The 121,896-nt window shown below is 40.5% G+C and overlaps 2 protein-coding genes and 1 pseudogene across 3 annotated transcripts; all 3 read right to left on the reverse strand.

The window, feature by feature from the left end:
* Window positions 1-29,209: 29,209 nt before the first annotated feature.
* LOC118535833 (L-threonine 3-dehydrogenase, mitochondrial) lies at window positions 29,210-53,560 on the reverse strand. 2 transcript variants are annotated; one of them, XM_036092450.2, is made up of 9 exons: window positions 53,414-53,560; window positions 43,744-43,942; window positions 41,902-41,944; window positions 41,606-41,676; window positions 39,733-39,882; window positions 39,462-39,634; window positions 38,317-38,407; window positions 36,446-36,715; window positions 29,210-35,631 (listed from the first exon to the last, which is right to left on the reverse strand). In XM_036092450.2, exons 2-9 carry the CDS (start codon window positions 43,925-43,927, stop codon window positions 35,492-35,494), a joined length of 1,122 nt encoding a protein of 373 aa, XP_035948343.1. In that variant the 5' UTR covers window positions 43,928-43,942; window positions 53,414-53,560; the 3' UTR covers window positions 29,210-35,491. The 2 variants fall into 2 exon arrangements, with proteins under 2 accessions (XP_035948343.1, XP_077925577.1); XM_078069451.1 differs by lacking the exon at window positions 53,414-53,560 and adding an exon at window positions 52,926-53,236.
* Window positions 53,561-56,121: 2,561 nt separating this feature from the next.
* LOC118535822 (THAP domain-containing protein 2 pseudogene) lies at window positions 56,122-66,225 on the reverse strand (annotated as a pseudogene).
* Window positions 66,226-66,956: 731 nt separating this feature from the next.
* Window positions 66,957-121,546, reverse strand: MTMR9 (myotubularin related protein 9). The gene is made up of 10 exons (XM_036092449.2): window positions 120,954-121,546; window positions 108,340-108,448; window positions 106,020-106,145; window positions 95,679-95,852; window positions 93,362-93,579; window positions 92,336-92,497; window positions 89,391-89,532; window positions 87,379-87,599; window positions 77,671-77,822; window positions 66,957-71,644 (listed from the first exon to the last, which is right to left on the reverse strand). Exons 1-10 carry the CDS (start codon window positions 121,133-121,135, stop codon window positions 71,481-71,483), a joined length of 1,650 nt encoding a protein of 549 aa, XP_035948342.1. The 5' UTR covers window positions 121,136-121,546; the 3' UTR covers window positions 66,957-71,480.
* Window positions 121,547-121,896: the final 350 nt, after the last annotated feature.

The raw sequence follows: 121,896 nt of genomic DNA on the forward strand, positions 1-121,896 counted from the left end.
ATACGAAGCAGTATCACCTGCCCTTCATCAGAATTACCCAGGTGCTTCTAAAGACACCCATTCCTTAGCCCCACTAGTGAAGAAACTGCGAAGAAGGAAATTCCAGAAAATTCTTATCCACCAGGCACCCACTATGTACCAGGTGCCTCCATCCATCAGCCTATTTAATTCTTACCCCAGTCCCATGAAGTTAGTGCCATGATTGTCCTCATTCTGCAGGTGAGAAACTGAGGCTCAGAGTGGGTCACATGGGCGCGAACAGTGGAGTCAGAATTTGAAACCATGACTGTGTGGCTTCCTGGGCCATGCTTTTCTCCCCAGAGACCATGCTTTTCCATATCACTAATTTAATATCTGGTAGAGCAGGATTTCTCAAAAACATTCACATGTACTCAAATCACCTGGGAACGTGCTACTTCTGACTTGGCAGGTGTGGGTTAAGGCACGAGAGTCTGCATTTCTAACAAGCTCTCAGGCGATCACGTTCAGTGTACCTTGCTGTGAGCAGCACACAGGAAAAGTGCACATTACTGGGACCCAGGCGATCACCGGAATTTCCGTTTTAAGGGTGGGTAAGCTCAAGGTGCTATGGACTGAATGTGTCCCCCCAAAATTCATCTGTTGAAATCCTAACCCACAATGTGACAGTATGAGGAGATGGGGCCTCTGGGAGGCAATTAGGTCAGGAGGGTGGATCCACATGAATGGGATTAAAGCCCTTATAAAGAGACCCCAGAGAGCTCCCTCTCCCCATCTGCCGTGTCAGAGCACAGCAAGATGACCATCCGTGAACCAGGAAGCAGGCTCTCACAAGACACGGAATTTGCGGGCACCTTGATCTTGGATGTCCAGCCTCTAGAACTGTGAGAAATGTCTGCCATTTAAGCCAGCCATTCTATGGTATTCTGTCATAGCAACCCAATAAGACTAAGACGTAAGGGAAACTAGATGACCCCCCTCAGCCTGGGGGTGCCCTCACCACGCTGCCTCTGTTCTGCCGGCCTCGGTCCCACACAAAGCCCAGCCCTCTGCCCGCTCTCCACAAGGACTTGAGACCATGGAAACGTCACTACAGATGTGAGAGGTGAGAGGGAGCAAGCTCATTTCAGACCACAAGCCAACTTCTCCCTCAGTCTGCTATCATCCCAAAAGGCCACGCTTGAGACACAAGGTCCCCTGGGAGGCGTGGTCAAGTCCTTGTTCCAGAAGTTTCTCTCTCAGGGAGCACCTGCCCCAACTAGGTCTCAGGTGTCCCAGGGAATAAATGCTCTTCATCACATTACCTCTTCCTCAAAGAAAAATACTGACCACCCTTTGTAAATGCTTGTTCTTATTGCTGTTTTTAATGTAAATTCTCTCTCTACTTGCCGGAGAAAGAGACCAAACACAATATGTACTTGTCACTCCCACGCTTTCTCCAACTAATTGTCCTACTCCTAAGGATTCGGGTGGGGCTCTTCTTTGAAGCACCTTTTGGGGTGTGGCTTCCCAGTTCAGCCTAGGATCAGTGTCTCCCCACTCTTTCCACCTTGTGGCACATCAGGAAGACGAGAATACACACGCCACATGCTGGAGCCCAAGCTGCTGAGACAGTGTGCTGGCCCCGACTGTCCCCGAGGGTCCCCAAGGGTCCCTGAGTGTCCCCCAGGGTCCCCAGGGTGCAAGGGTATCCGTATCTCTGCACATTTGTGTCACATTCACAGTATACCAGTTGAGAAGCTCTGGATGGAGATTCTCACCCCCCCACCCCTTTGAGGACACTGGTTTCCCACACATTCTGCTGATGCCATCTGTCCTTGTAAGTGGCTATGGCTCACATTGTGAGCTCCGTCCTCAGAACACAAGCCCGCCCCGTGTCACTGAGAGGGTACTCTACCCACTTTTGTACCCCCTCCAGGGTCGTGGCCTCTGACAGGGAATGGTGAGCAAGCACTCTCTCGCTTTCCTCTCTCTCTCTCTCTTTCTCTCTTTCCACACCCTCTCCAACCAGAATTGTTCATCACTCTGTCCTCTCCCGTGGCCCCTGACCTGACGCCCTGGAGAATGTTCTCTGCACCTGCTCTGACATGCCACACAGCAATGGGCGGGTTGCCTGCCTCTGAACGCGGCAGCCCCTGTTTCTAACCCCGCCCCACACGGTCCAGGGCCTGCCCGAGGCCACAGGGTGAATCTGCTGCTCACAAGCACATTTGCGGGCACAGTCGTCTGCAAAGGCAGCAGACTGGCTCAGGGTCCGGGTTGCCTTCAGACCAGTCCCCTGCTCCCTCCACCTGACCCCGCAAGCTGAGTGCCATCCCCTGCACCTTCCCCAGCCAGTCTGAGCCGGTGCCCCCCATTGCAAACTGGTGGTTTGGCCTCATTTCCCAACCACAACCAGCGTGGCCTCCCTATCTCCCTCTTACGAACTTAGTTTCACAAAGAAGGAGAAGACGGGGCCCTCTCAGCTCTCTAAGCTCCGGAGCTATGATTTTGCCCTAAGTCACTCCCGCGATAACTCGCCCATCCAGCCCGATATGCTTTCCAGGATGCGTGGTCTACATTGCTTCCAGATGCCTTTCTAGCCACAACTTGCTTCTTTCTTCTGGCCGCGCGAGGCAGGAGCCCTGGTGGGGAATCCTTGCGACTCTCCTAGCGCCACCCCCGGGAACCTGCACCCAGCTGAAAGCCTCTGCCATGCCGGCCCCACAGCGCACCCCCGAGCCTGCAATTGCTCAGCTAGTTGCCATCTCTTCTGCACCCGCGGCCTGCCCCCGTCAGAATCCAGGGACGTCCGTCAACCGCAGGTTCAAAGCGCCTGCCTGGGGGCCCAGGCTGCATCCCAGCACGGGGCTCAGATGTTGGGAGCGCAGGGCCCGCCAGGGTTCCCATAGGGGAGGAGGAACATCCCTGGGGCCAAGAGTCAAAGAACAGGGGATCTTACTTGACAACAGATCCGGGAGAGCCCTAAGCAGGAAAGAGATGCCACCCTTGGATCCATTGTAGGGCCTGGGCAGAGAAAAAATGAGGGAGAGAAGCCAAAGGACCTGTCAAGATGAAGGCCAAGCACACCTGCAGCCTTAGCCACACGGCGGCCTTCAACCCCCTCCCTAGAAGCTGCCAGCAGCTTCCCAGCCCCCAAGGTGTTGACCCTGCGATAGGGGAGGGCGCTATCAGCGCACAAGGTCTGAGGCTCAAGGCAAGGGCAGAGTGGCCGATAAGCTAAGTGGGGTTTGGGAACTGCTCCAGGCAGACACACGTCCCACCACCTTGCTTTTCCCCGGCCGGCAGCTGGGGCTATGGAGGATTGCCCAGCTCAGGCCTGAGACCCTGGGCAGAGGGTGGGAGAAGGCAGCCAGCCATGCCCCCAAACATGAGCTGTCTGAATTTTCTTCCAAATGTCCTAACTCATGGTTCTTCACCTTCTCGGGTAGAAGGGGACCTTTGAGGAGCTGATCAAATCCAACACCTTCTGCCGGAAAAATGTTGCATCCAATGCGCTGCTGAGTTTGGTTTCTGGCCCCTCTGAGACCTGGTTGATGCACAGACAGGATCAGAGGATGGGAAGGCTACTTGGAGGGTGGGGCGAGAAGCCGGCGAAGGTCTCTGAGAGCCTGGAGAGGGGGGAGCAGAACTGGGAGAAGTGTTAACTAAGGTTAAACCCCAAGGTGAGAGGAAAGATGGTGTTAAAGATCGGAGTGAATTTAAAGAGCTGGTTGGCTTTATTCAACCATTCCTCAAGCGGGCAGCATCCCACCTCACAAACAGAAGGGTGCTCTGAGGAGTTCAAAATGGAAGCCTTGTATGGGCAGAAAGGAGGAAGATAAACAAGTGAAGGAGCAAAAGGAAAGAAAAGATTGTTTCAGGCAGGTCTCCTTCCTTTAGGGGGAAGGGCAGAAGGTCTTATCAAGCAGATGACCTCACTGTGCTGATCAGGAAATTCTGGACCCTTCGGTCTAAAATTCCACTCCTGGGAGAGGCTAAAATTGCAGTTAGGTAAGCTATGAAGTCTTTCTTTTTAGCAATGGGAAGCACTCTCTCTCTCCAGGATGGCTGTTGAAATAAAGAAAGGATGCCATATCCTCACCTGGTGGGGTTAGGTGTTAGCGAAGCATTTTCAGATGGTTCTGACCTGATCACCCGGCCAGGGAAGAACCCAGCAGGAGACCAAGAAGAACATAATTCATGGAAGGCTTGGGAGTAACATGGAAGTATCTCCTTCCTTCCTTTTCTCTTTGGGTCTTAGTAAATAATTTAACACAATCATGTTGAATTCTGTGTGTGGCTTTCAGGTTGCCAGACAACTTTCAAACTTGGCCATTATAATAGACAAACTCTAAGGTGGCCCCCACAATCCGTGCCTCCTGGGGGGAACCCTCTCCCCTTGGACAATGTAAACAAGACCTTGCATAACCAACAGAAAGCAAGCAAAGTGGGGCAAAGGTGATGGAATGTCACTTCCTTAATTAGGTTACATTTTGTACTACTCCAGCTTGCTAGGTGACCTAGAGACTGTCCTTGCTGGCTGGATTATGTTGGGAAAGCCTATAATGGCAAGAAACTTCCAGAAGCCTCTAGGAGCTGGGAGTAGTTTCTGGGAGCTGAGGGTGACCTCTGGCAATACTGCGCAAAAAGCCAGGGAGGGCGCTTGGTGAGGTAATCTCAAAGAAATCTGCCAGAGACCTGAGTGAGTTTAAAAGCAGATTCGTTCCCAGTCAGGGTTCCAGATGAGAACCCAGCCCTGGACAACACTTTGCTTGCAGCCTTGTGTGACCCAAAGCAAAGAACTGCGTAGTATCTCTTGGGATTTCTACCTGGACTCCTGATCCACAGAAACTATGGGATAATAACTATGCATTGTTTCAAGCCACTAGGTTTGTTACACAGCAATAGATAACTAGTATGGCCATGGACCGAAAAAGTAGCTAAATGGCTACCTGTCCCTGGGTGGTGGTGACTAGAAGGGTCCATATTGGTGGACAAAAGCAGAGGTTCCAGGACATAGATAAATGGTCTCTCATTGTGTCTCATGAGTCCCTGTGTTTGCTTTGAGTTTAGCATTTATCAAGTCTTGGACATTATGCTGGAAGAGAATTCCTTTTATTCTATGAATCCATTGTATACCTAAACTTTATCCCTGAATACTGTCACTGTGAACCACCATCTAGACTTCGAAGACCTGGATTTGCAGGGGCACCTGGGTGGCTCAGTTGGTTAAGCATCTGTCTTCGGCTCAGGTCATGATCCCAGGGTCCTGGGATCAAGCCCCGCATCGGGCTCCCTGCTCGGCGGAGAGCCTGCTTTTCCCTCTGCCTCTGTCTGCTGCTCCCTCTGCTTGTGCTCTCTTGCTCTCTCTCTCTCTGACAAATAAATAAAATCTTAAAAAAAAAAAAGGACCTGGATTTGCTTCATCTGTGAAAGAACCCAAGATAGAGACAAGAGATGTGCAGTTATTACTGATGGTTGCAAAAGCATAGCTGGCAAAACCCGTCCAGACTTCAGTGAAGTCTGAGTTGTCTAGATTGAGTGACCCTACTCATTTGGAGAGCTTTTATATAGCTTTTGGATGACTTGTGTCAACCTCAATTCTGGTTACCAAATCTTTCTCTGATTTGGCCGGTTTCCACTTAACTTTTGATTCATGTGGTTAATTGTTACACAGTGCTAACATTTGTGTAATACTCAATGAAAAATTTTATTCTCTTCTACTCAAATAGCATGTATCAGGTGCCAACCGTGATACCAAGGACCACGAGGGTTGACAGATGATGAAAAGTGGCCCAGGCTGCTTACGGGACTTGCTTGCTCATATAGGTCACAAGTGATGGGGCTGAGGCTAGAATCCAGGCTTCTGGCTGCAGAATGTTTGGGTCATAAGGTGATATTGCAGGAATGTCCCCAAGCCCTTTCTTTCAAGGCTGCCTTTAATCTTTCAAAGAATATCCCTCCTTGCTCCTATTCAATTCAATCCAGTAGACAATCATTGAACACCTACCATCACAGTCTCAGAGACAAATCCTGGGCTGAAAGGACCGCCTAAGGAACCTCTTAAATCTGAAGATCAAGGCTTTCTTTCTTTTTTTTTTAAGATTTTATTTATTTATTTCAGAGAGAGAAAGCGCACGGCGGGGGGGGGGGGGCAGAGGGGGAGAGGGTCAGAGGGAGAAGCAGGCTTCCCGCTGAGCAGGGAGCCCAATGAGGGACTCGATCCCAGGACTCTGGGATCATGACCTGAGCCAAAGGCAGATGCTCAACCGACTGAGCCACCCAGGCGCCCAGATCAAGGCTTTCAAGAGGCTCTGAAGATGGCAAATGGGGCTTGTGTCCCTACACATACCCTGTCTGGCTTTCAGGGCTACATGTAGGGATGGAAGACCCCATCCTTGGATGCCCTCAAGCTCTGTTGATTGAGATCAAATCTTCCATGACAAGTTCCTGAAAGCAAAGACCCTGTGGTTGACTTGGTTTATACAAGAGCCAGCCAACGAGAACTAGGACTCTGTGCTGGGCATTGGGGGAGGGCAGTATAATATGGTGATATGACAAATCTATATTTCGGCCTTCATCCCCATCCCCTGGCCAGAGTTCCTAAAACCCTTATAATTTCCTAAGTAATGAGAGGGATAGAAGCATCTTTTTGGTTATAATATTTGATATTTTTTTATTTTTTTTATTTTTGCAAGACTTTATTTATTTATTTGACAGAGAGAGACACAGTGAGAGAGGGAATACAAGCAGGGGGAGTGGGAGAGGAAGAAGCAGGCTTCCCGCTGAGCCCGATGCGGGGCTTGATCCCAGGACCCTGGGATCATGACCTGAGCCGAAGGCAGACGCTTAACGACTGAGCCACCCAGGCGCCCCTAATATTTGATTTTCGTCCCTAGCTCCTGAGACAGCTCTAGACTGATAAAGATGAAAGGCACAACTTTTGTTATTCATAACACACCCCTTTCAACACCACCTGAATTTATGTGAATTAGGTGACTTTTGGAAAGGCCCTCAAGATGGGACTGGTGGCCAAGGGAACCAGCCTGTGTTCAGAGGGTTGGAACCTTCAGCCCCACCCCAAATTCCGGGAAGGGGACGGGGTCTGGAGCTTGAATTAATCATCCAGTAGTCAATGATTTAATCAACCATGCCTGCATAATGAAGCTTCCATAAAAAACAAAACAAAACAAAAAAACCGTACCTGGAGGAGTTCGGAGAGCTTCCTGGTTAGTGAGCACATGGAGGTCCCGGGAGGGTGGTGCGGCTGGAGAGGACACGGAAGCTCTGTGCCCCTTTCCCATACTTTGCCCCATGCATCTCTTCCGTTTAGCTGTTCCTGAGTCGTATCCTTTATAATAAACCAGTAATAATCAGTAAAGCACTTTACTGAGTTTTGTGAGCTATTCTAGCAAATTATCAAACCCAAAGATGAGGTTGGGGGAAATCCTTGAGGTCTGGACGTGCACTTCAGAAGTGAGGGCAGGACTGTGGGAGTGGGCCCTTAACCTGTGGGGTCTTCCCTAACTCTGGGTAGTGTCAGAACTGATTTAAATCATAGGATGCCCGGTTGGTGTCCACAGAGAACTGCAAAAGCGTTTGGTGTCAGAAGTGTTGAGAGTAGAGGAAACAAGGTTTTCCCTTGTTGGAGGTTTTTTCTTGGAGGCAGACATTCCTCCACCATCGCTACCCCAGCCAGGCCCAGCTTGCTCTCCTAGAGCTCAGTCCCTGGGGAAATCCGTCCACGACAGTGGCGGGGGACCCTGGGAGGTTGTTTGAGGTTGAGCCCCCAGGGCTCCTTCTCCCTTCCCTGCTCCCTGAGCTCCCACAAATCCTCCCCAGTCTCCTTTCCTCTCTCTGCTCAGGCTGCTCCCCCTGCCTGGCGCCCAGCTCCCCTGTATCCATCCCCTGCACCTCCTGATCCTGATTCCCACTCCGGAGCACTGTCTCTTCTCTTTCCTCCCTGAGCACTGTGCTGGCAAGGACAACATCCTTTTTGGAGCTGCTCTCCTTAAGCCGTTCAACAGGCTATTGCCTGAGCCCCGCTCCCTTCTGGATGTCTCCTTTGCACAGGTCCCAGGTTCTGGGGACAGATCTGTAGGACTTCACCTGGGGACTCTCTCCTTTTCCTGACAATCCTCCTGCCTGTGTAACCTGATCCCAGCCCTTCATCACCTGCCCCCCCGCCTGCCCCAGGGCTGTCTCCTGTGCAGACACTCTAGGCTAGACTGAGGGAGCCATCTCAGCCGCATCTGCAGCCCAGGCTCTGCACCAGGCTGGCTGCTATGGGAGGTGGGAGTGGTTTCTCCACCTCTCTTAAGGGATCCTGGTCTCTTGACTCCGGCAGCAGTTAAGTACAAGCCAGCCGTTGCCAAGTAGTGGAGAGAGATAGAGTATCAGCACATGGCAGGATGAAAGCCCTTGGGGAGGTAGTAACCAGATGGGCTTGTTCCCAGGGGGCAGAGGGTTGCCCAGATGAGAGGCTGGCAACCTGTCTCCGAGGCGTGGGGGAAGATGTATATCCAGACTCTGCCACATCTGGCCCTCCTGGATTCTGAACACATCCTTTTCACCCTGGCTGTAGCAGCTTCCTTGAGAGGCAAGCGTTTTAGAAATGCCACTTTTGGATCTTGCCCTGAGAATTTTACTGGCTTCACTCGGAAGCTGGTGAATGTCCAGGCTTCAAAAGAACTAACACGTACTTACATGCATCAGCTCTGTTGTGGGCACTGCGCTTTTGCAACGCTATTTCATTGCTTTCTCAGAGCAACTCGGCTATCAGAGAGCTCACGGTTCAAGAGGAGCAGACGTGTGACCAATGACAGCACAGTGTTCTTGGGAAGAAGGGCCCTTGGTAGTTGGGGTCCTCTGAGCATCTGACGTCGAGAGGCGATTAGAGGTGTAAGAGATGTCTTTGGGGGGAATGCCTGTGTGGAAAACAGGGGCTCCTGCTTGGTGGTCTGAAGGAATGCCCAAGAGCTTTGTGAATCACTTCTTCGGGGCGGGGGAGGGGCGGGGGGGCAGGGCACGCTCTTTCCTTGAAAAAACAAAAGCCAAGCACAGTTGTATTTCTCCGTCACTATTTCTCCAGTATAGCCCCAACTGTCGTATTCATTTTTATAACTTTAACTGAAGTGCCTTCTATTTCACAAAGAAAACTGGCCGGGGAGGGGGGGTTGGGGAAGATGTGTGAGGGAGAACTGTTCGTTTTATACAAGCATTTGAGCAGAATGGTAAAGCTCACAACCACACATAATGCAACATTCTAGATCCCCACGTGTCTCTTTTACATCTCAAAGTAGCAAAAATGAACTCAGTCATTAATATGCCGCTGAGATACCGCCTCCCTATAGCATAAAAATACAAAGCAACATCATAGAGAGCTAAGATTATGTCAGTAATCAATGTTTTGGTATTTTATAGTGTTTAGACATTATCTAGATATCCAATGATTATCACTAAACTAACTCAATAGTATCAGTCCAAGGTTTTAGAGTGCCTTAAAACCTTGGAAGTCATCTATCAGCTACACAAACTTAATTACAGGTGGAAGAAAAAGGTTTTCAGAATAATGACTGAATTCAGTCTAACACCAATTTACATAATTAATAATCCTAAGTGTTAAGTAACATTAAATGTTAGCTTATTCAATAAGTAAGCCTCTCGGGACACCTGGGTGGCTCAGTCAGTTAAGCATCTGCCTTCGGCTCAGGTCATGATCTCGGGGTCCTGGGATAGAGCCCCACATTGGGCTCCCTGCTCAGCGGGGAGCCTGCTGCTCCCCCTGCTTGTGCTCTCTCTCTCTGACAAATAAATAAATAAAATAAAATTTAAAGAATAAATAAATAAGTAAGCCTGTCTACATTTGAGAAGAAAAAGTTTTTCAGAATAATGACTGAATTTAGTTGAACACCAATTTACATAGTTAATAATCCTAAGTGTTAAGTAACATTAAGTGTTTGCTTATTTAATAAGCCTGTCTACATTTGGGAAAGATAAAGCAAGTAAAATAAAATGTATGCTTGTGTGACATACTGATAAATAAGAGAAGTAACATACTATTTTTTTAAATTAAAAATGATTGAACTAGTCTCATTTGCCAAACATGAATTTTAACATGGATTTTTAACATGGACAAACATGGATTCTGAAATGTTTCTGAATTGGTATTATTCAATTCCCTTATTTGCAACAACAGAGAGAGAAAGAGAGCTTATGGTTTTTTTGTTTTCTCCCAATTTCAGCTACATGTCAAGAGCAAATTGCAGGGGCACCTGGGTGGCTCGGTCAGTTAAGCCTCTGCCTTAGGCTCAGGTCATGATCTCAGGGTCCTGGGATCGAGTCCTGCTTCGGGCCCCTCTCCCTCTGCCACTCCCCCTGCTTGTGTGCTCTCTCTCTCAGATAGATAGATAGATAGATAGATAGATAGATAGATAGATAGATAATAAATAAATAAATAAATAAAATCTTTAAAAAAAAAACAACAAATTGCACAAGCCCAGGAGTCTGAGTTACCCTTGCACAAAGTGTTAAAGAGCTGTTCGTCCCAATGGCCACAGACATCTTCATCGATTTGAGCTAAAAAGAGACAAACAGAAAAACTAAAAGAGACAAACAAACCAGATTCTCTGTTGTCTTTTACTCACTAGAGAACGGATTAAAAAAACTCACAAAATCAAACTTCCTCACTGCTGCTACCTGGGGCCATTGCTTAGAGGCCAAGTGGGAACGAGAAATAAAAACAAAACACAAAATCAATAGGGAAGAATAAAACTAAAGAAACAAAGAATCAGCAAGTTAAAGAGCTATTGTTGATGGGGTTTGGAATATAAGTGAAGTTCAGTGGGGTGGAGTCCGGAGCCAACGACCAATTCTTGACACATCTTTGGTGCAAAATGGTGGTTTATTAAAGCACGGGGACAGGACCCGTGAGCAGAAAGAGCTGCTGCACCGGGGGTCTTCAGGAGTGGCTGACTATATACTCAGGAGTTGGGGGAAGTAAGGAAAAGGGAGGTTTCAAAAGGATTTTCATATGTTAAAGAAGACTCTCAGGATACTGCTAAAGAGGAACTACAAGATAATGCTAAAGAAGACGGGCAAGATGTCAGAGGCCTTGCCATTGCCAAGTTAAGACTGTTTTCCCCTCTGGTAAGGTATTAAGATAGTTGGGAGACTCCTGGAAGAATGTCACACATGTCCCACCCAGGAGTGGGGGGTGGGGGGAGGTTGCAGGGTGTCTGCTTATGCTTTGTCTTCAGCTAGCCTTCTGCCCCCTCATCAATTGCTACTTGGATTTCCTCTGGAAATCTGGCAAGGAGGTGCCCAGGCTTCTGTCAGAGGAGAGGTACTCTTCCCTGGCGACACAGTTTACCTTGCTCCGTCACGGGGATCTATAGGATGTCTAGGTGGATGACCTCCAATACTACTAAACATTTTGGGGGGAAAAGATTAAATTATGACTCTCATACAAATATAAAATAAACAAAGATTGTGTTTAATTCATTAATGAATGAGGGAATCAGTAAGGTGTTACAGTTGACTCAAAGAAGAATTATACACACACACACACACACCCCTGTGCACACACAATGAAGAAGGCCAAAATGAGTTTAATAGATGCACAACTGGCTTCTCGATGAAGGGAATCAACCGTAACTCCACCAAATAAAATCCATTTGCCTGGGGCGCCTGGGTGGCTCAGTTAAGTGGCTGACTTCGCCTCTGGTCATGATCCCTGGGTCCTGGGGTCGGGCTCCCTGCTCTGCGGGGGCCTGCTTCTCCCTCTCCCTCTGCTGCTCCCCCTGCTTGTGCTCTCTCTCTGTCAAATAAATAAAAATATTAAAAAATCCATTTGCCTTTCTTTTTTTTTAAAGATTTTATTTATTTATTTGTGAAAGAGAGAGAGCGCACAAAGCACCGGGTGGCGGCAGGCAGAGGGAGAAGCAGGCTTCCTGCTGAGTAAGGAGCCTGATGCGGGGGCTCAATCCCAGGACCCTGGGACCATGACCTGAGCCAAAGGCAGATGCTTAACCGACCCAGCCACCCAGGTGTCCCTCCATTTGCCTTTCTATGGACAAGAATCACCTGCACGACTTTGAGTTAATACACAGGGTGCGCAATAACTCAACAATCATGAAAGGCACAGATAACCCAAAAGAGTGTGCTAATACTCTTTTTGCCCATTTCAAATTCTTTCACAAATTGTCCTGACAGTAACAAGAGATCTATTGTGGACAAGCCAAGTTTGAGACGCCATTTGGATGTCCGATTGGAGATGTTAAAAGTTCACTGGATGGACAAGTCCGTCCACAGTACAGAGGCTAAGTATTTCCTCTTGAGGGGAAATGTTTCTGACCAACATCCCCCTGGCCCCCACCTCACCACAAGACAATGTGCTCCTTCCTATAAATCAAATGTTAACTTTTAACAAAGTTATTATTTAGCATCTCCCACAATAGACTATAACTGCCTTTCGACTTGTTCTTGGTTCTCCCCAGTAGACTCTCAGCCACTTAGAAGACAGCCTATTTCTTTTTTAGTATAGGACCCCCAGCACCCAGCAGAAACTTTTGCCAAGGAAATGAGATAGATAGGGTTGCAACCACACTGTTCTACCATTCTGAGATCTACCGAAGTGTTCGATAAAGAACTTGATAATCCCGTACTGATGTCATGGTCCTGTTGTGTGATACGGTGGGAGTCAGAGAAACAGGTTGGAATTGAGGGAGCAGAAGGCTAGCTGAAGACAAAGCACAAGCTGACACACTGAAAACCCTCCCACCCCTCCCGGGTGGGACGTGTATGATATTCATCCAAGAAGCCCCCAACTCTCTCTCTCTTTTTTAAGATCTTTTTTATTTATTTGACAGAGAGAGACACAGCGAGAGAGGGAACACAAGCGGGGGGAGTGGGAGAGGGAGAAGCAGGCTTCCCGCTGAGCAGGGAGCCCAATGCTGGCTCGATCCCAGGACCCTGGGATCATGATCTGAGCCGAAGGCAGACGCCCAACGAGTGAGCCACCCAGTAGCCCTGCTCCCAACTTTCTTAATGTTAACGCCTTGTTAGAGGGAAAAACAACCTTAACTTGAAAATGGCAAGGCCTCCAGCATCCTGTGAGTCTTTAACATATGAAAATCCTACTGAAACTCCCTTTTCCTTACCTCCCGAACTCCCAAGTATATAATCACCCACCCCTCACAACCTCAGGGCAGCAGCTCTTTCTGCCCACGGATCCTGTCCCGTGCTTTAGTAAAACCATCTTCTTGGGGCACCTGGGTGGCTCAGTCGGTTAAGCATCTGCCTTCAGCTCAGGTCATGATTCTGGGGTCCTGGGATCGAGTCCAACATCAGGCTCCCTGCTCAACAGGGAGTCTGCTTCTCCCTTTCCCTCTGCTTCTCTCTTTCTTTCTATCAAATAAATAAATAAAATCTTCTTTTATTTATTTTTTTTTTTTAAAGATTTTATTTATTTGACAGAGAGAGACACAGCAAGAGAGGGAACACAAGCAGGGGGAGTGGGAGAGGAAGAAGCAGACTCCCCGCCGAGCAGGGAGCCCGATGCGGGGCTCGATCCCAGGACCCTGAGATCATGACCTGAGCCGAAGGCAGACGCTTAACGACTGAGCCACCCAGGCGCCCCTAAAATCTTCTTTTAAAAAAAATAAAACCACCTTCTTGCACCAAAAACGTCTCAATTTCTTCTTGGCTGTCGGCTCTAACCGACACCCCACCAAACCTCACCTATATTCCAAAACCACATCAGAGTGATCCAAGAATGTAATGAACTGGATCCACTCCAGTCATGAATGGATTAGTTAACTAATTAGCTAGTTACTTGGAAACTCAGTGAAGCATGGACCCAGAAGACTAAGCTCACAGAAGTAGGAATGGGTAATGCAGGAAAAGATGCCTCAGGAAAAAGAGAAAGTGAGTGGAGAGGTTCTGAAGCAAAAGCACAGGAAATGTTTGGGGAACCACAAACTGGTCAGCATTACTTGAGCTGAAGGCCAGGGAGCAGGTGGGAAGAAATCAGGCTGGCTAGTAGACAGGAGCGGAAGGCTGGAGGGGCCCCTAAACCCTCCTTTAGACGTTACATTTTACACTGCAGGCAGTAAGCACTTAACTGAAGAATTCTGGTCAAGGGTGTGGCACACAGACTTCTTATGCTTATCAGTGCCGAGCTTTGATTAGAGGAAGGTGAAACTCAGAGAGGAGTGACCACGGCAGCTTGAACGTCCAGTATAGTGTGGAATAGTACTGGTGAGAGCAGTCCTCCTTGTCTTAGTCCTGCTTTTAGGGGAAAAGCATCCAGTTTTCCACCATTAAGTATAATATTAGCTGTAGGCTTCTTTTAAAGATTTTATCTATTTATTTGAAAGAGAGAGAGAGAGAGAGAGCAGGAGCAGAGGAAGAGGGAGAAGCAGACTCCCTGCTGAGCAGGGAGCCCGATGCGGGTCTTGATCTTAGGACCCCAACATCATGACCCGAGCGGAAGGCAGATGCTTAACCAAGTGAGGCACCCAGGCGCCCCAGCTGTAGAATTTTCATAAATATTCTTTGTAACATTGAGGAAGTTCCCCTCTGATGTGGGAAACAAAGGCAGAAGGAAACGTAGATAAAATTAAATGTACTTATAACCTGCAGCCCATATTGACAAATACTTGAGATAGGCAGAGTAGAACATTCCTCCACGAAGCTCCCAACCTTCTTAATGTTAATGCCCTGCTAGAGGGAAAAACAACCTTAGCTTGACAAATAGCTAAGCCTCCAGGATCCTGTGAGTCTTCTTTAGCATATGAAAGTCCTTTTGGAACTTCCCTTTTCTTCCCCTAGCCCCAAAGTGTATAATCAGTTCCTCCTCGAAATCCCCAGGTGGCCCCTCTTTCTGCCCACGGGTCTTGTCCCTGGGTTTTTTGTTTTTTTTTTTTAAAGATTTTATTTATTTATTTGAGAGAGAGAGAGAGAGAGACAGCGAGAGAGGGAACACAAGCAGGAGGGAGAGGGAGAAGCAGGCTTCCCGCAGAGCAGGGAGCCCGATGCGGGGCTCGATTCCAGGACCCTGAGATCATGACCTGAGCCGAAGGCAGACGCTTAACGACTGAGCCACCCAGGCGCCCCTTGTCCCTGGGTTTTAATAGAACCACCTTTTTGCACCAAAGACTTCTTTCTTGGCTGTCAGCTCTGGAGCCCAACAATACAACTCCCCAAACTACATCACTCTCCATTCCTTTTTTCTCTTTTGGAGAGATTTTATCATGAATGGGTGTTGAATTTTGTTAAAGCGTTTTTTGTTTTCCTTTTTGCATGGATTGATATGATCGTGTAGTTTTTATTTTTAGGCTGTTAATAGTATGGATTACATTGACTTGAATATTGAAACAACCTTGTCCCCTTGGGGTAAACACTTGTAATGGTGTATGATTCTTTTTATATACTACTTAATTCTATTTGCTAATATTTTGTTAGGGATCTTTACATCTATAGTCAAGAGAAATACTGTTCTGCAGTTTTCTTTCTCGGCACTGGCTTTGTCTGGTTTTGGTATCCGTATAATACCAACTTCATCGAATTAATTGCAAAGTATTCCCTCCTCTTCTATTCTCCGGAAGAGATTGTGTAGAATTAGTGTTCATTCTTCTTTGGACATTTGGTACAATTCTCCAGTGAATCCATCTGGGCCAGAAGATTTCCTTTATGGGAGTTTTTATTCTGCTTTTTATTCTCTGAGCTCCCTGTGGTTGGGTGTGTGACATTAATTTGGGGAAATTTTCAGTCATTGTTTAAAATATTTCTTTTGTTCCTTTCTCACTTTTCCTTCTGGAATTCCCATTATGTGTGTACTCCAGACCTTTCATGGTTGTTCCACGATTCTTGGATATTCTGGTCTGAGGGTTTTTTTCAGTCTCTTTGATTTTCAGATTTGGAGGTTTCCATTCAAATAGCCTCAAGTTTAGATTGTTGATTTTCCTCAACCATGTCCTGTCCACTAATACGCCCATTAAAGGCCCTCTTCATTTCTGTTCCAATGTTTTTGATTTGTAGCATTTCTTTTTCATGCTTTCTTAGAATTTCTCCCTCTCTGCTTACATTGCCCATCCGTTCTTGTGTGCTGTCTCTTTTACCCATTTGAGCCCTTAGCATATTAATCATAGTTCTTTTAAATTCCCAGTCTGATAATTCCAACATCCTCGTCGTAACTGAATCTGGATCTGATGCTCTCTCCACCTCTTTAAACTGTGTTTTATACCTTTTAGTATGTCTCTTAATTTTTTGATAATTGAACATGAAGTACTGGGCAAAAGGAACTGCTGTAAATAGGCCTTTAGGAATGTGCTAGAAAGGTGTGGGGGAGGGGGAGTGTTCTGCAGCCCCGTGAGGAGGTCTCAGGTTTATCACGAGTCCACACCGACGCCTGTGAACTTCGCAGAAGCTTCGTAGTCCTCCTGATGTTGTTTTGGAATATAGGTGAGGTTTGGTGGGGTGAGGTCCAGAGCTGATGGCCAAGAAAGAATTCTTGAGACGTCTTTGGTGCAAAAAGGTGGTTTTATTAAAGCACAAGGAGAGGACCCATGGGTAGAAAGAGCTGCTGCACCAGGGTTGTAAGGGGTGACTGATTATATACTTGGAGTTGGGGGAGGTAAGGGAAAAGGGAGGTGTTCAAAAGAACTTTCAAATGCTAAAGAGGACCTACAAGACAGTAGAGGTCTTGCCATTGTGGAGCTAAGGTTGTTTTTCCCTCTAGCAGGGCATTAACATTAAGACAGTTGGGAGCTTCCTGGAGGAACATTATACTCTGCCCGATTCAAGTATCCGTCAATGGGCTGCAGATTATAAGGACATTTAATTTTATCTACACTGCCTTCTGGAAGTTTGGTTATTGCTAAGAACGCTTTTTCCTAGTAAATCACTAAGACATTTGTAAACTGAGGGAGACTCCCGTCTTGCAGGACTATAATCTCTATAAGTTAACCGTTTGCTTTTCCTTCCCTTTGCTTTAGGGCAGCCAGGAGTGCCTGCAGAATGTCGCACAGACCCCACCTGGGAGCGTGGGGGGGCGGGGAGGCATGGCGGGGTGTAGGCTTGTGCTTTGTCCTCAGCCGGACTTCTGCTCCCTCATCACCATGCCACCGGCCCCTTGGGTGGGCCAGGACGGCTCGAGTGGGCTGGAGCTGGGTGTTTCCTTTCTCTGTGGAAGGCTAGAGCCAGGGCACTTAGTTGACAGAACCCCAGCAGGTTAGGCTCTAACCGGTTTCTCCTTGTTAAGAAGAATAGGGGGCGCCTGGGTGGCTCAATAGGTTAAGCGACTGCCTGCGGCTCAGGTCATGATCCTGGAGTCCGGGGATCAAATCCCGCATGGGGCTCCCTGCTCAGCGGGGAGTCTGCTTCTCCCTCTAACCCTCCCCCCTTTCATGTGCTCTCTCTCTCAAATAAATAAAATCTTAAAAAAAAAAAGAAGACTAGAACCCTCTGGCGTATGTCAAATTGGTCCTTTCTCCCCTCTTCCTGCCAGACCACAAGGGGATTTTTTTCTAATGTTCATGTGAGAACCCCAGTCAAGCTCCTGAGTAAAATTCACTGAAGTGTGGGGCCCCCTTGATGACGAAGTCTCCCTGGGGTTTCCCATCTCCAGCTCGTCCATGCTGATCAGTCCAGCATGGACTCATCAGTCCCCGTGCAGGGTTTCTCCAGTTTTGGAGGCGGCAGTTTGCCCTGTGACCTCACTTCTCTGACAGACCCTGAGAGTTGTTGATTTTTCAGTTTGCCCAGCATTTTTTTTTTTTTTTAAGTAGGCTCTCAGGACTCTGAGATGGAGACCTGAGCTGAGATCAAGAGTCGGACACTTAACTGACTGAGCCACCCAGGTGCCCCAGTTTGCTCAGCTTTTTAGTTTTTGTTAGGACAGAGTGATGATTTCCAGCTCTCTCAAAAAAAAAAAAAAGAAAGAAAGAAAGAAAGAAAAATCAGTTAAATGTATTTTTTAAATTTCTTTAAATTTGTTTTTAGAAACACTTATCTTTTTTTTTAATTTAAAATTTTTTAAAGTTTTTATTTCAATTCCAGTGAGTTAATGTAATATTAGTTTCAGGTGTGCCATATAGGGATTCAACACTTCCATACAACACCGGGTGCTCGTGACAACAAGTGCACTCATTTATCTCCATTGGCTATTTCTTTAATACCTCCCTCTGATCCATGGATTATTTATAAGTATGCTGTTTAGTTTCAAAGTGTTCAGATATTTTCCTGTTATCATTCTGTTACGGATTTCTACTTTGCCTCCACTGTGGTCGAAGAACACGTTCTATATGATTTCAGTCCATTTGAATACGTTGAGGTTTGCTTTATGGCCCAGGGTCCCAAGGATGCTGTGAAGGCGCACACACGAGGTGTGTCTTTCCACAATGTCAGCTTTATTCACTCATAAAGCAAAGTTAAATCACAATTATAAAGCAGGCTCAGGATTCCAAACTCAGTGATAATTCACCAGTCTAAGAAATACAAGGCCAAAAGCAAACCCAGGGAACTCACCAGTACGTCATTGCTCAGATCTCAAGTTCCCAAGTCAGTCTTCCTTCTTCTCTACAACTTTCAGAGCCATCTTATGTTTATTTTAGATACAATGTTCAGGGATCTCTGTTGCACTAGCAAAAAGAATAGGGAAAAGTGCATCTATTCCGTCTCCTGGAAAACAAAAGTCTTTATATGTTTTAATGCTGTTGTGAGAAACATAGGCAGAAGAAAAATTATTGAATTTCCTTCTACTTAGAGCCCACTGACAAATCCTTGAAACAAGCAGAGTGACATTCCTCTAGGGACTCAACTGCCTGGATGTTGATACTATGCTAAGGGCAAAAGACAATCTTAGCCTTACCCCTAGGATCCTGTAAGTCTACTTTAACATATGGAAATTCCTTTGGAAACTTCCTTTATCTCTACCCCCGAAGATACCTGTTGGCAATCATCCCCCGAGCATCTGTCCTACATCATCAAATATTTATTTTGTGCCTCTTATGGAAAGAAAATGATAAAGTATGTGTTGGCAGAAAAGTAGTCCCTGATTTCATGGGATTGGCCATCCAGTGGAGACATCTTCAACAGGTAGTGTTTCTAGTAGTAGATGTGAATTGTCATAAAGAAAATGTACCTATTATAATATTACACAGTTGATCTTTTAGATCTATATTAATGGAGGTGACTGAAAGCCTTCAATGTAACAGTTAAGAGAATTCTTTCATGAAAACTGGTTGGCAAACAAAACAGAAAGTCATATGACAGTACTTTATATATGGCATTGGAATGTTTCAGTAGTCATTTTTACCCATTGTGTTAAACTAGTATTGATGTAGGAAAGACGTTCGGGTTCGAAGCTGATCGCCAAGAAAGACTTCTTGAGACGTCTTTGGTGCAAAAAGGTGGTTTTATTAAAACATGGGTACAGGACCTGTGGGCAGAAAGAACTGCACCGGGGTCATGAGGAGTGGCCCATTATATACTTTTTTTTAAAAGATTTTATTTATTTATTTGAGACAGAGAGAGAGAGAGAGAGAGAAAACATGAGTGGGGGGAGGGGCAGGGGAAGGGGGAAAGCAGACACTCCACTGAGTGTGGAGCCCTACGCAGGACTCAATCCCAGGACCCTGAGATCATGCCCTGAGCTGAAGTTAGAAGCTTAACGGACTGAGCTACCTAGGTGTCCCTATACTTTTAAGTTGGGAGGGGTTTAGGGATAGCAGAAGTCTCTGAGGAATTTTAGAAACACGGTTTCCAGGACCTTGAGGGGGCTAGCTATTGTTGGGAAAAGGTCATTTATTACTGTCTAGTAAAACCTGAGTCATGAGACCCTTCAGATGTATATCAGTGGGTCATATGCTTGGGGGATGATTGCCAACAGGTATCTTCGGGGGTAGAGATAAAGGAAGTTTCCAAAGGAATTTCCATATGTTAAAGTAGACTTACAGGATCCTAGGGGTAAGGCTAAGATTGCCTTTTGCCCTTAGCATAGTATCAACATCCAGGCAGTTGAGTCCCTAGAGGAATGCCACTCTGCTTGTTTCAAGGATTTGTCAGTGGGCTCTAAGTAGTAAGGAAATTTAATAATTTTTCTTCTGCCTTTGTTTCCCACATCATTTGATAAATTGAATTCACTCTTTTCCTACAACCACAAAATCTATGAGGTTCAGAATTCTCCTTTAATTCCATTATCTGAACTTCTCTAATAAATTTAGCCTTTTGGGCTTTAAAAGGAAAAAAATCAACTTTCTCGCACAAAACCACATGACACATATTTAAAGGAAAAAGAAAATAGAACATTCTTTGGTTCACTGATTAGAAGAATATTGACTTGCTTTTTGAAAATTTCCTTTTTGACATCGCATTAATTTTAATAAATTTCAAACCAAAGTATATGACTTCACCTTCCTCAAATCTAGGCTCATTTGTGATTCCCTTCTTTCATTATGATCTATAATATTGTATAATACTACCTCAGTTCTAAGCACCAGAAATCAATTTTGGCTTATTTTAGCTGAAAAGAACTTATCAGAAGAATTTTGCGCCCCCCCCCCACACACAAAAAGGCAGTCCCAGATGGCTTCATTGGTGAATTTTCTAATATTTAAGGAAAAAAAATAACACCAACATTACACAAACAGTTTCAGAGAACAGAAGAATATCAAACAGCCCTCAATTCATCTTATGAGGCCAACATAATTTTGATAACAAAACCTAATGAGGACACACAAAGAAAGAAAATTATAGACTAATGTCTCCCATCAACATAGATGCAAATATCCTAAACAAAATATTAGCAAATCAAATCCAACAATGTAGAAAAAACTAGTATCTCTAGGAATGCAAGTTGATTTAACTTTCAAAAATTAATCTATGGAATCTGACACATCAACAGAATAAAGGAAAAAAATCATGTGATTGTTTTAATAGATGCAGAAAAAACATTTGATAAAATTCATAGTAAGAACATTTACAGCAAACCAGAAATGAAAGGGATTTTCTTTAATCTAAGAAAGGATATCTATAAAAAGCCTACAGCAAATATTATACTGAATGGTGATATCTTGAAAGCCTTCCCACTGAGATGGGAAAACACAAATGTGCTTACAGGTATCACTTCCATTCAACCTCATGCTCAAAGTCATACCCAGTGCTAAAATGCAAGATAAAGAAATGCATGGAGATTGGAAAGAAGGAAACAAAATTGTCAAGATTCACAGGTGACATGATTTTTTTAAAATGGGAAATCCAAAAAAACTATAAACTATAAAAATTAATAAGGAATTTATACAGGCCAATGTACAAAAGAAGAAAAAAAACCAAAATATTTTAGAGATACTATTTAAATAGCACTGAAAAAAAATGAACTACCTAGGAATAAATCTAACAAATGATATGTAAGTCTTCTCTGTGCATAAGAAAAGCAGATATTGAGAAAATTGTAGAAAATGTAAAGAAGTTGGGAGATGGGCCTTGTTCATGGATTTAAAGACTCAATTGTAAAGACGTCAGCTGTCCCTGAAATTAATCTATAGATGCAATGTAGTCCCAATAAAAATCCCAGCAGAGGGGCGCCTGGGTGGCTCAGTCGTTAAGCGTCTGCCTTCGGCTCAGGTCATGATCCTAGGGTCCTGGGATCGAGCCCCGCATTGGGCTCCCTGCTCGGCAGGAAGCCTGCTTCTCCCTCTCCCACTCCCCCTGCTTGTGTTCCCTCTCTCACTGTGTCTCTCTCTGTCAAATAAATAAAATCTTTAAAAAAAAAAAAAAAACTTAAAAAAAAAAATCCCAGCAGAGATTTTGAGGAAACTAACCAGATGATTTTTAAAAATCCTATATAAATTCAAAGGGCCAAGAATAGCCAAGGCACTTTTGGTTTATTTATTTATTTGTTTATTTATTTATTATTATTTTCTTTAGTAATCTCTATACCCAACGTGGGGCTCGAACTCACGACCCTGAGATCAAGAGTCCCATGCTCTTTGGACTGAGCCAGTCAGGCACCCCTGGCCAAGGCACTTTTGAAGAAGAAATGTTAAGGTGAGAGAGGCTTTGTCTGTCAGATATTCTTTCTCAAAACTTTTTATAAAGCTAAAGTAATTCAGACAGTGTGGCATTAGTGTAAGAATAGACAAACAGACTAATGAAACAAAATGCAGAGTCCAGGAACAGATCCACACACGGACAGTCACATGATTGATGTGTGTAGTGGGGAAAGAGAGGACTTTCTGGAACGCGGTGTTGGATCAAGTGGATATCCACACAGAACAGTGTCTCTTGAGCTCTACCTCTCATCGTACACACATTAATTCCAGGTAGATTGTAAATCTGAATGTGAAAGGTGAAACACTAAAGCTTTTAATAGATAACAGATTATCTTCATGACTCTACGGTAGGTAACGAATTTCTCAAGGAAGACACAAAAGCCCTGGCCACAAAGAGCATGTTTGATGAGCAGGACTTCATCAAACTAAGAACCTCTGCTAATCAAAAGATTTCGTCAAGAGTAAAAAGTCAACCCATAGAGGAGGAGAAGACATTTTTAATACATATGTCTAACAAAAGTCTTACATTCAGAATATCTAATATCTAAATAGCTCCTGACGATTATAAGAAAGACAAGACAACACAATAAGAAAAGAGTGGGCAAATCCCTTGAGCAGACTTTTCACAAAAGAGGATATCCCAAAAGGCCAACAAGCATATGAAAAAGTATGCTACTGCATCAAGGATATAAAAGTTAAAATCAGAATGCACCTGCAGTACGTAACCACCAGAGTGGCTAAAACACCAAGTACTGACAAAAATATGGAGCACTTGGAATTCTCCAACTCTGCTGACAGGAATGTGAGTTCACACAAACACTGTTGGTGTAGAGAACACTGCCCCCCTTCCCCCCTCCGCCGCCAACATTTGATTTGGTTTTTCATATGCACTCCTGATGTCCCAGCAATTTCACACATAGGGATAGACCCATATAAATGCATGCATGTGTGTATTAAAAAACACTTGCAAACATGTTCATAGCATTATCCATAATGGTCCCAAATTGGAAAAACCCAAATGTCCACCTAAAGGCAAACAGATTATGGTATATTCTTTTTTTTTTTTTTTAAAGATTTTATTTATTTGACAGAGAGAGACACAGCGAGAGAGGGAACACAAGCAGAGGGAGGGAGAGAGGGAGAAGCAGGCTTCCCGCCGAGCAGAGAGCCCGATGCGGGACTTGATCCCAGGACCCTGGGATCATGACCTGAGCCGAAGGCAGACGCTTAACGACTGAGCCACCCAGGTGCCCCCAGATTATGGTATATTCTTATAATGCAGCAATAATTTTAAAAAGAACATTATGTTGAGCAAAAGCAGCTGGACACAAACTTGAACGTATTGCGTGATTTTGTTTACGTGAAGCTAAAAAACAGGCAAAACTAACCTATGATAAATCCTAAACAGTGGTTTACCTTTAGGGGTGGGGCCAGAAGGGAATCTTCTGGGGTTCTGGAAATATTCTATATCTTGATTTCGGTGGTGGTTCCATAGGATATGTGTGTGTAAAAATGTATTAAGCTCTAAGAAACTTAGCAAGAGTTCCTTAAAATTAAAATCTTCTGCTCTGTAAGAGACATCGTCAGGAGAATGAGATAACAAGCCAGAAACTAGGCAAAAATATTTGCAGGGCATCTGGGTGGCTCAGTCGGTTAAGCCTCTGACTCTTGATTTCGGCTCTGGTCACGATCTCAGGGCTGTGAGCCTGAGCCCCATGTCGGACTCTGCATTGAGTGTGGAGCCTGCTTGAGATTCTCTCTCCCTCTCCTTCTGCCCCTCCCCCCTCCACTTGCACATCTGCTCTCTCTCTCTCTCTCAAAAAGAAGAGAAGAGAAGAAGAGACGAGAAGAAGAGAAAAGAAGAGAAAAGATTTGTAAAAGACATATCTGGAAAAAGATCGTTATCTAAAATACACAAAGGACACTTAAAATTCAACAATAAGAAAATGAAAAACCCAATTTGAAAATGGACAAAGACCTGAACAGTCACCTTCCTGAAGATACAGATGGCAAATAAGCATATGCAAAAGATGTTTAGCGCCATATGTCATTAGGGAATTGAAAAGCAAAACGACAGTACCACTACACACCTATTAGAATGGCCAAATTTCTAAACACTAGCAACACCAAATGCTGGAGCGACAGGTACCCTCATTCATTGCTGGTGGGAACTCAGAATAGTACAGCCATTTGGGAAGACAGTCTGGCAGTGTCTTACAAAACTAAACATATTCTTACCAAGTGATCCAGCCATCTCATGCCTTCGTATTTACCCAAAGGCATTGAAAACTTAACATCCACACAAAAACCTCCTCAAGGATGTTTATAGCACCTGTATTCATAATTGCCAAAGCTTGGAAGCAACCAAGATGTCCTTCCATAGGTGATTAGATAAACTGTGGTACATCTAGACAACGGAATATTATTTAAGATGAAAAACAAATGAGCTATCAAGCTGTGAAAAGACATGAAAGAAACGTAAGCACGTATTACTGAGTGAAAGAAGCCAGTCTGCAAAGGCTACACACTATATGATTCTAACTATATGACATTCTAGGAAAGGCCAAACTACGGAGACAATAGAAAATCAGTGGTGTTTGGGCCCACCCAGGGATGCAAAAATTAAAAAAAAAAAATAAAGAATCAGTGGTTGCTAGGAGGGTGGGATGATTCAGTGGGACACAGGGTTTTTAGGACAGCGAACCTATTCTGTATGGTACCATAATGCTGTATGCCTGTCATTATATATTTGTACAAACCCATAGAATGTACAATGCCGAGAGTGAACACGAATGTAAACTATGGATTTTGGGTCTTTAGGACGTTGTCAGTGTAGTAGGTTCATTGATTGTACCAAATGTCCCACTCTGGTGGGGGGAGTTGATAATGGCGGAGGTTGTGCATGTTGGGGGCCAGGGCGTCTACGGGAACTCTGTACTTTCCACTCCACTTTGTTGTGAATCTGTAACTGCTCTAAATAATAAATTCTATTAAAGTGATTGAAACGTTATTAAGCTCTATGAAAAAAAATTAACCAAGCTCCTCTGCCTGTAGAATTTGTGCATTCTCGTGCATATATATCTCAATAGAAATTAGACAAGGAAATAAAAACCATAATGAGATCTTACTAGTCATTCACCAGAATAACTGAAATTGAAGAGTCTGCCAACACTAAATGTTAGCAAGGGTGTGCAGAACCTGCGTACTGTTTGGGGCACTGTTAGGGAACACCAGAGGTGAACTTACACTATGACCCAGCATATGCTACATGACCCTACACTCAATAGAAATGCAAACTTACATTCACCAACAGGCACATAAAAGAAAGCTCATGGCACCCCTATTCATAATAGCCCCAAACTGGAAATAACCCAAATGTCCATCAGAATTAAAGTTGATTTTTTTTGGTGGGGGGGATTAAACCACCAGCAGTTTTAATGGTCTGGTTTTCTCCCTCATGTTTCCCCACTGTCATTATTATTGCTGTAAAAATAAAGGATTCCTGAGAGCCTGTCCTCTCCTCTCCCTTGCGACCCCCTTGACAGGCCTCATCCCCATCACCCCCGCCCCTGGATTTCTGGAGGAAAAAAAAACAAGTGCAAGGCACCGCGGGGGTGTGGGGGGCGCTTGAGCGCCAGGGAGCCTAGGGGGTGGTGCAGGGGCCGGGGCAGGGCCAGGCCCGCCAGGGTTGAGGGGAAATGTCTCTAGATCTAGCAGGCCTAGGAAACTCCTTTCTCCCACCCACAGACCCACTCTCGGGTCTGCAGCAGAAGGATAATTCCTGTTGGGCTCAGAAAGGAGGAATGGAGGACCCATTCTACTAGGACCCAAGGACCAAATCCAAAGTGGGGAGTGGGGGGGAGGCTGCAAATCACTATATTCCTCAAAGCCTGTTATCTTTGGGGAAAATTGTTTTGTTTTTTTTTAATGCTGATTTTAACATGCACTGGAATACAATACAGCAGTGAAACAAACTATGTCTACACACAATGGCATGGATGGATCTCATGAATATCATGTTGAACAAAAGAAGCCAAAAAAAGGATTCTGTGATTTTATTTATGTAATTCCAAGACAACAAAACTTATCTATAGTGTTAGAATTCAGGGTGTTGCTGCCTTTAGGATAAGATTGGTAGTGATAACGAAGGGGTATGAGAGGGGTTCTGGGAACTCACATATTTTATATCCTGATTCTAGGTAGTGGTTGCATAGGTTTACATATCTCTAAAAAGGTATCCATCGGTACACATAAGATTTGGATACCACGTTATGTTATACTTAGGTAAGAAATGTTTAAGAATTTTGGGATCTAGTAGGATTACACATGCATTTACATTCACTAGAATCGATGGCAACATGTGACACACAAGTGAATAAAATAAAGGGAAACAAGATTGTAAATATGCACACATCTTTTAAGTAGAAAGGGGGAAAATACCAAACAATATTTTTAAGTTTCTATGGGAACAGGACAAGTAGAAGTGATAGATTTTTTTTTTTTTAGACTTTATTTATTTATTTGACACAGAGAGGAAGCACAAGCAAGGGGAGCGGCAGAGGGAGAACAGGCTCCTTGCTGAGCAGGGAGCCCAATGCGGGACTCGATCCTAGGACCTTAGGATCAGAACCTGAGCTGAAGGCAGCCACTTAACCAACTTAGCCGCCCAGGCATTCCAGGATAGATTTATTTAAATTATGAAGTCATTCTGGGTTTCCTGATACTTACTGTGAAAAATGATAGCAAAACAGAAGCATTTACTGAGTATTAAAACATAAAATAAAGAGCATTGTTTTTTTTGGTGCAAAGGAGTCTTTCTAGGGAATTGTAAATTGTCTTTACTGAAGGGAAATGTTGAAAAAACAGTTTCTGTACAATTACCTAAACTACTAGCTCGTGACCAGAATTCAACATTAACAGGGACAGTTTTTAAGTCTTTTATTAAAACAGATTCTTAAAAATTATTAATTTCTCCCTTTCAAACAGAATCCCATCTGTTTCAAGACTGACAAAATATGTCAGCACAGCAGTTCATTTTCAGAATTTAGTAAACATTGCAAAATTAATTTCAAGGCGTATGGCAGATATTTCGTGAATCTTCTTTCCCCAGACAACTCCAGGACTTTAGGAGAAAATTAGAAATTTTCCAACTGTTGCAATATAGACGTTCTACCTATTTCACTGAGTGGAAACGGTTATTTAAGCAATTATCTATTCCCCAACCAAATACTTTTGCTTTAATATGAATATGCTAAATAATTTTAAGAAAACTATTTTTAAAAATAAGCTGTTTTGACACTAGTTTATTTAAGGGAAAAACAGGAATGGAAATATTGACTCATCTTCACTAGAATCTTACTGCCTCCCCCGTGAAGAGTCATTCTTAGCAACAAGTCTGGTGCCCACCTTACTCGTCAATCCCCCTGACCCCAGCAATGTAAAAGGTAGGTACGTGGCCCAAGAATGGCAGCCAGAGTAAGGCAGGGGCTGCCCTTGGACTCCACTGGTATAAATGCGTTACGTATCTATCCATTATAGCTATCTGTGCTAAGACTCACACTAAAAAAAAAAATTTATTTAAATTCAATTAATTAATATACAGTGTATTATTAGTTTCAGAGGTAGAGTTCAATGATTCATCAGTTGCATATGACACCCAGTGCTCATTAAATCACATGCCCTCCTTAGTGCCCCTCACCCAGTTCCCCGTCCACCCACCCTCCTCCCCTCCAACAACCCTCAGTGTGTTTCCATGATTAAGAGTCTCTCATTGCTTGTCTCCCTCTCTGATTTCATCTTGATTTATTTTTCCTTCCCTTCCCCTGTGGTCCTGTTTAGTTTCTTAAATTCCACATATGAGTGAAATCATATGGTATTTGTGTTTCTCTGACTGACATGTATCGCTTAGCATAATACCCTCTAGTTCCATCCACGTCGTTGCAAATGGCAAGATTTCATTTTTTTTTTTTTTAATGGCTGAGACTCACATTTTCTTCCATGCTTTAACGTCTTTGAAATCAGGCTGTATCTTTTTTTTTTTTTTTAAGATTCTATTTATTTATTTGCCAGAGAGAGAGAGTTCACAAGCAGGGGGAGAGGCAGATGAAGAGGGAGAAGCAGACTTCCCGCTCAGCAGGGAGCCCGATGTGGGGCTCGATCCCAGGACCCTGGGATCATGCTGAGCCAAAGGCAGATGCTTAACGACTGAGCCACCCAGGCGCCCCAGGCTGTATCTTATAACTGTGGTTGAGCAGGTGGCAATTTTCATAATGTTGGCATGGCCTCCACAGGCACCTTGAAAAGCTCGGCAGAGAAACCTGCCGGGTGGGTGTCAGGTTTCAAGCTCTTGGGCGCCAGTTGTAGGTGAATCAGATACACTTAGCTACATCCCTGAAGAAGCTTCACAAAGACACTAACTTGATAGGATTATAAAGCTGATTTACAGCACCGATGATTTTGGTGTTTATGAATTCTTTTAAGAAATGCTCTCTTACTGGCACAGAGAATAACACTGGGGAGAAAAAAGGAGACATCCGAGTCAACAGTGACTCAGAAAGTCAGACCAGAAATCTTAGGTATACCAAATATGCATTTGACTATTTCTCTTTTTATGTATGCACGAGTGATAAAAATCTATGTCTGGTAAAGTTTATAGGAGTTCTCCAGTAAGATATAAAATATTAATTCCAAGTAATGTAAAAGCCTGCTTAATTGGAAAAGCTTTTCCTTTCTTAATGGAACATAAAAATGGTGTGTTACAAAAAATGGCATGTTCTATGACATCTTAAAATTACGCTTTTAATGATGTATTTTCTCAGTGCCTTGAGTGTGAAAAAATTGGGAAAGCACAATCCTTGGGGGAGAGGGGCTTACTCTGGTCAATTCTTGCACACTAGAAATTATCTTTAAATTTTCTCAATAATCGGGCGCCTGGGTGGCTCAGTTGGTTAAGCGACTGCCTTCGGCTCGGGTCATGATCCTGGAGTCCCGGGATCGAGTCCCACATCGGGCTCCCTGCTCAGCGGGGGGTCTGCTTCTCCCTCTGACCCTCTTCCCTCTCGTGCTCTCTATCTCTCATTCTCTCTCTCAAATAAATAAATAAAATCTTAAAATAAATAAATAAATAAATAAATTTTCTCAATAATCTATATATTTTAGATTCCTGAAGTCACATGAGAATTACATTTAAATAAAGAACTGGTCAAAATAAAAATTTTTAATTGTCTCTTGTTAATTAATTCCTTAAATCTTTTTTCCTTAAGGACTTCAAACAAATATATCAATAGAGAATATATTACACATGTCTCAACATAGGGCAAATTTTTCTTCTACCAAGATCTAGTATTTTTATCACATTAGTTCAAATCTTTCAATTAGGATAAGATTCTCCAGCAAAAAATTGTTTATATTCCCCAAACCTTTTAAAAAATAAAACGTTTAAAGAAATGCAAACCATATCTTGGTAAATAATATGTACCAAGAGAAGTGATGTTGATGGTAGAGCAGAATTTCTAACTAATTTCATAAGTTAATTCAACTCTTTCTCAATAGCAATTTGACTACATAAAATTAAGAGGCAAATAAAGTGGTTTATATACTTTGGCCTAGTAACTGTATTTTCAGGTTTCTTTCTTCTTTCTTTTTTTTTTTTTTTTGGTATTTTCAGGGTTCTAAGAAAAGCAATTAAAATGTGGAATCATTACATAATTATAATATTCTATTCAATGAATTATTATGCAGCTATTTTTAAATGGTAAATATTAAAACTATATTCAATACTTGTAACGCGTATGAAGAGTGGATGGAAATGTTAAAAAACAGCTAGTATATTAGGTGGCAAAAACTGCAAGTGATTCTTTTCCAAAACTTTTGGCAATGTTGTCTTAGCACTACTTTTACAGCTGAAAAGAGAAAAAAATGTTTGACCATCTGACACTGTACCATATAAGCATGGGGGAAAACATAGATATGCATTATACTGTTAACATCACTTACTGATTGGGTTTAGAAGAGAAGACAACTTATTTTCCTATCTTGTTTAAATTATTGATTTTATTGATTTTTAAAGATTTTATTTATTTATTGGAGAGAGGGAGAGACAGTGAGAGAGAGCATGAGTCGGGGGGAGCAGCAGGGGGAGAGGGAGAAGCTGGCTTCCCACCGAGCAGGGAGCCCGATGTGGGACTCCATCCCAGGACCCTGGGAACATGACCTGAGCCAAAGGCAGACGCTTAACCAGCTGAGCCACCCAGGCGCCCCTGAATTCTTAATTTTATTTTTAAAAGATTTTATTCATTCATTTGAGAGAAGAGAAAGAGAGCACAAGCATCGGGGACGGGCAGAAGGAGAGGGAGAAGCTGACTCCCTACTGAGTAGGGAGCCGGACACAGGATTCGATCCCAGGACCCTGAGATCATGACTCGAGCCAAAGGCAGACCCTTAACCAACTGAGACACCCAGGCTCCCCTGAATCCTTAATATTTTTAAGTGAAAAGATTTAAAAGGCTTTTTGATGACTCATGCCCTCGCCATAAAATACAATAACAAATCGGCAAACCTGGCCTACATGAGTTAAAAAATACTATTAGCATCCAATCCCTTCTACAGGAAATGTCCAGAACAGTGCAATAATATTCATTTGCCCAGAGCCAGTTTCTCGATTCTGAACAATTTTCCCAATGGCAGCCACATCAGTAGTCTGTGGAAGATGTAAGACATCCGAGCAAAGTCAACCTTTATAGTCTTCCTTTTCTCATTTAAAATCAAAACCTATTTTTATAGTTAAACCCCCACTTTTGTCTTCTAAGCAGCTATTCAGATCATTTCCAAATTAACCATAAAAAAAAAAAACCTCTTCTCCCAACAGAAAGGAAAGCTTTTTATAGCACGACATTGAGTCATCTCCTGGGACCCCAAGATGTGCCCCAGATATTGAGTGTGTAAACAGAAAGGGCAACTCTAATTTTAGTCTTAATTGGAGTGCAAAAATGCCAGTGAATAAGAATTCATATATTTTGAAGTATTCATTGTTCTTCTACACTTCTTTCAGGTTTCTCCTGGATGTGGGTGTATAGCTTTAGAAAGATTTATTAAGGAAGGCATTTTCTTGAATAAATCCCTCCAAAGGGTCCCAGTGATGAGGTCATCCAAGGAATCAGGTCGAAACACTGGCAGACTAAGGTCTAAGGGCCAGAGGGCTAGTCAGGTCAGCTGTTTTTTCCTTTCTCATGGAAAGAATTAATTTCTGTTCCTTTAAGATAATGGGGAATAAATGAAGAGAGCTTAAGAATTATTTTTCAAACTGTGAACAATAAATGAGCTCCAAAAACAACACGATTCATAATTAAAATTGCAAACAAGCTAAATGTCTCCCAACTGATGGAAACAAAATGTGGTATATTAGCGATGAAAGGAATGTAGTGATACATGCTATGACATGAACTTTAAAAATTTTATGCTAAATTAAGAGAGTAAATTAGTTTTTGCCCAAGGTGGAGAGGGCTAATAGACCATCTCTTTGCGGGATGTTGAAACGGCCTACAATTACAGTGACGGTGCACAACTCTGCGAACATACTGAAAAAAAAAAAATCACTGAACTAGAAACTTAAATGGATGACATCACCAAGATGCCAACGTAGGTTCTTCCTGACTTTGCTCTCCCTCATTAGAATGACTAACAACGATTCTAGAACAAGACGTCATGGAGAGAACCCTAGAACACAGGGGTGAGGCTGAAGCACACCTCCCCTCTACCCTACGCAGCAGAGACCAAGACACGCTGCAGTTTGAAGTAAGAGGAACAGCGACACGTTGCATGCACTGTCGCTCCCCCAGGCCAGTGCAGCACCATGCAGAGAGGCCTCTCCTGAGCCTCCAATTCTTGCAGCAGGAAGAGAACCCAAGGGTGACGACCACTGTGGGACACGTTGCAGGAACCTCTGCTCTGATCCTGCACCACAGGGATTGCAGGGGAATCTGCAGGGCTCAGCCACTGGGAATCTGTTTGTGACAGAACACTGGAGGGGAAACACCCGGGCACACCACACGGATCTCGGCAGATCTCGGCAGACCGAGTGTGTACCGGTACTACCCAAGTAGTAATCTCAAGCAGCGGCACTACTCGCCTGCAGACCCAAGTTGGGGATGCTCTCTAAGGACCTTGCCAGGGTGTAGATCTGCCTGATCTAGAGCCTCAAACAAGAAATTTTGCCAGCCTTAGAGCCTAGCTTGCCCAGACCCGGGCAAGGAGTTGAATCACAGCCCCACCCACTATGGAGAGTGTCTTGCAGTCCCATCTGACCAGAAGGGCTGGCCACAACTTCTGGAAGCTGTGTGGCCACGGCAGCGCTTGACGTGAGAGGCAGGTGGGCAGAGCTCATTGCCCTCAGAGCAAAGTCAGTGCCGGGCAGGGAGAGTTCCTATGCTACACACAGGCAGGGGGATTAGTTCAGGGCCAAGTCTGAGGATTGCTCATGGCTCCTCCCAACTGAAGAGCCTTGACTTGTATCTTGATAACGATTTTTTTTTTTTTGATATGATACCTCAAGCTCAAGCAACAAGATAAAAAACATCAAACTAAAAGCTTCTGCACAGCAAAAGAAACCATCAACAAAGTGAAAAGACAACCTACTGGCTGGGAAAAAATATTTGCAAACCACACATCTGATAAGGGCTTAATGTCTAAAATATACAAGGAACTCATACAACTCAATAGCAAAAAACTAAATAACCCAAATCAAAAATGGGCAGAAGACCTAAGCAAACATCTCTCCAAAGAAGACCTATAGATGGCCAACACATACTAGAGAAGATGTTCAATCACTAATCATTAGGGAAATGCAAATTAAAACCACAATGAAGTATTACCTCACACCTGTTAGAATGGCCATCATCAAAAAGACAAGAGAGGGGGCGCATGGGTGGCTCAGTCGCTTAAGCAACTGACTCTTGGTTTCAGCTCAGGTCATGATCTCAGGGCTGTGAGATGGAGCCCCGCATTGGGCTCCATGCTCAGCGGGGAGTCCGCTTCCCCTCTGCACCCCCCCCACCAGCTTGTGCACTGTCTCTCGCTCTAAAATAAATAGATGCATCTTTATAAAAAAGACAAGAGAGAATAAATGCTGGCAAGGGTGTGGAGGGCACGGAGCCCTCGTGCACTGTTGGCGAGATAGTAAACTGGTACAGCCACTGTGGAAAACAGTATGGAGGATCCTCACGAAATTAAAAATACAACTACCCTATAATCCGGCAAATCCGGCAATTCCACTTCTGGGAATGTATTCAAGAAAACCAAAAACACTAACCTGAAAAGACATTTGCACCCCCGTGTTCATAGCAGCATTATTTGTAAGAGGCAAGACATGGAAACAATCTAAGTGTCCACTAATGGACAAACGAATAAAGTTATGGTATATATTCACAATGGAATATTACTAAGCCATGAAAAGATGTGGAATCCTACCATTTGCAACAACATGGATGGACCTTGAAGGCATTATGCTAAGTGAAATAAGTCAGACCGAGAGAGACAAATACTGTATGATTTCACTTACATGTGGGGGAAAAAAAAAAAATAGAAAGCCCAACCTCATAGAAAAGAAATCAGTCAGAATTGTGGTTACCAGAGGTGGAGGATGGGGAAAGGAAGAACTGGAGGAAAGTGGTCAAAAGGTACAAACTTCCAGTGATAAGATACGTAAGTACTGGGGATGTGATGTCCAGCATGATGACTAGTTACCACTGCTGGATGATCTACAGGACAGCTGTTAGGAGAGTAAATCCTAAGAGCTCTCATCACAAAGAGAACATTTTTTTTCCTTTATTCTTTTTTTCTTTCTTTTCTTTTTATTGTATCTCTAGGAAATAAGGGATATTAGCTAAACCTACTATGCCAATCATTTCACAACCAAACCATCATGCAATACACCTTGAACTTTTACAGTAATGTACATCAATGATTTCTCAATAAAACTGGAAAAAAAAAAAACCTAAAACAAACAAAACTGAGTGAACAGTATGTGAAATAAATCTCAGTATGTGAAATAAATCTCAGTATGTGAAATAAATCTCAGTAAAGTTGAAAAAAAAAAAAACCCCAAAAATCTCATTACTGTTTGGTTTTAGAAAATACTATACACAAATGTAAGCTTCATTAAGTAGGAAAAAAAACAATAAACTATTAAATCATTCAATAATTTAGAAGTTCTCCAGTTGAAAGTTAAATATTATTTTTTTTAACTTAGGCACCACGCCCAGCATGGAGCCCGATGTGGGGTTTGAACTTACGACAATCCTGAAATTAAGACTTGGACTCTTAACTGACTGAGCCACCCAGGTGCCCCAAAAGTTAAATAGATTTTAAATCCAGTTATGCCTCCAAAACAGTTCACGTTTCTACCCTGCAGTTAAAAATTCCAAATACAGAACCCTGTCATTAAACACATAATAGAAATGCCTTTTAGTCCATGACAACTTTATCCAATATGCCCGTGAGCAGTTCTACTCTCTGGTGATTTCACAGGTATCCGGAGGTGGCTGGAAGAAAGTAAATCCGTATATATTTATATAGGAATTGCCTCAGAAGGGTTTAGAGCAGCTCTCCTGAAAGCTCAATCTAAGAGTATATTAAAAAAGGCTGTCACAAAAAAAGTTCTCTTTAGAAAACTGTGTGGACCTGGTCCTGTGGGCCATAGCAGGAACAGAATAACCAGGTGGCACTTGGAGATTCTCATCCCCATTTGTTGAGTCAACCTGAAAGGGAGGAGCCCAGACGCCTGGACATTTACGTAAGTTCCTCTGGGAGACTGACATGGCCAGGGAAGAGAATTACAGTCCTGATAATCAATACTCAGGAAGTTAATCAAAATAAGAGGTGCTCCCCATTACTAGTTATATCATCTTTGATATTCTTCATTTCCTACAGATACATCTTTTTACAGAAAAGTAAATTAGAAGTGATAATTTTTGAGGGAGTGTTAAGATTTCTTGAACATTATGAACATGGGATTATATAGCAAACATTTATTTCCTGATGGGATAGTGTTTAAATTAGGAGATAATCTTTGATAGTCTTTAAAATGTAATCTTTGGTCTCTAGTCAAGAGAATAATGGAGTCTTAGGAGTGATATTTAAATTAAATTTAATTCATGACAAACATCACATACGTCCACCTTCCCCAAAATGGTCAATTCATCTGAATTAAGGAAATGGCAACTATTCTGACTGAAGTCTTCATTCTGTGATATGTGTGTTTGGGCAAGTTTAGGCAAACAGCAAAGGTTTAGAACCTACCACCAAACCTACAGCATCTTGAAAATGCAAAAGCCAACATGATTCTCCAACCTGGCAGTTCAATATGAGCTGCCAGCATCTCATCCAATTCATCCTTCCATTCCAGATAATTTAGGTTCCTCAGGGTCGTTACGGTTTTCCCTTGACAGTGGTCCAGGACACGTGAGCTCTCCCTTCTGATGCCCTCAGTTAGCCTGGGCAACTCTAGTATCAGAACCATGGAAGTTCAACATCGTCGTCACCAACTCTGGAAGATCAAAGTCGTGTTTCCAACCCCAGTCCTTCCGAGCATTGCTGTCATCAAAGTTCATCGGCCAACTATCCGCTAGGAAAAGACATGGAATAGAAGCGTAAGTTACTCAGGCTCTAGATTTGCAAAAAGGTCCAGCACATTTTATATAAAGGTCTATCATCCAAGATACCACAAAAGAAATTCACTCTCTGAAATTCCTCCTCTGAGCAGACCGGAGTGGCCATTATGTGCACACGTAGCCACCCTCCTAGATTAGAAGATTCTATTACACATCCATGGTCAGGCCCTGGGAATTGTGACGCACTATTAAAATATCCCACGGAGTTGTAGGGCAGGACTCTTCTACTCCGACAGTGCTCAAGGCCACAGTGGCATCAGAAAACCCAGGGACGTTTTCTTATGCTGTTGGCTGGTTTTATGTTTCAATGATAAAATGGCGAAATGCTGACAAGCTATTTATTTGGAATAGAACGATTCCACCCCCTTTATTTTTTTTAAAGCATTTGTTTACCTTTTTTTTTTTTTTTTAAGATTTTATTTATTTACTTGACAGAGACACAGCGAAAGAGGGAACACAAGCAGGGGGAGTGGGAGAGGGAGAAGCAGGCCTTCGTGGAGCAGGGAGCCCGACGTGGGGCTCGATCCCAGGACCCTGGGATCATGACCTGAGCCCAAGGCAGACGTCTAACAACTGAGCCACCCAGGCGTCCCTCTACCCCCTTTAGATATCAGTGCCCCAAACTGCAGCATCTGTTGGCTCAACAACTCTTTCTCCAGAATGTGTCCGGACCTTCCTTATCCGCCATGCTTTTTGTCCTCATGGAACTCACAGTACAGACTGGAGCTTCACTTGGGTTTTGAGGGGGGTTTGCAATGATATACCCACCTATGGCCTGTCGAACAGAATCCACGTTGTACGTGATCTGGAATTCTGGTACGTGCTTGAGAACCTCCTGGGCCAGGTCCTCAGGGGTGAAGCTCATGGCATTGATGTTGTAGGTCCTCATGGAGAGGGACTCTGCCGGGGCCTCCATGACTTCCAGAGTGGCCCTGAGGCAGTCATCAATATACATCATTGGGAGCCTCGTGCTGGGTTTCAGGTTGCACTCAAATTTGCCATTCTTCAGGGCATCGTGGAAGATCTGGACCGCATAGTCTGAAAGAGAATCCTGTCTGTGGGTCGTCTTATAACAAAACGATGAATGAGCCTCTTGTGTTAGGGTAGTGGTTCTCAAACGCCTTAGGCTCCAAACCTCTTTATGCTCCTCAACACCACCGAGGACCCTCAAGGAGGTCTTAAGAGTGCGGGTTACATCAATATCTACTATACCAGAAATTAACAGAGCATTTAAAAAAATACTACTACATCTTAAAATGATCATAATAAACCCATCACACAGTCATGTGTATGATATTGTATATGAAGAACGTATTTTCCAAACAAAGGAACATTTAGTGAGAAGAACGGCGTGTTTTACGTTTTGACCATCTCTCGGCTGCCTGGCTCGGTAGCAGACAGCTGGGGTCTCCTGTGTGTTGGCGTGTTCAGCCCGCTGCACTGCCGCACATCACACGGCCTCTGGAAAACTCCACAGTGCATTCATAAGGAGAGTGAAAAGAAGGCAACTAATATCTTAATCCTGAGATGGAAAGAGTTTTGACCTCTTGGACCCCTTGAAAAAAACCAAGGATCCTGAGGGATTCCCAGTGCATACTTGGAGAGGCATTGTATTAAGGCAAAAAGCTTTTTAAAAAGTAACCCAATAAGAATCTCCTATAAAATCCCTCAGATTTGGGGGTGCTTGGGTGGCTCAGTCAGTTAAGCGTGTCTGCCTTAGGCTCAGGTCATGATCTCAGGGTCCTGGGATCGAGCCCTGCATCGGGCTCCTTGCTCAGCGGAGCCTGCTTCTCCCTCTGCCTGCCGCTCCCCCTGCTGTGCTCTCTCTCTCTCTAATAAATAATAAGTAAATAAATAAAATTAAAAAAATTTAAAATCCCTCAGATTTTGTCAAGGCTTAGCTTTTTTTTTTTTTTTTTACAGATTTTATTTATTTATTTGAGAGAGAGAGAATGAGAGAGAGCAAGTACATGGGGGGGGGGGGTCAGAGGGAGAAGCAGACTCCCTGCCGAGCAGGGAGCCCGATGCGGGACTCGATCCAGGGACTCCAGGATCATGACCTGAGCCGAAGGCAGTCGCTTAACCAACTGAGCCACCCAGGCGCCCAAGGCTTAGCTTTTATATTGTATCTCAGGACCCCTCATATGGGAAGGATTTCTAGTATGGGAGTTATTGAATATAATGCATGTTTGAGTCCAAATTAATAATAATAATAATAATAATAATAATACCACCACCACCACTACCACTCATGCTCCCTTAAAAATATGCAATGCATACATACAGTCCATTTTCACAGAGCTCTCTGCATTAAGAAACAAAGGCTGGATTCAAAGAAAGAGGCTATTTCCTATTTGGTGTCTTCCTACATTGCGGATGACAAATCTGTTCTTGAATATTCTCTGTCTGATTCCAGCACTGGGGATGGCCAGTCCCGACCTGGATTTGCAACACCAGCATGAGCTACCCTTCACAAGTTCAAGTCAATGGGATTCCATGAGCTTCTCAGATGCACTTGCCAGAGGGGGTGCCGAAACTCGGGTCAGTACACAGCTGAAAAGACTGCCGGTCCCTCGCCACTTTTCAGGGCACTGAGCAAGCCCGTCTTCCATAGGGCAGAGAAAGAGAACGGCACTTACCAGTTGTTCCTCCTCCAGGCTGGGAGTCCGCCGAAATGATTCCAGGATATCTCAAGCACCGGAAATCTAACCCGTACCGGTAATGATAATACTACGAGAAAGAGGAAAAATGACTTTAAAACACATCCTTTAAACCAGACAGAGCAATGCAAAGAACAGCTCTTTTTTGGGGGGTGGGGTGGGGGGAAGGCGGAGCGGAATATCTTTCCATGCAGTTCTATTAAAATATTCCTAAAGGAAACGAGACTGTAGAATTTCTAAGAGCCACTCACTTTTCTTTAATAAATAGCCCTTAAGTTTTCATCTTCAAAAAATCACTTTGGTGACATACCAACACGGTCAATAATAAATCAGTCTGTGCTGGTTTCCAGCCTTTCTTTGGAAGACCCCGTGCAGTCCTCCAGGAGCGTGTTCCTGCGGTGTGGCATTGCACAGAGCCCGGGGAGGATGGCACAGGAGGAGGGCAATGCCTGATAGGTCAGCTAAAGGAGCTGACGCCAACTCACATGTGCTGGAGAGTTGTTTTTTTCATTTTTTTTAAAAAGATATTTTATTTTATTTATTTGCGACAGAGAGAGAAAATGAGAGGGAGAGAGAGCATGAGCAGGGGGAGGGGCAGAGGGAGAAGCCGACTCTCTGCTGAGCAGAGAGCCCGATGTGGGACTCGATCCCAGGACCCTGGGATCATGACCCGAGCCGAAAGCAGACGCTTAACCGACTGAGCCACCCAGGCTCCCCTTAGCATAGAGTTTTAAAGACAAAGAGTATTTAAAAAAATAGAACCAAAGTCATTTGATGTTCTCCATAAACACAAAGTTTGAAAATCACCTCCCATTACTGCCAATAGCGGAAGCTGACAGAATGGAGCAGACCCGTAAGACAGGCAGCAAATGAAGAGGATGCCATCGAGGGGCCTCTGGGAAGGGTTGCATGTTATCACAAGGCCAAGGGCTAAAGAGTTCTTCTGGAGCTATCCGTACCTGCCACTTAGCAAACACAATCAGCCTGGGAGCACTTCTGGGGGCTGTGCTGGGGGTGGGGGTGGGGGTGGAGGGAAATGTCCCCTCCAAGGATGAATCAGCAAGTGTACGAGGCAGAAAGAATAGAAAAGGCAACACTGAGTCATCTTGCCAAGCAAGGCTTACTTCTCCCATGAGCTCGGCGTGGACCTTGGACACCCCGTAGATCGTCCTGGGCCTCTGAACACAGAAATCGGGAGTTGGATTCCGGGGAGAAGTAGGTCCAAAAGCTCCGATTGTGCTAGGCACAAACAATCGCAAGTTGTGCTCTGCTGCGACATCCAGGACGTTATGCAATCCTGAAATGAAAGGACATGACCACTGTCTGAAAAATCTCCAACCGAAGAACTGGAAAAACTGGCAAATCAACCATTTTGGGCAAGACCCAGAAACTTACCGGTGATATTTACGGCTCTGGCCAAGGATACGTTTGCTTCTCCAACCGCACTGAGCAAAGCGCTATAATGAAACAACCAGGTGATGCGGTTGTTTACCACGATCTCCCGAAGATTTTTGTAATCCAGAATGTCGGAATAAATAAACGGGCCTATGAGGAACACAGCAAAACCATAGAAGTGCAAGTTTGTTTTTTTTGCAAGTTTGGGGTTTAAAAAGCTAAGCGGACCTTCTCCCCCACCTCTGTTGACTCGTGAATTCCATTAGGATCAACTTGGTGACGAAACCATTTGGACCCTATGCAGCATTTTGCTTATGAACAAACCCCAACCACCCCCTAGGTAATAATAGCTAGCGCTTATAAAGGACTTACACTTGCCAGGCGCCGTCCTAAGGGCTTTCTGTGTATTTAGCTCTCATACAGACTTTGAGGGAGATACATTTTACCAGGAAGGAATCTGAGGCACAGAGAAGTAAGAACTAGCCAGGGTCAGAGAGTAAGTGGGAGAACGGGGGTCACAACCAGGCAGCTGGCTCCAGAGTTAGCGCTGTTAATACCACCCCTACACGCACACGGTGATTTCACTCTGCTGAAAAGTTAGGTATTTTAAAAAGGATATAGAGGTGGATTTTTTTTTTAAAGATTTTATTTATTTATTTGTCAGACAGAGAGAGATAAGAGAGAGCGCAAGTGAGCAAAGCAGGGGGAGCAACAGGGAGTGGGAGAGGGAGAAGCAGGCTCCCGCTGAGCAGGGAGCCCGATGCGGGACTTGATCCCAGGACCCTGGGATCATGACCTGACCCGAAGGCAGACGCTCAACAGACTAAGCTACCCAGGCGCCCCAGAGGTGGATTTTTAAAAGAACATACAGCTTGGTATAGAAGAACCACAAGCATGACCTAGGGAGAGTCAGTTTGGTGCAGGGGCATCTTCCCCCACTTACAGCAAAGTACCGGTAAGCCAAAGGCTGACATGGAACCAGGATGGACCAGGAGATGTTATAAACATGTTTCTAAGGTAGGGGAAAACTTGGGGAGTTTGAAGTGTTTGTGTGTGTGCACAGCAGTTTAAGAGCAAGTCTATGTTGGGGTGCCAGGATGGCCCCGTTGGTTAAGCATCTGACTCTTGATTTCACCTCAGGTCATGATCTCAGGGTCATGAGACTGAGCCCCGTGTCGGGCTCTGCGCTTAGCACGCAGTCTGACTCTGTTGGGATTCTCTCTCTCTCCCTCTCACTAAAATAAATAAATCTTCCTCTTTTATTTTTTTAAAGAGCAAGTCTATGTTGAAATAGGAGGATTAATTTCTTCAAATTTTTAAAGTTCCTTTTCCTCATTACAGGACTTGATTTTTCTTTTCCCTCTGAGAGAAGAAGTTAACTAAAAACTCAAAAGGCAGGAATCAAAGTTTTTATTCCAAAAATCCTATCCCAAATAACATCCAAAGATATCATTCCCAAACTTTACTTCAAGTTCAGAGAGTTCTCCTGTTCTTGTAACTCTTGAACAAGCAGCAGCATTACTGTAGACATTTCACAGAACTACGAGGGACCAAAATAGGTTTTTTTTTTAAGAGAGAGTGAGTGGGGGAGGGGGTGTAGAAGGAGAGGGAGAGAGAGAATCCCAAGTGGGCTCCACGCCCAGGACAGAGCCGGACCTGGGGCTCGATCTTACAACCCTGAGATCGTGACCTGAGCTGAAACCCGGCATCCCAAAACAGGACATTTTTAAAAATCACACAGCCGGGCCTCAATAATGCCTTTCTTTTCATCATAAGCCTGGTTATGAGCTGTTGCACACACTGACCCCATGAGCCGCCTCTCTAACTGCATTTTGAAACTCAAAGATAAAAGCAAGGCATCTTGATCTCTTACCACTGTGGAAGATGTGATCAGGGGGCTTCCTTATGTCAGACAAAATCACATTGTCCTTCCCAAATCGTTTCCTGAAGGGAAAATCAAAAGACGTGAGTTGGTACCTCTAGGATATAACTGGTCCAATGAAAATGCTCTTTTAAATAGGGCAAAGGACCAGTGTGGGAGATGATGACCCATGGAACTGCTACAAGTCTATGATATTAAGAGCAAAATAAAATGATTACATGTTGCCAAAGATAAGCTACACATACTGAACAACTCAGATTTTCAATTTCAGCTTTTGGGGCTCTTACCTCAAAAGGTTAGCAAGCCCCACTCCAAGCTGGCCAAGACCCCCTAGATGAAGAAGAAAAAAGTGGAACTTTAATCCAAATCTAACCGATTCAATTATTCCCAGAAAATAGTAGCAGAATAAGACTATATGGCAATCTTAGCTAATGAGGGAAAGCCCCAGTCTGACCTGATAGAACTAAGTTACGTCTTCTAAGCTAGGACAGAGATCAGGCAGGTAATATTAGCTGCAGAGACAAAACTCTTTCTAGCATGCAGTGGCTGACAGGAAGCAAAGGTGCAAGAGGAGGAAAATCACAAGAAAGTCGGAGAGCCTCCTAGCTCCTTGGACCAGGAATTCCCTCTCAGACCTGCCCTCATTATTTGATGGGCTCTGAAGCTTGAGTGCAACAGGTGCCGAAACAGTCAAAGCCAAATAGAACAGTCTGAGATCAGCCTCCGGTAGGATTATCCAGAAGCCCATTGCCCATTAGAACTGGGCTGGGGTGCGAGAGGGGAAAGAGGGACAAACCAGGAAGTCAGCTGAGAAAAAGGCAGACAACTGAATCAACAAGGAGCCATGAAGAAAATTAAAAATGAGGATTAGAGGTTCCTAATTTAGAGGCTTAAAAATGCCGCTGAGAAGAGGGACGTCCAGGTGGCTCAGTCGGTTAAGCGTCTGCCTTTGGCTCAGGTCATGATTCTGGGGTCCTGGGATCAAGGCCAGGGCTGCCAGCTCAGCGGGGAGTCTGCTTGTCCCTCTCCCTCTGCCCCTCCCCCTGCTTGTGCGATCTCGCTCTAACAAATAAATAAATAAATAATTTTTTAAAAAAATGCCACTGATTGAAGTGGGTAAGCTGGGGGCCGTGAGTACAGCTGGGGGAATGCAACTGCAAATTTCATCTGGGAGGAGTAAATGAGGCAGGAGATCCAGAAAGTGGGATTTCCTATAAGCGCTTGTTACCGTGGGACTAGAACCGGGCCCACTGACACTACCACTGGGTTCTAGAAGATGCTCTGTTGGTGGAGGCAGGAGGGAGTAAACCACTACCAGGTAAGTGGGGTGAACCACGGAGGAACGGTGCAGAGGGGAAGTGACTCCACCTCAAGTCCATTTCCAGTCAGAGACGAGGAGGCAGTCAAAGAAACACACACACACACACACACACACACACTGCGAGGAACATAAGAAGCCAAGGGGAAGACAATCTGGTGGGAAGAAGGAAATAAAGTGTGTCCATCACATCAGAGGTGGGCTTGGGTTGGCTGGAAGGACTTGGAGTGCCCGGAGAGGCTCGGAGCGAGGAGGGTACGGCCTCAGGGGCTGGGTGGACAGGAGGTGAGGAGCACAGGGGGCCAATCTGGGGACACTGAGATCAACGACATTCTAAGATGGTGGGGACGGGTTCCTCGGGCAGGCCCTAACGTATCTCCTCTGTCTCCCACACACAAACGTGCAACAGCTGCTGGACATGGATGATGTGCAGTTTGGGTTGAGGAGCTCGGCCAAGAAAAGATGCACCTGATGCACTGCCCTAGTCCCTGCATGCTCGCTCCCCGTGAGTCCTCACCTTCAGGTGATTGCAGCTCCTCGGCAGCTTCCTGCACCGCCCCCCACTTTCCTATATCCAACCTTCAGACAATAAAAAATTACAACATGCAAACAAAGCACTGGCAACAGTGACACAATAAGGATTTCGGGCTTGCCATATTCTGGAGGAAGCCAATCGTGGAAAAGGTCATTTCTGATGACATGGTAGCCATTCCAAAACCATCCAGAAACAGCACAGAAAAAAAAAAAAAAAAAGACGACAAAGAATCAAGTTGCAAATGCGGAAAAAAGAAAAAAAAAAAAAAACCCCAACCTGTAATTAGGACGCGTGGCTGGTCTGTTCCAGAGAAAGAGGCAGAGTGGAAGCTGGCGTCTGCTGGAATCTGCCGAGGGGACGTGCCCAGAAACCGGAGCGGCGGGGCAGCTGTCCAGCAGCCACAGGCTGGGCTCCCCAGCATCTGGCTCGCGACCTGCCGTAGCAGCCTAGCGACCGGCATTTCCCCGCGAGTACCCTGCCATAAAAAAGGAGCAGAGTTCATTACGCAACCTTTTATGCTCCCGACCCCTCCAAACACAAGCTCGCTGAGATCGTCAGCTCACGGGCAAAAAGCGGCTTGGACTCCCAAACTGAACTAAGGAGACTGCTGAGTGGGCCAACAGGAAGTCCGTCAAGAGCCTACCGTGAGCTGGGCTCTGTGAAAAGGGGATCAAACCTGGCAGGCAGACAAAAGCCGGGCAGAGATTTAGAACTGACACCTCACAATGCTGACATCGACTGCATCTAATGATCACAGTGGAGGGGACCATGCATACAGCTGCAAACACCAAGTCAGTACATCCTAGCGAAGCCTTCAAATCCTCACAGCTGTTAGCCGTCTGTCCACGCACCATCGGAAGGCACACACAGATCCCAGATTAAATAACCTAGTGCCCTGTAAATCTTGTGCAAACACTCAGTCACTATCCTTAGAATGAACAAGACCAGAAAAGCAGATGGTTAAGATAAAAAGGCCCTCAGTGATATTCGGTAAGCTGTGACTACTTTGTTTTACTGCCCTCTCCTTTCGAAAGGATCATCTGGAAGAGCCCTTTTCTCCTTTCCCTCCAGATCACAAACATTTTTTTTTTTTTTAAAGATTTTATTTATTTATTTGACAGAGAGAGACACAGTGAGAGAGGGAACACAAGCAGGGGGAGTGGGAGAGGGAGAAGCAGGCTTCCTGCCGAGCAGGGAGCCCGATGCGGGGCTCGATCCCAGGACCCTGGGATCACGACCTGAGCCAAAGGCAGACACTTAACGACTGAGCCACCCAGGCGCCCCAGATCACAAATATTTTAGTCTTCCTCCTCTTCCTCACCAGTTTTATTGCTCACTGACCATGAAATCAGTTCTGGCCTTAAGAGGTCAAGACGGTCCAATCACACAAGGCTTGTGACTGGAGGCGCATGCAGGCCTTTCACCCCACCTGCACCCTCCCCGCCCCCGCCCCCCCCGCCCCCCCGCAAGCATGTCCCAAGAGTAAATCAGAGCCACACAGCGAGCTCTGCTGCTTCCCCTGCTCTAAAGTCAGGCCTCCTGCACTCTGCACACGGCCCTGTGGCTTCCACAGTAAGATTTCCAACAGAGCGGGGTGCCTGGGTGGCTCAGTCGTTAAGCATCTGCCTTCAGCTCAGGTCATGATCCCAGGGTCCTGGGATCAAGCCCTGCATCGGGCTCCCTGCTCAGTGGGAAGCCTGCTTCTCCCTCTCCCATTCCCCCTGCTTGTGTTCCTTCTCTCTCTGTGTCTCTGTCAAATAAATAAATAAAATCTTAAAAAAAAAAAAGATTTCCAACAGAGCTGGCAGGTGAACCTTCAGAGCCGACTCTGGTGATCGACCCCCTTCCAATGAGCTCACCAGATCTAACCATCTTACGTTTGTAAACTACAGTTGAAGACCCTTTAAGATCTGAACTTAGCCTGCTCCCACATTCAACTCAGTGCCTTGAGGAGAGAACACTAATACACAGCCCTTCAAAGCCCTTGGGACCCTTCATCCCAGCTAACTTTGCCAAACAAGCAGAAGAGAGCCTTCTGCTGGAGCATCTCTGGCTTGCTGTGGGGGGTCAGGACTGGACCAGGGGCCCCCACTCTGGGCCACATTATAGGAAAGGCCCAAGTGTCCCTCAGAAGACCTTTGGGGAAATCATCCTTTCAGTCATTATTGTCACCCAAGACCGGGTAAGAACTCTGACTCTTTTGGGGGGGAAAGGGGGGCTAGAATAAATTCTAATTTTTTATTGGAAAACATGCATAACTTGGAATGGATTTGAGGCCAATTGTGCCATAAGCAAATTTTCTTTAAGTAGCTAAACACAGTTTAAAAAGCAAGTAACAATAAAAGAAAATGTTTCTAGTAAAGAACCAGCAGTACAAAAAAAAATAATGTGTGAATATGTGGATCATACACCCATTTTGCAATAGTGCAACTCTGAACTACATATTGTTGACTGTCCATACTCCACATAAGAGTTATGGCTCCTCGCTTCTACAACACGCTGACGCTTCCTAACAAAAACTGCTTAAAAAAAAAAAAAAGGCACAACCCAGATCTTCCCTCATTTGACCAACTCCATCTACGCTGAGGTGTGCAGGTCTTAGATTTATCCAGAGGGAGCCACGTGCACAATGTGACTGGATCGATTTTCTCAAGGAAGGTTTCAGGACAATGACAATAAGATAAAGGAAGAAAACAGGGAAGAATGAGGTCCTAATCACCGTATTTGCGTGTTTTTGGACAGCAGGGGGGAAACAAGGAAGAGGCAGATAAATAACTTGGTACAAGAACTTGAACACATTCTGTACGATGTCCGCACGTCGCTGTCATCGTGAGCACAAACTCTTCATAGTTCCCGTGCCCGTCACCATAAATGTCTGCTTCCCTGTCCGTATCAACCTCAGCATCTGCTCACTTCTCTCCCAGGTTTGTCACCACACGGTGAAGCCCTGCACTCATACAGCTGTTGCCATCTTTATCAAACACACGGACTGCTCTCTAATTTCCTCCTCACTGTGCCTTTCATTTCTCTTGCCATCGTTGTCAGAAATTCCGGGCCGTCAACTGGGCTGTGACCATCAGCATTCACTCCGTTGATCGTGTCCCGTAACTGCTTCTGTGAGGTTCTGTCCAGAGAGATATCGTTACATTTCCCATTGCTTGTTTTGGTTTTGTTTTATTTATTTTTTTATTTTTTATTTTTTATTTTTTAAAGATTTTATTTATTTATTTGACAGAGAGAGACAGCCAGAGAGGGAACACAAGCAGGGGGAGTGGGAGAGGGAGAAGCAGGCTTCCCGCGGAGCAGGGAGCCTGATGCGGGGCTCGATCCCAGGACCCTGGGTTCATGACCTGAGCCGAAGGCAGACGCTTAACGACTGAGCCACCCAGGCGCCCCTGTTTTGGTTTTGTTTTAAAGAGAGTGGTGAGGGGGGAGAGGAAGAGGGAGAGAGAGAATCCCAAGCAGGCTCCATACTCTGAGCAGAGCCGGATGAGGGGCTGGATCCCACGACCTGAGATCATGACCTGAGCCAAAATCAAGGGTCTCACACTCAACTGACTGAGCCACCCAGGCACCCCGAGGCTCACATTCTTAACTGAATATAAAGCATTTTAGGTTAACAATGTGGACAATTCTTAATTAAGTTGGTTCTTCTTATTTCACTACTATTAATAACTAACATTTGATGCTCACTCTCTCACTATACGCCCAGGTCAGTGAGGGAAACAGCTCTTCACCACCAAGCAGCACTACTGTCCCCACCATAGGATTGCTCTCATTAACAAGGCATGGACATTAAAAACAACAACAAAAACACTGCCAACCATCTACAGCAAATAGCTTTTCCAAGTCAAGATTATCACCTTGCTACCACCAAGTTCAATGGAATGGTCTTAAGGCAGCAGTTCTCAAGTCTTCTGGTCCCAGGACTCCTTCCCATTCTTAAATATTGAGGACTACGAAGAGCTTCTTTGTATGTGGTTTACATCGAACATTTGTTGTGTTAGAAAGCAAAACTGAGAAATACTTAATATATTAATTCATTTAAAGCCAATAAACATATTTTTATGAAAATAACTATATTTTTTTTTGTTTGTTTGTTTTTTTAAAGATTTTATTTATTTATTTGACAGAGAGAGACACAGCGAGAGAGGGAACACAAGCAGGGGGAGTGGCAGAGGGAGAAGCAGGCTTCCCGCGGAGCGGGGAGCCCGATGCGGGGCTCGATCCCAGGACGCTGGGATCATGACCTGAGCCGAAGGCAGACGCTTAACGACTGAGCCACCCAGGCGCCCCTGAAAATAACTATATTTTAAAAGAAAAAATGAGAAGAGTGCTACTGTTTGCCTTTAAGGCAGACAACAAAGATGTACAAACAGCTGGATTCTCACATCTGCTGTTGTACCCAATCTGTTACTTAAATTGAAGTATGTAGAAAAAATCCAGACTCAGTGAAATAGTGGGGAAAGGGAGCAGTATTTTAAAAGTCTTTTTGGGGGCGCCTGAGTGGCTCAGTTGGTTAAGCGTCTGCCTTCGGCTCAGGTCATGGTCCCAGGGTCCTGGGATCGAGTCCCGCACTGGGCTCCCTGCTCAGGGGGAAGCCTGCTTCTCCCTCTCCCACTCCCCCTGCTTGTGTTCCCTCTCTCGCTGTCTCTCTTGCTGTCAAATAAATAAACAAAATCTTTAAAAAAAAATTAAAAAAAAAGTCTTTTCAGGTAATTCTGGATACTCATCTTCACTATCCAAAACTCAACACGTGGTGGGTTTTTGTTTTTTTTTTAATTTTATTTATTTATTTGAGAGAGAGAGAGATCATGAGCAGGGGCCGGGTAGAAAGAAGCAGACTCCCTGCTGAGCAGGGAGCCCAGTGCGGGACTCTATCCCAGGACCCTGGGACCATGACCTGAGCCAAAGGCAGATGCTTAACTGACTGAGCCACCCAGGCATCCCACATGGTAGTTTCTTAAAGGTTGGTTGCAAGGTAGAATCTGAAGCCATTATCAATGAACCTTTTGGATTCTGTACCTTAAAACCCACTGGTCTATCTAGTGCTTTGAATGGATCTTTTACCCCTGATGATTTTGTAATTTCATGCACTGGTCTTTTGGAAAATGTTGGTTCAGCAAGTTATGCAGGGCTTCCAGATGTTAACACACCTCACTAGAGAATATCAAAAGGTCCTACTGATCTCTTCGGAAAGTTTCTAAATACTAAGAAGCTATCAAACTCACAGTGGTAGAGACAAGTTAATTGGCAACAATGCCATTAGTTGTTTCCTTGAAATGACAAACTCACTTGGTTCATTTTTTAGAAAATGTATTCCAATCATCCAAGTATGAATAACCCTAGTTTTTCAGTCATTCCTTGAAGCAAAAATGATTTTTTATGGGAAAAAAAAAAGTGGCCAGTTCAGCTGACAAATAAATAAATGAAACCTTAAAAAAAAAGATACTAACTTAGTCTTCATGTTTGCAGCTAAATTTTTAATTTGACAACTTTCTCTATTATTAGAAAGTGACAGTGCTAGGATTTCTTTCATGCTTTTTCATCCAAACAAGGTTTTACTGTGTTTCTCCAGCCACTGCAATTTGATAACCTATCCTGCTAGATGCTTCAACAGCTTTTTCATTGCCTAGTTTGGAAAGCTGTAACAAATCATTTTTGGCTTTTTAAGAGCTCATCATATCTACATTTAAGTCATTCAATTCATTCTTCTTTAGAGGACTCTGAATGGTTGATCTCAGAACACTACTGGCACTGTAATATTATTCAAAAAGGTTCTACAGCATAAGACACATAATGTAAATTTCTAGCCACTGTAAAACTGATGAAATCTGTCACATTTTAGGTCTTATTTAGTTCTGTCCACTTCTCTGAAGTAAATTCCTCCCTTCCATTATTGAGGGAACTCCAATAGATCATTTCATTTTTTTCAGCATTTATAAACATGGATGGTATAGCTCTGAGTAGAAAAATCAAGTTTTCTAGTTTCCCCGTTTAGCCAAAAATCTATCCTTAAATATAAAAATATATAAATATCTTTTCATTTTAGAATAATTTTATATCATTTAAAAATTTAGAAAAGTTTTCAAATCAAGACTACGAAGTATAACTTACTTTTTGTTGTTGTTGTTGTTTTACCATATAGGCACAAGGAAAACTTAGGGATTTCAAAGTGATGGCTTATAAAAGGAAATGAAGTCACAGAAATGATAACAGGTATAACTAAAGATAGCTAGTAAGTGTGTAATAGAAGTACTAAGAATTGAATTCATCTCTGAAAACCCGTATTTATACTCCAAGCTTACCCTTAGAAGGTTCTAGAAACACAAGCTGCTAGAATACACGAGCACACATTTCATTAACCATCAGAGGAAAAGTTCATTCCAAGTCACGGAGACCCTGGAAAAAGCCACTGTACACTTATAAGAGAAAGAATGAAAATGGCAAATGACAACTTAGTCTTATTTTTAAAATAGTTTGACCTCATGGACCCTACAAAATGTCTCAGGGAAGCCCAGGATTCCCCAGATCATACTTTGAGAAGAGCTGTTCTAAAGTAAAATTTGCTTTGCCAACCTAGTTATTAAATTTATATATAGGGAAATCATCAAAGATTCTCAGTCCCTCTTTAAAGATTAGATTATAGTCCACAGACTTCCTCTCCCAAGCACCTTGTTTACTTTAACTGCAAAGGGATGAAAAAGAAACAGGTCAACAGACTCTTCTCCAGAAATAATGGAGCGCCTCCCTGACCTAGGCCTCTCCAGGGTGGTTATTTTTTTTTTTTTTTTAAGATTTTATTTATTTATTTGACAGAGAGAGAGACAGCGAGAGAGGGAATACAAGCAGGGGGAGTGGGAGAGGCAGAAGCAGGCTTCCCGCGGAGCAGGGAGCCCGATGCGGGGCTCGATCCCAGGACCCTGGGATCATGACCTGAGCCGAAGGCAGACGCTTAACGACTAAGCCACCCAGGCGCCCCTCCAGGGTGGTTATTATACCACTTCTCCCATCTCCTGGCATTTACCCTCTCTGCGTGAACCACAGAACTCTGAGACAGCAGTGACATCATGAAGAGGGTGGGGCTGATGGAGAGGAAGACTCAGAGCTCAAGTGGATTTGGTCATTGTATGGATATGACGGGGCTAGATAAGGAATCAAGGAGAATACTGAGGTCTCTAATGTGTGCTGCTGTAAGAATGGGCTCCCTGGGGAAGCAGGTCAGATGAGAAGACAGAGTTCGGTTTTGGACACGTTGGTCTTAGGTGCCAGGAGACAATATGGCTGTCTCTCTCATGAGGTTGTGAGCTCTTATGAGCAATTCCTAGCAGTACCTGATGCATGTCAGTACTAACCAAACACGGTGTGGAACAGACAGACTGGAAGGAGAAAACAGGAAATATCAAGGGTTTGCCTACACCACGAAAAAAATAAATAAAATTAAAAAATAGAATGCCTCTGTTCACAGAAAAAATTACTTTGGTTTCTCAGGGGAAAAACTTATTTCAACTGTGATTGCTCCGAAGATTGATAATTCTGTTTCAGGAATATTAAAAGAAACTGCAATTTGAAATATTTAAGACCAACAAAACAGGCCTTTCCTTGAGGGTGCAACATCAATTTCCCTTAATGTTCTCACTGTCTTGTGATCTCCCCAAATTCCGGCTCTAATCATTCTTAGTCACGAAGACAATAAATAAACAATATCTCCGGCACTAAAGCATGAAAGTAAAAGTTTCCAGCCACTGACATAAATGGCTAAACAAAATGTGGTATATACACACAACAGTATATTATTCCGCCTTGAAGGAGATCCCACCACAGGCTACAACATGGATAAGCCTCCGGAACATTATGCCAAGTGAAATAAGCCAGTAACCAAAGGCCAAACACCATATGACTCCACTCCTATGAATTATACAAGGTATCTAAAGTAACGAAAATCATAGAAAAAGGAAGTAGAAAGGTAGTTGCCAAGAGGTGGGGGATAAGAAGGAAGGAATATTAGTGTTTCATTCATTGACATATAGTTTCAGATTTGTAAGATGAAAAAGTTCTACAGATCTATTGCACAGTAACGTGAACATACTTAAACACTACTGAAGGGTACACTTAAAAGTGGTGAACATGGAAATTTTACATTATGTGATTGCAACTACAATTTAAAATAAAACATTTAAAATTCATTTTTTTAAAAAAAGTCTCCAGCCCCAGTGAATGGTCTGCACATACATATATTGCTGAGGAGCTAGAAAATTCACCCAATAGAGATCAATACTGCCTCCAGAGACCTAACAGTTCAGCTGATGCCTACTAAACCCCAGTCTCATTCAAAATCCCAAGCCCCTGTCCCACTTAACTCCCCAACCTGTTCTCCCCCCACCCTTATAAACCTGCTGAAACCTATTCTTGTTCATCTTTTCTCCCAGTCTCAGTTCAGCTGATGCCTACTAAACCCCAGTCTCATTCAAAATCCCAAGCCCTTGTCCCACTTAACTCCCCAACCTGTTCTCCCCCCACCCTTATAAACCTGCTGAAACCTGTTCTTGTTCATCTTTTCTCCCAGTCTCAGGGGTCTCCAGGAGTGGTCGGTTGCTCCCAACCTTCACTCCCTACACCTCAAAGTGGGGCTTCCTACCCTGCACTCTGTGAAACTTATTTCACAAAAGAGGTGCCATTTGCCTAGTTGACGATTTCCTGGCATCAAACCCTCCGGCACTGAGCTGCTGACCACGCCCACCTTCATTCCCGTACCCCCCGCCCCCCGCGGGTTCTCCCACCTCTTAGTCTGCTTTAAGGACCAATAAGGCTTATAAAACACATTTGCAAGGCAGTCTCTCCTTTAAATCTTCCGGTCCATTAAATAATAATAAATGTGTACTCTTAATAGAACTGACCCAAGGAAAAATCAGGCACCTCCTAAATCAGAGCACGGATGAAACGCCTGCTTTCCTGAACTCTTACTTAACCCTCACCGTACCCCTGAAGCTGGGATCTTCTCTCCAGGGTGAACTGACCTGCCCAAGGTCAGGCGAATAAATCACCAAGAGGGGATAGGAAATCCGATTCGTTGAGTCTCAAACCGTCCTTCCACAACCCCCACACTTCTCCTCCAAGAGATGCGATCAGGTACCCAAGAAGACAAACCGGAAGCATCCCGGTGGTCGCGCTGCGGGCCCCTTCCCCTTCCCCCAACCCCCTTCCAGCGCGGTTCCTCCCCGCCTCTCCCCGCGAGGGCACCCGACCAGCCGAGGAGGTTCGGGACACCGCCACTCTCTCGCCGCGTGAGCCTGCGTACACTCCTTTGCCAAACCTCAAGTTTCCTCAATCTTAGGGGACAATGATAGGACCGCCACACTAGATTGTTGAGAACAATGAATAGAGCAATCTATGAAGAGCACTTAGCAAACTGCTTAATGTAAAGACTCCACCAACGAGCTGGTAAAGTCCGGACTTACCGTGGTGATGATCGGAAAGACAGAAAAAGTCTAGAAAAAACTCCAGAGCTCTAAGCTGGAGATACAGAGGGTCTCAGCCGTCTGGCTCTGCAGAGCGGGAGGACGCCCGGGAGAGGGAACCCAAGAAGACGTCGGGCGTCAGGCCGGCTCTCGGTGGAAAGGGTGTGGGGTCCCATCCTCCCCGGGAGATGACCGGATAAACCGGTTTTATGAGAACGGCCGCGCCTCTCCTTATTCCTTGGCGGAGGGTGTCCCAGCAAAGTGGAAGGGGCCGGGTGTCGCGCCCTGTCGACCCCAGCAGCGCCCCCGGCCCCGCGCCCCCCGCCTCCCAGCTCTGCGGCGACCGCTGGAGACGGCGCTCACGCCGGGACCACACCGATCGGGCCAGCCGGGGTCAGGTGGGCCCGCGACGTCGGCCTCCGCTCCGAAAGGGGGATCTGCTCCCGGGGACAGCAGCCGGGGTAACGTCCCGCCGGCTCCGCACTGACCTTCCGATTGAGGCGCCCAGAGATGCTGCGCTGCGGCGCGGGAACGGGAGCTGGAGCTGGAGCAGCACGGCCCGGAATCCCAGCGCCGCCAGTGGAAACCCGAGCGCGCGCCCACTGCGCGGCGCCTTTATCCTCTCTGCACCCGAACCCGCCCCTCCGCGCACCAATCCCTTTCCTCCGCGGGGGCCCCGCCGGAGGCGCCGGGTCACGAGGGGGCCGGGGTGCGGGAGGGGCCCGGGGAGGGAGGGCCCCGGTTGCCTTGGCAACCCTTTCCCCGCAGGTCTAGGCCTCCTCCGCTGACCGACAAAGTGGAGAGTTAAGGAACGGCCAGGGGCGCATGAGAGTCCCGCGCGCGCAGCGTCTCCCGCAGCAGCGGGGCCAGCCTCCCGGTCTTCGCGTGGGCCCCGTCCAGGTGCGCGCGGCTCCGCAAGGGCCTTCCCCTCCTCGGAAATCGGCCCCTCTGTAGCCCCCGAGAACCCGCTCGGGCTGGCGTTGAGGGTCTCCGCGGGGACCTGGGGACGCAGGAGAGGAAGTTGGAAGGATTGGCTGAGGAAATCGCCCGGGACCCCGAGTCGGGAGATCTGGTAGTGTCATTGCTTCTTGGTTTCCCACATGGGAAACATCAGCGTCAAATGAGATAACCCCCAAGGCCACGGACCAGCAGTGTCAGCATCACCTGAGAACCTGTTAGACGTGAAAATCTGGGGCCCCATCATCCCCGACCTGCAGAGTCAGGATCTCTGGGGGCGGGGCCCCGCGAGCTGTGTCTTAACAAGCCCTCAGGTGATGCTCATGCGCGCTAAAGTTGGAGAAGCGCGGGTCTAAGGCCGGGGTTCTCAGACTTCGCGGCCTGTTAGACTCACCTGGGAGTTTCAGGGCCGAATGAATCAGAATCTCGTTTGGCGGGGTTTGGAGGGGGAGGAGCCCAGGCTTAAGTATTTGCTTAAAGCCCCTCAAGTGATCCCAATGTGCTGTCAAAGGTTGGTACAAAGCAGTCCCCACCCCATCTACTGAATCACAGTCCGCATTTTAAAAGATCCCCAAGCGATTCTCAAGCATATCAGGATTTTGGAAAACGGCTCTAAGATAGGTCTTCTCCAACATTAAGAATCTATGATGCTATACAATACGTCGAATTTTCTATTTTACAGCCTCTTTCTTAGAAGGCCCCATTTATTCAACACTTTCTCATACGACATGATCCTCATTATGGGTCTTTCTCTAGTGCACTTGAACTCTAAAATCTTACTTACAGACTTCTTAGCCTCTCAGGAGACCTTAGAGATTATGAAGGGCATTATACCCACTTCACAGTGGAAGTGGCGAAGCCCCTTCCAGAGAAGTGAAGACATATGCTCAAGGCCAAGGGACCAGAATGCTGACCCAGGCACTGGGTCACTGCCCTTTCTAATACACCACATCAAAGCATGAAGAGTTACTTTTGTTGTTGTTTTCCCCAGAACTTGTGATGACGTCAGAGATCCTGAGCTTACTTTGAGTGGGGTTGCAGGGAGGGCTGTGGCTGAGTGGAGCAACCCACTGGCATTGCTGCTGGTCTGGATGCGGGAGGGGATTGGGGGGAGAGAGGCGTGGCTTAAACCTTTGTTTCTGAGGCCCCGGCATGAAGAAGGGTTGATTTACAAGGAATTGAAAGGTGAGTGGTTTCTGGCTATCTAAGATCCATTTCCTTTCTTTCTCAGGGAAGCAGTTTGGTATTAATATCATCAGCCCCCTTCCTCTTCCAGTCAAGGGACAGGCACTTCCACTGGATTTGAGTCACGGTGAGGGAGAGGCTGAAAACAGCAGGACTGGCCCCCACCAGCCAAGGACCTCTCTGGGGGCCACCGCCTGCGGATTTCCTGACTTCGGGACTGCCTTGGGTTCCTGCCCCTTTCCAGGCTAGTTCTCCAGCTTTGCCAAGTCTGTGTCTTCCTCCTACCCTTTGGATTAAGTCATCGAAGTAGGTTTCTGTTACCCTAACTTAGATTCTGATAATATTCAGACTTTCCCTCCATTTTCAGGGTTGAGATTTTGGCTCTCAGATCACAAACCCAAATAATAAAAAATAATATAAATATCCTCTAGTCTATATTGATATAAATAATGAATACATAAATAAATGAGGTAGAAAGGACAACTTTTTTTTCTTAAGATTTTATTTATTTATTTTGACAGAGAGACACAGTGAGAGAGGGAACACAAGCAGGGGGAGTAGGAGAGGGAGAAGCAGGCTTCCCGCTGAGCAGGGAGCCCGATGCGGGGCTCGATCCCAGGATCCTGGGATCATGACCTGAGCCAAAGGCAGACGCTTAACGACTGAGCCACCTCGGTGCCCCTTTTTTTGCAGTTTTAAAGTCATATTTAGTGGTGGCTAATTCTTACTTAGCATCCTATTTCGAATGTAATATCCCAACATTGGTACATGAAAAAAAAATTTCCTTCTAATAGAACTTAAACATATTGTCATGGACAGTTCTTTAAAAGTAGTTTTAAAAGACAAAAACGCAAAACGCCTTGCAAACATACAATTTTCTAGCAAAATTTTTAAGTACATAATTCTCATGCAAGGCACTTCCATTCTTTTTCAAATATTAACTTTCATAGAAAGTTTCCATTTTTTTATAATCTAGTCTTCATAATTTATACAGTAATAATGTTACTTCAAGTACAACTTTATTAAATACCTAATTTTGGCATAATTTCCTTAAATATCTTTACCTTTGAATAGAATGAAGGATGGGCATCAAGTTCTTTGTGGGCTAATCTTAAAGGAATGTTTTATAGAATTGGTAATGTTTTATCTTGTTCAAGAATCTTGAAATCTTCCAAAGGAAAACTGCTTAAGGCAGTTGGTAAAATGTGTTCTGATGTGCCTTTAGGTAATATGTTATTTGCTTCCAGATTCTTCACCAAAGTGGCTTTGATCCATCTTCGTGTTGCTCTGCGTTTTGTAAGCAAGTTTTCATTTTCTTTCTTAAGCTTGCTATTTCTTTTTCCAGTTTAATTATCCTCTTTTTTGCCTCCATAGGATTCCTAAAAGCATAACTATGTTCAAGTAGTACTTGCTGACTACTAATGTTTGATTTTAAATTAGATGGTCCTGTTGGGGTACAATTGTTGTTTTTCTTCAAAAGATTCCTTGACTTGAGTTTCATAGACTTTAAATGGGTACAAAAATCAAAAATGGTTGGAACATCATCCATTTTAAGTTGTTGAGTTTGTCCTGTTAAGTCAAAACAGGAGGCTTCAAAGTGCTTTGAACAAAGAAAAGTGTGTTTTCCTGGCACAAAATTTTTGCACCTAAGCAGGGGAACCCATTCTTTTCTTCTTTTAGGATCCACAGGAAACCTTTATGGGATCTACTTTTTACATGAGGATATATTTTGTAATGGGAAGGGTAGAGAACCAAATGGCCTGATGCAGTAAAAAAGTGTGGCTGAGAACATTGTCTCTGGAGTCAAATCAAGGTGCCAATCCTGGTTCCTTCTGTGTAATACCTCTTCTAATCTAGTGCTGATGGTGCCAGCGACGAAGTACCTTGTTTAGGTCAGTTGACACTGCAGGAGAATTTCCCTGTGGAAGCTGATGTTAATGTGCTTGTTGTAGGTGGTAGCGCAGCCCGCCGGGCGCAGTTGGTCCGCATTTCCCTTTCCCCCTCATTCGGTGCTGTCTTAAGCCTCTTCTGAGGCGCTGGCTGCTAGGCTTCCTCCGGGCAAAGGCCAAGGGCAACTCTTTCTTACAGAACAATTCCAGCTAGTAAATGTGGAAGAAATGAGGGACACAGAAATCCCCCATAAGAACACCACAGCAATAATTGCTGCAGGGAACACATTCCCCCTTCCTCTACATTTTGTTCTTTTTATTTATTTATTTTTAAAGATTTTATTTGAGAGAGAGAGAGAGGGAGCAGGAGTAGGGTTGGGGGGCAGCGGGAGAGGGAGAAGCAGACTCCCCGCTGAGCAGGGAGCCCCATGCAGGGCTTGATCCCAGGACCCCGAGATCATGACCCAAGTGGAAGGCAGACATTTAACCGACTGAGCCACCCAGGTGCCCCCTCTGCATTTTGTTCTATTCAGTCCCTCAGTGTATTGGATGATACCAATTTCATATTAGCCTAGTAGGGCAGTCTACTGAATCCACTGATTCAAATGCTAATCTCATGCAGAAACATCCTCAAAGACACCCCAAAATCGTATTTAATCATGGCCCCACCAAGTTGACATAGAACATTAACCATCATAGTCTCCATAGTTTTGCCTTTTCCAAAATGCCATATAGCTGAAATCATACAATATGTAGCCTTTTCACGTTGGTGTCTTTTACATAGTAATATGCATTTAAAATTTCCTCCATGTGTTTTCATAACTCTAAATAATATTCCATTATCTGGATATACCACAATTTATTTAACCATTCACCTACTGAAGGACATCTTGGTTGCTTCCAAGCTTTCTCAGTTATGAATAAAACAGCAGTAAATATCCATGTGCTCCTTTAACAAAGATTACTTGCCTATATTTGTGTAAGTCTATTTCTGGGGTCTGTATTCTGTTCCATTGATTTACTTGTCTGGTTTTTTTGTTTTTTTGTTTTTGTTTTTTTTTGTTTGTTTTTTGTTTGTTTTTACCAGTACTACACTGTCCTGATTACTGTAGCTTTATAATAAGTATTGAAGTTGGGTAGGATCAGTCTTCTGATTTTGGTCTTCTCCTTCAATATTATGTTGGGTATTCTGCTTCTTTGGCCTCTCCATATAAACTTTAGAATCATTTTGTCGATAACCACAAGATAACTCGCTGGGATTTTCTTTGGGATTGCAGTGAATCTACAGATCATTTTGGGAAGAAATGACATCCTGACAATATTGAATCTTCTTATCACTAACATGGATTCGATCTAGTTCTTCTTTGATTTCTTTTTTTTTTTTAAGATTTTATTTATTTGACAGAGAGAGATACAGCAAGAGAGGGAACACAAGCAGGGGGAGTGGGAGAGGGAGAAGCAGGCTCCCCGCCGAGCAGGGAGCCTGATGCAGGGCTCCATCCCAGGACCTTGGGATCATGACCTGAGCCGAAGGCAGATGCTTAACGACTGAGCCACCCAGGTGCCCCTCTTCTGTGATTTCTTTAGTCAGATCTTTTAGTTTATTCCTAGAGATCTTATACATATTTTGTTAGATTTATACCTATGTATTTCATTTTTGGAGGTGCTAATGTAAATGGTTTAGTGTTTTAAATTTCATATTCTACTTGTTCATTGCTGGTATATAAGAAAATGATTGACTTTTATATATTAACCTTGTATCCTGCAACCTGGCTATAATCACTTATAAGTTCCAAATTTTTTTTGGTCTATTCTTCCTGATTTTCTGCATAATTATCTCAGCTGCAAAGACAGTTTTACATCTTCCTTTTCAATACGTATACATTTAATTTCATTTTCTGTCTTATTGCATTAGCTGGGATTTCCAGTACAATGTTGAAAAGTAGTGATGAGAGGAGATGCCCTTGCTTTGTTCCTGATCTTAGTGGGAAAGCTTTTTTTTTTTTTTTTTTACCAATAAGTATGATGGTAGCTGTAGGCTTTTTGTAGATGTTCTTTATCAAGTTGAGGAAATTCTTCTCTATTCTTAGTCTGCTTTCAGTTTTTCTAATGAATTGGAGTTGCTATTGGTCAATGCTTTTTCTAAATCCATTAATTGGATCATGTGATTTTTTTTCTTGTTTTGCCTGTGATGTGATGGATTACATCAATTAATTTTTGAATGTTGAACCAAACTTGCACACCCAGGAGGAAATCATGGTGTTTTTCAAATTTATTCTTCCCTTTTCTGCCTTTTATTATAATTTGTATTCTACTTACATTTAAAATAATTACTGATAAAGAAGAATTTACTTCTGCCATTTTGCTCTTTGTTTTCTGTATGTCTTATAGCTTTTTTGTCCCTCATTTCCTCCATTACTGCTATCTTTTGTGTTTGTTTTATTATTTGTAGTGACTTTAGATTTTCTCATTTTTTCCTCATTTCCTCCTCCATAGATACTATCTTTATGGTTACTATGAGCATCACATATAGCAACCTAAAGTTATAACTATCTAATTTGAACTGATATCAACACCTTTATTTTAAAGGGAAAGAGGCCTTTTTATTTTATCTTTTTTTTTTTTTTAGAGTGAGAGTGTGAGCGGGGGCAGGGAGGTGGGGTAGAAAGAGAGAATCTTAAACAGGCTCCAGGCTCAACACAGAGCCTGACATAGGGCTTGATCTCATGACCTTGAGATCATGACCTGAGTTGAAATCAAGAGTCGGACACTTAGCTGACTGAACCACCCAGAGGCTCCTATCAACTTAACATTAATAGCTTACAAAACCTCTGCTCTTATATAGCTCTGTCTCCCACTCTGTTATTGATACCACAAATTACATCATTATACAATGTGTGCCGAATAACATAGATTTATAATTACTTTCTATGTCTTTGTCTTTTAAATCCTGTAGAAAATTAAAGTGGAGATACCATCCAAAATTACAATAATATTGGTTTTTATATTTGCCTACATTTTACATTTGCTGGAGATATTTATTTCTTGATATGGGTGTCTGTTTATTGACTAGTGTTCTTTCATTTCACCTTGAATGACTTCTGTTACTAGTTCTCATAGACCAGGTCTAGTGGTAACAAACTCCCTGAACTTTTGTTAATCTGGGAATATCTCAATTTCTCCATTGTTTTTGGAGAACATTTTTCTTGGTGTAGAGTTCTCAGTTGACAAGATTTTTTTTCTTTTAATATTTTAAAGGTATCATCTAACTGTCTTCCGGCCTCCATGGATTCTGATGACAGATCATTTGATAATATCATTGAAGATCCTTTATATGTTCTGATTCTCTCACTGCTTTCAAGATTTCCTCTCTGACTTAGTAGTTTGATTATGTGTTTTACTGTGGGTCTCTTTGAATTTATGCAACTTGGAAATCATTGAGTTCCTTGGATTTGTAAATTCACATCTATTTTCAAATTTGAAAGTTTTCATCCCTTAATTCTTCAAATAATCTTTCTGCTCTTTTCTTTTCTCTTTCTCAAGCTCCTATATGTTGGTCCATTTGATGGTGTCCCATTGGTCTCTTAGGCCTATCCCCTTTCTTCATTCCTTTTCTTCCTGCTCCTCAGACTTGATCATTTCAGTTTACTGATTTTCAAGTTTGCTGATTCTTTCTTCTGCCTGATCAAATAATTTGTTGAACTCTTCTAGTGGATTTTTCATCCCACTTGTACTTTCAGCTCAAGAATTTGGTTCCTTTTTACAATTTCTATCTTTTTATTGATATTTGCATTATGTTCGTACACTTTCCTGATTTCTTTTAGTTCTTTTTCTATGCTTTCCATTAGCTCTTTATGCCTATTTAAGGCAGTTATTTTAGTCTTTTTCTAGTTACTCCAATGTCTAAAATTTCTCAGGGATACTTTCTATTTATTTTGTTAAATTTTGTAAAATTTGTTATTTTGAACGGGTCATACTTTCCTGGTTTTTTGGGTTTTGTTTTTGTTTTTCATGCTTGTGATTTTTTTGTTGTTGAAAATTAGACATTTGAATATTATAATGTGGTAACACTGGAAATTAAATTCTTATCCTTTCACTGGGTTTGCTGGGGACTTTTTGTTTTATTATTATTTAAGGTTCTTTTTTTTTTTTTTTTTTTTTTTTTAAAGATTTTATTTATTTATTTGAGAGAGAGAAAGCATGAGAGGGGGGAGGGTCAGAGGGAGAAGCAGACTCCCTGCCGAGCAGGGAGCCCGATGCGGGACTCGATCCTGGGACTCCAGGATCATGACCTGAGCTGAAGGCAGTCGCTTAACGAACTGAGCCACCCAGGCACCCCATTATTTAAGGTTCTAATAGTCTACCAGTTTAGTTGCTTTTCCAAACTAGTTTTGCAAAGACTGTATTCCTTTTCATGTGCGGTCACTGAGATCTCTGTTCCTTTAGCTCCTATTAACTTAATGTTTTGGCAGAGTTTTCTTGGAATGCCAGGAGCTTAAAAAAATAACTGAAAACAAGGGCGCTTAGGGGGCTCAGTCAGTTAAGTGTTTCCCTTCAGCTCAGATCATGATCTCGGGGTCCTGGGATGGAGCCCCACGTTGGGCTCCCTGCTTAGCGGGAAGTCTGCTTCTCCCTCTCCCTCTGCCCCTCCCCGTCACTCACATGCTCTCTCTCTCTCAAATAAATAAATAAAATCTTAAAAAAAAAAAACCCTCAAAAACAAGCAAACAAAAGACACTTCTTCCAATCTTTGCAGATTGGTTCTGTGTTGTGGCCTTCCTTCAACACTAGTCTTGCACTGAGCCTGGGATCACTTGTGAGTGAAAACTTAGGATCTTCTTAACACTTTTCTCAACATGCATCTTAATTCAGGCATGTATGTGGACTTCTAAATTGCTCCATACGTAACGAGTTCCTTTGAATGTCTTGATTTCCCAAAGAATCTTCCCCAACTTTTCCTCCCAGGCCTTAAGTATCTTGACTGTTATATATCTTGACTATATTTTGCCCCAGGTGTTTGCAGGTTGTTAGTTCTCCTTACAGTATTTTGGGTCAAAGCCCCACTGCCTTCCAGTCTGAGTCCTGAGTTAGGTAGAAGAGAGATGAACACGTTCTGTCAGTCCTTCAGGTATCCTCTAGACACGTTACGACAGATTTAAGCAGTGTATTTGGTCAAAGTCTGCTCTTCTCTCTTCACAACGAGACACTAGGGGCCCACAATGATAACACAGGCTGGCACTGTTTCAAGACTGTGCTGGGGAGGGATGGGACAATGGCAGGTAAAAAAAAAAAAAAAAAAGCCACAAATTTTTCCTACAATTTTCAAGTCACCTTTGAATTCATTCAGCATTTGCTTTGTTACTGCAAAACTTGGACTCTTCCAGAGTTCTGACAAACTTGGATCTAAAATTTGTTTTTCGACATTTCTGTGTGGGAATACAAGGTTAGATCTGCCTACTCCATCAATTTCTTAATATCACTGTATATGTATTTTAAAGGACTTACTTTATTCTGAAATTGAACTAATTAAATATTTGTAAATTGGAAAGTAGGTATATTAAACTGTTATTTCATTATAAATTTTTAAAATAACAATGAAAAACATAATTTACCATCTTAACCATTTTAATGTACAGTTCAGTATTGTTAAGTATATTATGAATATACTTAACAATACTGAATGTTTTCAGCTTGCAAACCTGAAACTCTATTATGCCCATTGAACAATAACGCCCCATTTTCCCCTCCATCCAATCTGTGGCAACCATCACTGTCCTTTCTGTTTCTACAGATTTGACTGCTTTAGACAACTTATATAAGTGAATCATACGGCATTTGTCTTTTTGTAACTGGCTTATTCATTTAGCATGTCTTTAGGTTCCATACATGACATAGCATGTGACAGGAACTCCTTTTTAAACACTGAACAAAGGGCACTTGGGTGACTTTGTTGGTTAAACATCTGCCTTTGGCTCAGGTCATGATTGCAGGGTCCTGGGATGGAGCCCTGCATCAGGCTCCCCAGGGAGCCTGCTTCTCTCTCCTCCTTTGCCTCTTCCCCTTCCCTCTGCTCATGCTCTCTCTCTCTCAAGTAAATAAATCTTTCAAAAAAATAAATATTGAATAATATTCCACTTTGGTATATACCATATTTTGTTTATCCATTGATGAATACTTGAGTTATTTAGCTATTGTGAATATTGCTACAATGATCATGGATGTCCAAATACTTCTTCAGATTCTTTTGGATGTATAACCAGAAGTGGGATTGCTGTATCACATAATTCTAATTTTCATTTTTTGAGGAACTGCTATACTGTTTTCCATAGTGGCTGCACGCTGTGCCATTTGACCTTCCCACCAGATAGTACACAAGGATTTCAGGTTCTCCACATACTCAACACTTGTTATGTGTTGTTTTTCTGATGGTGGTCATCCTAATGGATGTGAGATATCTTATTGTGGTTTTGATTTGCATCTCTCCAACGATTAGTGATGTTGAATGTCTTTTCATAGGCTTGTTAGCCATTTGTGCATCTTCTTTGGAGAAATGTCTACTTAAGTCCTTTGTCCATTTTTAAATCTGATTATTTTGTTGAATTGTGGGAATTTTGTATAAATTCTGGCTATTAAGCCCTCATCAGACATGATTGGCAAGTATTTTTTCCCATTGTGTACATTGACATCTCATTCTGTTGTTTCCTTTGATGTGCAAAAGTTTTTAAGTTTAATGTAGTCTATTTCTGCTTTTGTTGCCTGTGCTTTTGGTGTCATATCCAAGAAGTCATTGCCAAATTCAATGTCATGAAGCTTTTCACCTATGTTTTCTTCTAGTTTTAAGTATTATGTTTACATCTTTAACCAATTGAGTTAATTTTTGTATATGGTATAAAGTAACTAAAAAAATTCTTTTGCATGTGGGTATTGTTTTCCTGGCAACATTTTTTGAAGAGACTGTCCTTTCCCTATCTATGTAGTCTTGGCACCCTTATTGAAGATCATCTGCCCACATACATGAGGGTTTATTTCTTGGCTCTCCATTCTATTCCATTGATCTTTGTGTTTATGCAAGTACAATGCTGTTTTGATTATTGTAGCTCTGTAATACATTGAACCATGACTAAGTACATGATTTTAAGTTTTTGAGTCACTTTAATTCTGTCTGGTGTATACAGCATAGAGTTGCATTTTACTTTATAAGCCAATCTGGAGATTTTTTTCTTTAAATAGATGAATCAAGGCCATTCACATTCTTTGGTTAAGTCTGATATCTGGGTCCAATTGTCATTTGTTTTCTTATATTTACTGTGTATATCATATGTTGACTGTATTTCTTTATTGTTCCTTTGTAGTTTTTATTTCCTTGGATAGAAAAAAATGGAAGGTTTTCTAGAAGTACATTTATAATACTATATATAAAGCTGGCCGTAGACACCTTTGTCCTAACTTTACATTCTACAGTTTGATTTGCCGGGTTTAAATGATACCTTTAACTCCTACCTATTACTTAAAAGACAGTCAAAGAGTTTCTTTTACTTTGTCCCTTTTTTTCCTCTTATTTTAAAAATTTCATTATTTCTGTCAAAATATATCATTTCTACCCAATATTCTTCTACCCCTTGTATTATTCTTGGGTCTACAAGTTACAGTATATTTAGCACCCTAATTTACAGTTTTCCCAGTCATCACTTAATTGGACGAAATTAATTCTTTCACAGATTTCTCAGGAAGCACTCTTGATTATAGCATTACCTGGGGTTCCTGCGTACTTAAAAACTTTGCTTTGACTCCTAAAGTACAGGCTGGCTGAATATAAAATCCTGGCTCATACTTTTCCATATCTTGAAAATATTCTTATTTATCTTAGCATGTTGTTGTTGAGAATTCTAACAACCTGATTTGACTCTTTTTGTCTAGACGCCCTGGGGATTTTGTTTTCCTCTTTATATTTAAAGTCTAATGCTTTTACTAAGATATGTCTTGGAATTGACAAATCTGGATCCACTTCCACTCAGACATTATTCATTTCTGGAAACTCTTCTTGAATTATAGGTTTAAATATTAGTTCTGTTCCATTATTTTTCTTCTTCAGGGACTTCCAATTATTCATACATTGGCTCTTCTTTGTGTGGCCTCTATGTTGAACTCTTTCTCTGTGATCCTTTTCACTTATTTTAAAAATTTTCACTCTGGCCTTTCATACTTTTAATTATCTTTCATACACTTTCAGTTGAACCTGTTCTCCCTCAAGGACCTTGTAATCTCCAAGATGACTTTGTCTTTATTCCTCAGATTCTGAATTCATTCAACTCTTGTTTTCTCCCTTCCTGCTTTGTTTTTGGTCTACTTCTGTTCTAGGTTTTGTAGTTTATCACTTGAGGTGTTTTCTCATATCTGCAAGTTTTCCAAAGGTATTTATTCCTTTTGGAATGTGTCAGTTTTCTTTTGTTCAGTTTCATTTTGGGTGTTAATTTTCATCAGCTGAAATATATTTTTTAAATTTTATAGCTTTGTATGAATGTCAACTGCTGTTTTCTGTTCACTTTGAGTTCTTAAAACTTTTGAAGTTCAAACTTACAAAAAGTTTCTTTCCTTTTCTTCTGTAGACTTCATACGACCAGTTATGTTGTAGAAGGTCCCTCAATTTAAATTGGCCTGATGCTTCCTTATAATTAGATCCAGGTTGTGCTTTTTGGGTTTGTTTTTACAAAAATGGCACAAAAGGGGGGCCACTGAGGGTGGCTCAGTTGGTTAAGCGTCTGACTCTTGATATCAGCTCAGGTTGTGGTCTCAGGGTCCTGGGATCAAGCCCACATCAGGCTCTGCGCTCAGCGCGGAGTCTGCTTACCCCCCCCCCCCGCTCGCTCTAAAAAATGAATAAAATCTTTAAAAAAACAAACCAAAAAATCCAAGAATGCCACAAAGGTGATGCTTTGCTCTTAGTAGTTATGATCCATGATGGTGGTCTGTCCCATTACTAGTAATGCTAATTGTGCTTGGATAAGGTGATACCTACCTGGTTCCTTCACTGTAAAGTTACTGTTTTTCCCCTTTCTAACTAGTATTTTATTTTATGGAAAGATACTTTGAGACTATACGCTTTCCCTTACAAACTCACCTGCCAGTTTTAGCACCCAAAGATGATGACTGCCTAGATCAATTATTACTGCAGTGGCTGCCAAATAGTGACTTTCTAATTTTGTCATTCTTCCTGTTTCATAGGTCGCTATTATTCTAACAGAGAGCTTTTCCTTCATGGATTTATTCATGGCGATACAAACTGAGTACACAGAATGTATAATACATGCTCCTAAATCTTGAGAGATACCTTTGAAATATTTATGTAGAAAGGTCATGATGTCTGTAGCTTATCCTCGAATGCTTCAGCAAAATAACAGCAATAATACACACACAATCAGGAGTGTCAAGTCAAATGTGACAAATGTTAATTATTCAATCTAATTGAACAGTATATGGAAGATCATTGTACTGTTTTGCAACTTTTTTGTGGATCTGACTTTTTTCAAAATATAAGGCCTATATACAAGCAGTTTTGAGACACACTGCCAAAACCTTCACAGATATTTGAAAAAAAATTAAAGTCAGCCTATAGTTTTAATTTACCAGCATTTGAATATATTCAAATTTTATTACCATTGTCTGTAGACATTTAACACTAGCATCTGTGCAACAGTCCTCTGAGGCAGAGAGCACACCACACAAATCTTACATACCAAGATAACAGTACCATGTTCGACAAGACTGTTTCATGATTAAGTAAACCAAGCTTGACAAAGCAGCTGACTCATGATGAATGATTCCAGTTTTAGGACATAAGTGAACTGATCACATAGGGAACATTAAAATAATATTAAAATGTTACAGAGACTTTAAAAAGTTTAGAATTTTTCCCTAAGACTATATATAGGCAGGTTCACATAATAGAAACCTGTCCATTACAGCACTCTGAGGTTTTAGCAAAGCATACGTTATAGACATATTTGCCATACAGTGCAATTTTATTGTGTAAGACATGAATAATAGTGCACTTAAATCCAAGAGTCACATTCAAATATATCAAGAATACAATCCAAATACCCGGCTATTGAAGAAATACATACTCTTTTTTTATATAACTACATTGTGCAAGTACATTTTTAGTGTAGATGGTAATAATCTATAAGGATTCTAAGCAACACAACTCGGTGTACTTGTGTAGAATAATCCACGTCTTCAAAGATATGTGCATTTTAAAAGTGAAGGAAATGGAAAATGTCTTGGGCAGAGACACAGGCAGTGTTGCACAAGTTGTTTTTATTACAAATTACCAATACAGTTAATCTGTATACTCACAGGTGGTTAAAACAGAATGGTTCTAAACATCAGGAAGCTCTCATCGGGAATTATTTTTTAGGACAATGTAGTGTCTACAGCGAGCCCCACTATCTTTCACTGAATTAAGCACAAACTACAGTTCCACAACGAGTTCAAAAATAGGACTTTCTTAAGGGGAATTTAGATAAGAAGTTCAAACCTTCCAGAACCTCATCCTACAGTTTCATAGGGTCTCATCTGAGCTACTGGTTTAAAGGAAGAAGATGCTGTGGACATGATATAAAGACTGAGTGATGGGAGAAATAGTTTACTTAAGAAAAAAAATCAGAAAACTGATACGATAAGAAAATTAGCACTTCGTATCATCTGAGAATAAATATTAATGGAGAAATCAGTCCAGAAAAAAATATGTTTGAAAAAACAGAAATGTTTTTTGTTAAGATGGTGAATTACATAAAAATACTATCTGGTAATAACTTAGGGTATCAGCTCTGGAGGGGGAAAAGATCTAACCCACATTAAAGAATAATAAATAACTAATCTATGTTGTCTTGAGGTATAATAAACCTGTACCAAATGTACTGAATGATTTCATTCTCTGGGAAGTTTCAAAGCTGCCAGAACAGGGGCAAATTCTAAAATTTGCCCTTTTTTTGGTCCAGGAAATAACTTTCTCATAAAAGGTGCTCATGATAACCTCTTGTAGTTACCAAAATTTTGCCTCAGGTTGGGGTCTGATAGTAAGTGAACCAGATGAACTGGTTAAGACTGCCAATTAAAATAGCTAATTCTGAAACCAGATTAACCACAAGAGTCACATCTCTACTAAGCAGATTTTAAATTTTTTAAAAATTATATTTATTTATTTATTTATTTATTTATTTATTTATTTATTTGCGGGAGAGAGATAGCATGAGCAGCAGGGAGAGGGAGAAGCAGGTTCCCCGCTGAGCAGGGAGCCTGACATGGGGCTCGATCCCAGGACCCTGGGATCATGACCTGAGCCACCCAGGCACCCCGCAGATTTTTTTTTTTTAAGTACAGCAAAACGTTCCTTCTATTTTTCACTTCAAGAGACAAACTACTGATCAGATCTTTCCCATGATACTGATTTTTTAATTTAATATAAATACTCAAAAACTAAAATATCACTAAATTTCATCCTTTAAAATGAAAAGTAATGACATGTCACCTCTGTAAATCAGGCCTCAGAGTTCAAAGAAAAGCTTTTAAATTACCCATATGGGATCTGAAATGACTATTGTCTTCCAAAGTTTTCCCAAAAATCACTTTAAAATCTTGTTTCAAAGGCCTAATTTTTCTCAGAAACAAAACATATTTATAGGTTGTTTTAATTCTACTAGATTTTTATAACTTTCTGCTGTTTTCTTTCCATTTAATAAAACCAGAATGAAAAATTTTGACCAATTACTGAAAGTCTTACCACCCAAAAAGTTTCAAAATCTTAATATAATCAACCAACTATGTTCTTGTGGTTTCTAAAAAAAAAATTGTTAATTTAAAATCTAAGGATCCTTGTACTGCCGATAGAAGACTGTAGCAATCTTTTGTATTTTTAGAATATTCTCTGTAGGACCTACTTTTGCATCCCCAAAATGTAAACCAGCCTTTACTATAAATGAATACATAAGATGCTTAATATATATAAGCTTGATTTTATCTCACTTGGTTATTATTGGCTCCTACGGGGTAATTCGCTTGCTCACTAATTCTGCCACCACTCTCTTCATTCAAGCTTTTAAAGCCACATTTATCAAAGATGATTCTCCAAACTTAATGTTTAACAAGTATCTTCTCATGAGTATATCCACTGTATGTATTCTTCTTATCCAAGGAATGGGTAACTTCATAATATTACTAAAATCCCTCTTTAAATTATATTGATAATGCACCTCTGACACAGTTCTTGAGTTTGGGAAAACCCTAATATTTGCATTATTAGATGTCCCCTTTGAAAATACACTGATATCAAAGTTTGTTTTTTATGACCTATAAACAGAACTGAGGTTTGCACAATCCCTAATTATAAATTAATACTAAAATGCAAACTTGTCCAAATAGCTTAAGATCACTGCCTCAATAAAAGAAAGAAAAAGAAACACTATGCTATTATTGGACTATGTCTCACACATAAAACGTTCATCAGGAAGACAGGTATAAATTGATGGCATACACTTTCTCCATGACCAAGCCTAATAAAAGCTCCCACCCACAGAAGCCCTATGGCTAATCAGTGTCACCAGTGGGAGTCGCTTCTAAAGAATCACTAAAAACAACAACAAAACAAAACTCTAAATGGTTTTCCTTATGGGTCCGTTAACTGAGAAGAGCTCCTTCAGATCTACTCTTGAGACAAAAACAGGAGCAAACAAAAAGATCAGCTGCATGAACAAACACAGCAAGTAATTTTAAGGGGTGATAAAAAAGCTGGAGTATTTCCTCTTTTAAAAGATTAATATAAACATTTCACAGAACATGGAGATATTGATAGCAAGATCTCCTTTGCTCCTTGCTGTAGCCTTTTTGTGAGGGCTTTAATGCCTGAAGACTCATGACTATAGCCAAGAAAATAAGTCGAGAATAAATCTGAGCTTAGAGGAGAAGGCAGGCAAATATACCAAAGGAGAGTTCTGATATCTGTTGCTGTTGTCCAAGCCTTTTGCTACCAGTCCAAGGAAACAGAAAAAAGATGAAGTTTGGGAAACTGGAGATAGAAAGTATTTGCTGTTTTCTAAGGCATCTGAATGTGGCCATTGATTATGCTAGACTAGATATTTTTTAAAATTATATTTTTAGCTCAATACATAGCTCTAAAGCAGGGTTCAGTTTTGGTGTGCTTTACACTGAAATGGTTATATACAGAGGGGGTGGAAATGTTATTAATCATTTACTCTTCAACTATCCTTTTAATGGAAAACTAGAATTGACAGTATTTATTAAAATGAACAGTGCCACAAAACAGAAATGTATATAGAAAGCACAGAACCACAAACTTTTACAGTAGCAGGAATAAACTAGCATAGCATAAATACAGTCATAACATTGAAACATTTCAATCTGTTTCTGCAGTTTAAAACATAGCTGTGTCATGTTCATCAACTTTCACCTCCACTTCAATTAGATTTGCCTAACATATAATGAACAAATCAGCAGTCAAGATAAATTTTCAAAAGGCTCAAGCCAACGTGAAAGGTTTAAGCTTAGTATTAGTAAACTCTCAGAATACTTAAAAATAAAACAAAACACAATAAAACTTAACACACATACATACATGAAACAGTGCAGTAAGAACTTCAGACAAGGGCAGTGCACTTCTGGTTTAAGGAAACCATAGTTGTAGCTTAATTATAACAAACGTCTATCCTAAATAATGGTTTAATGGGATATCCAGCATTTGATATGCATTTAATATGTATGGTCAAAAAACCTGAAAAACCAATTCAACAGTAACGATACCATATCAGTAACAAATTCCTACTTTATTTCTATATTGCACATACTTTTACTGTCTACTGTTAAAATTTACTTCTTAATCTAAATATCAAAGGATTATACCTATAACCCTTGTAAAAATATTTACCTTGAATAAATATTCAGATTTTCCTTTCTTAACAAACCAGAATGAGAATGAATTCAGCTTTGTTAATCCAAAGCTATTTTAAAGAGAAGGGCAAAGGTATTGGAAACAGCATGTTAATCACAAAATTCTTGGTTTAACAACCATTTCAGTTTTGAAAAATATTTCTGTGTTTGGAGTGTTTAAAGTCTGATCTTTTTTAAAACTAACACATATTCCCTAAAGAGATTAATCATATCCTTGACTGGTCTGGAGCACTGTTTGGAAAGTAGACACAGAAAAAAATTTAGATTAAATGGCATATAACACAAATGGCATTAAATAGGTCACCTGTTTCACATAAAATAAAATGACTAGCACCTCCTTTCTGCTCCCAAAGTAAAAAGGCCTAAAAGGCCACATGAAACATGAGTAATTACAGTAAGTTTCATTCGTAAAGTATTGAGAAATCCACTACATTAGAGGGTTCTCACATCTAAAGCCTTAGGTTCAAGGCTACTGTGTAAAAGTGAACTGAAGGGCCAAAGGAGAGAGACAGATGGGATTCAGTTCCAGGAAGGTCCTTATTTATGTAGGTTGTAGGGAGATTTTTCAGGGACTCTCCTGCATCCCATCCTCAGTTTCCAGTTCTGCCAACTGCCTCCTAAGTACATTTACTTTTGCTTGTAATTCCTTGTTATATTCAATGATGTTAACCATTTCTTCATATGCTTCATCCAAATACTTGGAGGATCTGTTCCAACGGAGGAAAATACCTATTGAATCCAGGAAAGGAAGACAGAAGGCAAAAAGATACATACAATGGATTAACATTATTCCATCATTATATATTCTTTTTTCTTTTTCTTACAATTCACATCTATGTTTTATTATACTCTGGAAGAAGCAGGAATCCTGAAGTACTGAAAGTGTAACTAAATACACTAAAACATCACTATTTCTATGTACATAATCATTCATTCTTCAACCTCCCCCCAACAAAATTATGAAATGGATTAAAACATTATTCTCTGATATATCCAGGATTATAAATAAGCTGGTAACTTACAATGCCATAAATTTTCCAGTTTCACAATACAGTGAATTACAGAATTTCAATTACAGAACTTTACTCAGAACCACAGGACCTCATACATGTGTAAAATCACTTTCACTAGAAAAGTGAGAGTTAGAGCAACTGCTGAACCATACATTGTTATTTAAAACCCTAAACTTCCCAACAAACAAAAGCTTAGGCCCAGATGGCTTCACAGGTGAAATCTACCGAACATTTAGAGAAGAGTTAATACTTATTCTTCTCAAACTATTCCAAAAAGTTGAAGGGGAAGGAATGTTTCCAAACTCATTCCATGAGGCCACCATTACCCTGATACCAAAACCAAACAAACACACACAAAACAAGAAAATTATAGGCCAACAGCCCTGATAAACATAGATGCAAAAATCCTGAACAAAATATCAGCAAAGTGAATTCAACAATACATGAAAAGCATCCTATACCATGATCAAGCAAGATTCATTCTAGGGATGCCGGGATGGTTCAATAGGCACAAGTCAATCAACACAACATGCCACATTAACAAAAAGAAGGATAAAATCATGTGATCATCTCAACAGATGCAGACAAAGCATATGATAAAATTCAACATTCCTTTATGATTAAAAACTCACAACAAACTAAGTATAGAGGCCATATATGACAAACCAACAGCTAACATACACAACAGTGAAAACCTGAAAGCTTTTCCTCTAGATCACAAACAAGACAAAGAGGCCTACTCTTACTAATACTTTTACTCAACACAGTATCAGAGATCCTAGCCCAGAAATCAGACAAGAAAAAGAAATAAAAGGCTCCCAAATAGGAAAAGAAGCAACACTGCCACTATCTGCAGATGACATAATACTATATATAAAAAATCCTGAAGACTCCACCAAAAAACTACTGAGACTAATAAATTCAGTAAGGTTGAAGAATACAAAATTAATACACATAAATTCACATTTTTATATAATAACCATGAACTATCAGAGAAATTAAGAAAAACAATCCCATTTATAATTGCATAAAAAATACCTAGGGATAAGAGGAAGATCTTTCACTAAAGAAGTAAAAGACCTGTACTCTGACTATAAGACATTGATAAAAGAAACTGAAATAGCACAAATAAATGGGAAGATATACCATACTCATGGATTGGAAGACTATTGTAAAATGCCCATGCTACCCAAAGCATCTACAGATTCAATGCAATCCCTATCAAAAGACATTTTTCATAGAAATAGAACAAATAATCCTACAATCTGTATGAAACCACAAAAGACCCCAAATAGCTAAAGCAATCTTGAGAAAAGAACAAAGCTGGAGGTATCACCTTCCCTCATTTCAAGATATACTACAAAGCTACAGTGACCAAAACACTATGTTAACAGCACAAAAACAGACACACAGACCAACAAAACAGAATAGAGTCCAGAAATAAACCCACACTTAAGACAGTCAATTAATCTTCAACAAAGAAGGCAAGAATATATAGTGGGGGAAAAGATAGTCTCTTCAATAAATGATGCTGGGATAACTGGACAGGTACATGCAAAACAATGTACTGGACCACTTTCTTACATCATATACAAAAGTAAATTCAAAATGGATTAAAGATTTAAATGTAAGAAGAGAAACGATAAAACACCTAGAAGAAAGCATAGGCAGTATCTCTTTGACATCAGTTTTAGCAGTAATTTTTTGGATATGTCTCGTCAGGCAAAGGCTAACAAAAGCAAAAATGAACAAATGGGACCACAACAGACTAAAAAGCTTTTGCACAATGAAGGAAACCATCAACAAAAGGCAACCTACTGAATGGGAGAAGATATTTTGAAATGATATAACTGATAAAGAGTTAATATAAAAAATATAAAAGAATCACTTAACTCAGTATCAAAAAAACCAATCCAATTAAAAAATAGGTACATGACTTGAATAGAAATTTCTCCAAAGAAGACATATAGCTGGCCAAGAGACACAGAAGAAGATGCTCAACATCACAAATTATCAGGGTAAAATGCAAATCAAAACCACATGAGGTATTAGCTCACACCTGTCAGAATGACTAATATCAAAAAGACAAGAAATCACAGCCATTGGCAAGGATGCAGAGAAAAGGGAACCCTCATGCATTGTAGGTGGGAATGCAAAATTGTGTAGCCACTACGGAAAACAGTATGGAGGTTCCTCAGAATATTAAAAATAGACTACTATAGGATCTAGCATTTCCACTTCTGGGTATTTATCCAAAGAAAATGAACACACAAATTCAAAAAGACATATGCCCCCCTATGTTAACTGCAGCATTATTTATGATAGCCAAGGTATGGAAGCAACCTAAGTGTCCATCAACAGATGAATGGATAAAGAAGATGTAGTATAGATACACCACAATGGAATACTACCCAGCCATAAAAAAGAATGACATCTTCCTATTTGCAACAATATAGATGGGCCCAGAGGGTACCATGCCAAGTGAAATAAGTCAGGTGGAGAATTATAAATCCCATATAATTTCACTTAAATGTGTAATCTAAAAAACAAAAACAAAACAAAACAAACAAACAAAAGAAAACAGAAACACAGATACAGAGAACAATTTGATGGTTGCTACAGGGGAGGGAAATGGGGTGATGGACAAAACAGGGAAAGGGGATTAAAAGGCACAAACTTCTAGTTATAAATAAGACATGGGGATGCAATGTATAGCTTAGGGAACATAGTTAATAACAGTGAACAACTTTGTATGGTGACAGGCTGTAGCTAGACTTACCATGGTGATCACTTTGTAATGTATGTAAATGTTGAATCACTATGCTGTACACCTGAAACTAATTTATGTCAACTACACTTCAATTAAGGAAAATAATAAAAAGCCTAAACTTCAGTGCGCTCTCTCCCTGTCTCTTAAGAGGTAGTCTTCCAATTCTACAGGCACATCCTTCTTTTCCCAATAACTATCCTTTTTTTATAGACTAAAAGGAAACATTTCCTCATCTGCATAGATCTACATTAGCTCTATCATCCCAATATCATGGCTTAAAGACATTCAAATAAGGAGGTACAAAAACTTTCCAGGCAGCAGTATTGTCAGTAGCTGGTAAGTTCACAAAGGTTTTATGATTCTTTAAAACACTTTCTATAAACCAAACTGCCAGAACCCTAAAGCTACTCTCTATCAGAAAGGGAAAACAGAAACATAGCTTAAAGAATGGACTTTGTTGATTTTTCCATTATATGAGCCTGTATTTAAAATCCTGTTCTTCAATTCAGGAATTACTTAATACTAATGGCTAACTATGATGTAAATATAAACAGAAGAGAGACATTTTAAGCTCATTATACAACCCATATACCCACTATGAGAAGATTTTACCTCACACAGAATTTCTTCCATTTCTAAGCTGGGGCACTAAACACATATGGAAACTCTGTTCTTAATGGAATGGTAGGAATTCATTCATGTAACAACAAGATTTCCTCCAATCACTTCATCTCTAAGCTCTCAATGAAGTTTGGTAAAAAACTAGTTAAATCGTCCATTAGGCCATTCAACTCCAAATCTGGCTTTTCTCCCAAGTAGCTAGTCTCTTACTTCAGTTACTAAACATGACAGTGGCTTCTAGGTAAACTGTCCCAGAAATCTTTAACAAAAAGTTTGGCTGTAATCTCTCATTTAAGAGATCACTTATCCTGTACCGGGGACTGTCTACAACAATGAAGAAAGTAAGCAAAGAGAAGTTCTGAGCAGCCAAAAATTCCCAAAGCACTAAAGCTCAGACTCCGAGAACCTGGAGACTATCTGAGGCCACTTTCCCACAATTCTAACTTGCGGACACCTAAACAGATAAGATTAGAAGCATAAACTGAGGAGGAAGGAAGCAGCTAATGACAGATATGCCAAGAGGAATGAGACGTGAGAGCTGACATCCAGAGAAGTGACAGAAACAGACTTAGTCTCAAACTGAGAGAGCAAAGCAATCTGAGGCCCTTTTACAGATAAAGGGCAAACAGTTTCCCACACATGAACTGCCCTTGTGGGCATAACATATTAAAATGTGGTATAATAACTGACATTTATGGTAATTCAGTTCAATTACCAAACAGGTAGCATTCCTTGTGTGTAGGTTTTGTGCCATTTAATACAGATGAGGGGCGCCTGGGTGGCTCAGTCAGTTAAGCGTCCGACTCTTGGTTTAGGCTCAGATCATGATCTTGGGGTCATGAGATCAAGTGCCTCATTGGGCTCAGTGCAAGAGTGTGCTTGAGATTCTCTCTCTCCCTCTCCCTTTGCCACCCGGCCATGCTCTCTCTCAAATAAATAAATAAATATTTAAAAAAAATACAAAAATGAATAAAGATGTACTTAATACCTTCAAAATGATTAAAAAGAAATGGCATTTTGTAGTCTTTGTTTAAGGGATGGCTAATATAGTTTAGACAGATTTTGGTTAGATTTTTAAAGACAAGCTTTGGTATTTATGGAGATAAATTTCAGGAGTCTGAAAAATTTATGTAGGTTAAATACCTTCTTTAGAATGAATTGGAAAATTAAGTATGGATTATTGTTCCACATGAACAATGAGGTAAGTGCATCACTGCACTGATAGCATTATGTTTGTTTATAGAACCTTACTAGAATGACTAGTTCATTAACCCTTCAGTAGCATTTAACAGAGGAACCTTTCCCAATGGCTGCTTAATAAAGGAAACAGAAACCATTTCCTTGGAGCTTACAATTTATTCCTATCCCAACTACCTACCAACTTTCTTACACAAAAAGTAATGTACTTTCCCTCATACCCATTAGAATGGCCACTACCAAAGGGGGGAAAAATCCGAAAATAACAAGTGTCGGCAAGGATGTGGAGAAATTGGAACCCTTGTGCACTGTTGGTGGAACTGTAAAATGGTGCAACTGTTATGGAAAATGGTATGGTAGTTCCTCAAAAATTAAACAGAATTATCATATGATCCAGCAATTCCACTCCTGGGTACATACCCAAAAGAATCAAAAGCAGTGTCTTGAAGAGATAACTGTGCACCTGTGTGCACCCATTCATACACTGTGCATCAGTGTATGAATGGGTAAACAAAATGTGGTAAACACATACGATGGAAAACTATTCAACCTTAGACATTGTGACACAGGCTACGATATGGATGTATCTTGAGGACATTATGTTAAGTGAAAGAAGTCATTCACAAAAAGACAAATACTGTATGATCCCACTCATACGAGGTATCTAGAGTTGTCGAACTCATAGACACAGAAAGCAGAATGGTAGTTACCAGGGGCAATGGGAAGTTGTTTAGTAAGTATAGAGTCAGATTTGCAAGAAGAAAAGTTCTGGAGACCTGTTTTGCGACAATAGGAATATACTTGACAAGAATGAACTGTATACCTAAACATGGTTAAGTTGGTAAATTTGTAATCACGATTAAAAATAGTAATGTATCTTCCCACCTAGGGAAAATACCCAATATAAACAGCAGTATCCACTGAATAATCACTGTTCACTTCTGAAATGGGGACTGAACAAAAGAAGTGTGACTAGATAACGGATGTGAAGGAGAGAACCATGCCCACACTGCGAAAAAAACAGCAGTCACACACAGGTCTGAGGGTCAGGTCCACTCACCAGCTTCAAATACCAACAACAGCAAGTACTCAGAGGCAGTTCAGAGAGGGTCCTTGACTACTGATAAAAAGTCTGCAAAGGACGCAGAGCTTACCTTCCCATAGCTGAAGACTCTGTGGAGCAACTGAAGGCCAGATGACAAGATTGTTGGCTTCAAAGAGAGGATTGGTGAACTTCCTCAGTTCACTGGGCCGATTGACCCAGGACCACAGAGACATCGTTTTCTGCTGCAGCTTCAACTTACATCTGATTAAGGAAGAAAACTGCATTAAAGCAATTAAATGATAACAACCACTATTAAATGCTCCTCCCAAGAGGACAGTTTCTTCTCTCTCTGTGTTAGAAGGCAGAACACAAAACTTTTAACAGACGACTAAAATAGTGTAAAATAAAAATATTTGTCAGAAAATTCAACCAGCATTATAACTCAATAACAGCAAAACTATTTCACAGGCTTTCAAGGCCAACCAGAAGGATAAAACCAGAATCTGGTGTTAAACATTAACCCAGAGAACAGACCATTACTATATGCAAAATCCTTTATTGTATCTGGCACTGTATTTTATCTTATTTTTTAAAGATTTTATTTATTTATTTGATAGAGAGAGAGAGCGTGTGAACACAAGCATGGGGTGTGGCAGAGGAAGAGGGAGAAGCAGACTCCATGCTGAGCAGGGAGCTTGACATGGGTCTCGATCCCAGGACCCTGGGATCATGACCTGAGCCGAAGGCAGACATTACTTAACTGACTGAGCCACCCAGGTGCCCTGGCACTGTATTTTAATTTAAAATAGCTAAATATAAAAATAACTTTCTTTTTTGTTTTAGAAAAGTCTAGAATGCAAAGAACAGATTACAGACATATTAAAAATAGAGGTTGAGTCAAATCTCAAAGCCTAAAATTTTTTAGAGACTTAGCTTTTAGGACAAATAAATTACATGTACATAAAATGCAGATGGACTGTCAAAGATTAAAAATGAATATGTATCTTGATGTAAATACAGATTCAATCTACATTTATATACAATGAACGGCCTTCACAATAACCCTGAAATTCTGTAACACTCTTTTATCATAGAATAAACTCACAGGGATAGAACATGAACTGATACATTTTGGAAAAAATAAATTTAAACAAGAACTGAAAGATAATTTGTGGTAAGCCTTACATTAACCAAAAAGATAACATATTCAATTTTCATAGGCTTCTACTCAAGTTGAAGTTTTGCTATAAAATTGGTTTTGTCTCTGAAACTACTTATTAGTTAATTATGTGCACCCTTCTTATGTTAGCAATAAAAAGAATCCACATAATCACAGAACTCCCATGTATATTGCAATTTAATTGCTAGGATAGCAAGTCCTATACTATGTCCCCAGGAACCAGGCATGGCGAGGACAGGAAACCACTGTACCCACTGCTCCTGCAGTAAGTGCTTTGGCCCTGCTCCCCACACCTATGGCTAGCCAGTCACTGAACTTTTTTCCACCGGAGCCCAACCCATACAGCTTCAGAATCCTTCTCAATCAGCCCTACTCACAGGATCTACCAAATGGCAATCAGAATGGGAGATAAAATGCATTTGTGATCCCTTTATTAAAGGCTAGTTCTGGGGGCTGGGGGATATTAGTAAGAAGTCCATAGTCAAACGTATTATTTAAATGCTGAATTAAAGTTATATACGTTGCTTTACTGAAGAGTGTCTTAAAGTCTTTAACAATTACTTTGTGACTTTTTGGGAGGGGACTACATTATACCACATTACCCAAATTTAACCAAGGTAAATCACCAATTCTCCCCCTCCCCCATAAGAGTATAGTCTAGGGGTTAAGTCGAACATGCCTTAAGAAATGGCAGGATTCGGAGTGCCTGGGTGGCTCAGTCGGTTAAGCATCCAACTTTTGATTTCAGCTCAGGTCATGATCTCACGGTCATGAGATCAAAATCCACATCAGGCTCTATGCTAAGTGCAGAGCCTGCTTAAGTTTCTCTCTCCTCCTCTCCCTCTGCCTCTCCCCCCAGCTCCCGTGTGTGTGTGTGTACGCATGTGTGCGCATGCATGACCCCCAATTTTCTCTAAAAAAAAAAAAAGAAAAGAAATGGCAGGACAAGAACTAGATTTCTAACATATTTAAGTGCCATGAAACGTTGCCTTTGTGATGATTATTTGTATGTAATCTTTTTTTAAATTTAGATTCAATTAGCCAACATGTGGTATATCATTAGTTTCAGATGTAGTGTTCAGTAATTCATCAGTTGCATATAACCCCCAGTGCTCATATCACTGTATATAATCTTTACTCTCCTAAAAAACAAACAAAAAAAAAACCCAAAACCAAAATATAACAGCAAAGCCTTGTTGACATATACAACTTTGTTTTGTTCAGCATTTTAAAAGCATATCTAACCATTGGTGTAATACCTTTTAACACTGCTTCGTATTAGTATCTATCAAAGAAACTGTAAATATGCTTCATTTCACATGCTGACTCCCAACTGCTAAAGGCTACCAATTATCTTTCCTTTTTTAAAGCATCAGATGACATAGAACATGAAATACTTGCTGTCACATTCAGTAGAATCAATGTGCCAGCCAGAGTAATACTGTGGTTCTGTGTCAAAATGCCATCAGTGGTTAAGTTCCAGGCTTGTGGCTAAGCAGGTGATAGAAGATTCAAGGAAGAATGAATGAATGAACTGACATTTTTAAAATGCCTATTATGTGACAGGTATTAGGCTAGTTTTCACATGTGTGTCATTTGATCCTCACTGTAACCCAGTGTGGCAGAGATTAATTTTTGCCTTTAACATGAGCAGAAATAGATTCAGAGAAGTCATATGGCTAGTAAGTGGCAATAGTAGAGATTCAAACTCAAATCTTCTAATTTCAAGTCTTGAATATTTTCCATGAAAGTACACTGGAGAGAATGAGGAAGGAGCTGATGACAGTAAAAAGGAAGGTACCTAAAGTTTCTCAGAGCATAGTTTAAAATGTTGCATGTAGGTGTGGGACTTCTGGAATGGTAGGGTAAGGACCTCTGTATATCTTCTCCAAAAAGTAATGAAAACAGGGGCAAAAACAGTCAAAATAAATACTTTCACGACTCTGGAAATTAACAAAAGGTTTGTGACAATCTGAGGAACACTCATTCAAGAAAAACTAATGAACCTCTGAAAGAACAGGATTCGGAGCATTTTAACTTGGCCAATGCCAACACCCTTTCCCCAGCTCTGCACTATCACTGCAAACCAGCAGCCCTGTCGCCACTGGAGGGGCAGACCAGCTTTGGAGCTCCTCAAAAAATACCACCCCCAGAGCACTGTCACGATTTGATGTGTCTGGCAGCTCCCGGGTAAAGGCTCCTTGGTAGAGTCTTGTAGTTATTTGACAGGACTCACAGTTTGAGGTTCTCAGAGGGAAAAGCCCTATTCCCCAGGGTATTTGTCAAAAACAATGAGAGGAAACTATTTAACAGCACAGTTGCCTGAGGCTGTCATGCCAGTTGAGGCAAATAAGACCCTAGGAAAAATAAAAGATCTGGGGAATGAGATGTCCCTGGGCAGCAGGGGGTGAGATGGGGCTTTGTAAAGCTCTGACATATTCCTGCGAATTCAAAACGGTATGCACATGCCTAGGAAATGCTTGAGATAGCCCCTATTCTTTCTCCTCTGGCTGAACCTGAGGCCCTGTATAAGCTGAAGGCTAAAACAGAGCTGTGAACTACCTGAGTGTTGAAGTCATGCCTAATACACACATAAGGTCCCTCAGCAAAGGAGGAAAAAGTTATTCATTCAGAAGGTAGAGGATCTAATTTCCAGATTTGCCATATTATCTAAAACATCAGTTTTCAAAAAAAGCAAATTACAACACACACAAAGAAACAGGAATGTGTGGTCCATACTCAGGGGGAAAAAAAGCAGTCAAAAGAAATTGTCCCTTGGAGAGGGAGGACATATTGAACTCACTAGACAAAGACTTTATTTTATTTAGGATTTTTATTTATTTAGTTGGGAGCAAGCAAGAGAGAGAGTGAGCACGAGTAGGGGGAGGGGCAGAAGGAGAGGGAGAAGCAGACTCCCCACTGAGCAGGGAGCACCACTAGGGGGTTGATCCCAGGACCCTGGGATCATGACCTGAGCTGAAGGCAGATGCTTAACCAGCTAAGCCACCCAGGCGCCCCACTAGACAAAGACTTTAAATTAGCTATCATAAATGGGTTTGAAGAGCTAAAGAAAAATGCCTGAAAAATTAAAGGAAAGTATGATAACAATGCTATACCAATGGACAATGTCAGTAAAGAAGTAAAAACTTTAAAAAGAACCAAAGAGAAATCCTAATTTGAAAGTATAACTGAAATGAAAAAATGACCATAGGAGCTCAACAGTAGATTTAAGCTGGCAGAAGAATCAGTGAATTTGAAGATAGGTCAATTGAGATTATTAATTTCTGAAGAAAAGAAAGAAAAATTGAAGAAAATTGAAAAGAATCTCCAAACCTATGGAATACCTCCAAACCTATGGAATATCTCTAAACCTATGGAATACCAACATGCACAATGGGAGTTCCAGAAGGAGAAGAAAAAAGGGCAGAACGAATGTTTGAAAAATAATGTCTGAAAACTTCTCAAATGTGATTCTACACACCCTAGAAGATCAAGGAACTCCAAGTAGGATAAATTCCAAGTGTCCACACTAAGACGCATCAGTGTCAAAAGCCAAAGAAAAAGAGAATTGCAAAACCAGTAAGAGAAAAATGACCCATTACATACAGGGGACCCTCAATGAAAGTAATGGCTCACTTATCAGAAACCATGAGGCCAGAAAGCAGTGGTATGACATATTCAGGGCACCTGGGTGACACAGTTGGCTGTGTCCAACTCTTGGTTCAGCTCAGGTCATGATCTCCAGGTCATGAGATCGAGCCCTGCGTTGGGCTCTGTGCTCAGTGCAAGTCGGCTTAAGATTCTCTCTTTCCCTATGCCTCTGCCCTTCCCCTCCACACTCTCTCTCTCTAAGATAAATAAACTTAAAAAAAAAAAAGACTATCGATCAAGATGTCTATATCAGCAAAACTATGCTTCAAAAATGAAGAAGACTGATGTCACCAAAAATGGAAGAGTAGGCAGCTCCAAATGCCCATCCCTCCAGAGAAACATTGTAAACACAAGTAGAAACTGTTAGAACCTACTTTGTCAGATTTCTGGGAAATAGAAGTTTACAGCACACAAGCAAATGAAGAATCAAGGAAAAGGAAACTTGAAAAACAATAAAAAAGCTTAATGATATTTTTATTTGCTCTTGCCCTACCCTTACCCTAGCTCATGGAGGTCTTGAAGATGGCAGCCCACGCTCTTAGTATGGGACCCTGGTCCCTGGCTTCAGAGGGAATAAAGCAGTCCTTATTCACAAAGAATTGTGTCTCTCTGTTCTAACTTGTCCAAGGGCTACCTGAAGCACCTGTCTTTGTTATATCTAACTTGGAAATCACCATGGGCAGAAAAGTGGTGGGCATTCCTAGAAAACATAAGGTGAATGGACAACCTGTAGCCATCTGGGGGAAAAGATTATGGTTGAGGGGTACAACAGAGCACCAAAAGCCCAAGGAAAAAGATTCTTTGGAAAAGCAGTGTATTCACAGTTGCCCATGTATACTGAGGAATTAAGAAAGCCATATGCATGCCTAAGGCAGGAAACATGCTCTGAAAAGGCCCAAGAAGATCCCAAGATTTTGGTTTTGGCTGATCTCTAGGCTCAGTGAGGGCCAGTGAGGGCGAAAAGTGAAGGCTGAGGCCTAACTAAGCATTGAAGGAATATTCCAGCATAAAGCCCATCTGTAAAGACTGCAAAAGGATTTTTTTCCTTTGTCTTGAGTGGTTTTTCCTTTCACTTTTCCCTCCCTCTTTTCCTCTCTCTCTTTTGGCTCCAAGTATTCAAGGAAATCACTGTCAAACACTAGCTGAACATAAACTAAAGAACAGATACTTCAGGGCGCCTGGGTGGCTCAGTCGTTAAGCGTCTGCCTTCGGCTCAGGTCATGATCCCAGGGTCCTGGGATTGAGCCCCGCGTCGGGCTCCCTGCTCAGCGGGAAGCCTGCTTCTCCCTCTCCCACTCCCCCTGCTTGTGTTCCTGCTCTTGCTATCTCTCTCTCTGTCAAATAAATAAATAAAATCTTTAAAAAAAAAAAAAGAACAGATACTTCAGAAACTACACGTGAGAAAAAAATACACTTTACAAAAGTTTAGAAAAGTCTAAATAAATAGTTACAGCTTATGGCAAGCAATAAATACAAACTCCAAGGAGTGGGAAGAATCTAATTTCCAGAGAGCTACGTTATAACATTTTAAATGTCCAGATTTAAAATTACAAATGATGCAAAAAAGACCCCTAGAAAGTATGGCCCAGTCATAGAAAAAAAATTAACAGAAACTGTCCCTAAGAAAGCACTGACTTTGCTTTTACTAGATGAAGACTTTAAATCAACAGTCTTAAATATGCTCAGAGCTAAAAAAAACAACCCCAACAAAACAAAACAAAACAAAAACAAAAACTAAGGACAAAGAACTAAAGGAAACAAGGAGAACAAGTCTCAAAACCTAGACTATATCAATAAACAGACAAAATTATAAAATAGTACCAAACAGAAATTCTGGAACTGAGAAGTACAATATCTGAAAAAAACAAAACAAAACAACTCACTAGATGGTTTTAATAACAGATCTGAGCAGGCACAAGAATAAGCAAATCTGAAGACAGGTCAACTTAAATTCCCCATTCTGAGAAGAACAAAAAAAGAATAAAGAAAAATGAACAGAGCCTAAGCAGCTTGTGGGTACCAACATATGCATAATGGGAATCCAAGGAAGAGAAGAGAGAAAGCATGGGAACAAAAGAATATATAAAGAATTAATGGCCAATTGGTCAATTATACCTCAATACAAATAGAAAAAACTGAACACAAAAAGAACCACACACACAAAATTATTAAGGGCTGAAAACTCCCCAAACTTGATAAAAGACATGAATCTACACATTTAGAAGTTCAACAGGCTCCAAGAAGGATAAAGGCAAAGAGACCCATACTGAGACACATTATAATCAAATTTACAAAAGCCAGACAGAGAATCTTGAAAGCAGCAAGAGAGATGCAACTCCTCATGTAGAGGGATCCTACATCATCCTTCTACAACAGATTTCTTATCAGAAACTATGGAGGCCAGAAGGGACAGCAATGACATTTCTCAAGTGCTAAAAGGAAAAAAAAAAACAAAACCAAAACCAAAAACTACCTACCAAGAACTCTACATCCGGGAACACTATTCTTTAAAAATGAAGGAGAAATTAAGACATTCCCAGATAAATAAAAATTGAGGGAGTTCATTGCTAGAAGACTTGCTTTACAAGAGAAATGCAAAAAGGAATCCTTCAAGTTAAAATGAAAGGACACTAGACAGTAACTCAAAGCCGTATGAAGGAATAACTCAGAAAAAATAACTAAAGGTATAAAAGTAAGTTATTACTGTATTTTTGACTTGTAATTCCTCTTTTTATTTCCTACATAATTTAAAAGACAAACATATAAAAATAATAATAAATCCATGTCAATGGGCAAATAAGAATATAATTATATAGAAGAATGTAATTTGTGATAATAACATATAGGGGAGTGGAGCTACGGAAGAGCAAAGTTTTGTATGCCACTGAAGCTGAGTTTGTATTCAAAGTAGATTGTTATAAATTTGGGATATTAGTTGAAATCCATCTGGTAACCAGTAAAAAAAAAAAATATATACATAAAATAAGAAGGGAATCATGATAGTACACTATTAAAGTATCAAACATATAGGAAGGCAAGTAATGGAGGAGATGAAGAACAAAAGAGGTATAAGACAAACATAAATCTGGCAAACTGGCAGAAATAGGCCATTCCTTTTCAGTAATCACTTTAAACATAAATGAAGTAAACTCTCCAATCAAAATGCAGAGATTGGCAATGGACTAAAACATGATCCAACTATATACTGTCTACAAAAGATTCACTTTTGATTCAAAGATGCAAACAGATTGAAAATAAAAGGATGAAAAAAGATTTTCCACACAAATATCCATTCCACACCAAGAGAGAGCTGGAATGGATATATTACATCAGATGAAATAAACTTTAGGACAAAAACTCTTACAAGAGACAAAGAAGGATATTTTAAACTGGAATAAAGAGTCAATCCATCAAGAAGATATAATAATTATAAACATATATGTACCTTGCAGCAGAGCCACAAAATACAGGAAGCAAAAATCAACATAACAAAATAGAGAAACAGACAATTCTACAATATAGTTGAGGACTGCAATATCCCACTTTTGATAATGTATCGAACTAGACAGAAGACCAATAAAGAAATACATGACTTGAACAAATGTAAGACAAATCTAGAATACTCTGCTCAACGACAACAGAGTACACATTCTTCTCAAGTGTACATGAAACATTCTTCAGGATAGATCACAGGTTAGGCCACAAAACAAATCTCAATACATTTTAAAAGACTGAAGTCATACAAATATCTTCTCCAACTACAACAGCATGCAGTTAGAAATCAATAACAGAAGAAAAAACACAGATGAATGAAAACGAAAACACAACATGCTAATACAACGTATGGGGATTCAGTGAAAACAGTGCTCAGATGGAAATTTATAGCAGTAAAAACCTATATTAAAAAAGAAAGATCGGGGAGCCTGAGTGGCTCAGTCGATTAAGCGTTTGCCTTTGGGTCAGGTCATGATCCCAGGGTCCTGGGATCAAGCCCTATATCGGGCTCCCTGATCAGCTGTGGGTCTGCTTCTCCCTCTCCCTCTGGCCCTCAACCCCGCTGCCCCACCCCCACTTGTGCTCTCTCTTACTCACTGTCTCTCTCTCTCAAATAAATAAAATCTTTAAAAAAAAAAAAACAACAAAGATCTCACATCAATAACTTTCAAATCAGTAACTTTATACCTTAAGGAACTGGAAAAAGAAGGGCAAACTAAACCAGTGCTAGCAGAAAGAAGGAAAAAATAAGAGGAGAGAGTAGATAGATGAAATAGAAAATAGACAACAGAGAGCATCAGTGAAACCAAAAGTTGGTTCTCTGAAAAGACCAACAAAACTGTCCTTTAGCTAGGATGACAAAGGAAAAAAGAGGAAGCCTTTTGACTGTACCCAATTGAGATTACCAGTTAAGCACTTTTAAAGATCATTATGATAGGTATCTTCTAAATAAACCTATAAACTTGATGGCGTCTGGACTGTGAAAGGAGGCCTGAGGACAGTTTCCAGGGGTAACAAACAAAGCCTGGAGCAGGAGTAGGAAGACCTGTATTACAGCCCTACTACTGGTGACCAACCAGCTGCCTGTCCCTGGTCAAGTCATTTAACTTTTTGGGTATTCCCCTCCCAATCTATAAAATTGGATGGAGGGCAGAGCTGGATTATATGTTAAGGCTTCTTCCAGATGTAAGATTACTATGATCTTATATAAGGAAATTAACACTTAAAATGGTTGCCCAATTTACTCAAAGCTTTTAAATCAGTGTATGGACTAATTTTAATCTAATAGAACAAAGTCTAGGACATGCTCTCACCTAGCATGTGATAGGCTCATAAGAAGAACACACTTCATGTAATTTAATTTATACTAACTGTAACCTCTACCATCTTATAAATAACATTAATGTAGAACCAAATCCTGGTCTCTTTTAGGAAGTGACCAAAACAGCTACAAACAAAATGGCCCCCATCCCATGTAAGCAGTATACCCACCTTTCACTTTCATTGTTGCCCAGGAATGTTCCAAACTGTGAGGCATATGCATGCTCAAAGAGCATGATGAGGAAATTCTCATTAAATTCAAAAGAACAAGGAAACTGACGAAGTATCTGCCACACACAGTCCAAGAAGAGAAGAAATACGGGTGACTCCCACTTCTGCTTACTATTACAATAGGCTGACTGTGCACAGCGCTGTTGGAATGGGTGGCCAGCCTAAGACAGAAGATGGAAATGTGACAGTCACAGCCTAGTGAGAGCACATTTATAGCACATTCCATTAACATTATTTCACACAGTTGCAACAAAACTCTTATTAAATGGAACATCATATAATTTGGATGGCTGCTATTTAGATTAATGATTTCTTGGTTTAAAACAATTTTCAGCAGCTGAGGAAAAAAACACAACTTCCAAATATTTAACAAGGCTGTGCAGTTAAGGCATAACCATAAGAACTGCAATTATCCTTGGTGAACTTAAAGTAAAATTTTCTAGGTCTCTATAATTTGTAGCAAAGTCAAAGAATATAAGGTCTTTAGGTACCAAACAAAAGACAGCTATCACCTTTTATCTCTCCAAAGCGTTACAGATTATTGTAAACTACATAAGCCTCACCACTAAATGGAAATAAATATGGAGCTCTCACACACAGATTTTATAAGGTCACTCCTGATATTAAATTTTTAATTACATATGGAAAAGAGTTATTATCATGAAGAAATCTTTATGAATACTTTTATATTGGAGATAAAATTGTCCCTAGTTCCCCTCTTCTCTTGAAAAGAACTGGAAGAGTCTGACCTCTACTGACTAAAGGAAATTTAAGAATCATTCGGATCTCTGGCCCACCCAGAAACTGATTACTGACCTTATCCCAAATCACACCCTTTAGGTATTTCACACACTTGCTTTACCTTTAGGTCCTTATATTACCTCATCTGACAAAGAAAATGCTATGAACATTTTCCAGTGGCTAACTGTATTTTGATACCCATTAATATGGTGATATTTAAGTAAGTAAAATCACAGTCATTTATTTGTTTGCTATGCATCATGAGGAATGTTGCTGAAGAGATTTTTACCAAATATTTGGGATGGTCTGACTTGAACAGAGCTACACGTTAGTCATCAGGCAGGGTAGATAGACATGGCATACATAACAGCATTAACACATAATAAATCTGAATTTTAACTAGAAGGGCCAGAAATGATTTTTCTCCAGAGATAATTCTACTTTCAAAATATATCTAAACGTTTTTCTTAATCACAATTATTTACTAAGTTACACAGTGTATATACATTTATAAGTTAACCTCTGACTTGGGAGGATTTCAATCTATTTTATGAGGCCTTTATTTCAGTTGTCATTCAGCATAGGTAATAACACTGCATTATGTCCTAGGGATAAAAGAGAAATTGGGCATGGTTCCCTGACCTCAAAGGAGTCATTTTATTTGGGTCTAGTTTAGGGAACAAGGCATGAAGACAATGGATCGATTTTTAGCTGTGAAGAAGGTTAAGGTCCCAAAGACTTCACGAGAGTAGCGACATGTAGCTATATCTTAAAGCATGAGAAGGATTTCACCTGGCGGGGCAAGAGGACAGAGTGGAGCCCGACAAGCAAAAGGCAGAAAGTGCTAGAGCACGTGCCTTATAATTACAAGTCCTCACACCCTCTTCCTGCCTTGTTTATGTTTTTTATCTCTAGACTGTTCTACATTCTTTGTTATTTCCTCTGTAGGTAACAAAGTACAATTAGTGAGAGTTTGTTGAGGGAATGAAATGCCAAATGAGCAAAATAAGGAAAGAGAGGCACAAAAATTGAGAGGCAGTAAAGATTATAAACGTGTACTGAGAGGAAGAGAGATTAACTGCTCCCAGAAAAGTAAACATACAATTTAAGCATTTTAATCAATCAAAATTTCATACATTCTCTCCACTCCTGCAAACTGGGATCACATCAATTATTAGCATTTCCTGTGCACACCAAGCAGCTTTTCTCACCTGTAGCCACTCTCTTTCTATCAGGGCCTCAAAACCACGGATGGTCCTGCTTCTTGGTTCCAAGATGATCTGGGCCAGGGAGGTAACCTGAAGTGTGGAATCAGTTCCTTCTGTTCCATGGATCAATATGGATGCCCCTTCCCTGATAGAAAAATCCAGAGTACAAATGGGATACTCCCAACACGGTCAATCAACTCTGTTAATAACAAACATTTACTGAGTACAGTATTTCCAACTCTTGCATTCTGCTCTGTCCAGTAGGGTTGAGAGTTGAAATAAGGCACATGAAGAGAGCTTCTCTTAGGAAAGAAAAACTATGGGTTCCAAATTTCACATGGCAAGAACCTCTTTAAGTTATAACAACCTTCACAAAACATTTTAGTTGAATTTTTTCTCCTTTAACAAAACCCAAAAGCAGTCCTTATCACCACAATAGGTGCTTAGGTTTTCTGCCTTAATAGTTGATTAAAGCCCTTCTCATCAAACCTAGAAACATACACTTGAAGTTATTTTTCTGTATCTCTCTGACCTTGATTCTACCTTTTCACCATCAACTGACTATAAGGACGCCTTCATAAACTGTAATGTAATGGATCTAGGAAACAAGACCCGAACCACACTTTCCGAAACATGAAAACAAGAAGAAACATTTATTTTTTTAAGATTTTATTTACCTATTTGACAGAGAGAGACACAGCGAGAGAGAGAACACAAGCAGGGGGAGTGGGAGAGGGAGAAGCAGGCCTCCCGCAGAGTGGAGAGCCCGATGCAGGGCTTGATCCCAGGACGCTGGGAACACGACCTGAGCTGAAGGCAGATGCCTATCAACTGAGCCACCCAGACGCCCCAAGAAGAAACATTTAAAAAAAAAAAAAAAAACAAATAACAAAAAAAACAAGCATAAAACTGTCAATCTAGAAAGTCAGTGGCAATGATACTACTATACCATAATACTTAGAAGGAGTCTGGGACCCCATTATTCTAAAGACAGTAGAAGAAAACACCAAAAACTAAATTAAGTACATCTCCCATACCTTTCTTCCAACTCTCATATTGAAATGACAGTGAAGAAAATATTAAGAAAAAGGAAAATAACCTCACCACTTTCCCATAAGAATTTCAAGTTTGGTTACTGCTATTAATTCTTGTACTTATATCCTTTATGTAGCTATAACAAAAGGTAACTGCTTATTATTTCCACTTTTATTATAAACATTTTCCCATGTTTCCATATCACCTTTAGAAGTATTGTATTAATGGTTATATAATATTCTTAGGTGATCAACTAAAATTTACTTAAATGTCTTAAGAGTTATTTAGGTCATTGCTAATTTTTGTTACACTGTACTTAGCTTTTTGTCTTCTGTGGAATTATTTGAGAGTTCTTAATTTGAAAATAAGACTCCCTGTCATTCACCTAAGGTTAGGTTAACAACCTCATTCTTAGGATGAAATCTTGTGACTAGGTAGCAGAGTATGAGCAAGTACTTTAAGGCTTCTGATGTATACATTGAATCGCTATATCTTAGTTATCTGTGGTATATTTTCAATTTAACTCAATTCATTCAAGGTCTATTCTTACATTTTGAGCAATTAATTACAAAGGCAGATTTTTATGGAGGTATAAGTAATAAGCCAGTATATATCAGAAAAGGGAACCCAAACATGGCAAAATAAACCAAAACCTTCAACTCTTACGAGAATGTGGAAGTCCCTGTTTGTTTCCGGTGGCCAGCTGAGTCTAAACAAAGGTGGAGTTAAATACTGTTCTGCACCTCGGTTTGCCTTGACCTGCAGCATCCCATTATTATGGCTGCAAACTCAGACAACATGGTGATAAGTGTTCATTGTCATTTACAGTTCATAAGAAACCAGAAGCTTCTGTATTCACCATGCAAGGGGAAATCTTTTTAACTTAGGTTAAAAAGAAACGAAACCCTTCAAATTAATGTCTCATCATTCCGTAATATTGATTTCTCTGCCTCAGAACTTCTTTAACTCCCATATCCCGTAAAGCCTAAGACAAAGAACAGTGACAGCCTGCGAATCCCAACGCCAAAATCTCTACCCATTACTGGTTTTGTCATTAACTCACCACATAATCTTAAGCAACCTGTTCTATGATCAATTTCTCACTAACCGTAAAAACATTACATGTGTATTTCCTTAGTTTGGAAGCATCAATAAAACAAATTACAGTCTCAAGGAAAAGTGCCATCCAACTATGTGGTGGCGATTCTTATACCTACCTATTGTTTCAGAGGAATCCCCTTCTTAAAAAGGGCATTCTAAGCTTCTGCAACAACTTATACCAATCCTTCTGCCTCTGTGTTCAAGTCTTCTGCCTCAAGTCTCAAGGATTAGCAACCTTCAACTGAGTGAATAAACTAAAATCACTTCATATACTTCACATCACTGCCCTCAGGTTTGCTCAACTTGAGATCCTGATATAACTACACATATCAAGTAGTTAATAAGATATCTGAGAAATGAGAAAGAATCATTTTACTGTGTAACAGAATTACATGTTCCTTTTCACTGATATTTCAAAAGTAAGAAGGCAGGTTGGGCCCTCTGAGAGCAAATAAGAAAACTTCTTTTCATTCTTTTTCATGGTTTAAGAAAAGGAAAATTGGTAGATTCACAATTGAAGGATTTTATAGAAAAAAAAATAGTTCCTTTAGTACTTAAAAAAAAAGTTGTATCATTGAAGATGTGTGTATGTATGTGGTTCATTAATCATCAATTAAATACCAGACTCTATGCACATACTTCATCGATAACTGAATGGCAATGACTATCTTATGTAGTAATTTATACAATGATCTGAACATAAGGCATAGACCAGGCGCAAACTTTAACACAATATATAAACGTAGTCTGGATAAGAGCAAAGTCTAGTTAGCAGTACGTGTCCCATTCTGGAACACTGAAATACACTTTACCTGTCGATACACTGAGCTGCTAGACAAGCAGTTGTAAGAATCTCTTTGATGTGCGTCAGCCAGTTCGAAGCCTCCAATCTACCGAGCCATCGGTCCATGTTATGTGTTTGGTCATTACAAGCTTCCACGAGTTTGATTAAGCTCTCCTGAAGAATGTGATACCTTTAAAAAACAAGAAAAAGTAAAAAAGAAAATAGAAAATACAATGATGAAGGAGAAACCAAACCAAAACCCCAACCTCCACTATATCCAAGAGGCAAAGTAGCTCAAAATAGTATAAAAATATTTACCTTGCTATACAATAACTTGACAATTAAACACTGAAAAACTAATATTTAAACATGGTTGCAAGGAAGCTTAACACGCCTGTCATGGTAAATCATTCCTCAGATGAACAGATTAAACCAGTTCACACAGCTGAATTATCTGACTAGGGAATAGGACAGAACACTGCCATTTTGTGACAAGTCACGAGGCCACACCACTGACATCTGCCATCCTGTTCCCACAGATCCAACACTAGACACCTGGTACCTTCAGCAGGGATGGCCAAGGCCAGCTCAGACCCCACTGTTTTATTAGCTCCAACCCCCACCCACCCATTCCAGAAGGCCTTATAAACCTCTAACTGCAAACATAAACAAAAGATATTGGTGGAGGAAATACGATGTGAGAATAGGTGGGTGTGGGGGAAAGGAAGTCTCTAGTCAGAATTCTGACTTAGAAGAATATACTTATCTGTAGCATATCTGTTCACTAAGTGTGGTGACCAGTGATCTACTAACAGAGAAACAGACCTTGCAGTGATGAAATTGCAGAGTTCACTTAGAGAAAGCATGCTTTTGGGCAAGTCCAAGATTAAGTTTCCCCCTCATCTTATAAAACATGACAGGATATCCAGCCAATTTCTGACTTTAAGTTAATGGGTAGGTTCGTTTGAGAACTTGTGATCTTTGAACAGCTAAGGGCTCACTCACTCTAATTTGCTTCTAATAAGAGTCCATTACTGTCTCCAGAGTCTTTTACCTCTCAATGGACTTATGAATCCGCCTCCACTGGGGATAATGAGCTTCTTGTTCAAAGCCGCCGCCTTTGGCTCTAGCTTGCTGAGCTACATTTAAAGATCGGGTGTCAATGATGTAGCCTCGTTTTCCTGCCCTGAGGGTAGCATTTATCAGCTTTTCATCTTCTTTGCACCTTCTCCCATTTGTGCCAGTGAGTGGCTGACCACTTCGCATGATTACCTAGAAGCACAATGCAGTTTAAAATTGAAGAATAGCTGCTTTGAAAGTTTCTGAAAACAGAAATGAATTACCTAGATTAAGAGCATCTCAAAAACAATTGTGTGACACTTTGAAATGTATTTGATCCTGAAACAAAGAAACAGCTCTATATATTTGCAATAATTAATAACTGTAAACAAAAATAAGCCCTGCACTGTAACAGTTTTTCTTCCTAATATCTCAAAATATTTCCACATAATACATTATAATTGCTAAAGAGATCAAACATTACAATTCATTTAGTCAGTAAATTGTTTACTGGACACAGCCTTGTAATACAAGAATAATGGCCTATGTGCCGGTAAACTTCTGTTTCAACTACATAAACAGGGTTGGCAGGTTTTATCAAGAATTATAGGGATGGCTGGGTGGTTCAGTCGGTTAAGCGTCTGCCTTTGGCTCAGGTCATGATGGTCCTGGGATCGAGTCCTGCATCAGGCTCCTTGTTCATTGGGGTGCCTGCTTCTCCCTCTGCTTGTGCTCTCTCTCTGACAAATAAATAAATAAAATCTTTAAAAGAATTGTAAAGGGCCACCTGGGTGGCTCAGTCGGTTAAGCGTCCAACTTTTGGTTTCAGCTCAGGTCATGATCCCAGGGTCTTGAGACTGAGCCTCATGTCAGGCTCTGCATTCAGTGGGGAGTCTGCTTGAAATTCTCTCCCTCTGCCTCCCTCAAATAAATAAATCTTTTTAAAAAGGAAAAGAATTATAAAGAGAAAAGTCACCAATGGTAAGATAAAAAAGCTTATGTACTATTCTTCTTGTGGGAATCATTTTTAATATCTTGAAAGCTGCTTGTCTATTATTTATTATCCTATGGCCCTCTTTCATCCTTTTCAGTATTTCAAGACCTAGAAACTTGTTTCCAAAGACCATCAACTATATATTTTGAAAGTTTGATTTTGAAACTTTTCTCAAGAAATCAGTATTATACTGGTCTCTTCCCTGGTGAACAGTTTAGAGTTATTTCCATTTCATCCCATAATATACGCTGTTATATTAACTACCTTGAAATTTAACATGATGAAGAAAGGTCATCCAGAAGATGACAACAGTTAACTCCCAGTCTGCGCTAACCATGTAAATGGACACATAGTATATTTAATATTTTTTAAAATGCTTTGTAATGAACACTGATTAACAGAAACACTACTGAGCAAACAGGATAGATGACCTGATGTCAAAGTAGCAAATTTTTAGAAATCTTTTTATTCTAAATATCCGTATTTACTATCCAGGGAAAAAAGGGAAATGGAATATGACTATAACTTATGCACTAATTTACTACTGGTTTCAAAATGAGAAACAGAGTTACTGACTGAATAATATCCAATAAGAGAACAGAAATAGATTTAGAAAATATTTAGGGGGCGGCTGGGTGGCTCAGTCAGTTAGGCATTCAACTCTTGATTTCGGCTCAGGTCATGATCATAGGGTCGCAGGATCGAGCCCCACATCAGGCTCCATGCTCCTGCTTAGGATTCTCTCTCCCTCTGCTCTACCCTACCATCACCCTCAACTTGTGCACTCTCTCTCAAAACAAAAAAAAAGAAAGAAAGAAAATATTTAGGAAACACACAGCAAGTGCTTGCCTATTCAAGTACTGACTCCTGTGTTTACTAAAGTTGTAACAATAACATGTGTCACTCTTCTCCATTTTGAAAATAAAAATGTCTGCTCAATTTACCTTTTACAGGGAAATTTAGTAAAGATAATTAAAATAAAGTATCTTACCATTATTTTGGTTGGAGAAATTTATTTTTCTACCTAACAGTATTATTTTAAGTGTCAAATGAACATTAGTTCCCTTTGTACTGAGTCCTGAAGATAAGCCTATCTGGCCTTTCTAATTTTGAGCAGCATCATGAAAAAAATTCAAAATCATATCCTAATCACAAAACATACTATTCCTGATTCCCTAAAGTTTAAAAGAAGGAAGTCGTAGCAGGAGAGACTAATCACATCTATGAACAAGTACACAGAAAAGGGAATATTTCTAAGAAAAGATCCGCAAACGAAGACTTTCACTGGATCAAGCAGCAGTACCATACACTTACTTACCATTCCATTTTTTTTATGATAATAGCTGAGTACTGGGAAGCGTCCTCCATGTCGAAACATAGCTACCTTTCGAAGAGCTTCATCATCAATGGATCTGGGAACTATGACAATTGGCGGGTAAGAAGGGCAGACGGCAAATTCCTTATTGACATAGCTTAACCTCCATTCACTGGTCTGAAAAACACAAAATACTTCAAAGCTAAGCAAGTATCTCAATGTCACAAAATAATCTGAAAATTTTAAAAGGATCTTAGAGATCAACTTTCATACAATGAAGAAGCCATCTCTCAGGAATTTAATATAAGGATACCTAACCCATACTTGAAGGAGTTCTATTCTTCAGAATCAGCTTCTTGCTATGCTAGGGATCCTCTGTTCCTAGAAAGTGCTTCCTTATATTGAGCAAAATGTGGCTACTGTAACTTCCTCTATTGTTTTTACTGTGATTTCAGCACAAATGCCTATTTCACATGGCATCCTATTAGCTGACATCATCCCATTCATCTTTTTGGGTATCATTTACTTTTTTTTTTTGGTATCTTCAGTATAGCAACAGGAAGAGTATAATACTCTAGATAATGCTCAACCAGAACAGATGAGAATAGAGCTACTACATACATCAAATCCCTTGTTCTCTTCTGTTATTTGAAAAAAAAGGAAATCTAGAAAGACTGGTAATATCTTTCTTAAAACAATAATGACTTAATACTAAAAAAAAGTTATACTTAGGAATCAATGAAATAATTCCTAACTCACTATACTAAGGACTAAAAGTATACAACATAAAATTATCCAATGACAACTTACTTCAAACATCAAAAATAAAAACCACTTGAAGACTGTAAAAAGCTTTTTACAGTTAAAAAAATAAAATTATGTATATGCACATTTTGATATATTCTGATAAATCAGAGCTGGCCTAACATGCTGGTCATGGGTTGCAGTACCAAGAAGATAAAATCGAAGTATGTTCAGCATACTGTAGAAAAAGAGAATTTTTTTAAAAAACCCTTTTACATGATACCATATATTTTTAAATTAAGCCATTTTCATTTTTCAGTTATTCTCTTTACCAATTTTAAAGAGAGTTTCTAAAAGATTTATTGTTTAAAAAAAGGAATTTACCTGTTTCCTGCTCACTTCCATCTCATAATTCCCTTTCCCCAGAGGCAACCATTTTCAACTCTTTTAGCTTTAACTCTGGCGTTTACCTCCAAATTTCTAAATAATATGACTATACTATTAGTTCTTGAATTTCACGATCAGGTATTACTTATTGATTTCCTACTCTGGAGAATGGTATGATCGTCCACTGACCTGCAATACCACTTTCTGGCATATATTAAGTTTCCATACATAGAGGGCTCTCTATTCTGTCCCACTGGTTTATTTGTAGTAAGTCCCATAGCTTTTAGAATAGACTTGATATTTAGTAGGCTAAGTCTCCTCCTCCCTTTTTTTTTTTTTTTTTTTGCTCTTCAAGAGTACCTGGGCTCCTCTCGGTCCTCTGCTTCTCTGTGCAACTTTTATCAAATTTCATGTAAAAACCCACAGTAGTTTTAACAAGACTGCATTGACTCTACAGATTCATTTGAAGACAATTACATCTTTAAAATATTCAGTCTCCTTGTCCATGAGCACAGTATCTCCTACCTTTTTAAAGCTTTCTTAATTTTTTCAATAAAGTTGTATAATTCTCTCAGTAAAAACCTTGCATATCTTTTCTTTGATATATTCATAGAAACCTTATATTTTTGTTGCATTTTAGTTGTTTTCAAAATTGTGTTTGGTGTAGAGAAATGCTTACAATCTCAAGATTCTTTCAGCTTCCTGCGTACACAAGCATATAAGCAACAATGACAGTCTTGCTTCTTTCATTTCAATCCTTGTACTTCTTATTTTTCCTTCTTGTCTTACTGAACAAGCAACGAGTAGTGGTTGGTGGGCATCTTGTCTCACTCTTGAACTTAAGGGAATAGTATGTTTTATATGTTTTTGTTTTGGGTAGCTTTATCAGATTTACCAGGTAGCACTTACCAGATTATGTAAATTCACTTCAAATCCAATTCTGCCAAGAGCTTTTATCAAGAATAGATGTTTAGTTCTATCCTATTGGGTTTCTTTTCTATTTTAATTTTATTACACCATTTATGTAATTTGTCTTTCCTCCCTAATTTTGTGATATTCTCTTTGCCTTACTATTTAATAGCTATACTACAACACATTAGGTAAAGATTTCTTTTTTATTGCCTTGCATGGTGTTTGCTGAGACACTTTAATCTAAGAGCTTGTGACTTTCATGGATTCTGGAGAACTCTAGACCATTACCTATTTGAATAGTGCCTCTCTTCCATTTTCTCTATTATCTTCTTCCTGAACTCCCATTTAATAAATGTTGTTGGATCTCCTCCCTGTATCATCCATGCATGTATCTAAATTCTCTATCATTTTTCCCATCTTCCTTGTTTCTCTGCTCTGTACTCTGAGCAATTACTTCAGATCTATATTTCGGATCATTGATTCTCTTTGTTTCTAATCAGCTACTTAACTTTACATTAAGTTTTTTCTCTTCTTTTTAATCAACTTTGAGATTTTATTATTTGTATGAAAAATAAACTAGAGGGTGCCTGGGTGGCTCAGTTGGTTAAGCGACTGCCTTCGGCTCAGGTCATGATCCTGGAGTCCCTGGATCGAGTCCCGCATCAGGCTCCCTGCTCGGTGGGAAGCCTGCTTCTCCCTCTCCCACTCCCCCTGTTTGTGTTCCCTCTCTCGCTGTGTCTTTCTCTGTCAAATAAATAAATAAAATCTTTATAAAAAAAAATAATAAACTAGATCCATTTAGAGTGCATGATTTCCTGAGTCTTTGACAGTTGTATACACCCATGAAACCACCCCACCACAATCAAGATAACAAACATTTCAATCATCTCCCACAAAATCCCACGTGTATTTTTGTAATCTGTATCTTCCCCTCCACATCCCAAACTAGGAAGTCATTAATCTGCTTTCAGTCACTTTTGGTGTTTATCTAAAAAATCTTTGCCTAATCTAAGGTCATAAAGGTTTTCTCCTGTGTTGTCTTCAAGAAGTTTTACAGTTTTAGCTCTTATTTCATCCATATATAGGTCTACGCTTATACCAATAGGGTATAGCTCATTTCATCCAATAGGGTATTAGCTCTTATTTCATCCATGTATAGGTCTTCCTCATACCAATACCACATTCTCTTGATTATTGTAGCTTTATATTAAGTTTTAAAATCAACGCAAGTAAATCATTTATTTTTTTGAAGTTGTTTTGGCTATTCTAGTAACTTTGCATATTCACATACATTTTAGGATAGCTTTGTCAATTTAAACAAAACAGCTATTGGAATTTTGAGAGGATCTGCATTGAATCTATAAATCAATTTGGAGACAACTGTCATCTTTATAAAAAAATTTCATTTATTTATTTGAAAGAGAGAGAGCACAAGCGGGGGAGGGGGGAGCGGCAGAGGAAGAGGGAGAAGCAGGCTCCCCGCTGAGCAGAGCGCAACATGGGGCTCGATCCCAGGACCCCAGGTATCATGACCTGAGCCGAAGGCAGACGCTTAACTGACTGAGCCACACAGGCACTCCAGAGACAATTGTCATCTTAATGAGAGGTTAGCAAACAATAATCTGCAAGCCAAATCCAGCCTACTGCCCATTTTTATAAATAAAGTTTTACTGGAACATAGCACTACCAATTCATTGATGTGTTATCTATTGCTGTTTTCATGCTACAACAGCAGAGTGGTACAGTTGTAACAGAGACTGCATGACCCACAAAGCCTAAAATATTTACTTTGTTGTCCACTACATAAGTCAGCCCACTACTGATCTTAACCATACCGTCTTCTAATCCATGAACATGGTATATCTCTCCATTTATTTAGATATCTTTAACTTCTCTCTGCAATGTTTTGTGTTTTCCAGTGCACAGAATCTGCACTTCTTTTGTTAAATTTATTCCCAAGTATTTTATTCATTTTCGGACTGCTTGTTGCCAATACAATTAGTTTTGGTATATTTATATCGAACAACCTTGCTAACCTTGCTTATGAGTTGTAAGTATTTTATTGATTTCTACTCTTATTTTTACTATTTCATTCTTTCCAGTTACTTTGTTCTTTTTTTCATAGCTTAAGTTGGTGATTTTGGACCTTTTCTCCTTTTTTAATCTAAGCATTCTAAAGCTGTAGGTTTCTCTTTAAACATTGCTTTAGCTGTATCCCACATATTTTGATGATGCATTTTTATTATCATTCAGTTCAAACTATTTTCTCATCTCCTTTATGATTTCATTTTTGACTCCCAGATTATTTACAAGTATTTTGTTTAATTTAGAATATTCTACTAAAAAAACTAATTACCTTAGTTTACTGATTTCTAATTTAACTTCTTTGGGCCTAGAGATTATACTTTGCATGCTTTCAATCTTTTTAATATTGAAATTTATTTAATAGCCCTGCATTCAGTCTCTCCTGGGGAACATACCATGTGCTCTTGAGTACTATATATTATACAGAAGTTGTGACTAGCATTCTATAAATATCAGTGTTGTTCAAATCTTCCATGTCTTGTTTTGTTGTTGTCTAGTTGTTGTTTTTAGCCTAGTTGTTCTATTAATTGCTGTGTTAACAATCTCATACCATGATCAAGAATTACTTATTTCTTCCTAACTTCTATCAATTTTTGTTATTAGGCACATATATATATATATATATATATATATATAGTTATATCTTCCTAAAAATTTTATTATTATGGAATGACCCTTTTTATTTGATGATATTTTGTGTCTTGAAATCTTTTTTTTTAAATCCTGAATTAATGCAGCTACTTCTGTTTTTTTATCCACTGCATATTTTCCCATTTATTTATTTATTTTTCAATCTATGTCTTCATATTCAAAACGCATCTCTTGTACACAGCTTGTATTTGGATCTTGCCTTCTTTTTTTCTTTATGTCAGTCTGACGATCTTTGTCTTTCAATAGGAGTGTTTAGCTCATTGATACTAAAATAGTTGTTGATACTGCTGAAATAGAGTTTAACATTTATTTTCTGTTTATCCCTTCAGTTTTTATTGCTATTTTTTCTTTCCCACCTTCTGTCAGATTATTTAAATACTTTTTAGAATTGCATTTTAATGTACATATTAACTTTTAATTTATACCTCTTCCCATTTTTAAAAAAAGGATTGCTCTAGGACAGTGGTTCTCAACCAGGGATGATTTTGCATAGAGGTAACATCTGTTAATGTGTAGAGACAACCATAGGTTGGGGGGAGGAGAATTCTACTGGCATCTAGTGGTGCAAAAGATGCTGCCAAATATCCCACAATGCACAGGACAGATTCTCTCAACAAAGAATACAACTGTACAAGTATATTTATCCGGTCAGCCACCCCACACCCAATCACCTTTAACGTTATAGTTTCCGTATTTAATATGTCTAAATACACTATAAACACCACAAAGGCAATGCTGTAGTCTAAATAGTCATGTATATTTTAAAGACATTAAAAAGGAAAAAAATAGCCTGTTATATTTACCTAGGTATTTAGCATTTCCAATATTCTTCAATAATTCTAAATATTCAAGTTTCCCTCTGCTATTATTTCCCTTCAGTCTGAAAAACTTCCTTTAACATTTCTTATAGTAAAGGCCTCTTGGCAATAAATTCTTAGTTTCCTTTTATCTGAAAATGTTGTTTCACCTTCCTTCTTGAAAGATATTTTCACCACATACAAAACTCAAGGTTGGCAAGTTTTGTTCCTTTCAGCACTTCATAGTTTTCTCTTCTGGTTGCCAGGATTTGTGATGAACAGTCCACGCTCATTTGATTGTTGTCTCTGTGTATGTAATGTTTGGTTTTTACCTGGCAGCTTTCAAGATCTCTTTACCGTTGCTCTTTGACAGTTTAACTATGATGTGCCTATGCAAGGTTTTCTTCTCATTTATCCTGTCTGGGGCTTGCTGAACTTTTTGAATTTGTATCATTCCTCAAATTTGGAAAGTTTTTGAACATTATTTTTTAAAATATATTTTCTACCTTATTCTCTCTAGTCTCTCCTTCTGGTTCTCCAATTACACATATGCTAGACATTCTGATATGTTCCACAGGTCCCTGAGGCTCTGCTTATTTTACTATAACTTATCCCCTCCCCCTTCTTTCTACAAAATAATTTCTATTGCTCTAATTTCAAGTTCATTGGTTCTGCTTTCTGTCACCTCTTCTGCTTTTTAACTCCTCCAGTGAATTTTTAATTTCAGATATAATTTTCAAAAAGTTCTAAGAGTTCCATTTGGTTCTTTCTGTATTTTCTATTTCTCTGTTGGTATTTCCTATCTTTTCTTTGGTTAAAGTCCTTGTGTGATGGGTGCCTGGGTGGCTCAGTCGGTTGGGCGTCTGCCTTTGGCTCAGGTCATGATCCTAGGGTCCTGGGATTGAGCCCTGATGTCAGGCTCCCTGCTCAGTGGGGAGTCTGCTTCTGCTTCTCCCTTTCACTCTGCTCCCCCTGCCCAGCCCCGCCCCACACTCCCTTGCACATGCTATCTCAAATAAATAAAATATTAAAAAAAAAAAAATCCTTGTGTGATAATTTAAACATCTGAGTCACCCTGCGGTTGGTACTTGCCAACTTTTTCCTTCAGAATGGGTCACAATATCTTAGCTCAATTTTAGACTGTATCCTGGACATTGCAAATGTTATGCTGTGGAAGCTCTGCATTCCATTATACTCCTTTGAAGAGAGTTAATGTTTTTTGTTTTAGTAGGCAATTAACTTTGTTAGATTTAAATTGCAAACTCTGTTAACACCTGCTCTTGATTCTGACTGATCTCAGTCTGCTTCATGCAAGCACCACTCATGATCAGCTAGAGGTTCAAGGCTGTATACCACAAAATCAAGGTTCCCCTTCTCTAGCTCTCTGGTTGCCCCAAGACTTTCACCTGGTTCCTCCCACCAGATAGAAAGTGAGCTTTCAGTTGGAATGTTAGCGTTTCCACATTATCAATACCACAACTATGATGACCTCAGGACAAAGCCCCCCAAATAGGAATTTCATTCTGCCATTCATTTTCTCTACACTTTGACCCCCTCCAAAATATGCTGCTTTCTGTTCAATTACCAGGGCTTTCAGGTGGTAGTTTTTTTGTGTTTTATTTATAGTTTGTCACTAATCTCTGCAGGAGATCTTCTCAGATAGAAGCTACTCAATCATAAGCAGAACCTTATCACTTTTTTTATATATAATTTCAAAAGTGGTAGATTGAGGGAGTACAGATATATTGTGTATGACTATTTCAACAAAGTACCTAAAATAATCTTTCATGATATCCTAGAATAAAAGCATGCTTAAAGTAGGAGAAACTTTAAAGATCAGTTTTGTTCAACACTTTCATTTTGTAGACATGGAAACTGAGTCCCAAAAAGTCAAGCAGCCAATAACATATCAGGGATGCAACACAAGATATCTTGATAGCTAGTTTTAGTACTGTCCTCTCAATACCACACATCTCTTTTGGACATAATAATGAAGTGGGGACTGGCTATTATAATTAAAAAGTTCTTCAGATGGTAAAAAAACAAAACACCTTACTCAAAGAATACTGATTAAGTGACAGAGGTGTAACCTGGCAGAGGATTTCTAATGATATATAGAAGGCCTTACCACCCTTTTGCCCTGTCCTGAGTAAATACACGCCTACATTCATTTACTCAACAAATATTTACCATTTGCCTATCATGTGTTAGCAATATAGCAGGAAACAAGAATGACATGGTTCCCGCCCTTGTAAAGTTTATACCTAGCAGCTTACATTCTAGCCCAGGAAAGAGACAACAATGAATAAGAAGTTTTGCACACTGTTGACTCCCTCCTACTTGAAACTCACTCTTCCCTTGGATTTTTCCTCCATTCACCTCTTAAACGGTTCAATCCTTGGCATCCTTTTTACTTCAGATGCTTTCCTTAGGCAATCTCGGTCTCTCCTCATGGTTTCCACAGTGTATGTGCTGATTACCCTCAGTTTTTCATTTTTAACACAGACCTCTCATATAAGCTCTAGACTACCTCTTGTAGATATTCAATGACATGTACCATATAGGCCCTTTGAATTGCCATCACCCAAACTGAACTTAACTCATTCCCTTTAAACACCTTTCTCTTTCTGTTTTTCCCATCTCAATGGTATATCCTAGATACCACTGTCTGTTTTACCTTTCACATCCAGTGAGTGGGTCACCAATGCCTTTTAATTCTACTTTATGAATCTTTCTGCACTATATCCAACCATCTTCTTTATATTATTCCAGTAGCTTCTTCAAGCAGTTTCTTAGCATTTTGCATCAGAATTGATTTTCTATAACACAAATCTAATAATGTCATTTTCCCTGTGCCCTGTGGATACTTTCGTCAGCACTTATTTCACTGTACTTGATTACTTAAATAACTGTGAGACTTTGAACAAATGGAAGGAAGGAACCATGCTTTGCTCATCTTAAATTTCCATCATCTAGTAATAGTACCTAAATACCTCAAACAAGGCATTAAAGATTTCTCATTACATCTGTGGATTACAAAATTTGCAGGAAAATACCAGAACTTCAAATATACAAATTGCTTAAATAATTGGCTAAACCAAAAAGAAAATGCCTACTAGGAAAAGTATTGAATCTAAATAAAAATTAGTAAGTAAATACAATAACAAAAACATAGGGCAGATCCCTTAGTAACACATATGAGAAGATGTATAAATTTTAGTTTATTTCATTAGTAACTTAATGCTCAAAAAAGCTAATGCACCTTTAAGCTGCCTTAAAGTCTCAGTAATAGTTCCAATCTATGCCAAGTGGTATGGGTAGCATATTTTAAGAGAATAAATGACAAACTGAAGGCCCTGCTGGGAAGAGCAACCAGGACAGTGTGCGGCCCTGAGGTCACAGTTGTTAGAAAAAGTTGAAGTAAATACTGATATTTAATCTGCAGAAAAGAAAACTTAATGGGGACATAAGAGTTCCTAATTTGAAGAAGAGTTCATGGTAGAGGAATAAGATAAGTTGAATAACACAAGGTAACATCAGAAACATTGGCTCTATGTACAGGGAAACAGAGGTCAGCTCAGAATTAGAGCTGTCCCCAAATGGGACACCGTTGTGTTTTTGCAAATTCTCCCACCCTAAGATTTCAAGCAGAGGCTAAACGACCACATCACGGACGTTTTTAGCACAGGGGATTTCTGCACAGAATAGGAGACTGATTTGAATGTTGACCTGTAGAATGCAGACTTAGACTGGTTCACTTATGGCACCTAACTCCAAGATAAATCATGGGCAGGTCATTTATACAGACAGTTTTGGGTACCCAAACAAATCATCCAGACATCTCCCTTCCTGATCACCACGTGACTGCCATTTTCCACCTAGGAAATAATTCTTCTAAGGTAACCGTTGGTGGTAGCTGATAACAGTACTGATAACAGTACTTAACTGCATAAAGTATCATGCATTTAAGAATGTTTACTATGCAGTTTTTAACGCAATAAAAACACTAAATGTAAGTGTAAATACAGGTAGTTATCCATGAACTATATAAAAATGCCCCATACAATAAGAATGTGAACTTCCTGTTCCTTATCACTTCGCTGACATGGACATCTTTATTCTTTAAATTACATAGACTCTGGTCCCTACTTCTTGACACCCCCCCCCCCCAAACCAGGGCCCATTTACATAGGTGTGATGGAAGAAGAAAGAAGTAAAATTGCGAAGAATAAGAAAATCTGGTTCTAGTGACCTGGTCTTAATAACCCAAATTATAAAAACACAAAAATTATCCCACAGAAACAAATATGGTCTTATGTTTCTCTAATGCTATCTTAAGCACACAGTGGGTTCAACAGACTTTTTTGGGATGGCTCAGAACCTAATTACTACATATAAAGTTGTTTCTATGGAGACGCTTTTAAAACAATCAACAATGAACTCAAAACATGTCAGGACTATCTTTATGAAGATCTTAATGTTTTACCAATGTCATTTTCAAAATAAAAAAAAGTAACATCTGGAATACACTGAAGAAAAAAGTAACATCTGAAATCCACTAGAAGAAAAATCCCTTGAGCTGCAGCATTGAAAACAAACCGTGCAAATCCCTGAATGGCAGAAGCTGCAGTACTAACCGCTAACAAAATTTCTTTTAGGCATGGGTAAGCCAACAACACTTTATTAGTCATCAAAAGGAAGAGATCATTTCACAAGTAAGGTATTGGATTATTTCTTGTTACACATAGTTGTCTCAAACGTTACTCACAGCTGAAGAGTAGAGTTCAAACTCTTGCTCAGGAAGGAAAGAATGCCAGCCATCTTCTATCACTTCAAACATGGGCCGGTAAAAGAAAGGGTACATCAGAGTGATAGAGTCCAGGGTAGACAATGCCTAGGGCATAAAAAAGGAAACAAAAGAAAGATAAAGGAACATACTGCAATTTGAAACACTTTCTAACTGCCAAATTGGTATTAAACAAATATGGTCTAATAATGATACACACCCACTATATTTTTCTCACATTGTATTTACCACTAGATACAATTATAGCTTACTGAAGCTAATTTCCATGCTTTTAGCATCTAACAAGGTACCTGGCACATAGCATACACTCAGTTAACACTTGCTGAATGAACAAAAGAACAAAAAAAGTGTGCACGCCTATTCTAGAAGAAAAATTAACTCCTTTGACACCACTTTACAAAGCCTAATATAAAGGTCCAAATATTTCTGGGAATCAGAAAACAAACAGGTTTTGGTTAGAAAGCAACTGAGCCACCCAGGCGCCCACAACCACAATTTTAAATGCAAGTCAGCAGGCACTTTAGCAGGTACTAAGCATTCATATTCTGACTTGTGATCACATACTATGTCACCAGAGACAGGACTTTTCCTTTAAACACATTAATGCTGAAAGAACTGAAAACACTTCAATTCCAAAAGACAGTGGAAACTACATAGAAGCTTCATCAGACTTCCTGCTACATTTTAGAAAACTGAGCAATTGCCAGTTCTTCCAACGGGATTCTATTTGTGGCAGCAGATTATATTAGGGTATATGGATTCTTGATTAGAAAGAATAGCTCAACTGTTTTATATAAGAAATTCACTTATTACTCCCAAGTCACGTCAAGATGTATACGGGAGGTGGGGAAGGAATTGGATACCAGGAAAAGGCAAGAGACCAGGTTCACGATGTATATTTACTATATTGTAAAACAATCAATAGAACATTCACTTCCTGAGGTCAAGGGTTTCTATATATTCAGTTTCTAAAGTACTTTAGGTACTATATACAGCCAATTAAACAACTGATTAGTGTCAGATGTTAATGAAGCTAAATAAATGCAACCAGAAAGTGGGTAACAGGCTTTGCCCTATATTTCCTTTACCGTTATTCTTTACCGTATGCAACTTCACTAACACCCACCAACCAGCTATCTTGTAAGTTATAAAAGGGATAAGAAGAAACATGTAGACTGGTTAGTGAAAATCCAAACCCACAACTGAAAAAAAAAAACCAAAAACATGCTCAAATGAAATGGGTCAGTAGCATTCCCCTGCCCAAACAGCAGGACAGTGTTTCAATTTAACAGTCTAGAAACCACAGTGCGTTTCTTACCCACGTTAACAAATTTGGCCAAATCAACGTTACTACATCACTTCCGAATGACAAGATATGTAGTTCAGCTCATCTTCTCATTTCCCCCAAGTAAAATTTAGCAAAGGCAGAAAGTAAACCAGTTCCATGCCATTTTTCTCAGCACAACAGTTGTTTTATTTCTCTATTCTTGTTTAAAAACCAAACAAGATCCTAATTACAGATTTTTAAACCTTTCTGCCTCCTTTTAATAGTTAAGTCAATAGCATTTGTTTTGGATACAAAGACCAGATTAGTCACTCAAAGACCAAAGGAAAAAAAAAAAATCAATGTATCTATAATTATCTAGAAAATACTATAAACATAAAGTTAATTGCTATAATTTAGTGGCAATGATTTAAAACAACGTAATTTAAAATTTGAGTGTAAACCAAAATAGTTGGTTTGAATGGGGAAGAAAATGGTGTGAGCTCCTCCATTTAAATATTAAATTATCCAAGTAAAATGTCTATTATTTGGAATCTGAGCAGATACTCAATATTGTTGATACAAATATAAAACAAACACACCCTGTCTTAAGCAAACCTGATGTATGGAAAATTCAGACTTACTAAAGACAAACAAAAGACTATAATCATTGGTGATAATTGCTTACTTTTATAAAAGAAATAACTTTTTAGAAAAGCCTTACCATATATACATACAATGGACTATTATTGAGTCTTAGAAGAGAAGGAAATCCTGTCAAATGCTACAAGTGAGGCTGGAGGAATAAGTAACACTAAAAACTGTTATAAATCAATAAAATCCTATTACATTCCTGTAACAATGAATCAGGGTGAGGCTTTTCCTGTCAATTTTCAGTATGTGAGTCACAGAACATGACCAACTATCTACTAAAAAAACATATGAGCTATACTGAGTCAGAATATAAGGTTCTTCCTTATATTTATTTTCATCAGATTTTGTTTCTGAAATATTTACCTCAATGGAACTGGCTATATTCAAACATTCTTCCATTCCAGGAATATCCAACTGAATTATTCGAAAATCTTTACATTTTATGATGATGGTACCCAGTGGTCCCACAAACCTGTAAAAAATTACAAATTATGCTTAGGAACATATATATTTCTATCTTTAAACATATGATTATTTCCATGAAAAGAGAATGTAATTGTAATTACCATCTATATTCAACTTTCTTCTCCCCAATTAGTCTAATTAAGGAAGAGTCAAGACTGTGTTATTAAAATGTGAGCCATAAATTACATTAAATACATATACTTAAAAATTTTCAAATTCATAAAGTAATTCGTACTAGGCCAACTCTTTTAATGAAGATTATTTGGGGCCTTACTTCAAAGAATAGAGAAAAAAAAATCTGTAATTAATGTGTTAAGTGTTCATATAGCATAGGAAAATACTTCATTTCAGATTTTACTTACTTCTAAGCTTGTAGTAGTTGATTTTAAATATAAGTATCTCTTTTTCAGTCTTTAAAAACTATGAACTTACAATATCTATTCTAAATCAATGCCATATCTACTCATAAAAAAGTTTTGTATCAGTAAATTTTGTACAAATGTAATTTTACCTTAATTGGAATTTTTGTCTTCCTTTTATTACTGTTGCTTTGTCTATACTTGCTGACAGCTCTGAGTTTTCTTTTGCTTTGCCACTGGTTGGCTCCTTTCTTTTCCATTAATACTTCTGAGTATTCCCTAAACTAGGAATTCTTAGATTGACCAAATGCTATTCATTTTACTTACATTTTGCCCAGTTTAGAAAGACAACTCCTACAGCTACTCTTCCTGAGCTCCATCTCAATTGTTAAGCATCCCTATGCCTCACATCACTGCATTGTTAATTTGGACAGGCAAACATTATCAGCATGGGTCAAATCCTACTAAAGATAATTCTACCAGACATCCACAACCTATCAACACACTGGAATGTCTCTTATAAAATTTATTCGGAAAACTCACACTCTTGGCACTTCTACTTCTGGCAAAGGTAGAACAACAGGGACCATATTTACCCTCCCACCTGAAACAACCAAAATAACTGGACAAAATATAAGAAAGAACTGTTTTCAAGACACTGGACATCAAGCAACAAAGAACAGAGATCTCTGGGAGATGGGAAACAGGTGAATCTTACAATTACCCCAGTTTATGGTTTTGAGAATTTCCAGGCTACAGGAGGGGGAACCTGGGGGGGGGGCTTATAGTCTGAGGAGAGCATCTATATTAAAAAAGAAAGTTTCATATTAGTGACTTCAGATTCCACTATGCTGAAAAAAGAAGAGCAAGTCAAATTCAAAGCAGAAGAAATTAAATAAAGATCAGAACCAAAATCAATGAAATAGAAAAAAGGAAATTATAGGGAATAATAAAAGCAATGATGATTGCTTGAAAATAATAAAAGCAATAAAGCACTAGCCGAAGTGATCAGGAAAAAAGAAAGTCAGTCTCAATTTACCAATATCAGAAATGAGGGAAATGAGAATCACTACAGATTGTATGGCATTAAAAAAATAAGGAGGGGCGCCTGGGTGGCTCAGTCGGTAAGTGTCTGACTTCGGCTCAGGTCATGATCCCAGGGTCCTGGGATCAAGCCCCGCATTGGGCTCGCTGCTCGGTGGGAAGACTGCTCCTCCCTCTCCCACTCCCCCTGCTTGTGTTCCCTCTCTCACTGTGTCTTTCTGTCAAATAAATAAATAAAATCTTTAAAAAAAAAAAAAAGATAAGGAAATACTACGAATAACTTTATGCCAATAAATTCAACAGGATAAACGATACGGACTAATTCCTCAGAAGACACAAACTCAAGAAGAACATAATTAGTTCTAATAGCTATTAAATAAACTGAAATTTTCATGAAAATCTTCCCCACCAAAAAACCCTCCAGGCCTAGGTGGCTTCACTGATGAATTCCATTAGACATTTAAGGAAAATATACTATCAATTCAAGACAAACCCTTCCAGAAAGCTGAAGAAGAGGCATTTATCAACTCATTCCATGGGGCCAGCATCACCCTAATACAAAAACCAAAGACATGATAAGAAAACTATAGATCAATATCCCTCATGAACCCAGGTGCAAAATTTCTAAACAAAATATTAGCAAATTAAATCCAACAATTTATAAAAAGGATAATATATCATGAACAGTTGGGGTTTATCATTTGAAAATCAAAGCAATTCATCATATTGCCAAACTGAAAAAGTAAAACCATATATATGATCATCACAATAGATACAGAAAAAACATTTGGCAAAATTCAACATCTATTCCTGATCTTAAAAACCAAAAACAAAGAAAACCCCACTCTCAGCAAACCAGGACCAGAAGGAAACATCTTCAACCTGATAACAGCATTTACCAAAAGAAAGCAAAACCAAAACCAACAAAACACACCTACCACTAATCGCAGACTTAATGGTGAAAGACTAAATACTTTTTCACTAATATTAGGAATAACAGAGATGTCCGCTTTCACCCCTTCTATTCATCACTGTACTGACAGTTAATAGGCAGTGCAATGAGTCAAGAATAAATGGCATCCAGATTGGAAAAGAAGAAATAAAACTGTCTCTAGTGGCAGATGACATGATTGCCTATTTAGAAAAGCTAATGAAAAATACAAAAAAACTATTAGAATTAAAAAGTGAGGTTAGTAAGGCTGCTGGATATAAATTCAATACACAAAAATCAATAGTAGTCTATATACTATTGCAACAATTGTTTAAAATACTCAGGACTTGGTTTTTATTCAGGATGGTAAGGCTGATCGATCAGGAGATGACTGTCATTGAAAAGACAGTTTGTGACTCACAGTTCTCAAAGGGGGGGGCACACTATGTCATGCAGGGCCACATGGGGAAGGATCAGGTCAGTCAGGAGGCAGACAGTGCAAGAGGAAAGCATGGGCCAGAATTTTTACTGTGACGTTTCATAGAAAAGAATGGGAAAGGCAGGGTAGGTGAGCTGAGCAAGTTTAGGATTAGATTGTTTGAATAATTTTGTCAGGCTCTGGGTTATACAGGTGATCCCTCGTTGTCTGTACCTGACCCTGGAATAATTTAGGAGAGGAGAAGAGTAGTCCTGACTGCAGAAGCCTGAGGAGAGGAAGCAGATAAGGGTATGGACTTAAGATCGGCTGATGTGCATATCAAAGGTGTGCTTGCAGGCAAGTTTCCCGCTATTTCTAGTAAATAGCCAACCCTGAGAGGGGGCAGTCCCTCTCCAGGTCTGCAAGGCCTGAAGACATCAATGTATCAAAAATACAGAACGTAAAAAACATGACTAATACGAAAGTAATTAGAAATTGAAATTTTAAAAATACCATTTGAAAAGAGCATCCAAAAATGTGTAATAAATGGGGGAAACCTGCAAAAGATGTCTCAGATCTATAAGTGAAAACTGTAACACATTGTTGAAAGAAATTAAAGACCTAAATAAAATGAGTGGAGAGATATACTTTGTTCATGGGACAGAAGATTTAATATTAAGATATCGGATGTCAACTCTCACCAAATTCATTTATCAACAGATTCAACAACACAATTCCAATCAAAATCACACAGGCTTTTTTTTTTTTAGAAATTAACAAGCTGATTCTAAAATTCATATGGAAATGCAAATGACCTTAAGTAGACAGAACATTTTTTTTTTTAAAGATTTTATTTATTTATTTGACAGAGAGAGACACAGGGAGAGAGGGAACACAAGCAGGGGGAGTGGGAGAGGGAGAAGCAGGCTTCCCGCAGAGCAGACAGCCCAATGCGGGGCTCGATCCCAGGACCCTGGAATCATGACCTGAGCCAAAGGCAGTCGCTTAACCGACTGAGCCACCCAGGCGCCCCGACAGAACAACTTTTAATAAGAACAAACCTGCATAGCTAACAGTACATAATTTCAACTTAATATGAAGCTACTGTAGGGGTACCTGGTGGCTCAGTTAGTTAAGTGCCTGACTCTTAATTTCAGCTTAGGTCATGATCTCAGGTTTGTGAAATCGAACCCCAAGTCAGGCTCTGTGCTCAGCAGGGAGTCTGCTTCTCTCCCTCTCCCTCTACCTGCCCCCCCACCACCACCCTGCACTCACATGCTCTCTCTCTTTCTCTAAAATAAATAAACAAATCTTTTTTAAAAAGCTACTGTAATTAAGACTGTGGTAATGTAACAGCATCAAGATAAACAGATCACTGGGACAGAAAAGAGAGTCTAGAAATAGTTCTACTTATATATGGACAAAGGTGCAAAGACAATTCATTGAAGAAGGGGCACAACAATCAGATATCCATATACAATATACACACATATATGTATACCATAAACCATATATAAAAAGTAACTCAAAATGGATCATACACCTGAAGGTAAAACCTAGAGCTATAAAACCCCCGGAAGAAAACATGAGCAAAAATCCTTGTGACCTTGGGTTAGGCAAAGATTTCTGAGATAAGACACCACAACCTCAATCTATAAAAGAACTGATAAACTGGCTTCTTCAAAATTTAAATCATTTGCTCTTTGAAAGATACTGTTAAAGAGAATGAAAAGACAAACCACAGACTGAGAGAAAATATTTGCAAATCTTATTTAATAAAAGACTTGTATCTAGAATATATTTTTTTAAAAAAACGCTCAAAACTCAATAAAGGAAAGGATCTTGGAAGATGGTGGAGTAGGAAGCACCAGGAATCTTTCTCCCCACCTAGACAACAATTTCACTGGCATGATCTGTTTGATGTGATAATTTTGTAACTCTAGAGTCTATTAAGGCTTGCAACTTCCAGGGGGAAGACTTGAATGATAAATTTTGGATAAATTCAGCTCTTAGCAAAATAGCAGCTACATATCCTAACCATGTGATGGGCAGCTATGCACATGTTCCTGGAGCAGCTTACGCACAGCCCAAGTTGGGCAAAGACACTGTCCTCCAAGTATCAGAAAAAAGATCCTGTCTTCCAAATATCAGGGATCTGTGCTCTGATCACTGACTGCTGCTTCTGATCACAGAAGTGTGAAGGCCAGCAGCCATTGTTGTTGCACCTCCCCCACAAGTGATATCCAGGGAATTTAAAGGCCAGTCCCCTTGCCCCTCCCTATCCTCATTTCATTTTTCACTTTTCTCCTTTCAGGGGACAGACATTAAAGACTAGGACATTCAAAACAATTACATATATGAGGAAAATTAGGACTGCAAATGCCCAGGGAAAAGCTCAGAAAAGAGCTATTATATGACCTTAAATTTACACTTCAGGCTGATCCCCGGCATACAGAAAACTTACAACAATAACAACAATAATAATTATTATAATAAGCAAATAACAATTATTAAAAAAAAAAAAAACACCAAAAAACTAAAACAGCAAACCCTGGGGAAGGGGAAGCATCTGATTTCCAGAGTCAGTCACCACATTATTAGATCAAATGTCCAGTGTTCAACAACAACAAATCACAAGGCATACAAACAAACAGGAAAGTATGGGCCATTCAAAGGAAAAAAATACATCAACAGAAACTTTCCCTGAAAAAGACCTGATGGCAGATATACTCAACAATGATTTTAAAACAATGGTCTTAAAGATGCTCAAAGAACTAAAGGAAGATGTGGAGAAAGTCAAGAATGTGATGTGTGAACAGAATGGAAATATCAATAAAGAGAGAAAACCTCAAAAGAAACAAACAAAAAATGCTGGGGCTGAAAAGTGCAATAACTGAAATGAAAAATTCACTAGAGGGATTCAAAGGCAGATGTGAGCAGGCAGAAGAGAGCAGGCAGAAGAAAAATCAGTGAACTTGAAGATAAAATGGAAATTATCGGGTCTGAGGAACAGAAAGAGAAAAGATTGAAAAAAAGTGAATAGAACCTAAGGACCTATAGGATACCAACAACAGAACCAACATACACATTGCAAGAGTCCCAGAAAGAGAAGAAAAAGGGACAGAGAGAATATTTGAAGAAATAATGGTGGAAAAATTCCCCAATTTGATGAAAGACATGAATATAAACATCCAAGAAGCTCAACAAACTCCAGGTAAGATAAACTCAGAGAACCACACCAAAACACATTTTAATCAACCTTTCAAAAGACAAAGAGAAAATCTTGAAAGCAGCAAGAGGGAAGCGAATTGTCACATACAACAAGGAAACCACAATAAAATGATGAACAGATTTCACATCAGAAACTCTGGAGGCCAGAAAACAGTGAGCTGATATATTCAAAGTGCTAAAAGAAAAAGCTGTCCACTAAGAATCCTATATCCAGCAAAAGTGTCCTTCAAAAGTAAGGGAGAAATTAAGACATTCCTAGATAAACAAAAGTTGAGGGACTTATGACCACTAAAGCTGCCCTACAAGAAATGCTCAAGGGAGTTCTACAACGTAAAATGAAAAGACACTAGGCAGTAATTTGAAGCTATGTTAAGAAATAAAGATCTCAATAAAGGTAAATACATGGGTGGTTATAAAAGCTAATATTATTGTAACAATGGTTTGTAACTGTACTTTTTGTTTTCTACATGATTTAACAAATATATTCAAAGAAAGAATATTATTAGTATTAAAGCTATTATCACTGTAACTTGTTTATAACTCCAAATTTTGTTTACTACATAATTTAAGAGACTAATGCATTTACAAGAATTATTAGTTTATGTTTGGGGGCATACAATGTATTAAGATATAATTCTGTGACATTAACAATGAAAAGCAGTAGGGACAGAGCTATAAGGGAGCAAACTTTTTGTATGTTATTGAAGTTAAACTGGTATAAATTCAAATTAGAGTGTTATAACTTTAGGATGTTAAGTGTAATCTCCATGGTAATCACAAAGAAAATAGATATAGGATATACATAAAGGTAAATGAGAAAGGAATTTAAACATTTCACTACAAAAAATCAACTACATACAAAACAGAACATTAAGGGACAAAAAAGCTATAAGGCATAGAGAAAATAAACAGCACAGTAACAGAAGTCCCTCCTTAACAATAATTACTTTAAACGCAAATGGATTAAAAAAACTGTCCAATCAAAAGACAGAGATTGGCAGAATGAATAAAAACATATGATCCAACTATATGCTGTCTTACAAGAGACTCAAGATCCAAAGACACAAATGAGTTAAAAGTGAAAAGATAGGAAAAAAAAAAAAAATTCCATGCAAACAGTAACCAAAAGACAGCAGGTGACGTTATACTAATATCAGACAAAGTAGACTTTAAATCAAAAATGGTTACAAGAGACAAGGAAGGACATTATATACTAATAAAAGATTCAATACAGCAAGCAGATATAACAATTATAGATAATTACACACTTAACTACAGGCAATCAAAATATATGAAGCAAAAACTGACAGAACTGAAAGAAAAAATAGTTCTACAATAATAGTTGGAGACTTTAATACCCCATTCATGATAATGGCTAGAACAATCAGACTGAAGATAATTAAGCAAACACTTAACACAATAAACTAACTAGATATAACAGACATATACACACTAGCTACCCAACAACAGAGTACACATTCTGCTCAAGTGCTCCAGGACAGACTGTATGTTAGGCCACAAATCAAAGTCTCAGTAGATTTAAAAAGATAGCTATCTTACAAAGTATCTTCTCTGAACACAATGGGATGAAGTTAGAAATCTACAACAAAAGGAAAACTGAAAAATTCACAAAATTATGGAAATTAACAATGCACTTTTAAACAACCAAGTGATCAAAGAAAAAATCACATGGTAAATTAGAAAACTGAGAAATGGAAACAAACACATTACAAAACCTATGGGACAGAGGGAAAGCTATACATATACGAAACCAATCGATATATGATGGATCAGTCAAGAATGGGTTACTAGATAATGGTATTAGGAAAACTGGCTTGCTACCTGGAGAAAAACACCTGAAACAAAGGTAGAATCCAAATGAATTAAAGACCTAAAAGTGAAGGGTAAAACTATAAAGCTAATATGGAAGAAAATGTAGAATTCATCCTAGTGATCTTGGGATAAGGAAGGACAAACAATAAAGTAAAAAAGGCACAAACAATAAAGTAAAAAACTGATGAATTCTGAATTAAAATTAAGGCCTTCTGTTCAACAAAGAACACCACAGAAAAGTCAACAAATGGGTGAGAGACTAAGAGAAGACATCTAATGTTTAAGTAAAGAAGTCAAACCTAGAGAGTATACAAGGAACTGGTGCAAATCAATGCTAGAAAGACAACAAAACCCAATTTTTAAAAGTGGGTCAAGAAACTCATAGAAAGGAAAAAAAATTAATTGAATTGCTAATAAGTCTATACAGAGATACTTAGACTCATCAGTAATCAGAGAAATACAAATTAAAATAAAGATATTATTCATAGTCATCAGACTAGCAAAACTTAAAAAAAATAACAAAGGTTGGTAATAACGTGGTGGAAATAGGGACTGTGGTGGGAAGGCCAAAGGGACTAGTCATTTTGGAGAGTTCTTAGCATTACTTGGTGAAGTGAATTAATTTTATGTTATCTGCTTTCCTCCTCGATCCCACACTGGACACAATCTCAGAGAAATTCTTGTATAAGATGATAAGTGGACCCAAACAAGTATGTTTTTCAGTTACGTTGTGATAGCAGGGAGTTGGAAGTTATCTAGAGGGTCAGGTAAGTAAAATGTTGTAGACAATTTGGAATTCTATGCTGCAGTCAGAAGCAGTGAAATGGATGTACACACAGCAGTATAAAGAGTACTGAGTTAATGCTGAGAAACAGAAGAAGATCTGCAACATAATCCTACCGGGGGAAATTAAACTCACACATGATAGTGCTATGTATTTTATAGGGATATACATATATCCAAGGACAAATAGCAACACTTAACATACTTGCCTGCAGGGATTGAGGATAAGGTGGAAAATAGGGGTGAAAATTAGGGCTTGAAGAAGAATAAAATGTAAAAAACCAAGAAAACCTTGCAATGAATCAATCATGAAAATGACCAGTTCTCAACTGAGTAGGATCAACTCAACTTTCTACATCTGGGGTCCATGAAAAGAAAAATGTATAACTGTAAAACTTATGTAAAACCTTGTGTGCTGAAAGATCTAATAAAATTGTATATGCAGTGCACATAACAGCATTCGATGAGCTTGTAAAGCATCACTCAAATAGAAGTTACGACTAGATATGAGAAGGGTTGTCGTCCTCTACGTGATAGAACTGAGAGGTTCAGAGAGGTTAAGTGGCTTGCCCAAGGACACCTGTGCAGGAAGAGGTAGCACTAAAGGAGTCATCCTCAATACTGTGCTTCCTCTCACATCCCATTTACGATTCACTAACAAGGCATGGCAGCTCAGCCTTCGAAATACATCCCAAACCTGACCGCTTCTGAGCTCACTTCTACCGTTTCCACTCTTAAGTCACCGTCGCCTTCTCCCTGAACTACTCAACAGTCTCCTAACGGGGCCTGCTGTTTCCACTGGTGCCCCTCGGCAATCCGTCTTCTGCCAGTGGCCAGAACCAGCTTCTAAAAAGTCTATTGGCTCTTACTTCCTTGCTTTCAACTCTCCAAAGGGCTTCCTTTGAAAACCATCACAATGGCAAATAAAGCCCTACACCACCTGCCCCCTGCTTATCCCTCCGACCAGTTTCTGCTACACCCCTAGCCTCCACCCTTGCTCACTGCCCTCCAGCCACACTGGCCTCTTTGTTCTTCCCAGTACATGCCAGGCCAGTTCCTGTCTTTGCATTGGCTGTTCCCTCTGGCTGGAATGCTCTTTCTTCTGATATTCACCTTGCTAGCTTCCTCTCTTCCTTCAGATGTCATTTATTCATTTATTTTTAAAGTGTTTATTTATTTGACAGAGAGAGTGAACAAGAGAGAGCACAAGCAGAGGGAGAAGCAGGCTCCCCGCCGAGCAGGGGCTCTATCCCAGGACTCTGGGATCATGACCTGAGCCGAAGGCAGACACTTAACCGACTCAGCCACCCAGGCGTCCCGGATGTTATTCATTTAAATGTCACTTGTCTTTTCTGAAATTCCTTCAAAGAACACTGCCTCCTGGCATTCTCTATCCTCCCATCTTCCTCTATTTTCCCTCCTGGCACTTATTACCTGACACTGTTATTTACTTATTTTCCAATTTATTTGAATGTCTATCTCCTCCACTACTACACAAGCTCTTCAACCCTCTTAGTCACCACTGTACCTGCAGAGCCCAGACGGTGCCCAGCACACAGAAGACACATGGAAGGGGCGCCTGGGGGCTCAGTTGGTTAAGCGACTGCCTTCGGCTCAGGTCATGATCCTGGAGTCCCGGGATCGAGTCCCGCATCGGGCTCCCTGCTGAACAGGGAGCCTGCTTCTCCCTCTGACCCTCCCCCCTCTCATGCTCTCTCTATCTCATTCTCTCTCTCAAATAAATAAATAAAATCTTTAAAAAAAAAAAAAAAAGAAAAGAAGAAGACACATGGAAGTATTTCTTGAGAGCAATAATTAAACTCTAATCCGACCACCTAGCTCATGCTCTTTCCATCACATCACACTGCTTCTGGGAAAAAGATAAATGTATATACAGTTTGTCATTTCTCCCCTAACAGATTAAAAGGTCACGTCTTATATATATTTTTTAAGCTCTACCAGGCCTAGCATGTAGTAAATGCTGGGTAAATATGAAATGAAAGCGTGAAAAGCAACCATAAAATAAGAAAAAAAGAAAAGGGAGCTGGTGGTAAGGAGAAACTCTAATTTGTATTCTGTGGCATCACTGATCATTTGGGAGTCAATGCTTCTTATACTCCCTATGTGCCTATCTGCCCAAGTTAGAGGAATTTTGAAAGACATAAAAATTAAGCAAATATAAGTCCTGGCTTCAAGGATCTAACATATGTGTAAATATCAAAATTCAAATTTTAATACATACTTATTAAAGAGGCATAATTAAAGAGTTATAGAATTTCAAGGTGAGGAGAATTACTTCTAGTTGCGGAAATTAACAGAAGAGACTACAAAAGAGGGGGCAGTTAAAATGGTTATACTACATATTGATAAATGAGTAGTAATTGGATGATAGACTATGAACTCCTGAAAGATAAGAACTATATTTTATTCATCTTGGTGTTCTTCATGCCTCACAAAATGCCGAGAACATAACGATATTAAATAAATCTTTAACAAACTTGGGAGGAACAAGGCATTCCAGGCAGAAGGAAGAGCATCAGTAAGATACAGACAGGAGAATGCAGGACATAGTGAGCAAAAATAAAAGAGTGAGGACTGGCTAATAGAAAGGGTTCATGAGGGGCGCCTGGGGGGCTCAGTCAGTTAAGCATCTGCCTTGGGCTCAGGTCATGACCCCAGGGTCCTGGGAAGGAGCCCAGCATCAGCCTCCTTGCTCAGCAGGGAGCCTGCCTCTCCCTTTGCCCCCCCACCCCACTTGTGCTCTCTTTCAAATAAATAAATAAAATCTTAAAAAAAAAAAAAAAAGGGTTCATGAAAGAACTAAGGTGGGAAAAGTAAGTTAGGGCCAGACATGGGAGTACCACAAATGACAGAGTAGAAGGTTTATATTCTGCAGGCCAGGAGAGACCACTGAAAACTTTTACACGGGAGAAGGTGATCCGAGGAGTCTAGTAGGAGTCCTCTGCTTGAAAAAATAAATAAATCTGTCAACAATTTGTCCATACCGTTTTCAATTCTATCACTGGAAATTACCATCTTTTAAGGCATAACCTCTCTAGGAATCTACTTAATATCCAAATTCTCCTGAGAGATAATAAAAAAAGCTGTTGTCATTCATTTATACTTTAGTGTAAACTGGATAATCAATTCACCTTCTCCTAGCTAGAGTTAAGTACACAGAACCATTGGGAAAATAAGAATTTTGACTGCAGACAGAAGTATAACTTTTTGACTCTGAGACACCACCGCATTGGAAAGACAGAGTCTGGGGTGCAAACAAACAAAAAAGAGATTAACTAATTAATACCTTTACTTAAGAGCCAATTCTGTTTTTTTTTTTTTTCCAAAAGCAGAACTTAGTAAGGATAAATAAAAGATATTATAATCTCCCATAGTAGGAAGTATTCAATTGATGACAAGGAAGGTGAGAAATATGATAAACTAACCATTTTTGAAGGAAAAAAAAAAAAGGTTTTGTGGAATTTAGACACTACATACTAAGTTCTTTGAGTTTTCCTCAAAAGAGGCAAGTAAAGACTTTACCTAAATCACATTCAACCACTTCATGGAACTGTGGCGGACAGTTAATAATCCAAGGAATATGATGCTGCAAGAAGAAATATTTTTTTAAAAAGGTTAAAAATCCACCCAAATGATGTTATGTACCAAAAGTGATCATCAAGCTGATAATAACAACCATATGATAACCCTGGGAATTCCATTCAGATGTCATGGAAATCAGGCATCTCATTGGGATGGTTTTCTGCTTTCTAAAATTCATATCCTCAATCTAGGCCGGGGAACGCTCGTTTTGCTGGCGGGTTAGGCGATGGGGCGCAAGGAAAACACTGGGACGCGTGGCCGCAGACGTCCACCAGGTTCCCTACGTAAAGCGGGTAGAATAGGCACTCACCGCTTGTCGATGGCGTCGATGTTTGAATGGAGGAGCCACAGCTCCTCCGTGTTGTCCTGCCGGGAAGACAGGATCAGGTGGTGACCAGTCAGACACAAGGTCCCTTCGACGGCGGGATAGAAAGGCCGGTGGAGCACCACATTGTCCACCCGTGGGGTCTTAATCAGCTCCGCAAACTCCATGTTCCCCCGCGGCCGGAGCCACGGGACTGCGGAGGCCCGGAGGTCCGAGGCGGTCACACCGCCGCAGGGCTGGGGAGGAGAATGACCCGGCTCCCGGCCGACCGGAGGGGCGGGGACGAGGCGGGGAGGCCGGGCCCCGCCCCAGGCTCGGGTGGGCGCGGCGAGGCCTGCGGTCACAATCACTGGCCGCGGGAAGAGGAGGGCTGGGGCTGGGCCAGGCCCGGGCGTCCCTCTCGCACTCCCGGTGCCCCCAGGCCCAGGTCTCGGGCGAAGAGAACGCTCCGCGACAGGCCCAGCAGCCGCCGCCGCCACCTGGGGACCCGGCCTCTGCTGGGCAGGCTGAACCGAGAAAGAGGAGGCCGCTTTGGGGCCAGTTTCCAGCACCGAGCTGCTAGGGACTCCTGGCGGAAGTAGCTGCTGGGAGCCGGAGCCTAGGGTAACTCCGGGCGGAAGCGGTGGAGCTCGAAACTCGGAAGACAGGGAAGTCAGAGCCGGAAGGCAGTCCCCTCCCCAAGAGGGTGCTTCCGGAAACACAGACCTCCAAGATTTGTGTTCCTACCAGGAAAAGGCTCTTTACGTTCATGTCCACCGCCGTACCTCCCATTCCTCCAAATATTCCATATCAGAAAAGGCCGGGGAAGATGGAGCGACGAGAAGAGGTCCTTGTCTGCCTCCCTGCACTTGAGTAGTAATCCCTCCTCCAAGGGCTCTTCATAACGTGGAGCTGTCGTTAATTGTGATGATTTTCGTCCATTCGCCGT

Source organism: Halichoerus grypus, chromosome 3, assembly GCF_964656455.1.
Source record: "Halichoerus grypus chromosome 3, mHalGry1.hap1.1, whole genome shotgun sequence".
NCBI lineage: Eukaryota > Metazoa > Chordata > Mammalia > Carnivora > Phocidae > Halichoerus > Halichoerus grypus.

Excerpts from the sequence above, each read along its gene's own strand:
- LOC118535833 (XM_036092450.2), bottom strand. The coding sequence starts at position 43,927 with ATGCCGGTCGCTAGGCTGCTACGGCAGGTCGCGAGCCAGATGCTGGGG. Across the intron at positions 39,883-41,605 it reads TGATCACATCTTCCACAGTG|GCCCGTTTATTTATTCCGAC; the intron begins GTAAGAGATCAA and ends TGTTCCTCATAG. Across the intron at positions 39,635-39,732 it reads CAGAGCCGTAAATATCACCG|GATTGCATAACGTCCTGGAT; the intron begins GTAAGTTTCTGG and ends CTTTCATTTCAG.
- MTMR9 (XM_036092449.2), bottom strand. The coding sequence starts at position 121,135 with ATGGAGTTTGCGGAGCTGATTAAGACCCCACGGGTGGACAATGTGGTG. Across the intron at positions 92,498-93,361 it reads ATTCATAAGTCCATTGAGAG|GTATCACATTCTTCAGGAGA; the intron begins GTAAAAGACTCT and ends TGTTTTTTAAAG. Across the intron at positions 77,823-87,378 it reads GGCAACAATGAAAGTGAAAG|ATGTAAGTTGAAGCTGCAGC; the intron begins GTGGGTATACTG and ends TTCCTTAATCAG.